The following is a 144,179-nucleotide window of genomic DNA, read 5'->3' as shown; positions in this document are numbered from 1 at the left end:
TGAGGCAAAATACTTGGGCTTGCCAACGCCTGAGGGTAGAATGAAGAGGGGGAAATTCCAAAGCTTACAAGCTCAGCTTAGTAAAAGGATTTTGCAATGGGATGCCAATTGTTTATCTAGTGGTGGGAAGGAAATTATGATCAAATCGGTAGCCCAGGCAATCCCGGTTTATGTTATGGGGGTGTTCAAGCTTCCGGAATTGGTGCTTGAAGATCTCACAAAATTGTCCTGGAATTTTTGGTGGGGAGTGGAAGCTGGCAAAAGGAGGACTCACTGGAGTTCTTGGGAGACATTATCCAAGCCGAAGTATTGTGGAGGTATGGGCTTTCGGGACATGAAATTATTCAACCAAGCGTTATTAGCGAGATAAGCTTGGCGGCTCATTGTCAGACCGGATAGCCTTTGTGCAAGGGTGTTGAAGGCGAGGTATTTTCCGAATGGTTGCTTGGGGGACACCGTGTTTGCTGCAAATGCCTCTCCGACATGGCGTGCCATCGAATATGGGCTGGAACTTCTGAAACAGGGGCTTATCTGGCGGGTGGGAAATGGCAAAAATATCAGGATCTGGAGGGATCCATGGATTCCAAGGGACAACTCCTGTCGAGTCATAAGTTTGCAAGGTAATTGTAGAGTGAAACGTGTATCAGACCTTTTGGATGACAATGGAGTGTGGGATGTGCAAAAGCTAAACCAGATTTTCATGCAACTGGATGTAGAGGACATTGTGAAGATCAAGACATCTCCACGGCAGGAAAATGATTTCCTAGCTTGGCATCTTGAGAAAAATGGCATCTTCTCTGTGAAGAGTGCATACAGGCTGGCTATGGACCTTCTGAGCCGAGAAGAAGGTGGGGTGGCATCCAGTATTCGGCCGGATGGGAGCAATCCAGTTTGGCAGCATATTTGGAAATGTCCGGTACCGCAAAAGGTTCGTATATTTGCTTGGCGAGTGGCGACAAACTGTTTAGCAACTCGTGATAATAAGTGTTGTCGTAATCTGGAGGTGGACAACATCTGTAGTGTTTGTGCCACTGAGAAGGAGGATATTTACCATGCCTTATGCCGGTGCCCAAATGCTAGGGTGTTGTGGATGGCAATGAGAGAAGTTTGGCCCCTTCCTTCAGCTGAACAAATCTAAATTGAAGGTACGAACTGGCTGCTATGTCTGTTAAATGAAATTTCGAACACTGATCATATATTTTTGCTGATGTTGCTGTGGCGTATATGGCATGTACGGAATGAGTTGGTGCACTATAAGCCGGCTCCGTCGGTGGAGGCGTCCAGGAGATTCTTGGAAAGCTATGTCCAATCTCTTTTGTTGATCAAGCAATACCCTCACCGGGACATTATGAAAGGAAAGCAGGTTATTGGGCAGTCTGTAGCTGAAATTCAGAGGCTACGCCGTAGTACTGAGACTCAACCTCAGATGCTGAAACACTGGACCAAGCCACCTGCTGGTTGGCACACGCTGAGTGTGGATGGGTCTTTCTCTGCCCAGAATGGTGGAGCTGGAATTGGTATGATTGTGCGTGACTGTCAGGGGCGAGCTATAATCACTGCCTCTAGGCCATTGTCTCACTGCACTGAGGCGTTGGAGGCGGAACTTGTGGCCTGTTTAGAGGGGATTGTGCTGGCGCAGCAGTATGTGTCCACGCCATTAATTGTGGAGACGGATAGTGTGAATGTGTTATGCCTAGTGGAAGCGCGAGAGGAGGATAGATCAAGTCTTGCCCATATTGTGAGGGGGCTAAAGTTTTTACGTTCTAATGGTAGAGCTTTGGAGTTTAGGAAAATTACTCGTAGTCAGAATAGAGTTTGCCATGAGTTAGCAAAACACAGCCGTACTCAGGGTTTGTCCATGATTTGGGAAGGTCAGTCGGTGAATTTTGTTTCTCATCTTGTTGAAGATGATTGTATAACTTCTGGTGTGGAGTAATATATTTCGTTTCCCCGCCAAAAAAGAAAAAGAAAAAAACGTGCACCACGCAACACAAGAAAGAACTGATACTGGCAAACTAGAATAGAACGAATGCAGCAACAACAATGACGGCCTAGGGATGAAAACGGATGGAAGAAGTCCGTTCCGTTTTCTATTTTTCTCCCAATCATTTTTGTATTTTCGGGATTTAAACAATAGGACGAAAATATGAAATTTAATGTGAAAGCAGAGCCGTAAACGTTTTAGCTATTTTCCTGACTGTATTTTCGAAATCTCGTTTTTCTTCAAAGAATTCCAGCTGGATTCCCGTATTTTTATTTGAGCCCACAAGACACCAAAGGGGCAAAGCTCAGTATTCCACTGGCAGACTGGCCTGTGGCCTTCACGTCTCCATTCCCATCGGCCTCCTGCCTCCAACGGTCCAACTCTAGCCGTTTGGAGTGCCGCCCCCGCCTTCCTCGCTACCCCTGCTGATTGCCATAGAGCGCATGAGCCATCGCATTCATCTTCTCCCGCCGTCCTCGCCACCCCTACCCTATGCGCCGTCACTGTCGGCCGTCGCGCTCTGTCACTCTCATCGTCCTCGCTGCCCCTGCCCTGCGCGCCGCCCTTGCCGCCCACCGCTGAGCGCCTGAGTCCACGCTCCGCCGCTCCCGCACTCGTGACTTCACGTGCTCGGTCCTTCCAGACACCCGGTCCGTCCACTCAGCCAGATGCCCACTCATGACCCACGATATCGCCCACCGGAGATGCGCCTTCCGGATCCAAGTTCATGCATGGCTATCTCTTAGAGCCACCACTGCTACGTGCTGCTGCCAACACCAACCAACCAGGGTTAAAGTTACCGATCGGAGCTCAGTTACCGAGTTCCGTCGGTAACCGAAAATTCGCGATAACCGCGGTTACCGGTCAAAAATTCAAAAAAATTCGGAGAAAATTCATTTGGCAAAATTTGAAATTTGGAAAAAAAATTGTGATTTTAGCCATTCGGTAACTACTAAGCGGTTTTTGCGATTTATCGAGCGGTTTTCTCGAATTTTCTGCATTGTCGGTAACTGTTCGGTTTTCTCGATTTATCGAGCGGTTTTCTCGATTTTCAGTGAAGTTCAACAAAAAAATCCAAAAATTATCTCAATCTTCTAAACTCAATAACTAATTCATCTGAGCTTCAAATCAAGTGAAACAAATTTTTTGGTTTCCTTGTGACATGATCTACATGATAAAAGTATTTATACTCATAAAAAAGTTTAAAATTTTCTGTGAGAAATTGTATTTGTTAAACCAAGTTAAATGCATAGTTTACTCTTTGCTAATCCAAAAATCATGAAACTAATTTTTTTTAGTCTTCTTACATGATTCTATATCTTTTAAAAATACATGAACTCATGAATTAGTTATTGTAACATGCATGATTGTGTAAATGTGTTACGACTAGATTAATCCATAACTGACCCATCACACCTCAAAAATTAGTGAAACCACTCTCATTAGCTTATTTATACTATGATTTACGTAGGAAAAATAATAGTAGACATGAAAAAGTTAATTACAATGCTATTTCTTAACATATTTACTTTGTGCTTGTGAACTTTGTAAAAATCATAGAGAATTTATTAAAACTCTAAATAAAGTGAAATAAATTTTAAAGATTCTCTTAAAATACGTTTTACACAAGAAAAATATGTGTTTGCATGTTACACTTTTCCTTAACATGAGTTAATAACTGAGCCACACGCTTCAATTTTTTTCATTTTTTTCAAACTTCCTCCCTATAGAATATGATGCAAACGATATTATTTTTGAAATTTTTTTTCACAGAAGGCCTTAGAATTGTGTCTAGTTTTTTTAAAAGTTTTTTTGAATTTTTTTATTTTTTTGAATTTTTTGAATTCAAATTTCGGTTACCGTTTGGTTTCTGAAACCGGACCGGACCGAAAAGGTCGGTAACCGTGATTTTTGGATGGTTACCGACGCATTTGTGAACCGTGCAACCAACACAGCTGCTTGTTTTGTTTGCCTCCGATGCAACCTATTGTTGTGCGAATTAATCAATCAATAGCCTCAATGCCCATTGTCAATCAATCAATAGTCCCTTTCAGTTGTGAAAGAAAGCTAGAAGAGACTGACGTAACACACAAATGCATTGATCGTAGGTAGTGTGATACATATACACATACAGAGGCCTAGCTAACTAGCTAACAGAATTACCAAGTCAGCTAATTACATAGAGAAGTGCCAAGAGAACCGGACACAGAGCAGTTACAAGTGAACAATCGCTAACACCCTGCTGCCACTACAACAAGGATGAAGTCCCAAGCACCTATATATGCCATCGCATCTACATAACTGTCCCATAATTCTATTAGGGGCATATATTATGTGATGCAAAGCATTATATCGGAGATTCTATAGTATGGCACATAGTGAATTCTAGCACGTATATCTGTCAGTATCTCATTTGATACCCTGGCACATATAAGTGACATGGCTAGTTTGATAGACCGGCTTATAGACGTGGTGGCTGTAATAGCCTGGCACATATATATGTGTTGTTCTTGCTAAACTCTAAAACACATATAAGTGCCGCGGTAGCACTAGTAGCCTGGCACATATATCATGTATAATGCTATTATTTACTGGCAAATATGTTACGCTACTGTAAATTAGGGGCAAAAATCATGCCAAAATAGAGCTTTGGCGGCAAATCAAGGTTTAGCTTCTCATGTGTAATAAATACGTATAGGTGCCACATTTAGCATACAAGGTTTAGCTTTGTATGCATAATAAATATATGTAGGGGTCACATTTGGCATATAAACATACATATAACCATAACATGAGTTGAACAAATACACAACCAAATTCAACCATACAATGTTGTTTTTGGTCAATTCAAATAACTTCATACATGCATGTAACAGTTAGTTCATGCTTTGTACACAAAGAGGCAAGCATCTTAGTTTTAATGTTCAAAGAGACTGAACACCAAAAAGAAAAATAATGTGGATTCACTTCATGAGGTCTTTAGGACTAGTACTAGTCTTCAGCAGGGTAAAGCTAAAATACCACCACTTCTTGAACAAAATACATCTCTCTCACATCAAACCATCATATCGCTTGGTTATTTGATGAAGAAATTAACCATTAGTTGAGCTAAAGTGACTGAACAATGAACAAGACTTCCAAAAATCTAAGCTAAGTACCTTTTCTAGGCTTGGGCATGTTCAAAGCAGATTCATCTAGTTGCACAACCTACAATTAGATAGAATCATAGGGTTAGGCAACCTACTTTTACCAATAATACTTAATACCAACTAGTGTATGACATTTTGTACATTTTGGTGTGGCCATAGGATGCAATGACCAACAACAACATCTACTTTAATAGGTTCTCCTTGGACTCTAGGTAGAACAAGGTTGTTATCAAGCACAACATCGACCAACACCTTATAGAATTCCCCAAGTGATCTTTCACTATGTTTGCTTCTAACCAATAACAATTTACAAAATCATCACAAGGGCAATGGATTGTACCACCTCTTCCAGACTTGGCTAATGCAAACTTTATAAATTCCTTCAGTCCATTTGTAACAAAAGAGTTATAATTTTTAATCTTGTGATTTGAGATCCAATTACCTAGGTAAATGCATCCACCGCTCGTCCATGCTTATAATGCCAATTGCTATGTGCTAATGTACTATAGTCTGCAAGCTTCCAATAAATTATAGGGTTAGGTTAAATTTCAGAGTATATGTTAAAAGTACTTGTAGTACAAGCTGATGTTCCTCTTTCTATTATTTATTCTAGCATTATATGGGTTTTTGGAGCATTCATATACAAAACAAAATCTAAACAAGTACTCTAATGCAGCAGCAACCAAGAATGCACACATAATCACAGAGAAGAAAATTTCATCCAGATAGCTACATTTTCTAACGTTCACATAACTTATTTATATCATCCATGCATCACACAAAAATATATAGCAAGATATATATAAAGGAAAAGTAGAAGTTGCTCACCAAGATGCACTATGCTACTGTCGTGATGTGCTCTCCAAATTGCTTGTTTGCTCTCCACCAGATGCGCCACATGAGATTGCTTCATCCTTCCTACTCCCATACTAGAATGCCCTACTCGTTCCCTAGTTCGTAGATCTAGATCCCCTCTCCAAGATTGTAGCCCCAACTTGATATCAATTGTGAAAGCTTCACATAGTGGCATATTTGGAGGCTTTGGGTCAAAAAGATTAGGGAATTTCGGAGGAGAACTGAACACAGATTTAGGGAAATGGGGAGATCCAATTTGGGGAATTTGGGATGGAAATGGAGTAGAAATTTGGGTGATTTGGGAGGAGAGTGATCAGGGATTAAGAATTTGAGAGGAGAGAGGATATGTGGTATGGTGAATTTGGTTTCCAGGTAGGGGGAGAGAGTACGTGTGTGCGCTTGTTTCTAGAGGAGACCAGAGTGTGTTTGTGTGCGAGGGATTTATCAAGATATATATATATATATATATATATATATATATATATATATATATCCTAGTGTGTCCACGTGTTAAAATTTTCGTTTCCCGCTGAAATTTTTGTTATGTGCCCTACTTTCACTAGAGTGGCATCATATTTGCCCTCGATCTAATGGCGCAGGACTAGCACATTTATTTGCCTATTCTAGCCTAGATCTGGCACATGTTATGTGTTGGCTTTGACTAGAGTAATTTCGGCACTTTCAAATGCCCACTGTTAATATAAACCGGCACATACAAAATGCCATAATAGTAAGTGCCCTGGATAAAAATGAAGTGCCTTTGTATTGTTTTCATGAGACAATTAAGCCAAATGCTGTCCTAAGTTATGTGCCATGGAATCTCAATCATCTCGTAGTGTGCGGTTTTGACATCGTCGCCAGAGACAGCACAAAGACTTGATATGTGCTTGGAAAGTTGATGTAGATAATCCTTTAGTCATGATATCTGCAAATTGTTGATTAGTTGGAACATGCAGCACCTTGAACTGACCTAGAGCCACCCTTTCACGAACAAAGTGAATGTCTAATTCAATATGTTTTGTATGACAATGATGAACTAGGTTAACCGCCATGTGAACTGCCGAGATGTTGTTATATTAGACGATCATGGCTTTGTTGATGTTGTGATGAAGCTCACCAAGAAGTTGTCGTAACAAACAACACTCAACCACTGTGTTAGCCTGCACAATACTTTGACTTGGCCCTAGAGTAGGAGATTGTGGGTTGACATTTGGATGACCAAGAGACAAGGGAGTCACCAAAGTAAACACAGTACCCAGACGTTGAGCGCCTTGTGTCTGGGCAACCGACCTAGTCGGCGTCTGACTATGAACGGATGTCTGTCGATGCTGAGGCGTAGAGGTGTAGACCAATTGAAATAGTCACACACATAAAGGAGAATGCGCTTGATCATCAGCATGTGAGTTTCTTTGGGATCGTGCATATGCAAACAAGCCTGCTGGACGACATATGCAAGATTAGGTCTTGTCATCGTCAAATACTGTAATGGCGTCGGCTAAGCTTCGGTACTCAGATGAGTCAGCATTAGGAGCACCACTAAAAGATGGAAGTTTGGGATTGGTATCCACCGGGGTTGCTGTTGGTTTACAATGGCACATGCAAGCGCGGTCGAGAAGCTCTTCGGCATATTTTTTGCTGGGATAGGAAGAAGCCTATGGGGGTGCGAGTGACTTGGATCCCCAGAAAGTATTGTGTGGGTCCAAGGTCCATCATTGAAAAGGCAGAGCACATGCGACCGATGATGTCATGAAGGAGAGCATTGTTAGAGGCTGTAAACGTAAAGAAGGAACATGGCCATGGACGCACCCTGCCGGAGAACAATGAGAGATGCGTCAGAACGAGTTGCTGAGAAACCGATCTGACTGGTCATGCTGTGAACCGAGTGAACCAAGCCTGCGGCCCCTATTTAAGCCCATAAAGGGACTTGGAGAGGCGACAAACATGGTGGGGTCAAGATGCATCGACGAAGCTGGTGTGCTGAAGATAGAGGTCTCCTCGTCGAGAACGCTGTAAAGGAACATGTTCTTAACGTCGAGGTGGTAAATAGGCTAGTTGTGTGATGCCGCGATGGTGAGCACCGTTCAGATGGTAGTTGACTTGACAACGGGACTAAATGTCTCATTGTAGTCAACACCAGGTCTTTGGTTAAAGCCATGGACCACCCACCTCCCCTTGTAGCGCTCCAGAGTGCCGTCGGCATGAAGCTTATGGTGGAACACCCATTTGCCACCAAGTGAAATGGGTGAGAGCAGAGCAATTACAAGTGAACGTTCGCTAACAAGTTGTTGCAAAGAAGTAATGCTTAAGAATGAGGATATTTGTTTTTGTTACTTTGTTTCATACAATGCTGCAGCCAGAGCATTGGATTTTCTTCATTCGATTAGTTGAAGATCATCCATTGTGTAGTTCAGGAATGCATAGGCCTCTGGGTTGATGTTTCTGAATGTAGTCCTCTATAGATACATTGTGTAGTTCAGTTGATGTTTCTGAATGCATAGGAATACATTCGATTTGTTTCTGAATGTAGTTCAGGAATGCATAGTTCAGGAACTACATGACATTTTATTTTCCATTGTTCGACAAGGTAGAAACTTCCCAGCTGCACCTCATGTAATTCATTGTCTTTCGTTGCCCTCATTTTCCCCACAAAAAAGCTGGAATGGATTATGGAACAGTGGGATAAAAGTTTCTATATCAGTTTTGTTGCTAGCTGCAACAATGGAAGTTCTCTTGTAGTGATGTCCAAAGGTATTGATATCTTTCTTATGGCATATTACATCCTTTTCTGTTTTTTTTTTGCTAGCTGTCATAGATCTTGTAGTATATTTGTGATTGTTCTATTTATTTTATAGTTATAATTGATTGTTCTATTTATTTTATAGTTATTTGATTCAGCATATAGTTAATGTTCTTGGATTGAATTATCGATTCTCGATCGATACCGGCGCGTTTCTATTTGGATTAGTTCGTTTTTTATATCTCGATATTCCCGAGTTAGTACCCATTTTCAAGCTTTTCCGTTTTCGATTATGTTTTTGAGAGAAAATAGGAAAATGAAAATGGTTTGAGGGTTTTTTTCCAACTGTTCGCGTCCAGGTTCATCCCTATGACAACCGTGGTGGGGGCAGTCCGGCAGTGTAATGGCTTGCCGGTGAGCTGCTTGTGACGATCACGGTGAGGTTCGGGCTTCCCTGAGATCCTGAGCCCAGATCACCACGCCCCTGCGAAAGCGCGTCATGGTGCCCTGCAGCGCGTTGTCAGCCACGTCAAAAACGTGGAGGGATGTCAGCCGCGAGATGGACGGCGGAACCACGCTGGAGAGGTGGTTGCCGGAAAGCAGGAGAGCAACTAGCAATCTTGGAGCACCGGACGCCGGGTCGATTGTGCTGTTGAGCCCGAGGGGACACAAGGTGACGTCGGCGATCACGCCGCTTGTAGGAGACGCCGAGCCACCTGGCGCACGGGTCGTTCCCTCTCCAGCTCGCCGCGAGGCTCACCAGGAAGTGGAACCTGGCGGCGATGGACAGCAGTAGAACGACGTGTTCTTGACAGGGTCTGGGCTCTGCTCGGCAGAAGCCCCTCCTTGATGCCACGTCCGCGACATCTGTCTGCTCGGACCAAACTAGCTCCGGGAGCGTCTCATGGTAGAGGTTGTCCGCAAGTGACACCGAGAGGAGGTCTCCACTATTGACGGAAGTGAAATTTTCACATATGCATATGTACATATAATTTATTAAGATCATTCATTTATGTGAAGATCCATATGGAGAAGTGCGTGAAAAAATCATATGTTAGATAAGAAAAATTAATAGATGAATGAGTATCAGTAGGAGAGATATACGACTGAGATAGTCCATGTGTGCATAAGTGCATATGATTTTGCATCTCCCCGCTTTTGACCATTGTCACCAGCACAAATCTGGTGAGCCGGTTCTGAGCCACAGAGAGAATCTTGAGCCCCGGAGCTTCCTGAAGTCCGGCAGTGGTTCGATGAAGGCGTTGTCGTCGATGAAGCTCTTCCAGGTTTGGGAGGTTGGTGATGAATTTGATTGTGATGGTGAGCATGTTGTGGCTCAAGTCCACGTATTTGAGCGTCGTTCTGGCGAACGTGACCAGCACAGGGCCAGCGAGGCGATTGTTCGCGAGTGAGACATGGACGAGCTTGCGATAAGCGGAAGAGCAACATGAGACCACTGTCACACACTCATTCACAAACGAGACCTTCAAACACGCACCAATGGAGGCTAAGGGACTAATGTGTGCACTGGGGTAGGGCACAAGCACCCCCACCCCTGCTGTATCCGCCCTTGATTGTCTCAGTGGAACAAGCGCCGGCTGATCCGAGCGCGGTGGCCACCATGTGCATCATGAGCTCGTCGCCAAGGTCCATGGTGTCGCCTCCTTTGGACACGGCGATGGTGATGAGAACCGAAGCGGCGGCAACGATCAACTGCATGATCATCGCGCCAAGCTAGCTTCTCTCTAAAGTGCTCTGACTCTAGTCAAGTGGGTCTCAACACATTGCGCAGGAGCGTTTAACTTTCAATTCCCTTCCCATCTATTGTGTTGTGCTGAATTGTTGCTTAACACAGCATGCCCAGCAAGTAGGCCAGATATTGTGTTTTCTTGGACGCAATTAGTAAGGAGGCAAACTTGAACAAAATTTTCTGCATGAGTTTTCTGTGTTTGTAAAAGAGGTGGGGGCACGCCGAATGATCAGATGGTTCAGTGCCAAACAATACCACTCGATTCAATAAGAAGCACCAATAAAAACAGCCACCACAAACCCATCTACCTGCCACTCATGAGAGGCTAAAACCATGAGCAAACAACACTGTCTGCCCAAGCATGTCCACGTCTCTCGTTTCAGAAATATAGATACCAAGCAGTGACAATCAAAGGGGGTGTAACAAACTGAAAGCTGTCATAGCGACACGTTCATTTATGAACGAGCTGTCCATTCTCATTTGTCTCTTCTACCTCATACCACAAGACCTTCGACTATACACCAATAAAGGGCTAGAGGACTATGAGTACCTAAGGTGTGCACCGGGTGGGGGAGGGGGCAACTGCTCCCCTTGCCCTTGCTGAAAATGCCCTGAGACCAAGACATCATGGTGGCCTCCAAATAATAGTGACAATATTTGTTTAGCGAAGTACTAGTAACCCATGATGAACACTGGAAAAAAGATGGAGAAACATGAGAACGAACCTACATATGCTGTGGTGTAGAGTAACACTGAATTCCGCTGTACCATGCATGCTACTACACTCTGCTGCCTGGGATAGTTCAACTTCACGGCAGTTTCAAGAAAGTGTGGTTTGAAGCACAGAACCTTAACTAAATAACACAGATTTTTTCGTCACTCCTAATCAGGAACCCACTTCAAAATATCGCCACGTGACAGGATGGCTGGTAGGGAAAGCTAACGGTCAGTTTCCATCACAGCAACTTCACGCCGACAGCTCTAAGAGATTATATCACAGCCTTGACCTTGCCATGGTACTTTTGGTCTCTTGAAATGGAGACAGGCATTGCAGGAATGCCATTGAACAACAAGCGCGCACCTAGCAGATTCCCAATCTTTGCCGCCCCTGCGATGTCCCGCGTCGACTCCATGCTTGGCCTCAAGAATTTCTCCTGAGAGCTTAACCGAGAATGCAACTGTGTCCGATGGGGGTGTGGATGACCTGAGCACTCACAAAATTGTTTGTGAATTGCATCTTCAGAACAACATAGGGCTTTAGGAACTTGGTGATTGCAAATGCCCTGGCTAGTGGAGGGATAACCATAGAGAACCTTTACAGTACACCATGATACTAGATGGTGAAGAGTATCATTGTTGTGATCCAACCGTTCATTTTAGTAAGTATTATTGTAATTATCTTGATACCCTTAGGGATAATTACGTCATTGACTGATCGGACTTCGGACCTTCACCATCCATCATCGACCGATCGACGGAGGGTGGAAACTCTAATAAATGAAATGAACAGAATAAGTGAAAGCTTATCCGAAGAATAAACTAATATTTTGACATTTCCTAATTAAACATATAATTTACAAGTTTATCATGATTTTTTGTTTCCAATCCTACCCTTATGATACCCATGATACTCTTTAATGATACCCATGATACTGATGGGCGATAGAGTATCATTGGACCAATCTAAACCACCGGATGAGAAAAATAGACGGCATGCACTCATTTAGGTGTACTGTAAAAGTCCTCTAACCATATCGTCTGGTTAAGCTAACCTGTAAATTGGCCGATAGGGTGTAGATGACATATTTATTGCAAACACTCATAAAATTGTGTTTGTCTTTTTAATGAGCATGTCACATTTAAGTTCCATACGCTGCATGCAGGGCCAAGGGGGAGGCACCTCCCATACGAGGGAGGCATCCTATAGACAGGTCGTTCGACCTGAAACTTCACATTTGTCGGCCCATGGCCCATTCCAGCCGCACCACCTTTTGGCTCATCTTCATCTCCACCGTTGACCCCGCACTCTTTTTCATCAATTTGGGTGATTCCATCACCACATTCTAGCCCTTGCTGTGGCCTCCTCCGTTGTCTTCGGAGACAGTCACCCTCACCTTGACCCTTCCCACCGTACGTCCGTCCTCCACTGCCCGTGGGCGTTGCACCCCTACAAACTTGCCTTCCCCGTCTTCCCTCTAAACCCGTCGGGAGATAAGGCCCCTCCCAACCACGAACCCTAAAACCTAATGGATGTCGCTAGCCGTCGCCGCCGTTGTGTGCAGTAGAATTTGAGAGGCAGAGGAGAAGACATATGAGAAAGAGTTTTGTGTGTCAAGACTCCGCTCGGCCGATAGATGTATTGGAGAAATCTACGGGGCACCCGAAATTAGCTTGGGTAGAACATCCTGCCAGCCTTACTCGACCCACTAACGAAGAGTCCCAACACGCGGGATTAAGGAGGACCAAACCGGCCCACCGCATGGGAAAAGGTCAACCCGGGTTTACTTTCTCTTTCTCTTTCTTTGTTCTTCTAATTCTTGTGATTAGTTCATCCTATGTTTTATTTTGTGTATTGAACATTTTTAAAGACTAGATTCAATATTTTTTAAAATCTATTTTAAAATTTTGTAAAAAATAGCTCAACATTTTATGTGAAAATGTTGAAATAGTATATTGAAAATGTTGTTTTTAAAAAAGAATAAAAAAGTTTAGAAAAATAGTCTTACTGGATTTCTTTTTGCTTCATTAATTCCAAATAACACGATGGTTGAAATAGATTTGAAAATGGATACATAATTTAAGAGAAAAAGCCATCAGTTGGTGACATCTATCCTTCAAAGTGTGTCGCGTGCGAGCTCTACGCGCTTCTAACAGGCGATATGTTTACAAATAAAAAATACTTTGATCCATTGCTCTCAAAATTTAAAATACTATCAAAATAGTCATGAAATATTTTTTAAAAAAATGGTAATGTAGAAAATACTATGATCTAGATCTCCAAAAAAATTTAGACAAAAATATGATTTGTACAATAAGAAATAAAAAAGACAAATTTCATTATATAGAGTTCGACCTGTACAATGAAATTTGTCTTTTGTGTTTCTCATTTTAAAAGTTATTTTTTGAACTAAAAAGTTTTAGAGAGCTAGATAATATCATCCTCTAAATCATTTTTTTTTTCGAGGCTTTTTCGTCTACTTCCAGGAAATGTTGGGAGCAGAGAACCATTCACATACCTTTTGATGCTGATATAACTTCCCCATCCAGGCTCTTCTTTGCGGCTCATCTTTGAGTTGCTTTTTACTCCTCAGTAGGTAGGGACAACGTTCGAGATCTCATCCGAGCGTCTATTTATCACTGATTAGGAGATTGATTTGATATTATTTTTATAGTGTTTTGAATTTGAGAGCATTGCAATGTTGTATTATTTTCATAGTGTGTTGAATTTGAGGGCGACAATAGCTTATTTTCTGCAAATTTTCAAATAGTCATTTATTTTTGTAATTTTTTTATTTTCGAAATATAAAAAATATGAAAATAAAAAAACGGAAAAATCGGAAGGAATGTAGCGCGGCGTGGAATGAATAGGCCGATACTGGGCGCGCGCACCAGTCCATGGGCTATTTTTCACGTTGCTGGGCAGATTGCAAGCTCAGCAGGGATAATCCGGTCCCCGACAGTCAATTCTGGCCTTGTTCTGTTTCACAGCTAGCGTAAAGTCTACTGGGATCTGGCTGAGACTGAGGTGGAGAGGCCTACTAAACCAAAAGAGAAAAAAAAAACAGAAAAACGTAAAGGCGATTCGGGTTTTTTTGACTCTTCATCACTGAATACAGCTGTAGTATCTGAACATGAACGCGCGCACACTCATCCCTCACACACGCACCCACTCCACGCACACCTAACGCACGCACATGCTAACCCTACAACTACACACAGCTTGAAGAAAGCGTCCATCCAAAGATCACCAGGACCTATCAAGAATTTCGTAGACGACGAGCACGTCGTAATCCTTTCTGTAGCACCACGCCGGAGAAGCTGGAGAAATCCGAAATAAATCGGAACTCCCGTGCGACAGCCGGACTTGAAGCCCGGTTGGGTTCGGCACAACGCCGACGCCTTACCATCGTGCTGAAGGCACGTTCGCAAGCGATTCGGGTTTGGTATGAGGACTGAGGACATCCAAATTGACAAAAAAAAAAAAATTGGCAGGTGTCTTCAAACAGATATCACATTAATCAGTTGAGGGCTCATTTTTCCATTTCATAACTTATAATGCCCGCTTGAATTTCCCGTCGCGTAAGAAAGAAAAACGTCAAAATTCCACCACGAATCACCGTGTGGTACTGGTACATCGCTACCTACGTACGGCGGTACGGGTTGCTGCTCGCCTCCAGCTACCAGCTATAGAGTTACTACCATACCATCTTCAGAAACATGCAGGCTGCGTAAACTGATGACATCTACCCAGTCCTGGACACATCAAACAGAGACTATGGGCACGTTTGGGTCCCTTGCCTAGCAAGATTATGTGTTTGGTAGCAAGTTTAAAAGCTTGTTTTGCTAGGCAAGCTAGTTAGGCTGCAGGAGGCGAGCCGATTTCGCTCTCCGGCTTGAGAAGATAAAACGCGTGAAACGAGGAATAGTACGTACAGCAGGTGGACAATATATGGATAAGACAAACACAACCAAACAGCTCCACATATGGGCAAAGCAACCAAAAGCCAACCCCTTTTCTTGCCTTGCCTTACCCATCTAGGCTAGGAAATCCTTACCTAGCTAGCCTTAGCTAGCAAAAGAACCAAACATGCCCAATATGTAGGATAGAGAATGACAATTAGAGGAAAGGTAAATAGGTGTCTTGCCAATTCCTTTCAAAACGGATGTTTTCTTTTTTTTTTTTTATCACCTAACGCACCTGAAAAACCAATAGCAGAAGAAAAATCGGAGAAAATCAAGTTGCTAAGAAAATATACAGAAAAACACATACCTCTCATGGATGTATAAGAATCCTAGGTTTCATTGAAACTTATCTTATGGGTCATCACCATAAAAGATAGCAACTTGAGAAAAAAAAACCTTTGAAGCAAAGAAAAAAATCACCGATAGAAGAAATTCTCCAAGTTTATGATTTAAAGGTAAGAAAATTCAAGACCCACTTGTATACATATATATGTGAATTTTATGTCTCTAGCAATAAGAACAACAATTTTTCAAAGTAGAAATTTTTTAGCTCAACAATTGGAACGAAAACACAACAGAAAAGAAAAAACTTACACGCTTGTAAGGGAACCAATAGAGAGAAACTAGAATGAGGTGAATACAAGCACAAGAGTAAACGCAAATTTTATTGCTTGCAGAGATCAACCCTATTTAGACGTATTACAAAGATTTTTTCTCACACAGCTCTCACCTAATACATAGACTAAGTACTCTTCTTACTCTCTTATAAAATCCTAATACAAAGCTCTCATATGAATGACTCAAGTGGTTGGTTCAAAGGGCTCAACTAACCCTCCCCCTATTTATAGCCTATGTACCTTAACCCCTAAGTTTTCTAGCTTGTTCTCAAAATACCTCTCTCTTATAATACACTCCTACCTACCACCGAAGGTATTTTAGTCTATTTTCTTCTTCATCCATCAGACGACCATGGTGCCTTTATAATTTAGCTTTGCTTTGATGCAAGCTTCGTGATGATGCTATATGCACTTCCATCCTTCCTATAGTTTTGAGGTCAAAACACGAAACCCTTTGCACGCTTCTCAAAGAATGCCTCATTGCCACTTGCTTGACCTCAAGCAAGCATCCCAATGTTGATACGTGTACTTCGTTTTGTGATCTTGACCACCAGTAAGTCTCTACCGCTCCTGATCCCTCAGGTCACCTTATCACTTGCACCGGTATCCCTTTCGCTTGACTTTGTGAACACGTCGTCTCTATCCATCTTCTATACTTTGCTTGACCTCTATGTGTATAGTTAGGATCATTCATGACTCAGCCCAATCTCCTTAATCGTTCGGCATCAAGCATCCCTTTTGGTCCCGATCATACTTCCGTCTACCACCAAGTTGCATCCATTACCTACACATCATGAGATAAGCAAACACATTTCTCTAATTACACCTCCAGTTAGTCCAAATCAAAATCGATAGTTAAAAGCACATCCCCAAAAAGAATCGTGAACACGGGACAACTGAACTTTATCTAGAGTACCCGAAAGTTCCAAGTTCAGACCACAAGTTCCAGGTTCACCAGAATCAGCACATCAAGGCTCATAAAAAACCGGAGATCATCAAACCAAATTAATATCAATATCAATCACTCATCATAAATAAACCAAAGCATATTTCAATTTGTTTTCTCAATCTCCCCCTTGCATTGATAACTCTCAAAGTACAAATAAATTGGTTTGAAGAAATTCTACAAGTGAATCTCATCCAAGTGACCAAAAACTCGAGAAAGAGGAAAAGCATGTCACTTTCCATAAAGAAGATTGCAAAATCTCTAAGAGAGTATAGACAAGCCAAAGACCTCAAAATGCGCAATAAAAGCACAAATGCTCTCCCTTGATGAATGCACATTTTTCACATATTTTCCCCCTTTTCATCATGCGAGATTTTTCTTTGTGGCTTAGTGTATATTTTTCTCCCTCTTTGGCAATACAAATATCAAGGATAAAATACTATGCAAAATATGAACATGCAATCCTAATGAGCTTTCACATGTATACCACAAAACATTTGCAAATGCTAGAGACATCAAAGGACTATGGACAGTAGAATGTGAAGCTCACAAGTGCACAAAAGCTTAAAAAGATACAGTGTCACAAGAACATAAAGCTAGACAAACTAAACGGAAGAATTATTGGCGCATTTATGTTCACATAACCGAATCATGTTAAAAGTGATCACCACATAAGCATCTACTCATGCTGAGGCAATACAAGCATTAAGAACTAGCTAACTTCAATCTCAAACTAGGCAAACAAGCATTCATGGTAATAGGGTTTACAAATGGTCATATATGAAACCAAGACTTGGTTAGATCAAGGGATTAAAAGATGTAACATTGAGGTGTTTGATGATATTTTGTTCATAACCTTGGGATATATTCTATCATCAGTGTATATGTCAAAGATGATAGGCATATTCACATGTGTGCTATCCAAGAAGCAAGGAAAAAGAAAGCAAGAAAGCAAGCACCTGCATGGGCATTCACGTACATGCATGATAAAGAGTGCATGCATTCACAAACCACGTTCTTTTTTTTTCTTTCTCTCTCCAAAATACGTACAGCGCGGCCGGAGCGCGAGTTAGCCTGCGCATGATTGCACGTACGTACAATACAGGATCGACGAACCTATCAACTCGTCGATATACGAAGCGCTCGACGAAAGTATAATCATATATTTTGATATGAGCTCATACATGCTACTTTGAAGCAAGGAGAAGGGGGAAAAAAAAGAAAGCAAGTCAACTTCATGCATGGGACATGCACGTACACATGCCAAATAAATCTGGAGTGCATGCATGTATATGCCCTCACGAAAGGCTCTCCAAAATACGTACTCTTATGTGTATAGCTCGGCGAGAGATGTGGGATGGCACTTGTTCTTCACACGCGAGTTAGCCACCGCGCGGCTGCGCGTACATGCAATATGGGATTGACGGATCCGATATACGGAGCGCTCAACGGAAGTATAATCATATATTTTGATATGAGATCATATGTGCTATTCACGAGGCAGGAAAGAAAAGCAAGCATAAGCCTTCACGTACATGTATTATAAGCCAAACAAGAGCACGTGCCTGCATATGCACTCACAAGCCATTCATTTTCCTTTCTTTCTCTCTCTCAAATACGTACATGTATACATATAGTTTGATTGAGCTGCAGAATACCTTCCATGATGCTTCGGGTACGGATAAGCACAAAGCAGTTCGCAGAGCACGGCTACTTGTCACGTGCGGAACGTTCGACGGTATTTTCTCCTTCACGTGTAGAGCAAACTGATTGGTGAGCCTGCATCGGAGTAACCCCACACTTCAGTGAGCATGGGCCAGCGTAAACATGCGGCCAGAGGAGCAGCATGCATATCCATTCCGCAAGGGGTGCACTCATCCAACAGAGCCGCTGAACTGCACCCGGGGATCACGGTGAGTAAAACAGTAGCGGCGGCAGCGCTTCCCACGCGTGCTCCTTCCCATCTACTGCCCTGCCACCTGCCTATAAAAGGCCATCGACTCCACAGCGCCCAAGGAGGACATCTATTTTCTACACACCGATCCATTCACATCTAGACGCAAATACCATAGCGCCGCCGGGAGCTCGGAGACTCACATTTGCACCGAGTGACATAGCGACACCTCCCTGCTCAGCCTCCATCTACATCAGCCTTACGAGCACACAGAGGAGCCATCGACCAGAGCTTGGAGGTCGGGCCAACGAGGACCGAAAGGCGAGAAATCCATCTACAAGAATTACACGTGAAGTCAAGGAGGAAGATGATGTTCACGTCGTCTATGGGTGAGCACAACCCATGATCTGTTCTTCCTTTCTCTCTCTCTCTCTCGCATATTGCATCCATGCATGGGAGCGCATGTAGCCTGCCCGTATGGTGCCGTGGATGCTGCAGCTGAGGACGCTGAGCCTGCCGCGGAGGACGCCGCCGAGACTTCGAGCCGCAGGCCACCCTCTTAGAGAAGGACGTCATCATGCTCGCAACCTCCACGGACGCTAATGGAGTTCGCCCTCATGCCGCCCGGAGAGAAGCACTCCATCACGATGACCCGTCCACGATCCGCCGAGGCTCGCCGTCCAAGTTGTCAAGCTTGAGACGGCGCCATCTGGCGGAGCAGCTTCCGAGGTGAAGTTGAAGATCCCGCCGAGACTATACAGGTCATGGAGCCGCCGACGCTACCAAGGCTGCCAGTGAACCGTTAGGGACGATGCCGGGGCTACCAAGATGTCGCACCGTTTGGCGAGACCCCAACATCACCACGCTGGCCACCGGAAGCATCGCGCACGACCTGAAGGCCGGCCCAGTATTTAGATACACTAGTGCATGTGTATATACAAATACACATGTATTAGTGCATGCATGCATGCACGCATTTCTACTAGATCACACAGTCAAGCAGTGGAGTCCGCAGGCTTTCCCGGATGGTGTTCCCCGGATGTTCATCTTTACTAATTGCCTCTCTTATCTTCTCATCCCGTTGACACTACCAAGTCATTGAATCGGACAAGCCGAGTACCACCATGCATGTTCTCCCATCTACTACAATGACTACGTGCCGTTCACGACCAATGAGGCCGGACGACAAGGGCGGGTGCAGCTAACGTATTAGTTGCGCTACCATCGGCTCATGGACCTACAAGGCCATGGATGACGCTGACGCCCCATCTACACCAACCACATCATCACATGCATGTAGAACGCAAAGCGAAGACCGAAGAAGATGACCACGTACATAGGAGCCTTTCGGAGGTGTTCTGTGAGCTCGACTCGCGGATGTAATTAACTAGGAGCCTTTCGAGGCCCTGGGAACTAGAGGACCACGTCGCCCAAGTCAGATTGCCATCAGCAAGCTATGGAGCACGCGCACACATATGGGAACCTATATTTGTATTATCTAATATGAATAAAATGTGTTCCCTACCTTTTGTCTTTTGTCTATTTATTTTGTGTACTTAGGTACACTGGCACGCCCGCACCCTTACACCCAGGGCCGAGAAATTCTAGATGGATTTCTTGCATCCAAACATGAGGTACATTTCTTTGTTTTTCTTTTTATCCTCAAGTTGCCTCTTATCCAACCGAAGTATCGCGCGACTAGGAACGACAAATACCTCGAGGCTTCAAGATAACCGTATTGGATTATATTTTAGCACAAGAAACTTGATTTCTCAGTATTATTCAAATTTACACAAATTATCAAGTTTTCACATGATTAAGTAAAACAGTGTCTTTGTGACACAAGGAACACATGTTCCCCTAAGGTTCTATCATAAGCTACACATTTGATAAAAATAAAAAATATAGGGCAATGTTCCCAATCCACTATCTTGAACCAAGAAACCTAGAATATGATATTCATCAAACTAGTCTTAATACAAGCATTGACTAAGCCAAAGCAATTACGAACATGGTGATCAAGAATGTAGCATTTTGTAGTCTACATGATTCATAAAATTGCCAAATTTTATCTTTAGGAAAGCTAGCTTGCTTGAAAATATTTCATGTCAAAGCATTAAGATGAGCCTAAGATTAAAAGCTTGCTCCGCACAATTACTCAACTTGGTTCAAATTCAAGTCTAGCAATAGAAAATGCTAAAGACATACAAGTCAAAGCTCAACTACTATGATTATCTTACAAAATGATATGCAACGCAAATGCAACAAAAGTAAGATAGAATATGTACAACTGCAACCCCTCCTCACACAATGAATATCACACTCCAAGCTCTCCCCTGCAAATAAGCAAATCTTGTTGTATGACAGTATTTTATCGCATAGATTTGCTAACCCCGTATTCATTCACATATAAAAAAAAGAAAAAAAAAGAAAAAAGGAGAGAGAGGAGGAAAGTGGCCCGGCCAGCCTCTCTCCTTTTGGGCCGGCCGGCTCTCTTCTCTTTTTCCCGGACCGAGCCAGCCCGGCCCACCCCGAGCCACGTTATCCCGTCCGCCCCGCTACCCTAGGATGCCCGGCCGCGCGCTGTTCCTCTTCTTCGCCCGAGCCGCGCCGCCTCGCTCTCTCCACATCGCTTCTCCCCTCACGCCCTTCTCCTCCCCGCTTCTCCTCTCTCCTCTGCCCGTTTCCCTCTCTGTCTCCGGGCCCTCGTGTGCATCTCGGTCGCGCCGAGCTCGAGCCGTGCCACCCCGGTGCCCGAGCCGCGCCGCCGCTCACCCTCGTGTTCATCTCTTCCCACCCATGCTTATCCTCTCCTCAACCTTATCTCTTCCCCCAACTACTCGATCCGATTTCCCCGGCCGGATGGGAGCCCCGCCGCGGCTATAAAGTGGGAGGGGGTGCCCCGGTGCGGGAGGGGGGTCAGACCGGTGAAGAAGAGAGAGAGAGAGAGAGAGAGAGAGAGAGAAGAGAAGAGAGAAAGAGAGAGAGAGAGAAGAGAAGAGAGAAAGAGGGAGAAAGAGAGCACGAGAGCACCACCGCCGCTGTCCCATCCATCCTCTTGCCGTCGTTGTCCGATTGACTGGAGCCCCATGGCCGTCGTCTTCAGTGCCGGTGAGTCTCGACGATGATCTATCTCCCTCCTCCCTCCATCTATGCTACAGGCCAAGCCCGCCGGCCTCCGTGCCGCGCCGTGCTCGCAGGTACTTTGGAATGTGCTTTTGTCCAAGTGTTTGTAATTGAGCCCATTGTTTTGCTTTGTGGTTCGGCGATGGTGAAGTTTGTGGCCGTGTTTTGGCCGGCGATGATGATGGTGATGTGGCCGTGTTTTGGCCGGGGGTGGTGATGGCAGAGTTTGTGCCATGTGCGTGCTTGCAAGTGAAGCTAGCCGGCGCTTTGCGCCCAGGTCCGTTCTCACTGTGCTTTGATGGATTTGGCCTGCCGGCCAAGCGCCGTGCTGTGCATACAGGTGGTGGCTGGTGATGTGTTGTTATGTTCTTTGCCCGGCCGGCTGTCATCGCGTCCGTGGTCGATGTGGTGTTGAGCTGATGTCAATGAGATGCTTGTGTTATGTGGATTCCGGCCGTGGCATTCATGCCCGTGCCCGTGGTGGTGCCGGGTTGTGCTTCTTGTTCTGTGATGGCATTTTTGGCCGGTTTTTGCACCATTGCTGTGATCTCTCGTGTCAGCTGGGGGTCGGTGCCGCTGTGTTTGTTGCCGGCTGGGGACCGAGTGCCGCCGCGCGTGTGCTGTTATGCCGGTTGGATGATAATGTTAGACCTGCTGTGTTGAAAGTCTGATGTGGTTGTCTTTGGTGGTGACCCCTTTCTCTGTGATCTGATGCTGGTAGTGCTATTGTTGCCGGCCCGCTGGTGTGATCTTCTAGCACCATAGGTTCTGGACTGGGGCTAGATAGTATATACATACACGATGTTGTGGTTTTATCGTTAGTGGTGGCGGTTTGCTCACAGGCGATTTGGTTCCTGGGTGATACCGTGCTTATTCCTTATGCTCGCAGGATGAGGTGATCCTGTGGCCAGGCACTCCTTTCGCTTGTGCGGCCTGGTAGTGGCTTAATGCTGTGGTGCTGGCCCTGTGGCCCAGGTGCCCTTCTTGCCTGTGTGATCTCTTACCCCTGGTTTCGATAGCCTGTTGCCTCATTGATGCATATTAGTATTGATATCATCATGTTGTGATTGTCCAGTTGGTACTCATCAAAGATGAGGCTCTGTGTTGTCCTGAGCCCCTTTGCTGCCTCCTGTGCCCCCTTTCACCTGTGGCCGATGTGATTCTATTATAGTGACCCTATTATTACAGATTCTATGATTTGATGTTATGGCAATCTGAGGTCTGTTTGCCAATATTTATATTGATAGTATGATAAAAGACCAGTGATGATTAGTAAGTTGAGTCTGGTGTTATGGCCGATGACTTCGTGAGGCCCGACAGTGCGACTGCCTTTTGGTTGACGCTGTTACCCTTACCTGTGTGGTATTTGCCTCTGTGGCTCTGTTGCTGTGGGATAGATTGGGTTTAGAGGTTGTAGATAGGAGCCTTGAGGCATGCGTCGTTTGCCAGGCTCCCGACAGGTTGTAGCTGGTCAACGGACATGTAGCTAGACTCTCTCTCCCTCTATCTCTTTGTAGCACCTGAGGCTACGGCCGATGATGAAGGGCTGCCATGTCTGAGGCATGTGTGGCCGATGATGACCCGGGATGTATAAACAGTCCATAAAGCTCACGCTAGACTGTTTGTCCCGTCTTCTACTTTTATTGTCTAACGCTCACTTTGTTTTATCTGTGATACGTGTAACTACAGCCTTGCAGACTCAGAGATGACCTTTACGCGATGACCAGCAGTGCAGCTTAATCGAAGGTATTCTGCAGTTCGGTACTGCAGATGTAATTAACCGGAGGCTTCACGAGGCCACGGGAACCAGGACACAATCGCAGGAAGTTTAGTCAGATAGCGCGTGTGTTTGTACTAGGGAATGAAATTGTAATCATATGAAACTGTACTTTATGATTTCGGTAATGAATGAATAAAGTTATGCGTTTCAATTACAGTTGTCTCTTGTTCTTTCATATACGACGCTATACTGGCACGCCCGCGATACAGATACAATTACAATATACAGCAATTCGAGCATACGAAGCGGAGTTTGTTTCGAATCCGCGAAACACTTGTTGCATCAAGAGGCTTGGTGAAAATATCAACAAGCTGGTGTTGGGTATCAATGTATCTCAAGTCAATATCTTTCGTCTCATTATGGTCTCTCAAGAAGTTGAATCTCACATCTATGTGTTTGGTTCTGGAGTGTTAGACTAGGTTATTGGCTAAACTGATGGCACTAGTGTTGTCACACAAAAATGGTACACTCTTGAAATCTAACTCAAAATCTCTCAATGTAGCGACCATCTATAAAATCTGAGAACAACAACTAGAGGTAACAACATATTCAACTTCAGCAGTTGATTACTCAATCCTAGAATATTTGCAAGAAGACCAATACAAAATAGAGGTACATAAGAAATGACAAGTACCAGAGGTACTCTTCCTATCAATTCTACAACCAGCAAAATCCGCATCTGAAAAACCATGAAGAGAGAGAAGAAGATACAGAAAACTAAAGACCCTACTGAAAGGTGTGTTTGAGATACCTCAATATGCGCTTCATTGTTTGGTTGTGAGATGTCCTTGGTGATGCTTGGAAGCGGGCACACAAGCAGACAACGAGGATGTCGGGTCTTGTCGCCGTCAGGTACAGGAGGAAGCCAATCATTCTCCTATACTCTCGTTGGTCTACCTCCTCACCATCTTCATTCGGATCAAGCACGGTCAAGGTAGTCATCGGTGTCGCTAGGGGCTTTGCATCGCTCATGTCAAACTTCTTCAGCAAATCCTTAGTGTAATTTATTTGGTGGACGAATGTATCTTGCTTGCATTACTTGTTTTGTAGCCTAAGGAAGAAGTTGAGCTCGTCCATCATCGATATTTCAAATTTTCTGCTCATAGTATCTAAAAACTTTGTCACAAGTGCATAAGAAGAGCCACAAAAAATGGTATCATCCAGGCATATCTGAACAAGAAGGAAATCATTGCCACGCCTAAAGTAAATAAGTTTTATCCACAAATCCCATCACATACCCATGCTCTAGCAAGAAAGATTTAAGCCTATCATACCAAGTCCTAGGCGCCTGATTAAATTCATACAAAGCTTTTTGAAGCTTGTATACTCTATGTGGGTATTTGGGGTACTCGAAATCTAGAGGTTTCTTAACATAGACCTCTTCTTCTATAAAATCATTTAGGAAAGCACTTTTGACATCCTCTTGATACAACTTAAAACCTTGGGATGCCGCAAATGCAAGAAGGATCCTAATAGCTTCTAGCCTAGCTACTGATGCAAAGGTCTCTTCAAAGTATATCCCCTCTATTTGAGTGAAACAGAGGGCCACCAGTCTAGTTTTGTTTGTAACAACTGACCCATTCTCCCCTTGTTTGTTCTTGAAGACCCATTTGGTGCTTATGGTATAAATGTTAGGGGGTGACTCTTCAAGGACCTAAACTTGGCTTCTCTCAAAGTTTCTAGTTCTTCATGCATTGCATTGATCCAATTTGAATCAGAAAGAGTGTGTCCAACATCATGGGGCTCAAAAGAAGCAACAAAAGTAGAATGAGTGAAATGAGCATGATGAATAGATTTTGACCTCGTTACTCTTTCATTGAGGTCACCGATCATCATCTGTGTAGGGTGTCATCGCTGAATGAGTTGAGGGGCTTCGTGCTGCGAGATGACCTCCCCCTCAACCGTCACTGGTGTAGGCTCGAAAACATCTGAAGTGGAAGTAGAGGCTGCAGGAGCCTCTGTTGGTGTAGAAGAAGCAGGAGCCAGCTCGGGAGTAGGTGTGATGGAAGGAAGTAGTGGATAATCCTCATCATAACCGAGAGCTGGAATGCCATCATCTACGAAGATGCTTTTGCCAATCTCTTTGTCACTTTCATACTCGAAAGCAAAACCAGCACACATGATTAATTCATTAAAAGTCACATCATAAGATTCCATGATGGTGTTAGTGTCAAGATTATAAACCCTGTAAGAATGACCATGAAGGGAATACCCTAAGAAAATTCCATCGGAAGAATGCGACTCGAACTTGTCAAGATTGTCACACTTTAGGATGAAGCATCGACAGCCAAAAACTCTCAAATGTGAAACCTTCGGTTTCCTTCCAAAGCGCAACTCATAAGAAGTCAGATTCAAAATCGAGTGCAAGAAAATCCAATTAGAGATATAGCAAGCTGTGCTAATAGCCTCTGCCCAAAACTTTCTAGGAGTTTTATGCTCATCAAGCATTATAGTGACCCTATTATTACAGATTCTATGATTTGATGTTATGGCAATCTGAGGTCTGTTTGCCAATATTTATATTGATAGTATGATAAAAGACCAGTGATGATTAGTAAGTTGAGTCTGGTGTTATGGCCGATGACTTCGTGAGGCCCGACAGTGCGACTGCCTTTTGGTTGACGCTGTTACCCTTACCTGTGTGGTATTTGCCTCTGTGGCTCTGTTGCTGTGGGATAGATTGAGTTTAGAGGTTGTAGATAGGAGCCTTGAGGCATGCGTCGTTTGCCAGGCTCCCGACAGGTTGTAGCTGGTCAACGGACATGTAGCTAGACTCTCTCTCCCTCTATCTCTTTGTAGCACCTGAGGCTACGGCCGATGATGAAGGGCTGCCATGTCTGAGGCCTGTGTGGCCGATGATGACCCGGGATGTATAAACAGTCCATAAAGCTCACGCTAGACTGTTTGTCCCGTCTTCTACTTTTATTGTCTAACGCTCACTTTGTTTTATCTGTGATGCGTGTAACTACAGCCTTGCAGACTCAGAGATGACCTTTACGCGACGACCAGCAGTGCAGCTTAATCGGAGGTATTCTGCAGTTCGGCACTGCAGATGTAATTAACTGGAGGCTTCACGAGGCCACGGGAACCAGGACACAATCGCAGGAAGTTTAGTCAGATAGCGCGTGTGTTTGTACTAGGGAATGACATTGTAATCATATGAAACTGTACTTTATGATTTCGGTAATGAATGAATAAAGTTATGCGTTTCAATTACAGTTGTCTCTTGTTCTTTTGTATACGACAGTATACTGGCACGCCCGCGATACAGATACAATTACAATATACAGCAATTCGAGCATACGAAGCGGAGTTTGTTTCGACTCCGCGAAACAAAATGGCACGCCCGGTGGGACATGGTTCTCCTCCCATCTTTGCTGCGCTGCATTGGTCATCAAGATGGTCTCCTGAGTCTACAAGTGCTGCTTGCAAAGAAATCATCAGGAAAATGCTAACCAAGAGACGCTGTGGCTGCAGGTGGTTTCGTCCCTGCCCGTGACTCGATTCCAACGATCCTGCAGTTTGGGACACTCCCACCCGTGGTCATCCTACAGCATGAAGGTTCAATTTACTCCAGGATGATGAAGGAGCCAACTTCGACTCCCGCGACAAACAGGGCTCAGAAGAGAGCCTTCTCACAGATCAAGGAGGAGTGCCACGACATTATTGCCGAGGCCAAAGCCATGTTGAAGGGTTTTTCCCTCACGAGTAAAACAAAAGCTGAGTTGGTCGTAGCACTAGACGCAGTTTGTGAGAACTTGCGTCAAAGTGTGACCCTTGCTCGTTTAGAAGGAAGACTGCACGCATGCCAGAATTGCCGGCGAAAAATTGCTAAAGCTCAGAGGCTTCGACAACAGATCGCCTCCCGTTTTACTTCAAATTGCATCACAGATGAAGAAGCGACTGCGAATGTGCTCACGCCTCGCGCATGGACTCATCATGCGACACGAGCCAGACTCCCCGCTCGAGAGGCCATAGAAGAGGAGTTTTTGTCCCATCGTCTTGGGAGGAGGCGCAAGCTCTACAATCCCAGTCTTGCTGGCTGCCAGCACTGGGTGCCTTGTTTTCACGTCGGTGTGACGACTGACCCTTCTTCGTCTAAAGACACAAATTAGTTTGCCGTGCTTCCAAGTGAAGTGCCGGCACCTCGACCTGATGAGCTACAATGACAACTACAACAACTTAGAGACCAAATGAACGGTCTTGAAAGACAGCTTCGCAGTACAACTACGTTAGAAGCTCTAAGGACTGGGGGCAATCCTCGTCCTACAAATCATCATCAAGATCACCGCGCCAAGGTTTCTTGACAAAGAGGCCCTCCGCCTACAACATATCGGCCACGACAAATGCGGCCACCCACTCGTTGGGATCAAGAGTCGCATCGCCAAGACTACGCATATCCAAGAATGACCTTTAGGCATGACCGGAGGCTTCCCTACGAGGCGGCTTCCTCCAGCTACGAAGCCCCGAGGCACGAGGCTCCTATACGACCGGCACGTCATCTCGCTTCATCAGCTAGATACTCAGCCCCGTATATTCTCAACGAGAATCAACGGAGGCGCGAGCGAAGGAAGAGAAACCGGCAAGCCTGGTTCCGTGAATTACAGGACATAGTTCTACGTCATGTACAAGTCCGCGTTCGGGCGGATGGCCAAGTCCACCCAGAGGACGGAAGAGTTAGCGTTTGGGTAACGCCGAATCTCGAGCAAAATTCGAGATACAATTTCCTCTTAGAACGCCTGGCTCCAAAGCCACGTCAAACACAAGACAATGGCGCTATCCCTGTTTCAACAGGGCCTGCCAGGTAGCAGCAAAGGGTTGAGCCACCTCAACCCTCTCAAGTCATCACTACTAAAGAAAATGAAAAGCCAGTAACAGAGGACAAACCTGCAAATGTCCCTGAGGAAGTGACATCGCCATCTACTATTAAAGGGTCCCGACAGCTTATAGAACCAAACTCAGATGCTTCGACAAACTATGATACTACGTCTGAGAGCTCTAAAAAGTCCGATAATGCAGATGTCATGATGTGCGGCACAATCGGGGTATTGAGTCCCGAAGGGTCGGATTCTGACTGGGAGCCTCTGCCCGTCACACACAAGCTAGAGTACTCCTCTGATGAGGAGATTGTGCCAAATCCCAAGGCATGGTTCAACAGATCCTCACAACTTGTTGCAAAGTTACAAAAGGAGGCCATAATTGCCCCTTGCTTTCCGGTATCTGGAAAGTGTAAATCACTTGACGGGGGGTCATCTCTGTGTGATCACCACAATACTTACAGGAGTATTCCATCACACTTGCCACAAGATAAGGGGCAGTTACACACGGTGGCTACACGTCTTGGTCCCGACACACGCTTGAAGACAACTGCTCAACAAAGAATAGAGAGTAGCCCCGGTACATCCGAAGACGAGGGACAGTATAGCTCGGGGGCTCATACGGTGGACTCTCTTGAAACCCGCTCTCAGTCGCCGCATTATTCCCAGCTAGCACATTCCGCTTTGTCTGGGGACGAAGGAGAATTAGAAGGCAACAACATTGCGCCTGTAAACATGGCTAATGAAAATGATGGTACTCATCAAGAGCCATCCGCGGGGACGGGAACAAATGAACAAAATCAGCAGGTACCACCACATCCGGGTGCTCAAGAGGAGCAAAATAGCGCCCTTGGAAGACAAGTGAGTGAGCTGTCTGCAAGAGTGGACCAACTATGTGCCATGATGATGCATTTCACGTCAGGAGGCACACGGCCACCGCACCCTCATACACTACAGGTTGCTCAAGCTGACCCGCAATTTGCAGAAATGGAGGCTGCGTCTCAGCCCCGCCATCCTCCTCCAGTAGGGGCAGGGGGCGCACCTAGCTACCAGATAGGCGCCACTCCTCTGCCTATTATTGCAGCGCCAGCAAATTCAGTTACACACACTGTGCCAGCTTTAACATTAAGAGATTACCACAATATTGCAGAAGATGTGGTTAACAGGAGAATGCGTCAGCTGGCGACCGATCAGGCCCCAAGAACATTAGAAAGCGAGCTCGATAAGCCATATGAATCATGGCACGACCGAGTTGCATTTCCCGTAGGTTGGCATCCGCCGAAGTTCCGCCTGTTTGATGGAACCGGGGACGCCACTGAGCACCTTGTATATTTTGAGTCGGTATGTGGAGATACCGCCAACAACCCTTCATTATTACTACGCCAGTTCTCGGCTTCCTTAACGGGAGCCGCCTTCCACTGGTATAGTCGTTTATCGGCAGGTTCGGTACCTAGTTGGGTTGCCATGAAGGAGCTCTTTAAATCACATTTTATCACCATGAGGAAAGACATCTCGATTCTAGAGTTGTCTCAAATAAAGCAAAGGCGGGACAAGAGAATTGAAGATTACATCGTCCGCTTCAGAAACAATTATGTCCGACTTGCAAGAGAGATGCATCCAGAAGATGCTGTGCAGATGTGCATCCACGGCATGTTGCAACATTGGTTGGTCGGCGTGTCAAGACGTGACCCCAAGACGTTTAGCTCGCTTGGTGATGCTGTTGCAGCCACCAAGTTGGAGTTCGAAAAGGTACCCCATATCATGGAGATGTACAAGAACGCGGGCTCCGTTGATAACACTCGACGCTTTGGGACGTCAAGCAAGCCAACAGGGAATGGCAACAAAGGGAAGGCACCCGTTGAGTCAAATGCTACGAGTACCGTTCCAGTTTTTGGTCTAAAAAATGAGAGGCCAAGACCAGCGGTACGCCCTAATGTCCGGGAAATGTTAAATAAACAGTATGTCTTCCGACGGGACCTTATCAAGAGCCTCTTTGAACAAATGAACGAGCAAAAGCTTGTAAATTTACCTACTCCGGCAAGGCCCGAGCAGGTCGCCATGATTGAGAATCCCTTGTATTGCCCATACCATCGGTATGTAGGGCATGTCATTGAGGATTGTATTGCTTTCAAAGAATGGTTGCAAAGAGCGGTTGATGAGAAAAGATTGGCCCTCAAACCCGAAGCAATGAACCCTGATTATCGTACTGCTAACATGGTGACGGTGAAGCATGATGTGTCATCATCCGTCCATATAAACGAAGAAGAAGAGTATTGGGTGCCATTCATCCAAGTAGAAGATCAGTTTGAGAGGCTTCGGCTCACGCCCATCACTCATCGTGAGAAGGAGCAACAGTGGCAGCAGGTACCGCAAAGGCACCCTCCAAGAGCTCGGCGATCAAGCTATCAAGTTAATCCTCCTTCAGCGCTGATGCAAAGTGTACGGCGTGATCCAAGTCAACGACGTATGCCTCCCCGATTCATTCCCGAGTCGGAGGGAGACGAGTCTTTCCCACGAAGAATCACCACGTTGCCTACACTAGGTCAATTCTTCCCTGAGACCTGGGGGCAGCCAACGACGTCAAGAGATGAACACGTTATCGACACTACTCCGTCCTCCGAGGTGGCACCATGCAATGCTATCACTGCGAGTGAGGATGAGGAGGACTCAAACTCGGGAGTCGCTATTACTCCCGAAGAGCGTGAGGCTCTTGAAGCGGAAGCTGCATCTACTGAGGAGGGTGACATGGAAGAAGTACATATGAATTTGAGGAACGGGAGAGAACTTCCCGAGCCAGTAAAGCTCCAACGGCCTCGAATTGAAAAGGCCGATGGGTTGCAACGTGAAAAGCTCCCCACTAAAGAAGCCAAGCCTTCATCATCAAAAGCATTAGGTAACGGGGATGATGGCGTGGAGTACAATGTCATTGCTCACTTAAAGCGCATTCCAGCATTACTGAGCGTTTATGACGCATTGATGCTCATGCCAGATTTAAGAGAGGCCTTAATCAAGGCCCTTCAGGCTCCTCATGTATATGAAACGGCTATGGCCAAACATCGACTCCTTAGCATCCTAGCTGAAGCCAATGAAATATCATTCTCTGAGGATGATAAGATGGTTGAAACCAATAACCATAATCGACCACTCTACATTGAAGGAAACATTGGGAGCGCACATCTTCGCCGTGTACTCATAGACCCTGGATCGGCGGTCAACCTTCTGCCTATTCGCAGCTTGACCCGAGCCGGGTATACTATGGATGATCTCGAGCCCACCAGTGTGGTTATATGTGGATATGATAGCAATGGGAGCAAAGTATTGGGCTCGATCACTGTAAAGCTGCAAATGTCCACTTTCAGCTTTAAGGTGAAATTCTTCGTGATTGAGTTCGTAACATCCTATTCGGCGCTATTGGGTAGACCGTGGATTCACAAATACCAAGTCATCCCGTCTACATTGCTCCAGTGCTTCAAGTTTATGGATAACAAGGGAGAGCAACACCGGATCATCGGTAATCTCTTCCCGTATACGGTGCAAGAGGTGCACCATGCAGATGCTAAGTACTTCTTCCCGGGCACCGGAGGAGAAGAACGTTTGGGGCGCTCTAACCCAGCAGCCGATGTTGTGATTACGCCTGACCCGACGTCTCCTAGTTCTGGGATGGAGTTCCTTATCACACCATGCTCCAGGCAACAAGGCTCTCTCCCTCGCGTTCGTGGGAGTATGGACCGAGGAAGGCTTCGATCGCGTGCTCCTGTGTCTCGACGACAACAAGGATCGGGGGCAATCAAAGAAGACAGGTCAGGTGCGTTTTGGAGTTGGAACTCCGCTTCGCCTCCCTCCACGACGCCCCTAATCGCGGGGAACTTGGAGGCTTCCTCATCAACGTCATCAACAATTACCACCATGACGAGGTCAGAAGCTAAGACCTTAATAGAGGTGCCTCCTACTAAAGACGAGGGGAGCACATCTTCCCCGCTACTTTTCGAGTATAATGCTAATACCGAAAAACCTCTTGTAACAGCACATGAGGGCCCAACAGGCGCCCCTACAGGCAACATGCAAACATCACAGGTACCTAGCAAAGTGGCTGACTCTACGTCCCCTGAATATAAAGAGGGAAGAGTGAAAAAGATAGTCGCCAAAATAGAGAAGGTGGCCTCGAGCTCCCCTCTTCTTCCACTTCCATCACTTTACACTTCAGTCACTACACCATTAGAGGTCTGGGTTGTTCCCGATCCGCAGGGATACACCAGCCCGACCCTATTTTATAAGGTTCCACCTACTCAATGTTGTAACCTCGTGCTCAATTTTCTAGATCCTGAAGAGGATAAGGAGGAGATTTCGGGACTCTAAGGGTTGCACCAAGCATGGTCCCCTTGCTCGAGAAGTTCGGAATCAAGCTACGGAGGAACCAGAGATTACCATCTCCGCCCAACGTATGTGAGGAATGGTGGAGCCAGTCAGAACGACTCGTAAAGAAGGGTCGTCTCCCCCGTACTAGGTATGGATTGGGCTACTGTTCCTTCACCTCATGTGAGGGCAACGAAGAGGATGAGGATGATCTCGAACTCGTCACATGTCATGCTATTTGTGCAGGTGAAGACTGGGGGCACGAGGATGAAGAAGAAGTGCCATTCGATGAAGAGGACTTGATCGAAATATATGAAGTCCCTCATCAGCACCGATCATTCTGCGCTGCTGCAAACGCGCGACATGGCTTGAGAGATGAGCAATACCTCTTGGCCAAGATGCATGAAGCAACGCCAGTTCATCATGGAGAAATCCTCAATGCTGCCCCGGCTCCTTACCAGTTGGAAGACGGTGGGCAACAAACTGTAGATGAGCTTGTAGAGATTAATCTCGGGAGTGAGGATGATCCTCGCCCCACTTTTGTAAGCGCTACGCTCTCACTCGAAGAGCGTGAAGATTATAAACGATTTTTAATAAAATATCGAGACTGTTTCGCATGGTCGTATAAAGAAATGCCGGGTCCTGACCCAAGTATTGTTACTCATAAATTAGCGATAGACCCGCAATTTCGTCCTATTAAACAGCATCCGGGGCGTTTCCGCCCGGAATTACAAGATGACATCATTGCCGAAGTTGATAAGTTGATTAAAGCGGGATTCATCAAAGAGGTGCAATATCCTCGATGGCTCGCTAATATCGTTCCGGTAATGAAGAAGAACGGGCAAGTTCGGGTCTGTGTAGACTTCCGTGACTTAAATCGTACTTGCCCGAAAGGCGACTTTCCTATTCCGATCACCGAGTTAGTGATCGATTCTACTACAGGCTTTGGAGCCCTCTCTTTCATGGATGGGTTCTCCGGTTATAACCAGATCAAGATGGACCCACACGATGCCATCGACACAGCATTTCGTACCCCGAAGGGTAATTTTTATTATACCGTAATGCCCTTTGGTTTGAAAAATGCAGGCGCCACATACCAGCGCGCTATGACGGTCATCTTTGATGACCTTATCCACCAGTCCGTAGAATGCTACATCGACGACTTGGTGGTCAAAACTCGAGAGCGTAAGCATCATCAAGAAGATTTGCGCGTCGTATTCGAGAGACTGCGCAAGTACCAACTCAAGATGAACCCGCTCAAGTGTGCCTTCGCTGTGCAGTCCGGCGTCTTTCTAGGCTTTATTGTGCGTTACCGAGGCATTGAGATTGAGCCGAAGAAGATAAAGGCAATCCTTAAGATGCCTCCACCAGAAAATTTGAGAGAGCTTAAGTCTTTACAGGGAAAGCTAGCATATATCAGACGCTTTATTTCTAATTTGTCGGGGCGAATCCAACCCTTGTCCAAGCTCATGAAGAAAGGTGCACCGTTCATTTGGGACGAGCAATGTCAAAACGCCTTTAACAGTATCAAGCAATATCTGCTTCATCCACTTGTGCTGATAGCCCCCATCAAAGGGCGGCCCCTCATATTGTATATCGCAGCACAACAAGCTTCCGTCGGAGCCCTTCTTGGGCAGATTAACGATGAAGGAAAGGAAGTCGCATGCTATTATCTCAGCAGGACTATGGCGGGAGCTAAACGCAACTACTCCCCCATTGAAAAGCTTTGCTTAGCGTTAATCTTTGCGCTCAAGAAACTGCGACACTACTTGCTAGCACATGAGGTCCAGCTTATTGCAAGAGCGTACCCTGTGAAATACATCCTTAGTCAGCCCGCTCTCATAGGTAGGGTCGGAAAATGGGCGTTGTTAATGATGGAATACGACATCGCATACGTTCCTCAGAAATCCGTCAAAGGGCAAGCATTAGCTGACTTCCTAGCAGCGCATCCCGTTCCGGATGATTCGCCCTTAGTCACAGAATTGCCCGATGAAGAGGTGTTCACGGTTGACACGGAAACTCCGTGGGAACTTTATTTCGATGGCGCGTCACGTATGGAGTCTGACCCTGATGGGACTCCTCGTAGGAGAGCCGGTGCAGGGATAGTGTTTAAGAGCCCCAAAGGAGAAACACTATACCATTCATTTTCCTTGCTTAAGGAAGAATGCTCCAATAATGAAGCTGAGTACGAAGCCCTCATCTTCGGGCTGCTCCTTGCACTCTCTATGGATATACGCATTCTTTATGCATACGGAAACTCACAACTCATTGTGAGACAGGTTAACAGAGTCTATGAAGTGCGCAAACCTGAGTTGGTCCCATATTGGGAAGCTACTCACAAGCTTATGGAGAAATTCGAGCTCATACATATCGGACACATCCCTCGAAGCAAGAACGCTTCAGCAGATGCTCTTGCAAAGCTAGCTGCAGCCCTCGTGCTGCCTGATGGGCAGGCAGAAGTAAAAGTTGAGGAGAGATGGCTTCTACCAGTCGTACTTGAGATCGTTCCTGAAGACCGCGAAGTGAATGCCGTGGTAGATACTAAAGGTGATGAACAGGATTGGCGTAAGCCTTTCTTGGATTATTTCAAGCACGGTGGTCTGCCAAGGGACCCCGTCGCAAGACGCCAATTGCAACGACGACTCCCCTCATACATATACAAAGCGGGAGTCCTATATCGACGATCCTATGGGCATGAGATACCACTTCGATGCTTATCACGAAGTGAAGCTGATAAATCCCTAAAAGAAGTACACGCGGGAATTTGTGGTGGTCATCAAAGCGGGCCAAAGATGTACCATAGCCTGAAGCTGGCAGGAGGTTATTGGCCCGGTATGATGACCAACTGCATCCAAGTGGCACGGTCTTGTTATGACTGCCAGATACACAGGGACTTCAAACATCGTCCCCCGGTTCCATTGCACCCCACTGTACCCTCCTGGCCCTTCGACGCCTGGGGTATTGACATAATTGGCAAAATCGAGCCACCCTCTTCTAAAGGGCAACAATTCATTCTCGCCGCCACCGATTATTTCTCCAGGTGGGCGGAAGCAGTCCCTTTGAGGGAGGTGAAATCCGACAACGTCATCAACTTCCTCGAGCGTAATATCATATACCGTTTCGGAGTTCCTCATCGCATCACCTCTGATAATGGATTGTCTTTCAAGTCAAGTAAGATCTATAAGTTTGCTGAAAAATACAAGATTCAGTGGAACTACTCCACGGGGTACTACCCTCAGGCTAATGGATTGGCTGAAGCATTCAATAAGACTCTCGTGGGTATTCTAAAAAAGTCAGTCACAAAAAACAAGAGGGATTGGCATGACCGTCTCTTCGAAGCATTATGGGCATATCGGGTCACCGTCCGTACCCCCACACAATCGACGCCCTACTCACTTGTCTTCGGTACGGAGGCTGTTTTGCCACTAGAACTGGAGCTTCCTGCGCTCCGGATTGCCATACACAATGAAATCACGCAAGATGAGAGGGCTCGTTTGCAGCTCCAAGAATTGGATGCCCTTGAAGAAGAGCGTCTCAACGCTCTCCAAAATTTACAATTCTATCAACAAAACATGATCCGAGTATATGACAAGCTTGTCAAACCTCGCGTATTCAGGAAGGGTGAGCTAATACTTGTCTTGAGGCGCCCGATTATACTCACCGGCAAAAGCAAAGGCAAATTTGAGCCAAAATGGGAAGGGCCTTATGTTGTAGAACAAGTCTACGACGGAGGTGCCTACCAACTCATCAACCAGGATGGCGTTCGTCCAATGCCCCCTATTAATGGTCGCTTTCTTAAAAAGTTTTTTGCTTAAAGCCGTCCTCCGTTCCCCTTGGATCAACATTGAAGAGGGAGAACTCCGAGGCTCGGTACAAGTTTTTACAAAATAAAGGGTGTTGATTCACCCAACAATAATCATTGCCTTTCTACCTGTCGCCGAGTTGTAATCCCAGGGTATGGCTACTTGCAGGATTAATCTCTAGAGATGTATGAAGTGTCATGACAGCTTTAAGATATGATAATAAACACACACTGCACAAAAGACACATGTTCCTCTGTCTACGCTTGGGTGTCAAGGCTGACTCATTCTGCCTCTGAAGCGACCAGCTGTTGTTAACCCCGTACTCTTCCACCCCAACATAAGTGCACCCGGGGATGACTATAGGAAAAGAGCAAGAGAGGGCTACCTTCCCGACTCAAGTCGTGGGTATGTGTGCAGCTTCTTGCCACCCCGGCGTGATCAAAACAAGGGCCTTGTTACACCAAAAGTTGCCCGCGAGGTTTAGTACTACAAGACATGGATGGTGGAATCTCAAAGGCATTCACAATCCCAAGATCAAGCTCAAGTTCAAGCAAATTCAAAGATCCAATGAAGGTCAATTATATTTCAAAACACCCAACGAAGGTGTCGTCAAATTAAAGCCCTCCCAATGATAAAGGAGAAGTACCAATAAATGTGCAAGCAAAGCCACCATCAATATGTGGCATGAAGACCGCGAATGCCGGAGAGTGACCATCGTCCACCATCCTCGCAGAAAATGGAGGCAACAATGCCACAGCTTGCTTCCTACCCATTTTTGATCCATGCTACTCACAAATACAGCCCCCAGGGAGTACAGAATTGTCGGCGTGCTCTAGCCGAGGAGGTAGTTTCGGGGAACCCCCAACGTTTTCAGAAGTACTTCTAGACATGTGTTCTTCACACGTACACTGATGTGACGAACAATTAAATGCAACTGTCATGACTCTTCATCACCTCTGGAGGAAAGAGTCTCTTGTGGCTATATCTTGGGGTCACCTCATAGCTCGATGACACAAGAAAAGCTCATATTTTAAAACACCGAATGCATCAAACAGGGTTGTTAGTGTGCATTTCCTTTTTTTATCGCTTAACCGTGTTTGCACAGCTATTGTAGCTTGAGCAAACAGAGAAGTACACCATCTTTGTGTTGACGAATTTGTGAAGTATTCAACTTCACTGGCTGTCACCTACCAAGGTCGCAGTGGAATTTTTAATCATTTTATACACCTTCACTGGTTGGCACCTCCCAAGGTCGCAGTGGAATTTTCAATCATTCTATACACCTTCACTGGCTGGCACCTCCCAAGGTCGCAGTGGAATTTTCAATCATTTTATACACCTTCACTGGCTGGCACCTCCCAAGGTCGCAGTGGAGTTAGTCTTTCCTTCGGTAGCACTGGCTGACACTTCCCAAGGTCGTAGTGGAATCGGGGATCACCTCTGGAGTGGTGCTGAGTTGCATCACAACTAAGGATTATCGGGAGCAGTGAAGCGTGCCAGTGCGGTTCATGTGGAGCTGCGAAACCCTTCGACCCTGTTGGCTGGCACCGTGGTCGTTACATGGTCGCAATAGAGTTGATAAAATTTCTCTTAAGAGGTCCTCACAGGCTGGCACCTCCCAAGGTCGCAACGGGGTCGAATCCTTTTCAACGATATTGGCCGGCGCCTCCCAAGGCCGCAGTAAAGTTGAGATGTTCCCTTTCGGGAGTGGTGCGTCTGTCCGCCACAACTCAAAAAAAACTGTTCGTAGCTGGTTGGCTCCGCAAAGCAGACACGGTGAAAGCCTCCGGGGTGATACTCGGCGGCTGTTTAATCCTTCAAGTTTATGAGCACCAAGTCGATCCCTCGCTCTTTTTCCTCGCATGAGCTCAACTTGGTGGGGGGCATTTGTATGACGGTATTTTATCGCATAGATTTGCTAACCCCGTATTCATTCACATATAAAAAAAAGAAAAAAAGAAAAAAGGAGAGAGAGGAGGAAAGTGGCCCGGCCGGCCTCTCTCCTTTTGGGCCGGCCGGCTCTCTTCTCTTTTTCCCGGACCGAGCCAGCCCGGCCCACCCTGAGCCACGTTATCCCGTCCGCCCCGCTACCCTAGGATGCCCAGCCGCACGCTGTTCCTCTTCTTTGCCCGAGCTGCGCCGCCTCGCTCTCTCCACATCGCTTCTCCCCTCGCGCCCTTCTCCTCCCCGCTTCTCCTCTCTCCTCTTCCCGTTTCCCTCTCTGTCTCCGGGCCCTCGTGTGCATCTCGGCCGCGCCGAGCTCGAGCCGTGCCACCCCGGTGCCCGAGCCGCGCCGCCGCTCACCCTCGTGTTCATCTCTTCCCACCCATGCTTATCCTCTCCTCAACCTTATCTCTTCCCCCAACTACTCGATCCGATTTCCCCAGCTGGATGGGAGCCCCGCCGCGGCTATAAAGTGGGAGGGGGTGCCCCGGTGCGAGAGGGGGGTCAGACCGGTGAAGAAGAGAGAGAGAGAGAGAGAGAGAGAGAGAGAGAGAGAGAGAGAAGAGAAGAGAGAAAGAGGGAGAAAGAGAGCACGAGAGCACCACCGCCGCTGTCCCATCCATCCCCTTGCCGTCGTTGTCCGATTGACTGGAGCGCCATGGCCGTCGTCTTCAGTGCCGGTGAGTCTCGACGATGATCTATCTCCCTCCTCCCTCCATCTATGCTACAGGCCAAGCCCGCCGGCCTCCGTGCCGCGCCGTGCTCGCAGGTACTTTGGAATGTGCTTTTGTCCAAGTGTTTGTAATTGAGCCCATTGTTTTGCTTTGTGGTTCGGCGATGGTGAAGTTTGTGGCCGTGTTTTGGCCGGCGATGATGATGGTGATGTGGCCGTGTTTTGGCCGGGGGTGGTGATGGCAGAGTTTGTGCCATGTGCGTGCTTGCAAGTGAAGCTAGCCGGCGCTTTGCGCCCAGGTCCGTTCTCACTGTGCTTTGATGGATTTGGCCTGCCGGCCAAGCGCCGTGCTGTGCATACAGGTGGTGGCTGGTGATGTGTTGTTATGTTCTTTGCCCGGCCGGCTGTCATCGCGTCCGTGGTCGATGTGGTGTTGAGCTGATGTCAATGAGATGCTTGTGTTATGTGGATTCCGGCCGTGGCATTCATGCCCGTGCCCGTGGTGGTGCCGGGTTGTGCTTCTTGTTCTGTGATGGCATTTTTGGCCGGTTTTTGCACCATTGCTGTGATCTCTCGTGTCAGCTGGGGGTCGGTGCCGCTGTGTTTGTTGCCGGCTGGGGACCGAGTGCCGCCGCGCGTGTGCTGTTATGCCGGTTGGATGATAATGTTAGACCTGCTGTGTTGAAAGTCTGATGTGGTTGTCTTTGGTGGTGACCCCTTTCTCTGTGATCTGATGCTGGTAGTGCTATTGTTGCCGGCCCGCTGGTGTGATCTTCTAGCACCATAGGTTCTGGACTGGGGCTAGATAGTATATACATACACGATGTTGTGGTTTTATCGTTAGTGGTGGCGGTTTGCTCACAGGCGATTTGGTTCCTGGGTGATACCGTGCTTATTCCTTATGCTCGCAGGATGAGGTGATCCTGTGGCCAGGCACTCCTTTCGCTTGTGCGGCCTGGTAGTGGCTTAATGCTGTGGTGCTGGCCCTGTGGCCCAGGTGCCCTTCTTGCCTGTGTGATCTCTTACCCCTGGTTTCGATAGCCTGTTGCCTCATTGATGCATATTAGTATTGATATCATCATGTTGTGATTGTCCAGTTGGTACTCATCAAAGATGAGGCTCTGTGTTGTCCTGAGCCCCTTTGCTGCCTCCTGTGCCCCCTTTCACCTGTGGCCGATGTGATTCTATTATATTGACCCTATTATTACAGATTCTATGATTTGATGTTATGGCAATCTGAGGTCTGTTTGCCAATATTTATATTGATAGTATGATAAAAGACCAGTGATGATTAGTAAGTTGAGTCTGGTGTTATGGCCGATGACTTCGTGAGGCCCGACAGTGCGACTGCCTTTTGGTTGACGCTGTTACCCTTACCTGTGTGGTATTTGCCTCTGTGGCTCTGTTGCTGTGGGATAGATTGGGTTTAGAGGTTGTAGATAGGAGCCTTGAGGCATGCGTCGTTTGCCAGGCTCCCGACAGGTTGTAGCTGGTCAACGGACATGTAGCTAGACTCTCTCTCCCTCTATCTCTTTGTAGCACCTGAGGCTACGGCCGATGATGAAGGGCTGCCATGTCTGAGGCATGTGTGGCCGATGATGACCCGGGATGTATAAACAGTCCATAAAGCTCACGCTAGACTGTTTGTCCCGTCTTCTACTTTTATTGTCTAACGCTCACTTTGTTTTATCTGTGATACGTGTAACTACAGCCTTGCAGACTCAGAGATGACCTTTACGCGATGACCAGCAGTGCAGCTTAATCGAAGGTATTCTGCAGTTCGGTACTGCAGATGTAATTAACCGGAGGCTTCACGAGGCCACGGGAACCAGGACACAATCGCAGGAAGTTTAGTCAGATAGCGCGTGTGTTTGTACTAGGGAATGAAATTGTAATCATATGAAACTGTACTTTATGATTTCGGTAATGAATGAATAAAGTTATGCGTTTCAATTACAGTTGTCTCTTGTTCTTTCGTATACGACGCTATACTGGCACGCCCGCGATACAGATACAATTACAATATACAGCAATTCGAGCATACGAAGCGGAGTTTGTTTCGAATCCGCGAAACACTTGTTGCATCAAGAGGCTTGGTGAAAATATCAACAAGCTGGTGTTGGGTATCAATGTATCTCAAGTCAATATCTTTCGTCTCATTATGGTCTCTCAAGAAGTTGAATCTCACATCTATGTGTTTGGTTCTGGAGTGTTAGACTAGGTTATTGGCTAAACTGATGGCACTAGTGTTGTCACACAAAAATGGTACACTCTTGAAATCTAACTCAAAATCTCTCAATGTAGCGACCATCTATAAAATCTGAGAACAACAACTAGAGGTAACAACATATTCAACTTCAGCAGTTGATTACTCAATCCTAGAATATTTGCAAGAAGACCAATACAAAATAGAGGTACATAAGAAATGACAAGTACCAGAGGTACTCTTCCTATCAATTCTACAACCAGCAAAATCCGCATCTGAAAAACCATGAAGAGAGAGAAGAAGATACAGAAAACTAAAGACCCTACTGAAAGGTGTGTTTGAGATACCTCAATATGCGCTTCATTGTTTGGTTGTGAGATGTCCTTGGTGATGCTTGGAAGCGGGCACACAAGCAGACAACGAGGATGTCGGGTCTTGTCGCCGTCAGGTACAGGAGGAAGCCAATCATTCTCCTATACTCTCGTTGGTCTACCTCCTCACCATCTTCATTCGGATCAAGCACGGTCAAGGTAGTCATCGGTGTCGCTAGGGGCTTTGCATCGCTCATGTCAAACTTCTTCAGCAAATCCTTAGTGTAATTTATTTGGTGGACGAATGTATCTTGCTTGCATTACTTGTTTTGTAGCCTAAGGAAGAAGTTGAGCTCGTCCATCATCGATATTTCAAATTTTCTGCTCATAGTATCTAAAAACTTTGTCACAAGTGCATAAGAAGAGCCACAAAAAATGGTATCATCCAGGCATATCTGAACAAGAAGGAAATCATTGCCACGCCTAAAGTAAATAAGTTTTATCCACAAATCCCATCACATACCCATGCTCTAGCAAGAAAGATTTAAGCCTATCATACCAAGTCCTAGGCGCCTGATTAAATTCATACAAAGCTTTTTGAAGCTTGTATACTCTATGTGGGTATTTGGGGTACTCGAAATCTAGAGGTTTCTTAACATAGACCTCTTCTTCTATAAAATCATTTAGGAAAGCACTTTTGACATCCTCTTGATACAACTTAAAACCTTGGGATGCCGCAAATGCAAGAAGGATCCTAATAGCTTCTAGCCTAGCTACTGATGCAAAGGTCTCTTCAAAGTATATCCCCTCTATTTGAGTGAAACAGAGGGCCACCAGTCTAGTTTTGTTTGTAACAACTGACCCATTCTCCCCTTGTTTGTTCTTGAAGACCCATTTGGTGCTTATGGTATAAATGTTAGGGGGTGACTCTTCAAGGACCTAAACTTGGCTTCTCTCAAAGTTTCTAGTTCTTCATGCATTGCATTGATCCAATTTGAATCAGAAAGAGTGTGTCCAACATCATGGGGCTCAAAAGAAGCAACAAAAGTAGAATGAGTGAAATGAGCATGATGAATAGATTTTGACCTCGTTACTCTTTCATTGAGGTCACCGATCATCATCTGTGTAGGGTGTCATCGCTGAATGAGTTGAGGGGCTTCGTGCTGCGAGATGACCTCCCCCTCAACCGTCACTGGTGTAGGCTCGAAAACATCTGAAGTGGAAGTAGAGGCTGCAGGAGCCTCTGTTGGTGTAGAAGAAGCAGGAGCCAGCTCGGGAGTAGGTGTGATGGAAGGAAGTAGTGGATAATCCTCATCATAACCGAGAGCTGGAATGCCATCATCTACGAAGATGCTTTTGCCAATCTCTTTGTCACTTTCATACTCGAAAGCAAAACCAGCACACATGATTAATTCATTAAAAGTCACATCATAAGATTCCATGATGGTGTTAGTGTCAAGATTATAAACCCTGTAAGAATGACCATGAAGGGAATACCCTAAGAAAATTCCATCGGAAGAATGCGACTCGAACTTGTCAAGATTGTCACACTTTAGGATGAAGCATCGACAGCCAAAAACTCTCAAATGTGAAACCTTCGGTTTCCTTCCAAAGCGCAACTCATAAGAAGTCAGATTCAAAATCGAGTGCAAGAAAATCCAATTAGAGATATAGCAAGCTGTGCTAATAGCCTCTGCCCAAAACTTTCTAGGAGTTTTATGCTCATCAAGCATCATCCTACCCATCTGCACCAAAGTGCGATTCTTCCTCTCAACCACGCCATTCTGCTGAGAAATGAGTAGGGTAAAAAATTGATGCTCAATATCATGTTCAAGATAGAAAGCATCAAAGAGATAATTCTTGAACTCGGGGCCATTATCAGTGTGAATTGCCTTCAATGCATCAGGGAGTTCCTTGAACAATCTCAAAGCAAGCTCCCAAAGTGTGAGAACACTTCATCCTTGCTCACAAGAAAAATGGCCCAAGAATAGCGAGAGAAATCATCAATAATGATAAGTACATACCACTTTCCACCCGTCGAATAAACCCGGGAAGGACCAATAGTGTCCATATAGAGAAGTTCTTCCAATTGTTTAGTCATCACCAGATTAGCTGGTGGGTGAGACGCAGTAACCATCTTGCTATGCTGACAATGAGCACAAACAAGGTTCTTCTCAAACTTGAGCTTAGGTAATTCTCGGATCAAACCTAGAGCACTCAAAATAGAAAACAAATTAAAATTCATGTGCTTTAGTCTCCTATACCACATCCAAAGCTCAGAAAAGGGTTGACCAATAAAGCATCAAGAAGAACCAACAGACTCAGAAAAATCAGCTCTAAAAACTCTCATAACTCTAGAAATCCGATAAATCAAAGCACCCGAAGAATAAGAACTCGAGAAGTATCATATTTGAAATACACTTTCAAGTCCTCATCCAACAACTGAGATACAGAAAGAAAATTGTATCCCAGATGCTCCACCAAAGCCATATCTTTGAGAGTGAAACTCTCATTCAGCTTTACCATACATTTGGCTTTCACCATTCCTTTCTGATCATCCCCGAAAGTGATGTACTTATATCTCTTCATCGGGGTGAGGCTGGAGAACCATGATGAATCTCCGGTCATATAGCGCGAACAACCGAAGTCGATGAGCCACTTGTTCTCCAGGACTTTGCTTGCCACTTACATATGAAAAGAATAATAGGTGGATGGCTCAATACTAGGGTTAGACAAAGACCTTTTGGGAATCTAGTACTAGGTCATCCGTCCTGAAGCAGTAGAAGCAGGTGCATGCAAATCAATACTAGTGCGTTAAGGGTGAGTGACACGATAGGGAAAATATGGTCCTCCAAAGTGCTACAACTCAAAACCTCTTACACGTGAACCAAAATAATATGAATCATGGTAAGATCCATACCTGGCACCACCTCTAGGAGGAAGCTGAGGAGCGCTCGAGATCATGAGTAAGAACAAGGAAAAGCCTTATGTACACCAAAAGAGGGACGGTACATGTCCTGACTACTCCACTCCCACTCACGCCGCCCATCCCTCCTATGGTGAAAGCAAAACCCAACAAGGTGACCTTATCTCTAGCAGTAGGTGCAATAGTAGTGTCTCTCAGGAATTCGATTGCCTGTCATTCTAAACTCTCTCATAGGGGCTCTCATCTTGGGTTGTGGAGTTCTCTTGGGTTATGGTGTGGCTTTTTTCTTTGTGGGTTGTGGAGTGGGTTCCTTGAAGGGTTGTGGTGTGGCATTGATTTGGACTTCTCAGCTTCTAGGGTAGTAGGTGAGATAAAAACAGTCTTGCCAACCCCATTGTAAGCCACCCTATTAAAACTCAATCCCAAGGCTAAACCCGCCTGATTGGCACACATCTTGGTCTTAGCCAAGATCAAATCTATTTTGCCCTTGCCTTCTAAGCACTTCTCCATAAGAGAAAAGAGGTACTCATTCTCGGTCATAAGCTTCTCAACTTGCCCTCTAACCCAGCTGAGCTTGTCCTTTAGGACGATGCAAGTGGAATAGTTTGGCTGCATATTCTTAGAACTCTCAGCGCTCTCCAATATAGACTCTAGCTCCTTTATACACTTGTCTTTCACATGAACATTCTTTGAGAGCAAAGGACAATTCTTGCAAGCGCCTAAGAGAGTAGGTCAAGACTCCTCATCAAGAAGTTTCTTCTCGGCAGTCTCAAGCCGACTGGTGACTTGAGCATACAAAGTTTGAAGCTCGGTAAGCTCACTCATGACCACAATGAAACTATCACACTCCACATCATTGGCCCTAGACTTAAGCAACTTAAGCTCAGAAGATGAACTCTAGTCTAGATTTGAGTTCCTTAACCTCACAAACAACTTTCTTAAGCAATCTATCCTAGCTAACAAGCGCATAATTCAAGGTATGAGCCTCAATAGAAAGCTGGTCGTATGAGGGTGTTACCTCAGAAGAATCAAGCTAGGGGTTGTTGTCATTGTTGTCCACCATGAAGCAAAGGCCGGTGAATTTGGCCTTCTTCTTGGTCCCATGGGCTGCTCCTCCTCCTCCGAGCTCTCCTCCTCGCTTGAGAAAGTGTCGACATCACTAAGCGTCACCACAAACATCTTTGAAGCTGCCTTGGCTGCCTTCTTGGCCACCTTGTCGCGATTCTTGAAGAAGGGCTTCTTGGACTTCTTGTGCTTGTCGTGGTCGTGGTTGTGGTCTTCCCTCTTCTTGAGCTTGGGGCAGTCCGCCTTGAAGTGGATGGTGTCATCACACTCAAAATAGGCCTGAGAACCACCCCTTCTCTGGTCTCGGTGGTTGTTGTAGAAAAGAGTGAACTTCTTCACAATAAGTGCAAGATCCTCATCATCAAGCACATTCACCTGCTCCTCTATGATAGAGACCAAAGAAGATAAAGCAAATCCACTCAGTGAAGTCTTAGAACAAGAAAAGCTAGCTCTAGCCTGATTTCCATCACAAGGTTTGGAAATCAATGCCATGTTTTGAGACATGGGGTTTCTGAGATCTATCCGAGCCGCTTTGGCTATCTCGGTGGACTTGAGCTTGCTGAAGAGTTCATCACAAGTCAATGTTTCATAATTGGATGACTCTTCAACGCTCGAGATCTTAACTTTCCATATACTACGGTCAAGAGTATAGATAAGTTTGATCGCCCTCTCATGGTCACAATAGGGCAAAACACCAGTGGATCTAAGGTTGTCAATAATTTTATCAAATCTAGCAAATATAGCATCCAATGATTCACCGGCCCTTGCACAAACATTTGATATTCTTGGTTGTATGTGCTCTGATGTCTAGCCTTCATTTGGTTGGTACCCTCACGAAAGACACTAAGAGGACCAAATCTCACGGGCAGTACAGAGGTACTGAACCTTGTCAAACTCATTCTGACTCAGGCTTGTGAAAAAAATATTTCTGGTTTTGTTGTTGGCCTCATATTGCTCGATTTGAACCTGAGTCATGCGAGCAGCAGAGATCTCATAGTTAGAATCAACTATTTCCCATATTCAGTTCCTTTGGCTTAGAAGATAAGCCTCCATACGCACAATCCAGTATGAAAAATCATAGCCATCAAACAGCAGAATCTTTCCACTTCTCTCTATTATCATCTATGGGTCACAAAGCTGGTTATGGTCAAAGGTGATCAAATCGGCTCTAATATCAATTGTAGGACTAGGAATGACGACTAGAGGAGAGGTGAACATGCGTCTTACCAATTTCTTTCGAAACGGATAACCTTCTCCTTTTATCACCCAATGCACCTCAAAAACCAATAGCGTAAGCAAAACTGGAGAGAATCAAGTTGCTAAAGAAATATCTAAAAAAACACATGCCTCTGGTGGATGTATATAAACCCTATGTTTCATTGAAACTCATTTCACAAGTCATCACCATAAAAGATAGCAACTTGAGAAAAGAAACCTTCGAAGCAAAGAAAAGATCACCGGTAGAAAAAATTCTCCAAATTGATGATCTAAAGACAAGGAAATTTAAGACTCACTTGTATACATGTGTATGTGAATTTTATGCCTCTAGAAACAAGAAGAACAACTTCTCAATGTGAATTTTTTTTTTTAGCTCAATAACCAAAACGAAAACACAATGGAAAAGAGAAAAACTTGCAAGGGAACCAATAGAGAAAAATTAGAACAAGGTGAATAGAAGCACAAGAGTAAATATAAATTTCATTACTTGTAGAGCTCAACCCTATTTTAGACGAATTACAAAGATTTTTCCTCACACAGCTCTCACCTAATACATAGTCTAAGGACTACTCTTCCTCTCCTCTAAAACCCTTACACAAAGCTCTCATATGAATGACTCAAAGGGCTAAACTAGCCCTCCCCTTTATTTATAGCCTAGGTTTCTTGACCCCCTAAGTTTATTAGGTTGTTCTCAAAATACCACTCTTGTAGTACACTCATACCTACTATCGAGGGTATTTTGGTATATTTTTTTCTCCATCTATTGAACGATCGTAGCGCCTTCATGGCTTAGCATCGTCTCGACGCAAGCTTCGCGATGATACCACATGCACTTCCATCCTTTCCACGGTTTTGAGGTCAAACCGTGAAACCCTTGCACGCTTCTCAAAACATGCCTCACTGCCACTTGCTTGACCTCAAGAAAGCATCTTGATATTGACATGTGTACTCTGTCTTACGGTCTTGACCGCTGGCAAGTCTCTCCCACTCTCGATCCCTCGGACCGTCTTATCACTTGCACCGGCATCCCTTTCGCTTGACTTTGTCAACACGTCATCTTCATCCATCTTACATATTTTGCTTGATCTCCACGTGTACAACTAGGATCACCCTTGATTCTGTCCGGTCTTCTTGATCGTCCAGCACCAAGCACCCCGCTCGGTTCCGATCATCCCTCAACCGTCAAGTTGCATCTATTACCTACACATCATGAGATAAGCAAACATATTTCTCTAACTCTACCTCTAGTTAGTCCAAATCAAAATCAATAATTGAAAGTACATCCAAAAAGAATAGTGAACACGGGACAACCGAACTTCATCCAAGGTACCGGAAGTTCCGAGTTCAGATCGCAAGCTCCGAGTTCACTAGAATTAGCACATCAAGGCTCATAAAAAATTAGAAATCATCAAACCAAATTAATACCAATATCAATCACTCATCACAAATAAATCATATCATATTTTAATTTGATTTCTCCCTATCACAGTATCAACAAAGTGCCAGCGGCCTTGCTGTCTGCGTCAGCTTCGAACAATGGAATGTCCTATCCTATCCAGTTTGCTTCCAATCGCCTCATGGCTCGAAGTGATCGACATTCTCCGGTGAGGTCGCTGCAACTTCACAACTACCATTCCTAATAACCAACCTATACTGCTCAAGGCCTCACAGGAAAAAAAGGTAACTAATTGAAAATGACGCTGCCGCTGCATGAAATCACAAAACGCATAAGTGTTGGTCTCAGATAGCGTGTGACTGACAGAAGCTCCCAAGATAAAATAGAGGTTCAGGTGGTGAGACTGCACTCCGATCGAACTAGTTTGATCGCCAACCACATCTAACAAAAGAAAAAGAGAAAAGGAGATGATGCTTGCCAAGGCTGAACTCGCTTGCTGATCAACCTCTATTGTTTTCCTACCTAAAAGCACCCATCAGGGCGGCAACTACACAACTGATCGAGAGTCTCCAAACTGCCCCAGCCCCCCATGAAAATAAGAACATCAGCTTCCAAAAAGTTGTTACATTATGATAGATATTATACCGGTAAAAAGGTAAGAGCAATTTGATATCCGTTAAATAGCTTATTTCTAGAAAAAATATATTTTCAGCTAGCACTAAATCGTAACATCTAGAAATATTGTCAAACTGTAGATTAAGGTGCCGTTTGACTAGGCTCTAGCTCGAGCTAGAGTCAGCCAAATGTTGGAGATGAAGACCCTAGCTCGATCAAGCCAGCCTAGCAAAAACAGGAAGTGTTTTTTCTTTTTTCCCCCAAAAAAGACAACTATTTAACCCTGTACACATAGACCACTCATTGCCCGTCACTACTATAGAACACCACATATATAACGCCCTATTAGTGGCGATTCGACAGTAATCGACACTGAAGATGCATCAATGCCGGTTCTTAAACTCTCACGCGCGAAAAACAGCTGAGAAGATAAGAACTGGCACTTATAGTCACTATCAGTGTCGGTTCCAGCCACGAACCAACACTAATAGTGACTGTATCAGTGCCGATTCTAGCCACGAACCGGCACTAATAATCAGTATCAGTGCCGGTTCTAGCCACGAACCGGCACTGATAATTGTTATTATCATAGCTTATCTTAAAAAATTCATAACTTTTTCACACGAAGCCGGATGGGGAAAAACTTTATATAAAAATTATAGCTCTCGATGAGATCTACAACTTTATAGTTGAAAACGTTTTAATTTGAGGTCATTTAAATGCCCAAATAATTATAATAAAGTTGCAGCAGTTATCGATGACAGCTTATATTAAAAAATTCATAACTTTTTCACACGAAGTCGGATGTGAAAAAACTTTATATGAAAATTGTAGCTCTCGACGAGATCTACAACTTTGTAGTTGATCATTTTTTTATTTAAGATCATTTAGATATACAAATAGCTATTCAAATGTTCGGTCAGAAGATGTCAAAAGGATTTATTTTGCTACTATACTCACGAACGGACGATAGCTCAGATGATTAGAGAGGTCATGCGTACAGCACAGGCTGTGAGGTCTTGAGTTTGAGTCTTTGTTACCGTATGTGAGTGAATATCACGTGACTTTACAAATATTGGGCGTGGTCAGGTCGGCAGCATCTGGTCGGGTGCCTCTGGTCGTGAAAAAAAATTGAAACTTTTTTCGATCCAAAAAATATTGAATCGAGACCGACTATCAACCAAATTATTGGAGCAATTAACCGGCACTGATAGTGATTTTCAGTGCCGGTTCCATACCCGACACTAATAGTCAGTGACTATCAGTGCCGAGTAATCAGTGTCGGTTCAAAACCTATCGCTGATGACGATTTTGAACCGACATTGATGAGATGTTTTGATGTAGTGCGTATAACCACTTGCGTGCATCTAAGAAAAATCCAGAGGTATAGTTCCCACAAATAACTATAATTTTTTACGACCTAATACGTTGAAACCAATGGGTATCTAGTTATTGTTCAACCAGGCATATGGTTTCTGTGCAACTAAAACACAAATGGTTGCGGTTTAAAAGCGCATTAGCAGAAGGTGGCATGTCATGCAGGGGTTGAGACATGTTAGAGATTAGGGTTTGATGGTACAAATCTTGAGGAATTTAGTGACAGAACCAAGGATGCTGAAGACCTAGAGTGAACATGCACGTAGAATTTTAATGTATAGTGGATTAGTGGTAAACAACTATGTGTCACAACCCTCCCAATCACGATAGTGTTTCACTCGATTGCATCACAAATTCAGTTGCAAGAATACAGGTTTCAGGCAGAAGAAGGTTCTTGGGAAGGAAGAAAGAAGGAAGAGAACGGAAGGTAGTTCAGAGCTGTCGTGTTTCTTCGTTCAACATTGAGGTCTCACCCTCATATAACTCTTGCGCTTGATCACTTGGCCCAGGTGGCTGATGGGTATAGCATCGTGGGCTTTTGGGCCCACTTCTCTGCTCTTTGGGCCTCTGTGCCATTCCCGGCTTTTGCTTTATCTGCTCCCTTCCCGCCTGATGTGCTAACCGCCACTGTAGTAGTCGTCACATTCCCCCTTCCCTCAGATGCGGCTTGTCCGCAAGTCGAAATGTGTAGGCGATGTTGAAGCTCTGAGATACACTCCCACGTTGCCAGATCTGCCGGTTGTCCCTTCCATTGGACCAAAGCTTGTTCCGTCACCTTCGAGCCATGCCGTTGTAGTCGCCATCCGAGGATGGCTGCCAGTTCTGCTAGTGGTGTGCCGTCAGGTATTGGTTTCGATAGCTTGTCTTGGTGTGGCGTCGCTAGTGGTAGTGATTTGCACAATTGCGAAACATGCACCACCGGGTGAAGACAACTTGAATCTGTTAGCCAGTTTGTAGGCGACAACACCAATATGTTGAACCACTTGAAAGGGACCAAAGAAGTGAAATGCCAATTTGTGGTTAGCACGATATGTTATTGAAGTTAGCAAGTACAGTTGTAGCTTCAAGTACACCCAATCGCCTTTTGCGAACGAAAGTTCTGACCACTTTTGATCTTCTTGATGCTTCATGCATTGATAAGCTCTGTGCAAGTGTTGTTTTAGAACTTCAGTGCAAAGACGACGCTCGTTTACCCAATTGGCCACATCCAGGATAGCACAGACTGATGAATCCAGAATACTAAAATGGCAAGGATTGTGAAATAAAGAGCTTCAAAAGGAGAGCAACCAAGAGCAGTGTGAGAGGACATATTGTACCAGAATTCCGTTAGCGTGATCCAGGAGTGCCATTTTGTCGGACAAGCATGAACAAAGCAACAGAGGTATGCTTCTAGGCATTGATTGATCCGTTCGGTCTGCCCATCTGTTTGTGGGTGTTTGTTGGAGCTCATGTTCAATTGTGTGCCTGCCAATTTAAACATATCCTTCCACAAAGCACTAGTGAATATGCGATTGCGATCAAAAATAATGGATTGGGGCAGACCATGAAGCTTATACACATGATTGAGGTATACTTGCGCAACTTGCCAGACCATGTAAGGATGCGAAAGAGGGATGAAATGGGCATACCTCACGAGTTTATCAACAACTACCAGAATGTTGTTATAGCCAGCCGATCAAGGAAGCCCTTCAATGAAGTCAAGATAAACCACCTGCCAAGCATATTCATGTACTGGGAGCGACTGAAGAAGACTAGGGTAGCGCACGTGTTCTGGTTTGCCTTGTTGGCAGATGGCGCAAGCACTCATGAATTATTTGACTGATCTCTTCAAACTGAGCCAAGCAAATAGTTTGCGAACGCGAGCATAGGTTGCTTGAATACCTGAATGGCCCCCCAACGCACTAAATTGTAGTGCTGTCAGGATGTTTTGCTGTATTGTCAGATTTGAGCCAACCCAAATGCATCCCTGGTAGTGAAGAATTCCTTCAGTCAGTGTAAAGGAAGGCACCACTGCTAGATCAATGCTTAATTTAACAACTAGATGATGTGTATGTGTGTCGTGTTTATAGTCTTCCACAATCTTAGTATCCAATTTGGCACTGAGGACGATATCGCTGTCAGTTCAGGAACAATAATTACTGAGCAACGTGACAAAGCATTTGTTGTTGAGTTATCTGAACCCTTCTTGTAGACAATGCGATATTGTAAGCCTTGTAATTTGGTCATTGCTTTTTGCTACCATGGTGTCGTAAGTCTTTGGTCTTGCAAATGAATTATACTTTTTTGATTGGTGCATATCAGAAGCTCTGCATTTTGAAGATAAGCTTGCCAATGTTGTACTGCCATAAGGATTGTGAGGCATTCTTGTAGGTAGAGAGCTATTAATTCTTAGGTCCTAATGCTTTGCTGAGGTAAGCCACGGGGTGATCTTGTCGTGTCAGCACAACACATATACCCCTCTCTAAGGCATCGGTCTCGACAACAAACTGTTTGTCAAAATCCAGCAATGCAAGGACCGGTGCAGGTACTAAGGCTTGCTTGAGAGTGTTGAAGGCTTCATCTTCCACACGTGCCCAACAAAAGATTGCCTTCTTCTTCAATAGATCAGCCAAAGGACGTCTCAATAATCCAAAATTGCGCACGAATTTTCTATAATACCCTACCGGACCGAGGAATCCTCTAACTTCCTTAACTAAAGATGGTGTGGGCCACTTTTGCACAACTGCTATATTCTTTAAATCAGTGGCCACTCCTGATGCACTAATAATGTGACCTAAATAGCCGAGCTATCTTCTAGCAAAAGCACATTTAGATTGTTTGATTCTCAATTTGTGTGCATCCAGAATCTGAAAAACTTGGTGCATCACATGAACATGCTCTTCCAAAGTACATGTGTAGACTAAGATGTCATCAATGAACACTAAAACGCCTTTTCTGAGCAAGGGACTGAGAATAGTATTCATAACACTTTGGTAAGTTACTGGCGCACCTGTGAGGCCATAAGGCATAACTCTGAATTTGTAATGTCCAGAATGGGTCTTGAAAGCCATTTTTGGTTCATCGTCAGAGATCATGCATATCTGATGATATCCAGTGCGAATATCCAAACTGGTGAACCAACTTGCTCTGGCCAGCTCATTGAGTAGTTCATCAATGATTGACAGTGGGTAGCAATTTTTGACAATGATTGCATTAAGGTGACAATAATCCACTCAAAAATGCCATGTGCCATCTTTTTCCTGAACAAGTAACACTGGCGAAGCAAAAGGGCTTGTACTGTGTCGAATCACACCTTGCTGCAACATTTCCTCAACCTACTTCTTGATTTCATCTTTTTGTGCTAGGCTATAATGATAGGGTCTCAAATTTACTGGTTTTGCACCTAGGACCAGTGAAATAAAATGACCAAAGGGTTTGGAAGGAGGAAGACCATTTGGTTCAACAAACAAATGGGCAAAGGAGTTGATCAGTTGCTGGATTTTATCAGGTAAGTCTACACTCCAGCTAGCACAACTAGACTAGTGTCTGAACAATGCCCCGAGTAGACCAACTACGTAATTTCTTTGCTGATATCATGGCGCAATATGATAACTGTGGTGTGATACCGTGTAATGTGATCTTCTTGCCCAGGTGTTCAAAGTAAATTGTCTTGGCACCCCAATGCACACTCATTGGACTATTTTACTCGAGCCAGTCCATTCCAAGAATCACTTCATAGCAACCCAGTGGTAGCACCTTCAGAGTACAGCAAAACAAGTATCCTTGAATCCACCAGCAACACTTCTATATTTATTGGTTGCATAGCAATGTGCCCCCATATGCAATCTTCACAGAACCGACTGATGAGTAATGACCACACCCTCTAATTTATCTGCAAGGTGCTCACTAATGAAACACTACTAGAGTCTACCAACATCAACACATCTCTCCTCTTAACATGCCTTGCAATCGTATTATTTTTGGAGCTTCTTGGCCACTGACTGCTTCCTTTGATAGTGTCATCAATGTATCAGTAGCTAGGTTGTCTTCAATTACCGAAGCTGCTACTGTTGGTTCCCGCTGATTATACGGATCAAGACAGTCCAGCAATTCTTCCACCACATGTAACTGAACAGTAGCGATACATTTGTGGTCTGTAGACCACTTTTCCCAGCATCGGTAGCAAAGGCCACACACTCTATCGTATGTACGCAGTGAGGCTAATCGATCATCGGCACCTTCACGGCATTCTCCGTCCATTCCTCGTCAATCTTCTATCCTGTCTGATGGACCGATGTGTCCTCAGGTCCCCGGTGGCTATGGAAGAGGCAGCGCTAAACGAGGAGGTCCATGTGATCATGTGGAAGCTTCAGAGCGGCGATCCCTTCTTGGTGTGCCTCCAATATTTCCTCCTACAAATAGGCCAGAGATACGATAGTATCGAGTGTTTTTGGGTGATGTAAAATTACATCCGCTCTAATGTCAGTGCGGAGACCATCGAGAAATTTAGTGATAAAGAACATTGGTTCCCAAGACCCGTGATGCGCGAGCAAACTGTCAGACACAAGTAGGGAAATTGGCGCAGAGTGTTCTGAAACTTGATGCACGAATGTTGCGGTCTAAAGCCACATCGTTGCACTGCCTATGAAATGCATCGTGGTTAGATTCACCCACAAATCTAGAGAGATTCGAAAATGTGGAAATAGGATTCGCACTTGATCTTCCAGGACTTAGGCGCATCGCCATCAAAAGACAAAAAATCAAAGCGAGCCAATGCATTGTGAAAACCTCCAGACCAACGCGACGATGACTCATAAGTGGGTGAATTGAGCAAAACGATAGAGGTTTGAGGCATACCCTTGATCAAATGTAGAATTGGGGAATTTTTTTTCCCTAAATTCATTCCCCTATATGTGATTGTCCACGCCATGGCCTCTTGGCCCAGGATGTCCGCCATCTCACATCAGCTGCGGATCATCCAATCGCTCTAGATGATGCAGTACTAGAAAAAGAGGTGGACGGTGGTTGACGGTGATGCCCCCTTCATTCTGGCACCGATCTGCTGCACTTGCGCGTGCAAATCCTTAACCTTGCTCCTCAGATCATCCATGATCGCCTCCACCTCTGGTTTCCTGTCGGTGAGCGTCTTCACCGCTAGTCCCATCTCCTCCACCGTCTTGAGGATTGTCGCATTCGACACCGACAACTCCTCCACTATCTTGAAGAGCCTCCGCAACAGCGCCAATACCTTCCTTGATTTCTGCCACCTGCTACTCCATCTCTGTCGTCTTTCGCTGCTCGCGCGTCAGATATTGTGGCCGTGTCAAGTACTTTGGGTGGATCCGCCAGGGTTGAATAGGCTCTGATACCAGATGTTACAACTCTCTCGATCACGATAGTGTTTCACTCGATTGCATCAAAGATTTAGTAGCAAGAATACAGTTTTCAGGCAGAAGAAGGTTCTTGGGAAGGAAGAAAGAAGGAAGAGAACAGAAGGTAGTTCAGAGCTGTCGTGTTTCTTCGCTTCAACATTGCATCGCTCTCACCCTCATGTAGCTCTCACGCTCAATCACTTGGCTCAGGTGGTTTATGGGTATTGCATCATGGGCTTTTGGGCCCGCTTCTCTGTTCTTTGGGCCTCTCTGTCGTTCCCGGCTTTTGCTTCATCTCCTTCCTTCCCGCCTGATGTGCTAGCCGCCACTGTAGTAGTCGTGACACTATGACAATTGATCATTTATATAATTTTTCTTATTCATTAGCAGCAAGGTCGGGTGGGCCCACCTAACAGTCGCACCGTTTGGCTTGGCTACGCTGCTGATGGATCCGATGGCGCTTTACCTTTTCAATATTTTTTTGGAAAAAATAGCTGACCTTTTTTTTTTTTTGCTCAGAAAACAAAAACAGCTGACTCATCCGCAGCACTGACGATTAGGACGTGATGCAGTGAGAGTGAAACTGATGCCGCAGTGAACCTGAAACGCGCGCGCGCAGAAGCGCGAGAAGCAAGCTACATAAAGGAAGCCGCGCTTGCGTTTCTTCCAACGCTTCACTGCAAACCTCCCCTCTCCTTTCGTCTTCCTCCGGTTCCCACAGATCAAACTTAACCCAAGCTATCCTCAGAGCCCAATATTATCAATTATTGGCCGGCAGGGCGACGAGGAGCTAGCAAGCTAGGCCGGCGCCATGTCCCCCGTGAAGGCCGAGGACCTGGTGCCGTTCCCCGTCAAGGAGCAGTTCGGCGGCCTCGACTACTGCATCACCAGCCCCCCACCATGGCGTCCGTTACTGTTACCATTTGATTATCAGTTTATCACCCACCTCCGCGCACTGCTGCTGATAATAGCGCGCGTGAGCTCTGACCTTTTGCTTCTCTCTTCTTGCCCTGGTGCAGTCACGACGGTGTTCGTGGGCTTCCAGCACTACCTGGTCATGCTCGGCACCACCGTCCTCATCGCCACCATCATCGTGCCCCTCATGGGCGGCGGCCACGTGAGCTCGACTCCTCTCTATCTTTCCCTTCCGTTTGCCACGCTGCGCTGCCCTGGACGCCCACTGACGAGTCCGCGTGAGTGCAGGAGGAGAAGGCGATCGTGATCCAGACTATCCTCTTCCTTGCCGGGATCAACACGCTCCTGCAGGTCCACTTCGGCACGCGGCTCCCCGCCGTGATGGGTGGCTCCTACACCTACATCTACCCGGCCGTCGCCATCATCCTCAGCCCGCGATACGCACTCTTTATCGACCCATTGGAGGTCCGTACTGCACATCCATGCTCTTCTGTTTTCTCTGTGTGATCAGCTGATGGTGCAAGAGCAACCGACCCGGTCAATTTTCTTTAGAGATTTGTGTACACGATGAGGTCTCTTCAGGGCGCGCTCATCATCGCCGGCGTCTTCCAGGCCGTCATCGGCTTCTTCGGCATATGGAGAGTCTTCATAAGGTTCTCCGTCCTCACCCATCCCTCTTTATGCCGTCCCTGTTCTTGCTCTTGCACTGACGCTGTGCCGTCCATGTCAGGTTCCTGAGCCCCCTCGCGGCGGTGCCATTCGTGACGCTCTCGGGGCTGGGCCTCTTCTACTTCGCCTTCCCCGGGGTGAGCTCGTGGCAGCGCAGAGTAACCTCTTCTTCTTCTTATTGGCCAGTGCAGCTTGCTAATCTATCTAGTTCCTTGTACCTCCCCCTGCCTGCAGGTTGCTAAATGCATCGAAGTGGGTCTTCCCGCCCTTGTTCTTCTGGTGCTCTTCGCAGAGGTAACAGCAATCAAGAACAGCATGAGCACCGTGTGGTGCTATCACTGCCCACTGTGCAGCAGCTGACAGCCATACCCTGTTCGCTATGAAATACTGAACGTCTTCTTGCCCTGCAGTACGCCGCCCATTTCTTCGCAAAAGGGAGCTTCGTGTTCGGCCGGTGCGCCGTGCTGGTGACGGTCGTGATCGTGTGGATCTACGCTGAGATACTGACGGCGGCCGGCGCCTTCAACGAGAGGGGCCCCGTGACGCAGTTTAGCTGCCGCACCGATCGATCCGGGATCATCCAGGGCTCACCTTGGTAGGCTAATTGCTAATGCTTCATGCTCCATCAGTGCATAGATTGTTGATGCGTTCTGTTCACTTTTCAATTTTGCACCGGGTTGCTCTGATCTGATCAAGCTGATGATACATGGCATGTTCTGCACTTCTGTTTCGAGCAGGGTTAGGTTTCCCTATCCGTTTCAGTGGGGTTATCCGATTTTCTGCTTCCAAGATTGTTTCGCCATGATGGCTGCTTCTTTTGCATCAATGATTGAGGTCTGTGATTTGTGTTCTCAAGTTATTGCTTATGCAATGAAGAAGTTCGTTTTTAAGTGTAATAGGGGAAGATGAGTAAAACTCCAAAAGGACCACAACAGCATCCAAATAGTTCTACATAAGCAAATATGATCCTCAGAAAGAAATGAAACTCACACATTGTATATTCAATCAACAATGTTTTTAATTCTTCTAAGGCAGACCATTATCTTGGCATCTCAATACTGTACTCAGTACAGCACTAGGTGTATACTGAAAATGCCCCGTTTTTACTCTGATCAGCACCTTTCTCTTTCAGTCCACCGGCACCTTAATTGCGGTGTCACGATACGCGGGGGCAACATTCTGCCCTCCTTCAGTTTTCTCTCGTGGAATTGGCTGGGAGGTAATCAAATAAGAAGCAAAAAATGTTGAGTTTTTCTGACAATCCTTTACAAGAATTTCACTAACCGGAATGCAACTTCCAAAACATCAGGGCATATCCATCATACTGGATGGCTTGTGTGGTACATTGACAGGCACAGCAGCTTCAGTGTAACGCACTCTACTCTTATCTGCTCAAAACCTCTTTAGCAAGCCAGTTCAAAGTGAAATTTCTGAGGTAACCGGTCTTGTTGCTTCGAAAGTGAGAATGCAGGTCTGTTGGCGTTGACGCGAGTTGGAAGTCGACGAGTTATAAAGATCGCAGCATTGTTCATGATTTTCTTCTCATTGTTTGGTAGGCTTTCTCACTATCTGAAAATTTTAGCACTGTCAATATTCACCATTTCAATGTTAGTGATTTCACCTGACTGATATGGCTAATCAATTAACAGGGAAATTTGGGGCACTTCTTGCATCTATTCCATTGCCACTTTTTTCTGCACTGTACTGTGTTCTCTTTGCTTATTCAGGTGATCCTTACGGTCCTATCCACATTAGTTTTACCCCCATCATACTCTGGAGTTTTCATAACATATTTCTTGCCCTGAACTTGCTTTCTTCTTGAGACAGCTGGTGCAGGCCTCTGCCTCCTTCAGTACTGCAACCTCAACACCCTTAGAACAAAGTTCATACTCAGCATCTCCTTGTTCCTGGGACTGTCTATCCCACAGTACTTCCTGGTGTACGAGATGTTCTTCGGCTTTGGACCAGTTCACACCCATTCAGTCGCGGTAAGCACACAACGTGAGTGTGAGAAGCAAATTCCTTCATTCTTCACACTCTGATCACTCTCTCCCCCTTCACGTTGCAGTTCAATGTGATGGTCAATGTGATCTTCTCCTCGCCGGCGACGGTGGCTGTCATAATCGCCTACCTCCTGGACTGCACCCACCTCTACTGGGAGGCTAATGTGAGGAGGGACAGGGGCTGGCATTGGTGGGAGAAGTTCAAGTCCTACCGGTATGACGCCAGGAGCGAGGAGTTCTATGCTCTTCCTTATGGCTTGAGCAAGTACTTCCCCTCGTTTTAGGATGCCACAAGGGCGGCGATGATCTTCTATGTAACTGGTGGAAAGTAGAAACTGAACATTAATTCAGGGGGATAGAATAATATGCTATAAACTATCAAGCAATTGGAGCTTGATGTTTTGATTCTAGCTTATAAACATTTTGGGTGAGCAACATTTTGTACCTATTTGGAGCTTGCAATATTTCCGTCACCATTTTTGCTTCAAATTTATCTCCGATTCGAAACAGCAAAACACAAATGCCTTGTAACTAGTTGAATCGAGGAACGAGGCTTCGATTCTTTTTGCAGTTCAACCCCGCACTAATCAGGTTCAGGTAGCCACTAATGTTTGTCACACGTACAAGTTCACTGAAAAGTCATCATCCAAATGGAATTTGCCTCAAATTCCAAGCGATTTCAATTGCAATCCAATTATTCGTCTAATCTGGCAATTTCAAAGCCCAGCGCAGCCGGATGAACCAGCCGTCGCCGCCGTCTTTGGCACCCACACTCGCCCGTGCTGCTCCGTAGCCCCATTGCCCGGGCCGCGCCGAGGCCCAGCCGAACTCCTCACAACCCGTGGCTTCAGCTCGGCCACGGCCTGGACCTCCACCGCCTGCCGCCGGTGCTGCCATTCCACGAGGCCCTTCGGTTTTGCCTCCATGTTCTTGCGGAGCTCGCCACCGCTCGACGGGTTGCTGCTGCCTTCAGCGGACGAGATGAAAATGGTCGGGTCTGGAGCCGCCTTCTTTCCGTCCGACGAGTCGCTGCTAGCCACCACCCCGGCGTCCGCGCGCCTGGGCCCCGGGGGTCTCGGCTTCCCCGGGTTCTCCGACTTGACGCCTCGCGGTAGTGACGCGCCAGCCGTCTTCGTCGGCGCACAGATCCTGCTCGTTTCTGCGCTCCGGCCACCCGCGCCCTTCGTCCCCTTGCTCCTGAAGGGGCCTTGGGATGATGTATTGGCTGCCACGGCCGGCTCGCCTGGTCCGCCATCCTTCGAACCAGATTCTGCAGCCTGATCTCCGGAGGCCTTCTCCTTCGCCTTCCGTTTGCCCTTGTTCTCCGGCTTGCCGCCTTGCGATGATGCGCCGGTCGCCTCGGCCGGCCTGCCTGGCTCATCCACCGCACAAGTTTCTGCTCTAGTAACCGCGGAGAGCTTCTCCTTACACTTTCCTTTCTTCTTACACACGGGCTTGCCCCCGCCATCGTCCGACCCCTTCTCGCGACGGCCGCCTCCTATCACCCCTTCCCTCTTCCCGGTAGCACCTTCGACGCGCGGCGTCGGCGGCGCTGCTGCCGGCCGAGGCGGCACGGCTACCCACTGGTGCCCGTGCCCCTGCTCCTGCCCACCACGGCGCCTCCCCTTGGCCCCGCCGGAGGCATCCGAAGAGGCGGCGCGGCCCTTCGTCTCCGCCTTCAGCGCTGCCTCCCGCTTAGCCGCGGCAGCCATGGCCGCCTTCAGCGCCGCCTCCCGCTTCACCGCGGCGGCCGCGGCCTCCTCTTCCCGCTGCCGCTTCTCCTGCTCCTCCTCCTCCTTGAGGCGGAGCTCCTGGAGTTGCCGGAGGCTGACATAGTTGGAAGGGATAGGAGGCGGCTCCCGCCTGGGCTTCGCGCTCGGCGCCGCCTCCATCGCTTCTCCCCCTCCCCGGCGATCGCCGCAACGGGGCCGTCCCCTGGACCTGACCCGGAAATAGACGGAATTCTTTGTTTTTTTTTATCACAGTGGAAATTTTTGTTTGCCTTTTCTTCCGAGTGAAGGCCCCACATACGATATATATTGATCGGGATGACCTACGGATCCGAGTCCGTGTCGGTGTACCGTAGCTTTCCCGTTGTAAATAGTAACGATGAGCTAAAAAGTGTAAAAAATATGTTGATTTTTTACGTACTCTATAATTCATAAACAATTTATTTTAACTGAATTCAATAAAAATATTATGTATAATTCAAACTAAAATTCTTCAAAAGATGTTATTTTTGCAACTTCTAGCAATTTTTAATTACTCACAAAAATTTCAAAAAATCTGGTAAAAATAACTAATATTTCTCTAATGTGATGTAATAATTTATAAAATTATCTCACACACTCGGTTATAAGGTGACTTATTTTAAATAAGTATCACAAAGTAACTCACTTTTTTACCTCATAACTTAGGGTTTGAGATAATTTTATAATTTATTAAATCATATTAGAAGAATATTTTTGAATTTTCTCATATTTTTGGTAATTTTTGTGAAGACATAAAAATTGCTAGAAGTTGTAAAAATAGTATATTTTAAAGAATTTTAATTTGAATTTTACATAAGATTTTTAGTGAATTCGATTAAAATAGGTTGCTTATAAATTATAGAGTAGGTATAAAAATCGACATATGTTTTTGTCGTTTTAGCTCATGGCTACTGTTCATAGTGAAATCACTGTACACCACAGAAACCGGATTTAAACAGTGTTTGAGTGGCAAATAGACTAGAAAATTTGATACGATGGTATTTGAGCTAGTGCCATCTGGTAGGGTGGAAAAAAAATCTATTGCCCCTGTACGTTACTATAGAGGATCCGCGTTCAGATTTTTTGGGTTTGCCTTTTCTCTTCCTTTCGGTTGAATATCGTTTGGAACTTCCCCTTCCGGTGGGCGTTCAGGTTGAAAGCTTGGTGCCTGCAACAATCGTTGAAGAAAGAAATAGTAGGTCAGTATAAAATATGAGTTGATTCATATATTTTTTATCTAATAAAAATATTTAAAATTTAAATAATTTATCTACTTTTGATATCTATGTTTATTCTCTGGTCTCTCTGTCTCGTTATCGACTATAGATATAGAATCTATTTTACTAATAAAAGTAAATAAAAAATTAGGAGAAAATTAATTGATAATCTACTCTCTTTTTTCCAAATACATCTGAAATCAAACTACAGTATGCTCCCGACATATTCGTTCGGTAGCGCTCCTATGGCACATTCACATCTTCATATCTTGAATTTGTACTTGATGTTACCGTGTCGAATATTTATATTTTTGTTGTAAAGCACATGTACTTAGCTAGTTTCCATAAATCAATGGTGAAATTGTATCAGCATATTGCCTTATTGAAACAGACGGAATTCTTTGTTTTTTTTTTATAACAGAGCAAATTTTTGTTTGCCTTTTCTTCCGAGTGAAGGCCCCACATACGATATATTTTGATCGGGAGATCCTAGTCCGTGTCGGTGTACAGTAACTTTCCCGTGGTAAATAGTAACCGTGAGTTAAAAAGGTGTAAAAAATATGTTGATTTTTTACGTGCTCTAAAATTTATAAACAATCTATTTTAACGGGATTCACTAAAAATATTATGTATAATCCAAACTAAAATTCTTCAAAATGTGCTATTTTTGACTTCTAGCAATTTTTAATTACTCACAAAAATTTCAAAAAATCTGGTAAATTAACTAATATTTTTCTAATATGATGTAATAATTTATAAAATTATTTCACACCCTAGGTTATAAGTGAAAAGGTGACTTATTTTAAATAGACATTACAAAGTAACTCACTTTTTCGCCTCATAATTTAGGCTGGGAGATAATTTTATAAATTATTAAATCACATTAGAGGAATATTAGTCAATTTTCTCATATTTTTAGGAATTTTTGTGAGGACCTAAAAATTGCTAGAAGTTAAAAAAATAGCACATTTTGAAGAATTTTAGTTTGAATTTTACACAACATTTTTAGTGAATTTAGTTAAAATGGGTTGCTTATGAATTATAAAGCATGTAAAAAATCGACACATTTTTTGCCGCTTTTACTCATGATTACTGTTCACAGAGGAAAAATTATTGTGCACGCCGGAAACCGGATTTAAACAGTATTTGAGTGACAAATAGATAAAAAATTTGATATGATGGTATTTGAGCTAGTGACATCTGTAGGATGGCAAAAAATCTATTGCCCGTGTACGTTACTATAGAGGATCCGCGTTCAGATTTTTTGGATTTGCATTTTCTTTTCCTTTCGGTTGAATCGTTTGGAACTTCCCCTTCCGGTGGGCGTTCAGGTAGAAAGCTTGGTGCCTGCAACAATTGTTGAAGAAAGAAATAGTAGGTCAGTATAAAATATGAGTTGATTTCTATTTTTTTCATCTAATAAAAATGTCTGAAATTCAAATAAATTATCTACTTTTATATCTATCCTCATCTTCTAAGTCTCTCCGTCTCGTTGTCGGCTATATATATAGAATCTATTTTACTAATAAAAATAAATAAAAAATTAGGAAAAATTTAACCGATAATCTACTTATTTTTTTTCAAATCCATCTGAATTCAAACTACAGTATGCTGCCGACATTTTCGTTCGGTGACGCTCTTATGACACATTCACATCTTCATACCTTAAATCTGTACTTAATATTACTACGTCGAATATTTATATTTTTGTTACAAAGCACATGTACTTAGCTAGTTTCCCTAAATTAATGGTGAAATTGTATCAGCATATTGCCTTATTGAACCAACTACAATCTTTGGAGGTTACCTATTACGTAAAAGGGCTCGTACAGTTACATGTCAATGATGGTATATAAGACCCCGTTTTGCAGGATTCTGAATTGAGGAACGTTTCTGATTCGGTTTTACAGTTATTTTGCGCCTGTGATTGACATTTGAAGGTTTGCGCAAACTGTTATGGCACAACAATGATAACCCAGTTGGAGACTGAAAACAGCAGGTACTGAGCAGCACTGCGCGACTTCATGCAATGCATGCCTGCTGACAAATAACTGCAGCCAGTGACTAGACTCAGGTGAAGTGCTGATGTCCAGTATTACTTGCAAAAGTAAAACATAAACCTACTCCTGAGATCAGTGAAATGACATATTTCAGAGGTTAAATTGTCAGAAGTTTGTCCCTTCACCCCATTACGAACATATAGTGTATACTATAAATTGAAGTATGCCATTACTCACTACTCGCACACAAGTCGCGAACGTTAAGCAGTTCGATTCACAGATACTAAGTTGCACCATAAAAAGGATAATAGTGTATCATCAATTTGTCTTTGATGCAAGCAAGATAGCAAAAGCTTTTTTCGCTCAAGGTCGCAGTTGAGTTGTTATCAAGCTGCTCCAAACAGACCCATCATTATAGTACTACCCTCCAACATTGGGGACTGATTACATGTTCAATATGGAAATGCTACCGGTAAACTGCTGATGTGCTGCCCACCGAGATATGCTTTCAGCCTTCCACTGACCCCTGCACAGAGCAACAATTTCCCAATGAATAAAGAGACAGCAATGCGATTTATGCAAGAACAAAGGACACCTATACAACAACTGCCTGTTTCTACCTAAAAGCTTGCATGCTGCATAAATGCATATTGTTTTGCAAACCAAACTTACGATGACTACCGAATAATTATTATATCAAGACACTCTAATATTTTTAGTAATTCTTGAAGCATATCTCTATCACCAAAAAATAAATCCCTAAATGAAAAGAAACTACCTGTAGGTACTCAGGGTATTCCGTAAACAGAGAATTTATCTCCAACAACGAGAAATAAGACTCCAGAGGATGTATGATACCCCTATATATACGGAGCCTAAGGCACTTGCGAAGAACAAGTCGTAACAAGAGAGACAAGCCATTACAAATCATATAAGCTAGAAGACACAGCAAGCCGAGCAAGAAAGTCACCAACTAGGATAGATCTACTTAGACTAGCCACGCATCCCTTGTAACAGGTTCAGATCAATATAAAATAAATATGATGTAGAATTATTATCCTAAGGGAGATACGAACCTATATAAAAACTCCTATGTGTATTCCTTTGATTCTTTTGCTCAAGGCACCCCTATGTATTCTACAAATTCGTAAGATCAGTGGTTCACTGATCGTCGATAGCTAGTGTCATTCGTGGGAATCATAAAAATAGGCATTGAAGATTATACACAGAACATGCTGTCAACTTTGCCCAAACCTGCGCCGAGGACGGGTTTCTCAGATGGGGTTCTACGACAACTTCACCCCTCCCACTGACAAAATGGCGATCTATCGGATGAATTTTGACGAAGATATTTCTGGCGATGATTCTAGCGATGAGGTAAGTCGCTTTATGGATCAATGCTCTAAGGATTATGGCATCGAGTTTGAACTAATCGGCTACCAAGACAACCATGAATACCCAATTCACCACAAGTCGGGATCTTCGCTCGCAACTTTCGACGACAACAATTGTCAAAACACCTATCCAGAGCAATCTGATGAAAAATCCATGATGGATCTAGACACTTCATCTAGTGGAGGTTACCCCCCTAGAAGTCTTCACCATCGGAGATAGGGGTGACGGTCTGGACAATCGTGATGACAATCCTGCAAACATGCAGGTCCCTCTCGCTCCAAGTCCAAGTGATGGCCAGCAACAGCTAAACACGCCACTCCAAATCCTAAACCCTAATGGGGCGTATGGTTTACAATCTCCCAGTCATCAGTAGTGGGCTCAATGCTTTAGATCTACAACTGCTCAGAGACTTCTCCTTCTATAGGAGGCCCGCATACGTCCTCTAAATACAAATTGATGACCCCAGCCGGTAAAGGTTGGATAAACTCGGCGATTGACATGACAAAAGAGGTTCTCATTCAGTCGAGAATTCCCGTATAAGCTATAGTTGGAAACAACTATAATCAGGGGAGGCCGCGTAATGCCCCATCATGAGAAGTAGCAGGCTCAAAGAGGTGCAATCCCCGGAACAAGGCATCACTGGATGACAACTGGGCAGCTAATTGCCATAGGACATCGCCAGTTAAAGGTCATCCGATCAATGACTTGCGCGAAGTTATCTATCAGACCTGACCAAATTACACCTGGCTTAATCGATAATTAAGTCGATTAAAACAGAAGTAATGGTCCCAATATATGCTCAACAAAGCTTAAGATCACAACATATACTGTTTACAATATAGTTTCATCACAAGATATGAACATAGTACAAATTTTACTTTTTATTACAGACTTTGTTCTAAGTTTCAGTTTCTATTTAGATCAGAGTTTTCAAATGCATCAGAAAGATATTAATAAAATAAAACACCAGTTGCACCATTGCCCATAAGGTACCATCGGGGCTAGCTCAGACATTCGATCTTTACTCCTGGCCATCTCCAGTATCGACAGGATAACCCGTAAACCAACTTGTCATTACCTACATCAACTTAAGTGCAGTACCCTGAGTATGAAGGTACTAGCAAGACTTACACAATATGGATATATACTATCCTGACTCCAAAGATAATGCTTTGAGTTGAATAGCATGGAATAGCCATAAAGTTAAGTTGACTCAGTGAAAAGTACTTTAACCAATGTAATGACATGAACCATTGGCATAAACCGATAATAGACATAATCTTCCATACAGTAAACTTGCTCAACTTAATTTAGTACTAGAACTGATGCGCATTTGCCCGATCTTCCGAAAGGTAATATGATTAGTCGATTGGTGGAGCTTCGACGTTGATGATCCAAAGGCTCCGATCAGAACAGATCAAGAACCCTCGCAACCACTACACCACTACTACGTGGTTATCAACCTGCCAAGATGCGGTTGACCTCGCCAAGAAGGCTTTTCTTGCAAGCAAATCGAGAACACAAGTAAGAACAGGTAGATGCAATCTGAATATTTCTAATTACCAATGAAGCGCTCGAGTTTGGGGTTCAACAAACCGATAAACGGTGAAACTGTATTAAACAGAATAATCTAAGCTAAAACCCAAGCCTAAACTACGACGGCTACTATGTATATATAGGGAGGCTTAAGGAGGTCGACCAAGGGTTGTGCAACCGTGGAGAGAGGCGTGCACAACCTGGACTCTGACTCTGACAAGATTACAAAACCCTGCAGGGTTCAAAACGGTGATGCAACACTTTATTCCTTTGACTCTGACTAAACTATAAAGAATATCTGGTCGATCTCATATCTATTGGAAATGGCTCATCGTAAACTTTTCAGAATGTCTAAGATTGCCTAAAATGAACTTCGTATGAGAGAGTTATGCCTGTTTTACTGACGTGCTATCCTGGAACTCGACTTCGACCATGACCACGACTTCGACCACGACTACGACCACAACTAGAATTCAATCTTGAGTCCGAGTAGACTTGGCCTTTGAGGAGTGACGTCCGAGTAAGGTTGTGGTGCTTCTCCTACGTTCCTATGCAATAAAACATCACAAGAATTTAGTGGTAATCCATCCAAGGAAACACGAACAGCAAGGAACGAGTTCACCTGGAGGTCTAATTGTCATGCATGTGCTCTTGTTCTTGGACCTTGTATGATTTGAGGATTATTGGTGGTATTGATCATATCCGAAGGAGCCATATGCTCATCAAGAACATGCTTCTCTCGGAAGTCCACATACTTTCCATTTCTCAAACTGAATGAAAACTCTACAATATTGCCCAATGGACATAAGCATGCTCATAACCGAGAACGCAATAATTCGAATTGTTCTTACACCCTGTAGGGGGATACATCTTTACGCACACAATTCAGGTCCATCCACTTGACCCCCGAGACAACAAAGGTCACATCATAGGACTCCATGATGGTATTAGTGTCAAGATTAAAGACCCTATGAGAATGACCATGAAGAGAATACCCCAAGAAAATACCATTGAAAGAATGCGACTCGAACTTATCAAGATTGTCACGCTTTAGGATGAAGCATCGACATCCAAAAACTCTCAAATGTGAAACATTCGTCTTCCTTCCAAAATGAAAATCATAAGAAGTCAAATTCAAGATCGAGCGCAAGAAAATTTGATTGGAGATGTAGCATGCCGTACTAATAGCCTCAGCTCAAAACTTCCTAGGAGTCCTATGCTCATCGAGCATCATCCTAGCCATCTCCACCAAAGTGCGATTTTTCCTCTCAACCACGTCATTCTGCTGAAAAACGTGTGGGGTAGAAAATTGATGCCCAATGTCATGCTCAAGACAGAAAGCATCAAAGAGATAGTTCTTGAACTCGATGCCATTATCAATGCGAATTGCTTTCAATACACCAGTGAGTTCTTTGAACAATCTCAAAGCTAAGCTTCGGAAGTGTGAAAATACTTCATCCTTGCTAACAAGAAAGAAGATCGAAGGGTAGCGAGAGAAGTCATCAACAATGATAAGAACATACCACTTCCCGCCCACCGAACGAACCTAGGAAGGACCAACAGTGTCCATATGAAGTAATTCTCCCGGTCATTCAGTTATCACCAGATTGACTGGTGGATAAGGAGCAGCAACCATCTTGCCATGCCGACAAGGAGAACAAACAATGTTCTTCTCAAACTTGAGCTTGGGCAATCCTCGGATCAAACCTAGGGCACTCAAATGAGTAAGCAAATCAAAGCTCATGTGCCCTAGTCTCCTATGCTACATCCAAAGCTCAGAAGCAGGTTGTGCAATCAGACAACAAGAAGAACTAAGAGACTCAGAAAAATTAGCTCCAAAAACTCTCCCAACTCTAGAAATTCGGCAAATCAAAGTGCTAGAAGAATCAAAAACTCGAGAAGTATCACATTTGAAACGCACTTCCAAGTCCTCATCTAGCAACTGAGATACAGAGAGAAGATTGTATCTCAGATACTCCACCAAAGACACATCTTTGAGAGTGAAACTCTCATTCATCTTTACCATATCTTTGGCCTTCACTCTTCCTTTCTAATCATCCTTGAAAGTGATGTACTCGTTCCGTTTCATCGGGGTGAGGCTGGAGAACCATAATGCATCACTGGTTATATATATGGAATGAACAACCAGAGTCGATGAGCCACTTATTCTCCAGGCCTCGACCTGCCACCTACATATGAGAAAAATAGTAGGTGGATGATTCAGTACTGGGGTTAGACAGAAATCCCTTGGGAATCTAGTACTAGGTCATCCACCCTGAAGCAGTGAAAGCCGGTGAATGCAGATCAACACTAGCACACTGGGGGTGAGAACCACGATGAGAAAAACATGGTACACCAAAGCGCTAGGACTCAAAGCCTCTTACATGTGAACCAAAACCATATAAGTCATGGTAAAATCCACGCCAGGCAAAGCCTCTGGAAGAAAACTGACAAGCATCTAAGACTCATGGGCAAGAGTGAGGAAAAGGCTCATGTACACCAACAGAGGGGCGGTATATGTCCCGGATACTCCACTTTCACTCAAGCCGCTCATCTCTCCTACGAAGAAAGCAAAACCCAACAAGGTGACCCTTTCTCTGGTAGTAGGTGCAGTGGTAGCGTCTCTCGGGAACTCGATTGTTGGTCACTCTAGGCTCTCTCATTGGGGCTCTCACCTTAGGTTGTGGAGCTTTCTTGGGTTGTGGTGTTGGATTCTTCTTGGTAGGCTGTGGTGTGAGTTTCTTCTTAATGGGTTATGGTGTGATATTGATTTTTCACTTCTCAGCTTCTAGAGTAGTAGGTGTGGTAAAAACAGTCTTACTATCCCCATTGTAAGCAACCCTCTCAAATCCCAACCCAAGAGCCAAACTCGCCTTGTTAGTATACATCTTGGTCTTGGTCAAGATCAAATTCATTTTTCCCTTACCCTTTGAGTACACTTCTCCACTAGAGAAAGGAGATACCCATTCTCATCCAAGATTTTCTGAACTTGCCTTCTAACCAAGCTGAGCTTGTCTGAAAGACTATACAAGTGGAACAGTTCGGCTGCACATCCTTTGAACATCTAGTACTCACCAATCTAGATTCTAACTCTTTAAGGAGCTTGTCTTTCAGTTCAACATCCTTTGCAAACAAAGAGCAATTTTTACAAGCACCTAAGAGAGTAGACCTAGACTGCTCCTCAAGGAGCTTCTTCTCGGCATTCTCAAACTGATTGGCGACTTGAGCATGCACATTCTGAAGCAAAATAAGTTCATTCATAACCAATAAACAACTTTCACACTCCTTATCATTAGACCTAGACCTAAGCAACACAAGCTCAGAAGAAACAAACTCATACTTAGGCCTAAGCTCCTTCAATTCACGCACAACTTTCTTAAGTAACCTATCCTGGTTAATGAGAGCATCATTTAAGGTATCAACTTGAACAGAAAGTTGATTGTAGGAAGGTAATACCTCGGAGGGATCAAGTTCAAGATCGCTGTCGTTGTTGTCATCCACCATGAAGCGGAGGCCGGTGAAGTCTTTGTTCTTCTTCTTGTCGTTCACCAGCAGCTCCTCCTCCTCGCTAGAAGAGGTGTCGATGTTGCTGAGAGCAACCACGAACGCCCTAGAAGCCTTCTTGGTCACCTTCTTGGTCATCTTAACGCGGTCCTCATATTGTGCTTGTTGTGGTCGTGGTCTTTCCTCTTCTTGAGCTTGGGGCAGTCCGTCTTAAAGTCTGTGGTATCACCAGACTCAAAGAAGGCATGAGAACCACCCCTCCTTCGGTCTCAGTGATTGTTGTAGAAGTGAGTGAACTTTTTCACAATGAGAGCAAGGTCATCATCATCTAAAGTGTCTACCTGCTCCTCTATGATAGAAACCAAAGAAGGTAAAGCAAAATCACTCGATGAAGTGTTAGCACAAGAGAAGCTAGCTCCAGCTTGATTGCCACCATTCGATCTGAAAACCAACTCCATATTTTGAGATAGGGGGTTTCCAAGACCTATTCGAGTCACCTTGGCTATCTCGATGGACTTGAGCTTGCTGAAGAGTTCATCACAAATTAATATGTCATAACTCGGTGATTCTTGAATGCTCACTTCCCATATGCTACAGTCAAGAGCATAGAGAAGCTTGATCGCTCTCTTATGGTTAGAATAGGGTAGAACACCAGTGTCGAAGATTGCTAATGATCCCATCAAAGCGAGCAAACGTCGCATCCAAAGACTCTCTGGGGCCTTGCACAAATATTTGATATTCTTGGTTGTATGTGCTTTGGTGCCTAGCCTTAATCTAATTAGTACCTTTATGAAAGACACTCAGAGTATATCAGATCTTCCGGACAGTACGGAGGTGTTGAACCCTGTCAAACTCATTCTGACTCAGACTTATGAGCAAAATATTTCTGGCCTTATTGTTGGCCTCATACTATTCGATTTGAATATGAGTCGTGTGAGCAGCAGGAATCACATAGTTGAAATCAACTATTTTCCAAATTGCACTTCCTTGGTTTAAAAGATAAGCCTTCATACGCACCTTCCAGTACTAAATTTTTTGACCATCAAATAGAGGAATTTTCCTACTTCTCTCTGTCGCATATGGATCACAAAGCCGGTAAAGGTCAACAAGTGATCAAACTGGCTCTGATAACAATTTTAGGAATGAGATTGGTAACTAGAGGGAGGGTGAATAGGCACCTCAACAAATTTCTTGCAAAATCAATGGCTTTCTCCTATTTGGATCACCCAATGCACCTCAAAACTCAAGCAGAAACAAAAATAGAGAGAAATTTTAACAAGAGAAAATCGAGGCAATATGACTCCACAGATGGTAGATGAACTATAGGTTTCATTTAGGATCAATCTAGATGTCTTAGCACTCGAAAGATCACAACTTGCAAAGAAACAAGAAAAGATAAACACCGAGCAACGAAACTCTCCAAGTTGATTGTCTAGAGACTCCAAGTTGATTGTCTAGAAATAAGAGAATTCGAGACCCCATCATATAAGCGTGTGTATGCGAATTTTATGCCTGTAGCAACAAGAAGAATGACCTCACAATGTGCTAAAATTTCAGCCTAAAAATCAAAAAGAAAATCAAATCCGGAAACCGAAAAACTTGCAAACTTGCAAGAGAACCAATAGAGAGAAACTAGAAGGAGGTGAGCACAATAACATGAAGAAAAATAAACTTCATTGCAGCAGAGGTCAACCCTATTTTAGGTAGATTACAAAGATTATTCCTCACAATTCTCTCACCTAATAGATAAGCTAAGCACTCCTCTTCCTCTCCTTAAAACCCTAGCACAATGCTCTCATATGGATGACATAAGGGGCTCAAAATGGTTGATTCATCTCCTCCCATAGCTCTACCCCTCTATTTATAAGCCTAAAAAACTTGACTCTAAAGTTTTCTAGCTTTTTTCCTAAAATATCTCTCTTATAGTATATTCTTACCTACCACCGATGGTATTTTGGTCAATTTTTTTCTCAATTCATCGGATGGCCGCGACGCCTTCAAGACTTAGCTTCACCTCGATGTAAGCTTCGCGATGGTGCCACGTACTCCTCCAGTCCTCCCATGATTTTGAGGCCAAACCGTGAAACCCTAGCACGCTTCTCAAAGTGTGACTCCCCACTTACTTACACCTTAAGCAAGCGATCCGATGTCAACACGTGTACGCCGTCTTATGATCCTGACTACCGATAAGTCTCTCCAGCTCCCGATCCCTCAGGCCGTCTTGTCACTTACACCAACATCCCCTTTGCTTGACTTTGTCAACACGCTATGTCCATCCGCCTTCCATACTTTGCTTGACTTTCACGTGTTTAGCTAGAATCATCCTTGACTCCGTTCGGCCTCCTTGATCGTTGGGCACCAAGCACTCCGCTTGACCCCGATTATCCCACTGTCGACCGGCAAGTTGCATCCATCACCTGCACACCATGAGACAAGCAAACACATATCTCCTACTCCAATTCCAGTTAGTCCATAATCAATATGCTCAAATAAAATCCCAAATCAATTCAAATCACATCAAAGCTCATGTAAAACCAAAGATCATCAAACCAAATAAATATCAATATTAATCACTCATCACAAGTAAATCAAAGCACATTTCAACTTAGTTTCTCAGTTACCTTTGCTAACAAAGCTTGTTGCAGGATCCAACACACCAACCTACATACTATTAAAGTTGCTAGAGGTGGGAAACTATTGTCATGTGGATATGTGCAGCAATGTCAATATCTGGTTTTCAAGGAAAAGTTTGAGAACTCCTTCCTGCTACTAGAATCGAAGAACTATGATATAATATTTGGATGTAAATGGATTTACATGTACATTCCTATTGGCATGGACCTGAAAGAGAGAATTTTGATCATTAATAAGGATGGAGCCAAACAAGTCTCCTTTTCTAATTGCACTACTGCTAAACAATGTTTCCTTATAAGAGCTCATGAATTCAGCAAGATGATGAACAAAGGAGTGCTGGGTATGTGCTTCACCTTAGGCTGGTATCCCAAGAACACAAACAAGGCTCTCAACAAGAAGGTACTAAGTTATTGTTGTAGGAATTTGCTAAGGTATTTGTAGAACCTACTGAACTACCACCCAAGAGAGGTTGTGTACACTCAATACCACTCAAACTTGGGAGTGTGCCACCAAATATCAGGCCATATAGGATACCCTATCGTTAGAAGGATGTGGTTGAAATATTGGTCAAACAAATGTTGCAACAAGGATTGATAAGGCAAAATTTCTGTTACGTGGGTGCGAGCTACAGCGCTCCCTCGCGCACCACTTGCTGCTTGCTGACCCTGTCTCCTTTTGGTTCAAAACTTTTTGGTAAAATATTTTAGTAAATTTTCGGTCAAAAGTTTTGTTCAAAATGTTTTCTCAATATTTTTGTTCAAAACTTTTTTGTTTAAAATGTTGTGCCAAAACTTTTTTTTGGAAAAAGTTTCTCACGAAATTTTTTAAAAGAAATTGATAGAAAAGTTTTTGAAAAAAGTTATAGAAAATAGAAAGACACGAAGGGAAAAAAATTCCAAAAAAAGGAAAGGAGGGGGCGCGAGTTACCTGCTAGCACGCGCGCCTGTATTAGCAAGGTCTCTGATAAGGCCTAGTGAGAGTCCTTATTCATCACCCTCAGTTTTAACAAGAAAGAAGGATGGTTCATGGAGGTTTTGTGTAGATTATAGCCAGCTCAATGACATGGCAATTAAAAACAACTTTCCTATTCCTGTGGTGGATGACCTCTTTGATGAATTGAGTGGTGCAAAATACTTCTCCAAACTGGACCTTAGGTCAGGGTTCCATCCGATACTGATGAGTGAGCATGACATCTCTAAGACTTCTTTTAGGACACATATGGGGCCACTATGAGTTCTTAGTCATGTCATTTGGCTTTACTAATGCCTCTGCCGCATTTCAATCTATGATGAAACTGTTTCTGCTGACTATCTCAGAAAGTTTGTGCTAATATTCTTTGATGATATACTAGTGTACAACAAGTCTATAGAAGAGCACATGAAGCATATAAGGGTTGTACTACATAAACTATTGGATAACAAGCTGACAACTAAGGTGAGCATGTCCTTGTAGTATAGTAGGTAGAATACCTTGGGCATGTAATAGATGGAGGACTATCCACAAATAAATCCAAGATTGAAGCTATACAAGATTGGACAATTCCTAATGATATATTTAAGCTTATGAGTTTCTTGGGGCTGGCGGGCTATTATAGAAGGTTTGTGAAAAAAATTGGGATCATATGCATCTCTACATGATATGCTTAAAAAGAATGCCTTCTACTGGGGAGAAGAACAAACCATATCATTTGAAGAGATCAAGAGCAAGCTAATATCTTCACCTATCCTCACACTTCTAGATTTTTCACTACCATTCACAGTTGAGACAGATGCAAGTGGAGTGGGCATTGGAGCAGTGTTAATGCAAAAGGGCCAATCCATTGCTTACTTCAGCAAAGCGCTTGGCAAAAAGGCTCAAGCATTATCAACCTATGACAAGGAGTCCCTAGCTATTCTAGAGGCTGTTAAGAAGTGGAAGCACTATTTTCTAGGTTCAAAGCTGATCATAAGGACAGATTAGCAAAACCTAAAATTTATTGCTGAACAAAGACCGACAGAGGGATTCCAGTGTAGGCTAATGCTCAAACTGCTACATTTGGATTATATGATTGAATATAATAAGGGAAGGGACAATAATGTGCTAGATGCTTTGTCTAGGAGAGAACATGAATGCCAGGCCATATCAGTTGCACAACCATTATGGGTGGTAGAAGTTCTTAAGAGTTATCTAGATGATCATCATTGTCAGCAGCTGAAAGCATAATTGGCATTGACACCTGATCCAGCTTCTACATATAAACTGCACTCAGATATTCTCAGATACAAAGGTAGGATCCATGTGGGAAAGGACATCAACATTTAGAAAAATATCATTGCTGTTTTGCATACTTCTGTAGTAGGGGGCCATTAAAGAATAGCAGCCACATACCATAGAGTGAAAAGGTTGTTCCATTGGATAGGAATGAAGAAAATAGTTCAGGATTTTGTTACAGTTTGCCATGTGTGCCAGATAGCTAAGGGGGAGAATTGTCACTACACAGGGCTCCTCAAGCCTTTGCCTATCCCTGAGATGGCCCGGGCTCACATATCTATGGACTTTGTTGAGGGTTTACCTAAGTCAGAAGAAAATCATGTTCTGTGCGTGTGTGCTTCGAGTGCACGCCTGGTGCGTGGGACCCACGTTGAGCCAAACTTTTCTTGTTAATTTTTTCCTCAAAACTTTTGAACCAAACTTTTCTCGTGCAAAACTTTTTCTTGTTAATTTTGTTCTCAAAAGTTTTGACAAAAAGTTTTTTCAAGAAAAGTTTCCAAAAAGGAAAGATGGGGAGGGAAAAAACTTTCCAAAAAAGGAAAGGAGGGGACTGTCGGGTGGCGCGCACGGACGCCTCCTCGTGCATGCGCGTGGATTAGCAGTGCCCCAAGTCAAATGGCAAAGACATCATCATAGTGGTAGTAGACATGTTGACAAAGTACTCCTATTTTATACCACTGTTACATCCTATCACGGCTCCTGGTGTTGCACAAGTGTTTATGGATAACATTCTTAGACTCCATGGTCTACCTACTGCCATCGTTTAGATACGGATGGAATATTCACAAGTGAATTTTGGCAATCACTCTTCAAATCTCTCAATATTTCTCTCAAGCTCAGCTCATCCTACCATTCTCAAAGTGATGGTCAAATTGGGCGTGTTAATCAGTGTTTGGAGAACTATCTCAGGTGTATGACTTTCAGTGAGCCCAAACAGCAGTGTTACTGGTTACTCTTGGCAGAATGGTGGTATAACACCAACTATCATACCTCACTTAAGTGTACACCTTTCCGAGCATTGTATGGCTTCCCTCCACCACTTATCAGTGAGGTATCCATTCTTGGATGACCTGACTCACCCGCAAGGGATTATCTAGCTGACAAGCAGGATATGATCAACAGACTCAAGGTGAACCTTTCACAAGCTCAGGCAGGTATGAAGAAATTTGCAGATCTCAAACATTCAGAGGGAATTCCAAGTGGCTGACATGGTTTATCTGAGGATGCAGCCATACAGACAGGCTGCCTTTGGTTTGAGGAACTCTCAAGCTATCTACAAAGTATTATGGGACTTTTCTTGTGCTGCAAAGGATTGGTTCTATCACTTACAAGCTACAACTGCCTCCTCAAACTCAAATACACCCTGTTTTTCATATGAGTCAACGTATAAAGCATGTTGGTACTCATGCCGTTCCCTGTGCAGAGCTACCCATGGTGGATCCTCATGGAAGAGTCAAGGCATCACCTGCTGCTGTTCTGGAAACACGAGCATTACCAAGGGGAGACTTGGTTGTTACCCAGTGGCTGGTGCAATGGGAGAATACACCTCCGGAGGAAGCAACCCGGGAAGACAAGACGTCGTCAGGTCAGGCTTTCCAAGCTTTTACAGAAGAATGAATCATCCAAGAATGGTGGCCTCAAGACCGGATCTCTCAGTCTGAAGTTCAGAACATTCAGTACACTTGTGGGCAAGTGTTTTCTTCAGAGGGTGGCGTTGTCATGACCAGCTATTGAAGAACCGACGGACGAGATGCTTGGATACCACTTTGGCTCAGATCAACGGCTGCTGGCGCGTCTTCTCCATTTTGCAAACAGCCGGCGTTTTGTCGGATCACTACAGTTAAAGTAGTTTAGCCGTTGTTAATGTCGCTTAGCCTAGGTAATTCACCACAACCTGCCTGGGAGTGATTTAACCAGCTCGGGGCGGTGGGGAGAGGGTATCTCGTTATTGTAAAGGACATATTCTACTCTGGTTAGCTAATAGACATGGCGACGAACTCGTTTGCTCGCGATTCCTGCTGATTTTCCCCAATTTCCTTCTCTGCTTGCTCGGATTTGATTCGGGCGTGTAAGAATCCTTGTGCATATCACGCTTACATTTTGGTCAGGCAAAGGATTTGGATGATCAAACTAACGATACAGTTTTCATCCATTGAATGAATGTATAGTCCTAAAAAAAATTAGCAATCAAACTTAAAAAAATTGATTCTAGAACGCCAAAAAAGAATGGAAACCGGTGATATATACTAGTGGTAAAAATGACATCTCAGTAGCTCGGAATAACAGTCACACAATAGTGGGAGAACAAGAACAAGCACACAATGGTACCATTGTGGAGTAGTGAAATAGATCACATGCCAAGCAAATGCAAGGGTGGAACAAAGCTTCCGAACAACATGGAAAAGGATGCGGTAACATAGATAATTGTGGGTAAACCCGCAACGGAGGTCAGCCTCTGGGCACCTCCGACCACTGGCCTCCTAGCGCTGGCTGGCGCGTGCGCTCCTGCTCTAGGGCCCGGCCGGCGCACCGTCCGCGGAGCGTCCCCGGCGGCGCAGTGATTTGACTTCTCCCTTTCTGAGGTAAGGTATGCACTTTGCACTCTATTAAACGACGGGAAATGAGGATTTGAGGCTCCACCTAGTGATTTATATGAACAACGAGCGTGATAACAATTGGATGTCTCCTGGTGAAAAGGGGCATACCTGCCGATTTGAACAACAAAAATGCCGCACCTGAATTTGTGCTTCTTCCTTTCGGTTTCAGGCACCTGGATCATGGGAGCAAGTAAAGTAAGAAAAGGAACAGACAAATGAGTTGAGATTTGGCAAATACAAACATCTTGTAGCCGCTGCGAATTTACAATGCTAAGACTTAAGACGACTGGGTAAGTGTACATCTAAGTACCTAAGCACATTTTTAGACTGAACAGAACAACTGGAAGGAAAACGTGCAAGATAGAGCCAGATTAAGCCATGTTACCTGTAGATTCGCCCATGTCTGCCTCGAAGGAATATGGCTCCCTGGTGTAGAAGATGTGCCTGTCGACCTTATCTTCCTTAGATTTCCTCCCGAATGCCTTTAACTGCTGAACGTGCTGGATCTTTCCCCACTCGGAGGAGTCATCTTGGAGTGCTATCAGTTTGAGCAAGCTTAGGCTGCAATCTAGACGCAGCTTATTTAACTCTGACTCTTGTAAGTACTGTGGTACTGCTTCAGCATCCAAATCCTCCCACTCGATGTTTCGGAGTGATGGCAAATCCTGCAATACATGTATCCTTGGGCATCTGACAATATGAATCCATTGCAAGCTTGGATTGTTGCTGATCCTCTCTATTCTTGGGTTGTCATATGACCAAAGCTTAACTAGTGAAGGGAAGTTCTCTACAGAGACCAAGTGTGGTATATTTCCCAGGTTCAACTCTGTCAATCGACATGCATGGTATGCAAGTCCTGCAGGAAGATGTTGCAGTCTACAAGTGGTAATCTGAAGCGACTCTAAAGCAGGCATCGCTGGGACGTGCTTCTCCCAGTCCCACTCTGTCCATCCCAACATGCCCACAAAACCTAGCCTTGTCAGCTTGGGAAATGCGACACCAGCACCACATGAAATATGATGAGGATGCCTCCTGTCAATCCGTTTTCCTGTTGTCACTGATGCCTCGCCCTTGCCACCACCTTCACCTCCCGAAGAGGGGAGGAGGAAATCATGACCAACACACTGGACGGACGGAGCACGCATGATCCAAAGAAAATCCAGAAAGGGTAGCTGGCCCAATCCGTTAGGCAGCTGCATGCAGCATGCGTAGTCCTCTAGCTCCAGCCGCCTTAAGCTCCCAAAGGCTGACATGGATCTGGTCCACTGCGGCAACCCACTTCCAAAGTAACCATTGATACTAAGCAATTCTATGCAAGTTTGAGGACAGAGATTACCCAACACCTCGTTTATTCTCTCGTGCTCCTCCTTGCTGATGTTGTCTTCGACCTTCCAATTCCCTCCGAGCCTACTGGTAAATATCAAATCCAACTCTGTCAGGTGATGTTTACTGCTAAGCATTGCTTTAGCAGCTACAGAACCGGAAGATGCCTTCTCCAGACCTCTTATTTCAAGTCTTTTGAGGTTCGACAGAGGCCCTAGCTCTTCTAAGCTGCACCAGCCATCTGCGCTATCATCAGAATGGGTTGGAAATCCATACAAAATGATCAAATCTTCTAGCTTCCCGAAGCCACGAGGAACTGAGGTAATTGCCGTGCGTCTAATGTTGAGTGACCTCAGCTTCCGTAGCTTCAAGATGCTGTTAGGAAGTTGAGAAATATTTATACAACCAGAAAGGTCAATGGCTTGTAGAAATGTTAGATCTCCTATGCCTTGAGGGATCGTAGATATGCTTGTGCCAGAAAGAAATAAGCATCTTAAATGTTTGAGGTGGCATATGGAGTCTGGTGCCTCAACAAGATTTACATTATGTAGAAGTAGTACTCTTAGGCAAGAAAGATTGTTCAATAAATCCCTCAACTCAATCGCGGTGCTTCCAAATAACATTAATGTTCTAAGTGAGGCTTGTTTCCGCAAAGCATCCCATTCTGCTGCCTTGTTTGAGATAGACAGGTGACGAAGCTTCAAAGTACTAAGAGTGCTATCTATATTCTGCCCCTTGCTAACAAGTACTCCTTCGTCTTTTGTTATATACTGAGCGAAGGAGTGGACAACATCATGCATGGTGCATCCTGAATGATCATAGGCCTTTTTGTCTGGTTCTAAAAGGTTCCTTGAAACCAATTCTTTGTAGTACTCAAACCCCAAGTCTTCCGGTAGCATCGAGTTCATTTTGTTATGCAGGTAACCTTCTGCGATCCAAAGCTGGACTATAACTCCACTTATGATTAATTTATTTTTAGGGAAAAGTGAACAATACAAAAAACAGTGCTTTAAGTGTGAAGGTAACTCTTCATAACTCAAATAGACCGCTCTGTTAATATTGTCAGCGATTCCTGCTATCGACCAAGTGTAGTGGTTAGAGACATTCATCCAAGCATCTCTTGTTCTACTTTTCTCTAACAAGGCTCCTCCAACTACCTTAATTGCCAGTGGCAAGCCATCACATCTTTTGACAATCTTCCTCCCAATATCCTCTATAATCTGTCGATCTCAGGTTCGTCACTCTCATCGGAAACTACCTGTTGGACAAGTATGCTACATGAGAGAGAGAGAGAGAGAGAGAGAGACAGGTGCAACATGGAACACCACTACTAGAATCGGGAAGCTCCCAGGTTTGAAAGATTTTTTTTTTTTTTTTTGCGAGTAGGGTTTGAAAAAATTATGTGGTGTTCCCTCTAACACATAGGAATTTCCCGTGTGGCAAATAATGGAAGCACATGGATTATGTAAAAATGAAAGAGGGTGTAATGGAGCATGGAGGATTGAAGGTACTATGCTAGAAAAGTTCATGCATCGAGCAATTGTTAAATAAACTCAGGAGACGCATTATACTAGGTTATGTGTAAAGCTGATTTTCCGCGTCCTAGTAACTAGCCTAGGCTTCGTTGTCCGTCCCTTCCTACAATTTCTAAATAAACTAGTACCCATGTTCCTGTTGAATTGCAAAGTTACTTTAGAAATATGAGCAACTCTAATCATGTCATTTTGGAAAGTATTCACTTCACTCTATATTTCAATACTTGTCCAAATCACCCATATGTCCACATAGACCAGGAACTAGGAGTATGACTTCATCAAGTTGGAGTACTAGGAGTATGACTTCATTAAGTTGGATCCAAATCCTCATACCCACACACAAGTTCTTTTAGCATTAAAAATATAATGTGTGTCCATGGTGGCATGTGACACGTAGGTGTGTGAGTTTAGAGCGTGCACGTAGTAGTGCTTCGTATGTGTGTGTGAATCTCCCTTGAAATCGCAAAGAAATGCCCTTATAAAATGACAACCACAAGTAATCAATTTATTATGGACAGCATTATTGTAGTAGAGGGTGAAAACACTGCAAGATATATGTTATTGACTGTATTAATGGACAAACATGGTAAAGCGGCATTCCAAAGAAAGCAGGCAAATATTGTGAAACAAGGGAGTTAGAAAACTTAAGGATGGGATCTGTATTATAATTATTTTCTACATGATATGTTGAACATACAGTAAAAGTGCAACATTTTTCATGCCCAGAGTGTTTGTAACTCTTCATTGGTGCAAAAAGAGTAGGGATCACAAGATACATAGTATATCCTAGCCTCAATGTTAGTTATATAACTTGAGTCATTACATGGACCTTTCATTTAGTGTAGCTTATATTGACTGACCTAGATTCCATTTAATTCGTGGTGTGAATCATAAAATTATGCATATGTATCTGCATAGTATATAATTAGTGCAATAGGTCAAATTTACTGACCTGCTTCTTTAGCAAAATCCAAGCATCTTCTTCTTCTAGCTTTTCAACTCGATGGAGATGTTGTGCCTTCATCTTGTGAGCGACTTGATCATTTCTTGTGGTCACCAAGACTCGACTCCCGGGAGCACCATAATTAAGCGATACTCTAAGAATCTCACTCCACACATGCTCGCTCTCACTCCACACATCATCCATCACCAACAAGAACTTCTTTTGCCGCACTACCTCCTTCAAAGCATCCTCCAGCAGGGCCTTGTCTCCCACGGAACCACCATAATTGTTCCCAAGAGCAGCAATGATATTTTGTAGTACACCAATTTGGTTGACTTCCTTATTAACGCTCAACCAGATCCTTTTGTCGAAGTTTTCACCCACAATGTTGTCATTGTAAACCATCCTAGCCAGGGTGGTTTTGCCTATCCCACCGACGCCTATAATAGCAGTGGAAATAACAACATTGTTCTTGTTTAATCCTACATGAGCATCCACCTTCTTGACAAGCAAATCAACAATTTTTTTGGTATCTTGCTCAATCTTCTCGCCGACAACATCAGATCGGACGATTCCCGATCCGGTCTTTCTGTTGCTATCCGACAAAGAATCGGTAGCTTTGTTGGTGGAATAACCCGAAGAATTGATCGCTTGGGTGATGAATCCATAGCGGGAGCTCCTCTTCTCAAGGTCCACCAGTCGCTGGTTTAGCGCCAGAATCTTCCTTCCAATCTCGTGCGCAACAACGGGGTTGCGGAAGCAAGAGAACATCGCTGGGATATTGAAGCACCGTGAGCGTGAACTAGATTTTGGAGCAGTTGATGACGACGAGGGATCCACTCCGCCCTCCATGATTTGGCAGAGATCAAGGATATCATCGGCATCGTACATGACATCCTTGAGTTCCCTCACCCACCGCTCCGCAGCTGAGTCGCGGATGCGCCTCCTGTCAGCATCCGCCAGAATGCTGCTCAGGTCACCGAGCGTTGTCTCGAGCTTGGTGATCTCGCCCGGCACGCCGAGGAGCATCTCCACCTCCGCCTTCGCCATGCCCACCAGGATGTCCGCCAGCTTGGACGCGAACGCATCCAGCACTGCCGCCATGATCAGGGAAGGGGCAGGGTAGCAAGAGCAAAAGATGAGGAGGAGCAGGCTTTAGAATGTGTGCGTCTACACTCTGCTGCTCTGGGGCATCTTTTTTATAGAAGAAAGGCTTGACCTGTGGATGGAAAATTACGAACCTGGACAGATTGAGATTGTGAGAGTGAAGTGGCAGCGACAAGTTCAACGCATAGGGCCACAACCAACAGCACGTTATTACTCCATATTTTTCTGGAAGAGCACATGGAGTGCATGCAGTCCCTAGTCAAAATACATGTAGGGTTTTGTCTTGTGTAGACTCAGATGCAAAAGAAGGGCCTCACCAAACCTGGAAGAGCACATGGAGTGAGCAGGCCGGTGTTGCTTTCTCGATCACCGTCGGTGGCCCGGCTCAGAAAGGATCTGCCACTGGAACCAATCGCATCGCAAGTATGATGATTGAAGTCGTTCACTGCCGTGGCTGGAGAGCCAAAAAATGTTGCTCAAGAAGGCCGCTGTCACTGCCAGTTCTGTGTTTGTTTCGCATTTCGCAGTCAGTTTTATACGCTTTCTGTTTCCTCCACCGCATTGCTTGCAGGAATTAGTGATAGCTCTTTCTGTTTCCTCCACTGCATTGCGTGCGAAAGTCTACTCTTGTAGACAACTACTGGACGGCTCTAAATAATTGTTCGTCAATGCTCCAGTACTTGCTTAACTTGATCAAATGCCAACTCTACGCGTATGGAGATTATGCGCTATAAAGTAATATCGATAGCTTAGCTTCAACAATTGCCAGCTCCGCAGGTATGGAAGTCTAAGGTGGACGTGGTATTTAAAAGAGTATGTGTGCTCGGCGTGTTTTCGTTTTCTTTTTATTTCTTTTTGTCCATTTCGCAACCAAATAGGCCTGCTGCTTATTACGTACAGATCCGGTTCTTTTCATCAACGGATGCGCGCGCCTCTAGCAACCAAGGTTTACAAATTCATTTGGCGAACGAACCGAAACCCAGTGGTTACCAAAAAACCAAAATTATCACGATAATCATTCGAAATTCAGCAAAAATTCATACAAATTCAATTTGACGAACTTGCAAATCGGTGCCAAAACCCGACCGAATTGGACTGTCGGTTATCAAGCGGATTGGATCGGTAACCGAGTGGTTCTACGATTTATCGACCACCGAACTGGTTGAAATTCAATCGTTTTTTGACGATAACCGATTGAATTTTGGCGATTACTGAACTTATTATTTGAATTTCCATAAAGTTCAAGGAAAATTAAAAAAATCATTAAAATAACAAAAAAGTTAGGAAAAATAAAAACAAATATGACATGAGATTTGTTATATTTTGTTTAATCATACTATCTACTCCTTGCATATATCAGGGGAAAAATTATAGCAAATGAGAGAAAATTTTAGCATGACCTTTGCTATATTTTGGATATTTCTAAGGAAACAAATAGATACTAATAGCAATACGAGCATGACCATATAATTGTTTCATCGAATATATGCATACATTATGTAAGTAGCACCTCAAATTAATAAATTTGTCGAATTATCCATACAAAAGCTAGAAACACAATCACATGCCATCCATCAGTACTTACCAAAGTGATGATTGATGCTTAAAATGTAGTTTGCATAGTATTCATATCACATGCAACCTATGAGATGGAAAAATATTAGTACAATACAATGGTATATAGATAAAGTAGTTGCATAAAATAAATTACCATCACCTTCAGTACTACCAGCTTCTAACAGGAGGACGATTAAATTTAGCTGTATTGTGCTCCTCGGTGCACATAAGCATTATCCGTCGTGTAGATAGCAACTCTGCCTTAAACTCTGCCCAACTTTATCCCATTCATACAGAAGTGGTTGACCATTGTCCTTGCAATATAGCATAAAACTCAAGGTCTTGCCATTCATTGACCCACTGAATAGGAGGCTTTGACTGAGCATCGAGGATAGGATAGTCGTACGGATACGATCCAGAACTACTCTCCATGCCATAGTTGCTGGAATAGCTCACACTATCTTGTAGTCCATCATGGCCACCCTGTATGATATGCCTTTGTGAGGATGGAGCACCGTGGTCCTCATCTTGTGTGGTATGTGTAAACGAACTCTCACCAGTGAATTTCACAGGAGCAACGGCAGAGGATGGGCGTGGAGGAGCAACGCCTCCCTGACCGTCATCGTCACCGCTATCTATCTTTGAGCTGATGTCATTAGACTCTTGATAAGTTGGGCTCTTTGAGGCACTATGCGTACTCTCATCACTTTGCATTTGTCCTTTTCCCTTACCCTTAATCTTCTTGCTCTTCTTTGGATGCGCAAATTGCGTCTTCCTCTTTCCCATGTGTGTGTCACCTACCACTTTAGCAGCCTATTGTGATAGTGTACGTTGTAAATCATGTGGGTTCATTATGTCTGTCACCATGTGAGTTGGCATGAGTATGTCATTGTATGTGTCCTCCTCATCAAGCTCTGGGGCAGCATTTGATCTAATGGTCTCCATCCAGTTCTGGAGCGGATTGTTCTCCTCATTCAATGAGAGCTCCATAAGCCGCTAAAATGGGTTATCATCAACAGTTAACCTGATGCATGCATCCAAATTATTCTGTATTCTCAAGTTGTAGTTTACATACACCAACTTATGAAGCTTCTTGTACCTTAACCGGTTGCGAACTTTCGTGTGGATAAATGCAAATATACTCCAGTTCCTCTCACACCCACTAGATGAAGCGCACTGAGACACTAGGCACCTAGCAAGCATCGTTAGTGTAGGTGCAGATGAACCGAACATAGACCACCATTGCGCTGCAAGTAGGTAAAGTGATCATATCTAACGTTTAGAAAAGTAGATAAATAAATATAATGGTTAGATATGTCAACGCAATTCGTACCAGGTGGAGTCCTGTCGTTACATGCCATCCGTAAAGCGAGCGGGCTAGCGAATGACCGAGACTTTGTACGATACATTTCAACCTCATTAAGTGCTTCCACGGTAGTACTAACATCAGCCATCCTCTCGAATGCCTCCCAGAGATCTTCTAACAAGGTTGGACCCATGCCATACATGTAGTGCATCCGGGGATTCAATGCGGCCGCTGCAAGTTGATGATCAAAGCATTAGTACCATAAGCATTAATACAATAAGAATGCAATTGGTAAGAGTGTATCACTAGCATTAAAGTAGTTCCCATTCGTTAGATTATACATTCTGCGATCGATAATTGCCATGTACTTTTCAAAGTTATCCTTATCATTGTGATACAACGAATCGTACTCCTTCTTGACAATGTTGTATCTCAGGAGCACCTCACTCAATGTTGGCACCTTGTCTTGATCAGCAAATCAGAGGAAGGCATACAACAGCTGAACGGAATCAACAACCATTTTAAGGTTGTCCCACCATGTTAAACTAGATAGGCAACCATATGTGTATCTCCCAATGTTAGAACCCATGTAGCGAGACTGCTACAGGTCACTAGATGCCATCCATTGTATGAACCTATTTTTTCGACGTAGGAAGCTTTCAAGAAATAGATAGTTTTTACCACATCTTGTGGCATTCCACCTCACCAACTCTCCACCAATCGTGGTCTTCATCATTTCATGGATCTTTGAATGATTGTGCAGTCATTGCAATATGGACCTTGCACTTTGAATGACAACGGCGTGATCTCTAAATTCACCAATTGATTTCAACATTAAATTTATTGTATGCGCCACACAAGGCTGCCACGTGATAGCAGGATACTCCCTTCTGAGAACCTAACATGCCTTCTTATAGCTGAACCCATTATGAGTCACGATCTGCACAATATTTTGTGGCCCCACATCATTGACCACTGATCTTATCTCCTGCATAAATGAATCAACCAAATAAATATGCAACAATTGCAATACTAAGTTAACAATGCAGCACAACAATGTACCTTGTTCAAATACTTGGCATCTTGGTTGTAAGCAGTCGCATCTACGGACTTGTGAAAAAACATACGACCATTGCAATATAAAAGGAAATTAATAATACTCATGTGTGTTGGTCCAGTCCAAGAATCACACATGATGGTCACACCATACTCTGGCCATTCTAGCTTCTACTTGCCTAATATCTTCTTCAATACACTCTCGTTCTCGTCCAGATACTTACCATCTGTATCCCGGTCAGTTGGAGATAGGACACCCTCTCCTGTTATACAACAGATGGTCATAAGTCAATAAAAAAATATGATAACAATAAATTTCATTACAAACTTTATCACTCACCCTATTTTTATGTTTCTTTCACTGCAGCCATAAAGAATGCGTCGTCTGCCCTTCTACCAGTCTACCAGGAATATTTGAAGTGTGAAAAAAAATTGGACCATGTCAAACCAACAGTTGCCTTTGCATTCTTTCCCTTCGCACTCCATGACCCGATGTCAATCCTCTGCTGCACAGGGGCTTTTGCTACAGCAACAATTTAATCCCTAACACTTCATGGTGGCTCTCTGGTTGAAGATGCCCTCCTAATCATCCTCTTTAACACATTGCCTCCTCTGGCACTTCCACTACCACCTCCATGCTCGTAGGACTCACCTGCCTTCCTCTTGAACTCTTCCTCCTCCCTAGACTGAGCCATGGCACGCTGGCAGCGCTCGCGAGGAGCTACTGTTGGGGGTCACCATCAAGGACCCCTGACACACTTGGCTCCACTGGACTAAGTCTGAAGGTCATCAGGCTTAGAACCCCTCCGAAGGCCCCAGGCTCCACTATTTCTCTAAAACTGAGCCACTCCAGTGAGTTAAGCTCTCGCCACACCTTGTTCGTGAAAGACATTTTCTTTCACCAACAACATATACACACACACTAGAGCGCTATTGTGACGTCCTAAAATGTTGATTACGTAATTAAGCATGCATGATCATCATCGCATGTAATTATACATATTTGTTTATCAAGTTGAGTCAAAATGTGTTTCAAGTACTTTAGAAATAGTTTACAGCACTTTGGAGAAGCCCCAAATACTTAGAAAAATGTGGAGAGTGAAGATAAAAGGACACTTAGGAAAATTCAGCAAAAACCACCCCCGCGGTCTGACCAGGCTTACCCACGGTCTGACCTACAGGTGTGCAATCACGTGGACTTATCGTGGTCTGATCGGGAGCATTGGCGGTCTGACCGCTAGAGCGCAGAGGCTCAACTTAAGTGAATCAATCACTCTCTCTTTCTCTCTCACACACACACTCACTCCCTCACTCTCATCCCCACTCCACCTTAGACAGAGAAGGAGAGCTCCACCTCGATGTCCACTACGACCGGAGATTGATGGTGGGAACCTCCCCAAGATTCTGGAGGACTTACCCAAGCTCTTACCCTCTTCTCCCTCATCAGAGGCACGCTTGTCTAACCTCAAGCCCACACGCCTTCCTGGAACCCGTCCAAACCGGAGCTTCTCTAGAGTGGATTGATCCACTAGAAAATTACCATACACTAAGGTGAGGCATCCCCTACTGCCATACACTAAGGTGAGCCATACACTAGGAAACTACCACTGGGAGATTTTGAGTTGACCACCACTAGGGTCAGTCTGACCGTCATACAGTGGTCTGACCGCCAGCATGCATGCGGTCTGGCTGCTAGAGGCTGAAACTCTCTACAAGCCGGCAATCTGACCACCACCTCTACGTCGGTCTGACCGCTAGCCATGCAAGGCTATGTGCACTTAGGTTAGCTTGTCCGGGGTTTCAAACTTCAGAACCCTAATCACTTAGCGATCTTTTGCAAGTGTTTTCGAAGCACGGCACTCTAGTATTATTTAAGCATGCAACATGTGCAACTTTTCCATCGTTTATTATTTATGCAATGCATTTTTATTCCGTTTAGAGAGCGTTGTGCCAACAATCCAAGCGAGTGAAGGCGACGCCAACCTCCTAGAGTTTTGCGAGTGTTGTGTGAGAAGTATCAGGCAAACCACAGAGCAGCAAGGCAAGCATCTAAGCATATTGCACCCTTTAATTGAATTGTGGAGTCTGAATTGATAAGTTATGCTTTATATAAGTTTGCATGTACAGTGAGTCGGTGTCGGGCATCTATGGGTAGAACCTATATTGATGCATTACCTCTACCTTGAGTTGTTGATTATCCATATCCTTATAGCCTTGATAATATTGTCGATATCTAACTTAAGAGTCGTTTGAAATGCTTAGCAATACATAGGTCCTCGGTAGAAGTCGGGCAATGGTCCTCGGTAGTTGATCTAATCTTTTGCATAAATTATTGTAAATGGTTGAATGCTTAAGAACTTTTAATCTAATGTTAATTACTCGCTCTTTCTTAAGCTTTGTTGTGATGCTATATGTTGAAAAGGCATGTGTTTCGATCTTGGGCACAAAACACGTGCTGGGACTACCGAGATGGTATTCCAGTTAATCATCATGATCGTGATTAAGCAAATGATCATCCTAATGATTAATTGAAATACTGTTTAGACAGTTCCTCACAACTATTCTACACCCTATGTGTACAATATTATTCTACCTAGGTGTGGAATATCTCAAGCCCAACCGAGCACATCCGACCAAACCAACCACGTGTCCCGTGTGTCCCTCGCGTACCCCAGTCGCGCACACTTGCCCATCCAGCATGTCCACTAGGCGCACATGCCAACCAGCTGTGCGCGCTCTAGCAGCTCGTGGCTCGCGTGTGTAACACCCTGATTTTCAGATTTCTCAAATTTCTAAAAAATTTCAAGATTAGATTATAGGTTGAATAATTAGAATAGGAAAAAGCCTATTTTCTAAAATTCAAATTCAAATTTGAATTAAGGTTATTAATTGTTTGTATGTATTCATGCTGATTAATAGGCATATAGGTTTTTATTAGATTTTATTTGAGCTCATTTGGATTTATTTGAATTTGTTTGTGTTAAAATGAATTCCAAAATTATTTCCAAAATATTTTCATAAGCCCAAAATATCTTATTTTATTTTCAAAATGTTTTTTAGAGCTTGTTGAATTTTCCTAGAATTTTTTTTAGGCTTCATTTGGTATTTTATTTAGGATTTTATTTGCTCTTCTAAAATTCCCAAAGAAACCCTAAACTAAAAGACCAGCCCATCTATTTCTCTCTCTCCTTAGCCCAATCCGGTCAGCCCAGTCCAACCAGCCTGCCTCGGCCCACTTTCCCCGGCCCAACCCCCCTCTCCCTCCCCTCTCTCTCTGGCCCATTTCCACACGTCGGCCCGCTTCCCTCTTTCCCTTCCCACCTGGGCCACGCTCGAGCCGGCCCACTCGCCAGCCCGCTCAGCCGTCTGCCCGAACACGCCCCGCGCCAACCCGCCATCGCCCGAGTCGCCGCCATGAGGGCCCGAGCCCTTCGTCGTCTTCTTCCTGGACTCCTGGCCGAGTCCGAGACCGCAGCGCCGCCACCCTCTTCCTTGTCGTTCGCGCCCCGGACTCCTTGGATCTCCGCCTATAAATAGCAGCTGAGTCCCTCACCCTCTCTTGTCTCGATTCCGACGCGTCCCCGTGTCCTAAATCACCGAGTCGCGAAACCCTAGTCGCCGCCCACCCGCCATTGCCGCCTCGGACAGAGCTTTGCCAATTTGCCGTCTCCGCGCCACTTTGCTACCACCAAGCCGCCCCAAAGCTTCTGCAGCGCCTCTCGAACACGCCCCTGCCCTCTCCTTTGCCTCTAGGTCACCGGAGACCACACCCCGACGACACCCCAAGTTTCCTCGACGCCTTCGTCGACGCCGACCAGTTCCCGTGCCGTTCCAACCCCAGTAAGCCCTAAAACGAGCTCCTTGTGCCCGCCTCACCGTGTTACGCTGCTCGCTGGAGTCCCTAGCTCGCCGGAACCCGATCCCGGCAAGAGTCCAGCGAGGCCGCCGCCGAACCATGCTGCCACCACCCTCCAGTGCCGTCGGACAGCAGCCCTGAACCTGAGCCATCCGATCTAGATCGTGTGGTCCCAATTACATATTAGAATACCTCTTCAGTAGCCAGTAGCAAGTTGCCACGTGTTGCCTCTTTAAACACAGTCAGCGCCTCAGCCACGTCACCCTACCACATCAGTGCCACATGTGCGCCACGCAAGCAATTCAAGCCCAGTCAACAGCCAATCAGCCATCCGGTCAGCAGCCACGCAGTATATAGGGTTTTTCAATATAAAAATAAATATAATAATTCTTTTAATTGGTAATTTTGCATAAAGATTCTTGAACTTTTCTGTAATTACCTAAAAGCCCCTATCTTTTTACAGTTTAGTCCCTAAACTTTTTCATAATTACAAATAGGTCCTCTATTTTACAAAAAGGTCCCTATACTTTTCCATAATTACAATTAAGTCCTTTTCTTAATTAAAATAAACCTAATCTTGTTTTTAGCATATCTTTTCCGCCGTAGCTCCGTTTTAAGTGATTCTTGTACCGATAGATTCATTTCTCCGAGCTCTATCTTTCTAGATAGGTTTTGTCTTGTTGTTTCTCTTGTTTGTGCTCTGTTCTTAGTATGTCTTGTTTGTGTGCTTTGCCGGTTATTGTGCGATTAGTCGTCAACGCCCCAGATCAGTTTGAAGAATATTAAGACCAGGAGCAAGAATACACTGAGCAGCAGCAAGGAGAAGGCAAGTGTCCTTGATCATATTGAACCTATGTTTTTAAATGCTTTGTTTTACAAAATTGCATGCAATATCTGTCAACATGATGGGTAGTCACCTATGTTAGGGTTTTCCCTAGATTTTCCCTTATCATCCCTTGGAACCTAGATGGTTTATGGTTAGGTATCCTTTGTGGGTAGATTGCTTAGCCATGCTTTTGGGATGTTAAGAAGTGTCATAATCTTGACTAATGAACATACACAACCTTGATGGTTAATTTGTTAATGGTCTAGCAACATAGAATCTTAGGCCTTGAGCAAAGTGGTTATGATGTTGGTTTAGTGTTTGCTCAAGTAACCTAAGTAAGGACCGGTTCGTGGAGCGACAACCCGAGAAACTTCGTACAAACACGAGACTGATATGGGAAGGCTTAGCCAATTAATTAGGATTCTTCCAGTGTTGTGTGGGCCAGATGGGAGGCGTGGATGAGGGAAGGTAATTCTCATAAACCACATGGCACAAGAGGGGGCTTCTAGGTGGCAGCACCTAGCGGTGAAACCTGGAGTGTTGGTGACACATACTGGGGGGATTCTTTGTAAAGGCTTCGTAGTGATCTCCTGACAACACACCACTGGCGTGTGTATAGTGCTTGGCCGGCATTGCAACATAGAGACTTTAGTCATCTGCTTGCAGGTGATGAAATCACGACTCGTGGGAAAGTTGTACAACCTCTGCAGAGTGTAAAACTGTTATAACAGCCGTGCTCACGGATATGAGAGACTTGGATCCTCACATGATTAGTTGGTGGTGGAATGGTTATGAGTTTGGTTAGGGTTCTGGTACAGGGAGTACTGGATGGTTATGGTTTTGGTTATAGTACAGGGAGTACTAGACGGTTATAGTGTGCAAGGTGGGGAGCCTTGTATGCTGGATACTGAACTATATGGGTTACATTCACTTAATAACTGTTTAATACTTTTGAGTCCAAAATATGTTTTCTTTACTTGCATTTACGCAAAAATATCATGTGTTAGCCTATTCTTGTTGAAAGCCTGCATATCATTATTCTCCCACACTTGCCGAGTACTCCATGTGCTCACCCTTGCTATCTCCCACAATACATATGCTGTTCAGTGGAAGATTTTCAAGATGACGACCTGGTGTTCTAGGAGCGTGTCTTCCAGTCAATGCCTGTGGAGTGTTTGGTCGCCGATGCTTTCGTTCCGCTGCTGTCGTTTAATAGTTATAGATTGCTTAGTAGAGTTGTTTAGATGAAGACTTTGTGTAAGAGTTTAACGATTGTAAGTTAAAGTATTGCTTTTTGTTACTTCACATGTGACGTCCTTATGTGTGTTGAACATCCTAGGCACACATAAGCCACATCCGGTTTTGGCCGTTAAAACCGGGTGTGACAGCGTGCTACCCAGCCGTGCGCGCTCCAGCAACCTGCAGCTCTCCTGCCTGCCCCAGTGTGCACCACGTGCACATGTGGCTTGACCGGCCTGGTGCACCATGTCTGGAAGGAGAGAGGAGAGAATGGAGAGGGGTTAGTAGTCAAGTATTTAGGAGTTTTAGGTTAGTCAGTAGTCAGGTATTTATTAGTTCAGTAGTTTTCGGTTAGTCAGTTGTGAAAAATTGTTCAGTAGTTCTCGCATGTTCAGTAGTTTTTGGTTTAGTTAGTAGTCAGGTATTTAGTAGTTTTAGTAGTTCTAGGTTAGTCAGTAGTTAGGTATTCAGTAATTTCAGTAGTTCTAGGTTAGTCGGTAGTCTGGTATCCAGTAGTCCTAGATTTGATAGTATTTAGGTATTCAGTAGTTCAAAGTTAGTTAGTAGTCCTCAGGTGTCCAGTAGTTTTAGTAGATTTACTAGTTTTAGGTTAGTTAGTAGTCAGGTATATAATAGTTTTAGTACTTCTAGGTTAGTTAATAGTCAGATATATAGTAGTTTCAGTAGCTCTAAGTTATTCAGTAGTTTTGAGGTGTTCAATAATCTAATAATTTTAATAGTTCTAGATTAGTTAGTAATTATGATATATTCATTGGTTTCACCTACCAACCAACTACACTCATGGATTGCAGCATGTGGCCAACGCCCAACATTTAGTCTAGGCCATCATGCATGCATGCAAAAAAAAGACATGCATACGCGCGCGCATGCAACCACTGATGAAGGATCAACTCACAACCACGAATGATGGACCACGTGCAAAAGAAATCGCATGCATGCGCGCGATTGGGCGGCTGGCACGCTACCACGCGTGGACACGTTGAGTGCGTGGGCTGGGCGGCTAGCGCTGGCACGGTAGCACACGGCTGGGTGACGCGTGGGCCAGGACTAGGACGCTGGCACGAGTACAGCGCGGCTGGGTGGGCGTCGGCTCAGCGGTTGGCGCGGTTGAACGGAGCCAGGTGTAGAATAACTATTTTATACTCTGAGGCTAAAATAACGTATATTATATATATATATATATGATAAGCTTAATTTGAAAAATTACAAGCTGGATCGATCATCAGGTTGGAACTAACAAATCTGGGTAAGGATAGACTTGGTGTAGAGAAACGCACGATTCCTCTCTTCATCTCGTGTTACGCGTTTTGGTCGCCACATGACATGCTACAGCGAAACTACACCAGGTTCGTTTATTTGTTAACGTATGGTATATATGATTACCTTGTAAGCAGTTGTTATGTTCTGCTCATCGTCAGTGCACGCTGTTATATTATTATTACATATAAGTGAATCATAGCATCTAAAACATTAAATATTTACCACTCCCTTTCAATTGTTATAGAGGAAGAGAACGACAAAGATTTGACAGCTTGTAGAATCTGAAAGTCAATGATCGGTGCATTAAAAACCCAGGAACAGATCATCTGAAATCGAGTATGTATAGTATGCAATATGTCGAGGAAGCCGTTATCATTTCATCGCTCTGAAAGAAGAGCACCAGCATTTGGAATTTTGGATTTTAGTGCTGCCGTATGAAACACAGTAACAGTATTAGTACATCACATCCGTTTCTCATGTAAGATTGATTACTTAGCTAATAAGGCAATCAGACAGGGATCAATAATTACGAAAGTCATATTCAATTTTTAATAAAAAGCACTTCTCCCTAATTAAAAATCCAACTTAATCTCGTGTTCTATACTATATATAGATAACTATAAACATGTTAAAAAAACATGTAGTTCCAAATTCCTAGTTCCCATGGACCTGCAATTTTAACAGTAGATAGTAGACAAAGTTGTGTAATTAAACTAATAAGAATCACATTAATCGGATATTAGATCTAAAGTTATGAATCTTGAAAGCAAATTGTGACACATGGTGATGAAACTTAATTAAGTTCTAATTTTTTTGATTGAAAGATTGACCAGTGAAACTTTTCAAAACATTAACTCAACGCTTAAGAAGATTTTGGATGGAATAAATCAAGATAAATCATGAAGCATCCTATAAGAATTCTCCACAAATTCCTAAAATCCTGCATGAGTTCTTTATTTTTTTCTCTTTTTTTCTGTCTTTCACCGAGCCGCCGTGGCAACACAACTGCCAATTCCTTTTTTTCTCTCTGTCAGCCACATCGACCTCTCTCTTCTCTTGGGGCGATGGTTACGGCTGCAGGAAGAGTCGGGTGATGGCGGTGGCGACGCAAGGAGGAAGGAGGGGGCATCCCTCGGCGATTGCGATGCAAGGAGAACAATGCAATCACCATGCATGTTCTTTCATTATTATTATTCTTCACTCTTGCAAATAAGCTGTTTGGGGTGAGCTTTGAACCTGTAGATGCACTTAGGGATGAAAATGGACGGGAACGGTTGGAAAAAACCCCTTAACTATTTTCACTTTCACATTTTCTCAGCCGGACAGAAACGAAAATGGGATAGACAGGAACGGGAACGGTCAAGACATAATTGGAGGGTCGAAAACAAACCAATCTGATCGGGAAAATACCGGTATCGGTCGGGATTCAAAAACACAAAAAAGAAACACCGACCCACATAACCATCAAGACATGTCAACATGTATAAATTTAATATAATCTTCAGGCAACACCAAACTAATAAGTTTAATGAACTAATCCAATCAGCAAATTGCATGAAAGTAAAAAAAACGTCATAAGATTTTTCAATTCACATGACATATCATTTTTTATCAATACTTGACAAAGAAAAGTAAATAATTTCTGAGAAAAAACTTAACAAGAAGAATAGAAAAGGAAAAGAAACTATAGTGGAGTGTTTTCTCCTGCCTGCTACCCTTTTTGCCAAGAGCCCATTAGGCTATCCTCACATTGGCAACAACAGAGCAGCCCAGCCTGCTGCGAGCGATGGGCCTCTCAACCAGACTAGAAGGGATGAGGCACTAGGCTAGGATGTTGGGCTGCTCAGAAAAACAGGTTAAAAACGGGAATGAAAAAGGGATATCCCGGATTTTCTCGGGAAAAACAAACACAGACGGAAAATGTCTCAACTGTTTCTATTCTCGTTTCCGCGAAGCTTGTCTCGTTTCCATCCTGTTTCTGTTTTTGTCTATAAATACGAAAACGATCGGGGGAAAATGAGAAATGGTTCCTGGACGGGACATGATTTGTTGGTACCGTTTTCATCCCTAGATGCACTGGCTCCTGTAAGTACCTGTTTGGTTTGGAGATGCCGTAGCTGACCTCCTGGAAGTGAGAGCTGGCCTGAAGGAGGAATTGGAAGCAGTGAAGAAGGATATGCTGTGTTGTTTTGTGCTTCTGGTGGTAGTAGTTTTTTAGTAGGATGAACTTATTTTTGTTGTAAGCTGAGGGCTTTGAGCTTCTCTGCCACACTGGAATGTAATGTGCCAATTAATGGAAGCTTTTACCTCTCAAATTGCCAAGTTATGCATTGCAAACTGGAGTGTTGTATCTTTTGTTTGTTAAACCATATACTTACATATATCTGATGCTTCTTGTTTTTCATGAATTGAGAGAAAAAACTATGTGTACTCAAGTTTGCATTGCATAATGTGATGCATCACAAAAACAAAAACAAAATGTCATGATGTACTCATACATTTTAGACTGTGATCACATTGCATGAACTCAAGTTTGCATTTCCTAAAAAATTCTGTATACTCAAGTTTTCACTGCATAATGTGATCCATCACATTCCAAAGCTTTCTTCCCATGACCCAAATATCTGATCAACAGCCTTCTGTCTGCCAGCCCACACCGTTGAATATCCTAGTGTGACATTGTACTTAAAGATGGCAATGGGGCCCCGAAACCCGAAATCCGGTGGGTAATTACTCCATTAGAGGCCGGGTATGGACCACTTTTCATACCCGCGGGTCTATTAATAGGGAAAATCATCACCCATCGGGTGAAGCGGGTACGGGTCCGTTCTCCTACTACCCGTACCCGTACCCGTTCTCCTACTACCCGTACTCGTGTACCTAATCGGGCTAGTTGGGCCTAGGTGGGCTTCTGCCGCCCCTCCTAGTGGCTTCCGCCACCATTGCCTCCTCCTCCGTCACCCCTCCCTGCCGCCACCGTCGCCTCACCCTCTGTCGACCCTCCCGATCGTTGAGGGTGAGTTTCTGGGTGTGAGTAACCCGTTGGGTACCCGTTACCTGCACAGGTACGGGTACGGGTAAATATCGTACCCGTGTGCGGGTATGGGTATTGTAGCGGGCGTAATTTTTTCGCATGGGTACGGGTACGGGGTGATACAACCCAACGGGTCTAGACCCATTGCCATCCCTAATTGTACTTCTCCTCTAACTTTTCTTTGAGTTCCTTAGCTCCCATACTTGAATGTTCTTTCAATAATAGCACTTCTTTCTCTGCAATCCAGTGCTATGATATAGCCGGTTGGCTATCCTAAATAGAGCTACAAATCAGGAGCTAAACCATAGGGATTATCAAAAGAGATACTCAACTACCTAATATACAGCGTTATCGCTATCTGTTGGCATGATTGTCGGCAATAGTGCCGTGTCGGTTGAAACACAGGACACAGTAGGGAGAACATCCAGTCTAACAGGCACCAACACTCTACTAATAACCAAGCGTGCAACTAACACCAAAATGCAACACGAGCAAAAAATTAATATCCAACAGCTTGCTCTTCATGACCTCACCAAGCACCTCTCTCAGCCATGGGAAGTGTTGAAACCGCTTCATAGCCGGATCACGTGCTTCACGGCGTCCTGGACTCCTGCAACACCACCATGTATGTCCCATCCGCCCGCACCTGCCCGAATGACGACCTCGAGATGTTCTGTCTACAGATCGATGTTGTTCACCATCCTGCTTCTATTAGAGATGAGATGTCTCTTATAATCACAAAAAAGGAAATCTTTCACAATATGAGTCCCGTTCTTCTTGTTCCAAGATACCTGAAAGAAATTCAAATTATTGATAGCCTACTAAACTCACTACAAAGGAAAGCACAAGGAAAATTATATGGGATCAAGTATAACTAAGAGCATGCCGTGCCGAAGGGTTTCATAGTGTTGACTGTATCAACGCTATCGGCGAACTTGGGCACTCCACACAAGTTGTTGTCGGCGGCATCAAAGACATGCAGGTTCACAAGGTTGGTGGCGTCCGGGGATTGTCCGAGGAAAGCATTGTGGTTCAACCGGACCTCCATGAGGCTCTCCATGCTGGGGATGAACTGGTCTATGTGCCTCGTGAGGCCATGAGAGCCTGGTTGCCGACAGCCTTGTTTTTCTGGTCACTAACGTCGAGGTACTTGATCTTGCTATTTTTCGTCCCGAAGCCAGGATATATGGTCCTGTTGAAGCTGTTCCTCGCCAGCGACAAGCTCTCTGTTGGATCTAAAACCCTCGATTCCTCACAATTGCTCGTGGAAACGCTCTGCTGGGTTGCTGACAAAAATCAGCCAAGGCAGAGGCAATGAACAGAAGACTAAAGAAATGGCAAAGTCCTATATAATGTAGCATCTATAGGAGAGTTCAGGCTAACCTTACTCAATTTCAGTCTGGACTCCATTGGCACTTGCACTGAATTGCGGTTCTGCATACTAGCCTTCTCAAGCAATTTCTTGGCATAGGCTAACTGAGTGAGTGTGATCTTGCCTGATTCTTGACTGACCTCAATACCCAGATAGTACTTGAGCATCCCTAAGTCACTCATCTTGAAAGTTTCTTGCATTTGCTATTTGAATCTCCTGATCTCACTCAAATCTGCACTAGTGAGTATGAGATCATCCACATATACACCTAGCAGCAGCCTTCCTCTCCCTTCACCTCGAGTGTAGACAGCATGTTCACAAGAGTTCTTCTGGAAACCTAGCTACACCAATGTGCTATCGAGCTTGGAATTCCAGGCCCTAGGAGCTTGCCGAAGACCATATAATTCCTTGTGCAGTCGGTACACTTTGTGTTCTTCTCCTGTGTTCGCAAAACCAGGCGGTTGTGCCACACAAACCTCCTCCACAGGCAGAAGAGCCTACAGTGGAATGAAAGGACACAAAGTGAAACAACCTAATGCCACAGGTAACTCGGGTGCGGACACGACCTTAGACTTCTTCTCTTTAACTTCATCTGGGTTAAGATTGATCTCCATCTCAACAATCTAAAAGCAGCAAGACTGAGTACAGAAGATACTCAACAAGTCCTATGCTACTTCAAGGGTTGGATAGATGCATAATAGGTATACCAAGGATAAGGCTTTATAGTTTTAGTTTTAAGTGTAAAGCAGTTTATGCAGGTATCCAGTATATATTCTCTATTGATATCTTTGAAGCAGTTTAAACAAGGTAACAAGAGGAGCTATACCACACTCCGCAGTCCCTGTCATTGTGTATGGTGTACCTCTAGTATCACAAGCTCCTAACAGATTGAGCCAACAACATCATCACATGGAGATCTAGTCAACATACTCACTCATCAAAAACACACACGCCTCTGAGTCTAACCAATGACATCATAGCTTTGCATGTCCATGACTATGAACACGGCTATTCGACTAGATTTACACTCTATAGAGGTTGTACATTTGTGAGGAACCGTCCAAACAGTATTCTAATTAATCACTAAGTCGATCACTGACACGATCATGACTTCAGCAATTAAACAGAATACCGCTCTGGTAGTCCCGGCATGTGTTTTGTGCCCAAGGATCGGAACACATGCCTTCCAACATGTACATCAAAACATAGCCATCACTAAGTGTAACTGTAACTAACATTTGTATCAATAAGTAACAAGAACCAACATCACCATCTCCCACATATCGAACCACAAACCATACTCGAAACTCTACGACTGATGCAGATGGACAGAAGCATGCTCATGACCGAGAGCGCAGTAGTTCGAACTGTTTATACACCCTGCAGGGGAATACTCCTGGACCCACACGACACGAGGACCATTCGGCTTGTGTCACCGGTCAAAGTGCACACAAGGGGTACTCGTGGCAACCTTTCCCAACCAGCCCCAACCGTTTGGATCATGCATCGCTTGGCGCAGCGGTATAGAACTACTCCCGGAGCAAACTAGTACCGCTACAAGCCCACCCACTCACACCGTCGATGTCCACGCCCAAAAAGCCATAGCAGCGAAGGTATTTGGCTCGCCTTACCATTAGATCAGCATGTGATGAGTAAGGTAAGTGCTAAAGACAACAACACTGACGATTGGTGCTTAACCGACGCAAAGCGGTCTACGGTGTCTGGTTTCCTCTACCGACCTACCCAGGGGAACTCCACATCTAGGCAGAACAAAACACCATCCTAGCACCACAGCTCAGGAATCGAGAGGGGCCGCTGCCAGCATTCATGTGTAATCACCATCGGATGGCTCCTTCCAATCCATAGTTAAACTACTACTCTCATGGATAATGGTTACCACTGTTTCATTCAATATAATCTAAATTGTGTATAACTTCTTGATGAACATATCTCATGGTTTGAACCTAAGAACATTAATGTTATCGATTACCAACTTTAGACAAAATTAAAAAATTTGCTAATTTAAATGTACATTTCAAAATACCTAATTCACCCTGTAGTCTCAAAGGCCCTAGGTAGCCTTAACACTTAGCCAATAAAATCATGTGTGTGGTTCAACTAAAACATATTCTGAACTATCCATATAACAAATTTGGTAAAATTTAGACCACAAATGGTAATTCTTTTTGGCTCCTCAAGTCACCTCAGTATTACTGTTACAAAACAAATTGTAACAGATACCAACATTCGAAATTGAATAATTCAAATTCTATGATCTATTGGATGTGCATGTTTGTAAATAGGACATGTACATGCTGCATTAAGCGCTAGCAAAATTTGGAGGAAAATCGAATACAATTGCTAATGATTTAGAGAGTGTTTACAAGGCTAAATAGTATGAAATGATAAAAATGTATATAAATGTAACATTACAAAGAAACTCACTTTTTCACCAATTAACTTAGGGTTGGAAATAATTTTATAAATTATTACAACACATAAGAGGAATATTAGTGAATTTTCTCAGATTTTTGAGAATTTATTTGAGACCTTAAAAATTGATAGAAGTTCTAAAAGTAGTCCTTTTGGATTTTTTTTTTATTTTGAAACCTACACGGGTTATTGAGGTGAATCCTTATAAAATAGATTCATCATGAATTATAGGAACTACAGAAAAAGTTTCGTGAATTTTGAAGTACAGGAACCCCACTGTCCAAATAGAGAAAGAAGGAAAAAGAAAAATTAAAATCATATCGGGTATTGTTCATCCGACACTGAGTCCCGCCAGATTATTTGGCGTGACTCAGGCTTCCACATCAGCTCCACGTGTAAAGGCGCTGGGGCAAACGCTAGCGTAGCTAAATTGGTCACGCCATACAAATTGGTGTGATCAAGTTGGGAGTGACGCCAAGAAATTTGGCGTGATAAAAGAAACTACTTCCTGTAAATTTAGTTCCCCTTGTACTTATTAATAAAATATTAGTTTAAAAAGAGCTAAAATAAAAAAAATTCACGCCACTGCCGCTGGACAAGGGACGTAGGGACTAGCACAGAGCATGAGAGGGTTCTTCCTCCGCACGCCGAGCCCCATGGCCTCCTCCATGTCGACCTCGTCCACGCCAAGAGGTAGCCTCCAGTCGAAGTGGTACATGAGCTGAAGCAGCGTAAGCTCCATGCCGGCGAGCCCGTAGTTGTACCCAGGGCACATCCTCCGCCCAGCTCCGAACGGCGTGAACTCGAAGTGGAGCCCGTGGAAGTCCACGGCGCCATCCTCCTCGAACCGCTCCGGTCTGAACTCCTCGGGGTCCTTCCAGTACCGCGGGTCCCTCGAGATCGCCCACGCGTTGACCACGATCCTCGACTTGCCCGGCACCACGTACCCGCCGAGCTCGGTCGTGTCGATGCTCTCCCTCGGTACCAGGAGCGGAGCCGCCGGGTGCAGCCGGATCGCCTCCTTCATGACGAGCTTCAGGTACTTGAGATCGCTGTTGCGGAGGTCGGCCTCGGTGATGGTCTCCTTCCCGTGGAACGTCCGCCGGATCTCGTCCTGCAGCTTCTTCATCACGCGAGGGTTGCGGGCGAGCTCCGACATGGCCCAATCCGTCGACGAGCCGGACGTCCCCGTGCCGCCGGCGAACATATCCTGTAGTTATAGATACTTGGTACGTGAGGACAGTTCTTTAATTAATTAATGCGTACGGATAATGTTTCCATACAAATTATTTGTCGACGTAATCGGATGGATTCTGTCTTCTGTCAATAAAGAAAACGATGGAATCTTACCAATACGACTGCTTTGATGGTGTTGTCCGTGAGTGGAAAGCCCAAGGAATCGTCGTTCTTCTGAAGGGTGAGCATGACGTCGACGACGTTCTCGTCGACGACCTCCTTGCCGGCGGCGAGCCTATCGGCGCGCACGCTGCGCCTCTCCTCGATGATGTCCACGAGTATGCTGTCGAACGTTCTGTGGATCTCCCGGAGCTTGCGCTTCATCCCGCTGACCTCGCCGAGCACCTCCCTGAGCCGCGGGAAGAGGTCCGGCACGTTGAACCCGCTGGACAGCCCGATGACGCGCTTGATGGCGTCCTGGAACACCGCCATGTCGGGGCGCACCTCCCCGAACGACGACCTCGAGATGGTCCGGCTGCTGATGTCGTACACCATCCTGGTCACGTTCACCGGCGTGTCGGGCCCCGCCGCGCGGACGGCTTCCACCTGCCGCTGCACCTCCTCCTCGCGGATGTACTGGAAGGAGAGGATCCGCTTGGGGCTGAGCACCTCGTGGATGCAGAGCTTGCGGATCTTGCGCCAGTAGTCGCTGGTGGGCGCGAAGATGATGTCGGTCCATCCGTAGCCGCAGATGCCGCCGACAAGGAGCCTGGGGCGGTTGGCGAAGTTTGGGTCCTGCACCTTGAGCACCTCGCGCGCAAGCTCCCGCGAGGTCACCACCACGAGCGGCATCGGCCCGATCTTGAGCATCATGATGGGCCCGTGCACGGCCGCCAGCTCCCGCAGGCTTCGGTGCACGAGCGTGTTCACCACGTGGTGCACGCTCCCGATCGCCGGCAGCGTGCGCGGGCCCGGCGGGCGCCGGAGCCGCCGGGAGGCCCCTGGCCGTAGGAACTGGAGGATGGACACGGCCAGGAGCGCCAAGAGGATGGCGTTGTACATCGTGTCGTCCATGGCGTCAGATCGATCGATCACTCTGAGGACTTGGCTGGTGATCTTCTAGTGAGCTAGCTGGAGGGTGGCAGACGTACTCAGTGGTCTATGCTCCAGCCGTACTTATAGCGGCAACTCACTCACTGTACATACGTGTCCGCCCACGAAAGTGTGGCATATAATAAACAGATTCACTTTCGTGACTCTTCGGTTAGAACGATTGGACCATTGTACATTCCAGCCAATTACCTAAGTTGTCCTTAGGCACTACAAAGAGTATTCAGGAGTGGTCGAAGGCCAAATAGGGCGCCGCCGATCGAAACAAGGCGTTGCACGCTGGCAGACACATCTAATTCGCGTGCTCGCAGCTAAAGCGCGAATCATCCCGACAGCCCTCTCCCCACACCTTTTTATTTTCAAATCTTTTTCCCTTCCCGTATTTCATTTTTTGAAAAGTTTACACGTATAGGGTCCAGATTAGTGACTAGAGTAGATGAATAGTTATTTTACAAATTTTTTATTGAAATAGATGGTCTACTCCCCTCAAAACACACATGTGGAAAAGATCCATGAGTATACACTCGTATATGATTTTTATGTCTCTAACAATAAGAAAAATAACTTCCCTAGATGAAAAAATTTCAGCATTCAAACAAACAAAAAACCACAACCAAAAAGGATAAACTCGCAATAAAGCAAATAAACCAATAAAAAGAGACTAGAAGGAGATGAATTACGAGCATATGTAAGAAAATAATCTTCATTAAGCACTGAAGATTAGCCTTATTTTATGCAGATTATAAAGATTTTTATCTCACAAAAACTCTAACCTATTACAAAGACTAAGTCTATCCTCTCATCTCCTCCAAAATCTATTACTAGGCTCTCAAATGGCTGGCTCACGCTCTCTCTATAACCTTACTCCTCTATTTATAAACCTAAGGAGGTTACTTGGCCCTTAAATTTCCTTATTCTCCAAATACCTCTAGCCGGTAAGGCACTCCTACCTACCACTAGGGTATTTTGATCAAGATTTCGCTCCATCCATCGAATGGCCACGGCTTCTTCACGACTTAGCTTCGCCTTGACGCAAGCTTCGCGATGATGCTATGTGAACCTCCAGTCCTCCTACGATTTTAAGATCAAACCGTAAAACCCTAGCACAATTCTCAAAGCATAACTAGTCACCACTTGCTTCGCCTCAAACAAGGGCTCCAATGTCGACGCGTGCCCTCCGTCTTGTGATCTTGATCGCCGATAAGTCTCTCTCGCTAACGATCCATCAGGCTACCTTATCATTTGCACCGGCATCCCTTTCGCTTGACTTTATCAACACGCCGTCTTCATCAACCTTCATCTCATGCCTTGCTTAACCTCTATGTGTACCGCTAGGATCATCCTTGACTCCGTCCAGCCTCTTTGATCGTCTAGCACTAAGCTCCCTACTGGCCCTGATCATCCCACTGTCGACCGTCAAGTTGCATCCATCACCTGCACACCATGAGACAAACAAACATATTTATCCAAATACAAAGATATATCTAGATTATCATAAAATCATAAACCTTGACTCAGAGCATATTTTGCAGAACTCGTGAACACCGAATGTTCCGGTGTGTTTACGCTATGAACACCAGAGCATCCGGCGAGCATAACTCCTCCGAGAACTGGAAAAATTAGCTCTTTGCAAAAATTACTCAAATGAGATGCTCTGGTGATCTTATGTCAATCACCGGATTATCCAATCAGATCAAATGCATCACTCTCATTTGCAACCTCGTTGTAAGAATTTATTCGGTGAATAGTCTGGTATGCACAAGACACAAGCATCGGACCATCAGGTGTCTTCATCTCCACCTGACTCGCTTCTACAACTTATCTGCAAGAATTAGTTTGGTACTTTGTCAGGTGTTCACAAACTCAGTACCGGACCATCCAACGTTTGCTTCCAAATCTGCTTCAACACCAAAAAAAACTCTGGTGTGTCTTGCTTGGCAACACTAGATCATCCGTTGTAGCCAATTTTTCAAACACCAAACATTCCAGTGAGTTCAAATTTCCTGAACTCAGAAACAGACAACTCCAGCTTCAACTTTGATTAGCCACGAGCAAGATCAGGCACGTACAAGCTCAATTCAACTCAAACTTTGTCAATGACTGATCACACAAATGAACTAAGGCATTTATCCACTTGGTTTCTCAACACGAGAAAAGTTTGGCTCAAAAAGTTTTGAGAAAAAATTTGCATGAGAAACACTATATGAAAAAAGGTTATAAGTGACAGGTGATAACCATCATGGGTGACGATCCCGCACCCGTTACCCAAAACGTGTCACTGATGATTAGTCATAAGTGACGGGTAAGAACCCGTCACTAATAAGATCATTGGTGATGGGTCACAACTTGATCCGTCACTAATGAAGGTCATAAGTGACGGGTCATAACTTTGACCCACCATTTATAAAAAGTCATAAGTGACAAATCAAAGTTATGACTCGTTACTTATGCCTGATGAATGTTTTTTGTATTTTTCAGACACGAAAAAAGTCAAAAAATATTTTTTCACCCGAGCCATCCCAACGCATGATCCATCACCACTCGCCACATGGCACATGATATTTTTTACACTATTTTTATACTCTGTGTTATGTAGGAATCGAACTCACGATCTTCGCTCGCGTGTGTTTTGAAGAAAACCAAGTATTTTATCATTTTAACATTTTTTGCCGAATGTCATAAGTGACAGGTCACGGTTATGACCCGTCACTTATGATTAATTTTTTACCAAATTGTAATTTGATAGGTGATCCAGAGTAACCTTCGGTAAAATAGACATAACTTTTACATACAGAGTTCAATTTCAACAATATTTTACTCTACGAACATTTATAGAAAAAGTTACATCTGTTTCTTCCCGATTTTATCGTGTTTGGTGAATTTTTTAGGCCAAGAATGGCTTGGAAGATTGAGTTTTCGTCCTCTAAAGTTTTTGCACTATTTTTAGAACACACGTTTGTGTCCATAGCTGCCACCTCTTACGTCAAACTTGAGTAAAAATGTATAATGGTTCTTATTCTAGTGCTACTAAAGTGAGAAAAAATAAGAGAAAAATATAAAAAATTATCAGCATATACATATATTCCCAATATTGTATTCTCTCTCTATGTATGTGTGTGTATATATAATAATTAGGAAAATAACATAGAATAACTGAGTATATGAATATACTACCATACATATGTACACACGCATGGCATAAACCAGAGTACATGCACTTTTACATCATATAAAATGATAGCTCTATGTACATATCGATCATGTATATCTATAAAAATAACCATAAATGTCATTGATGATTTAGTCTTCGGTGACGAGTCACAACTTGATCTATCACTTATAACTGGCTAGGATGACATGTCGTTGATAAATTAGTTATTAGTGAAGAGCACAACTTGACATGCCACTAATAACTAGCAAGGATGATCTATCACTGATGAGTCATCATATATGACGGGTCATAACTTTGATCCATCATCTATGACTAGCTTAGGATTAGCCGTCACTGATGAGTCGTCATAATGACGGATCACAACTACGACCTATCACTAATATCATCAGTGACCAGTCACTCAGTTTATAGTTTTTTTGTCTATTTTTCACATAGTAAAAAGTTTTGAGAAAAAATACAATGAAAACAGTTTTGCTCAATAAAATTTGGAAAAAAATTAAAGAGAAAAGTTTTCTCAGAAATTTTTAAAAAAATTACTTGGACCTTACACTACAATCATCCACGACTTAAGCTGTAACGGTCACACGCGAAATAGGATTTCTACTACAGGCGCCATGCGAGAATGAGCACATATGCTTAGGGAGGGGCTTCCGAATCGTTAGTTCTGCTCGTCGGAGGTATCCAAGATCAGCCCCTGCGTGTGTTACCCTAATCCGATTATTATGCATGGGTGCATGGCCTTTGATCACAGGTGCCGGCCGGGCAGCAGGCATGCAGCCATCGGCACTTCGTTACCAACAACACAGTAGCTATTCTTGCTTTGTGATTAACCCGGCGCCGCTTCGAGATCTACAAACGAAGTACAATGCATCGAGTCTCTTGACAGTCTCGCGGAGCCTTAATTTTCTCCGCGTAATTTTCTCCGGCCAAGATAGGAGCGTGATAAACTACACAGAAAAAAAAATAACAGTGGATATGATCAAGCCCGACGGCTCGTCGGCCGTACCGCGGACAGGCAGGGGCGTCCGCCTCGCGCGGTCCCACCGAGGCGGAAGGCGGCCGGCCAGATGCCGCCGTCCGCCAACACCCTCTCGGGTCGCCGCGGTATTGGGCCTGCAAAGAGGTTGCGATTTTGCGATTTGTCTTGCCGTCCAGCCGCGTTGGCGCCTGCCTGGGCCTGGCCATTGGGGCTTGGGCTCCCGCCAGGCGGGTGGGGCCTTCGCCGCGCTTGGAGAGGATGTGGTCGCGGTTGGCTGCTTGGGCCAGCCCGGTTAGAACATGTACAGTAGGATAGTGAGAGGAGGTATTTATAAGAAAAATTGGATTTTTTTTTAACCGCATTAACGCAGGTGCTTACTGCTTAGCGGAGGTAAGGTGCTTTCTTAAGCACCGGTATGTTATATTACTGCTAATAAGAGAGTTAATTATATTTAGTTATATACAGTTTTTGTTTGCATTAGAAATTACAATTTTTAAATACCTGTAGTCTTTGTTTGTAGTAGAAATTATAATTTTTATATCCGTATTTAATATCTTTAAACACCTAGTATTGTTCATACACAGTTCCTTATACTGTGTGCATGCATAGTCACCGCCTGCTGGCAAAGATCCGCTCACTGCACACCACACGTGTCTTCAGATATGTGATCAGAGTCCATCTAGGCTGTCAGAGTTGTCGAACCATTGGGGGATTGTTGTGGAGGAAAAAGACATCAAAGAAAGTGAGCTCCTGAAATACAACTTTATATAGCCTTGTGCACGTATGAATTATCTCATTATCAATTTCACTCACATGATATGTATCCATATATTAATTCTCTCATATATTTATAATTTTTTTATTTATCACTTGATATGAATGAATCTTAATATAATAAAGGATATTGATAAACCTGAGGTGCAACACTTGCCGAAGCTCCTCTACCATCCGGCGCCGGTCGTGGTCCCCATCCGATCACGGCATCCCCAGCCCGCAGCCTCACATCCTGATCCTGCTCCCCCACACGCTGACGCTTCTAAAAAAATCCCTCCCGCTCCTACCGCCACCCCCTCCTCCGCATCGCGCGGCCCAGGCCACGCGCCGCCGCCATGGCCGCCGCCTCCCTCCTCGAGGCCACCCGCCTCCTCTCCTTCCCCCTCCCGCGCCCGCGCCCGCTCCCGCCCTGCCGCGGCCTCCATCTCCTCCTCGGGCCCCCGCGCCTCCCCGCCGCCATCCGCGCCCGCTGCCTCCCGCCTTCCGCCGCCGCGAAGGAGGGGCCGGCGAGGCTCCACCACGCGCTCAGGAGGTCCGTCATCGACTCCCTCGCCGCGCTCCACGCGCTCAGGAGGTCCGTCCTCGACTCCCTCGCCGCGCTCAAGAGGCCCGCGCTCGCGCTCCTTCTGGCCGGCGCGCTGCTCGTGGCGGCATCGGCGGGCCCCCATACGGCGTTGGCCGCCTCCGGGGGCCGCGTCGGTGGGTCCGCCTTCTCCTCTCGGTCGTCGTCCTCGTCATCGTACGGGTACACAGCGCCGGCGCCGAGGGGCGGGTACTCGGCCGCGCCCTTCTACTCGCCCTCGCCATTCGTCTCCGTAGGCCCGGCAGTCGGCATCGGATTCGGGGGCTCCGGGTTCCTCCTGACGCTCATGGGGTTCGCGGCGTTCCTTTACCTCGCCGGGTTCCTGTCGGACTCGTCCAGCGGCGGCAGTGTGCTCACCGAGACGCAGAAGACTACCGTCCTCAAGCTTCAGGTAGGTTTTTGCGGTCTCTTGTGTTCAGGGTTGTTCATTCGAGGATAAATTTACATTAGCATAGATCAAATTGCCGTAACCACATCATATGTTATATTCTTAGCTGTAAATTACACAATGAAATGTCGTTACATTGGCCACTGCTAAATGTAATCCACTTACTGATTTGGCACACCATTTCAACATGTTGGTTTAAGCCGTTGCTTAGATGCCATTGTAATTGAGCCTGCAACAGTGGCGGTACACTGGATACCTTGAGACTATTTGGTTCTAGAATTCTTTTTTTTTTCCTTGAAGCTTTACTACGAGATAATTATATGTGTCATTATGCAATGAAAGCATGTCAAATATAATGTGATCTACTTAGATCAATATGGTTTGGTTTAGTGTTCTTTAGATACAGAAGTTATATGCAAAAATAAGAGGGCCCTCAGCATGCTCCCAAACATACAAAATAGCTGCATTAGGATTAATTAGTGATGTTGCGCATATTGGCATTTCCTGAAGATTTTATTGGAAAGAGCTATGCAAAATAAAAAGGATATTGCTAGATGTATTTAGTTTGATTTGCTGCACACTTGTTGGTGGTACTCCCTCCATTTAGAAATAATTGGCCACTTTGACTTCACCATTCAAAGTTGTGAAAACATTACATATGTTAATTATTCAATGTACCTGGATGCTTAAGTAATTAGTAAGTAGTATTCCGGCATTTCTTTCCAGATCATGATATATGTTATTACACAATGTACCTAGATGTACTATAAGATCAGATCTGCTTGCTTCTATTAATTTGTTTATCAGTAGCGCATGCCATTTTGTTTTCATAATATACATGTACAACAATTACAGAAATTCACATACAACATCCAATTATTGATGTGTGGAGCAGAGGAATCCATATATAACTTCATAATACATTTGTTGCTAGGTTGGCTTGCTGGGCATGGCCCGATCATTTCAGAAGGAGCTTGATCAAATAGCTGAGAAAGCAGATACATCTACCCCAGCTGGGTTAAGCTATGTGTTGACAGGTGAAACCAAGTCATACATGCTGCTTCATTTTACTACCTTGGTGTTATGGAGTTCTATGGTTGGCAATAACATAACTGTATTATTTCTTGATTCTTATTTTTGGCATTTGAAGTCAAGAAACTGCTGATTTTCCACTGTGCTGGCATTCTGTTCTCAGATAGTTTGTTTCCTCTCTTCTTGTTTTAATAGCTGCTGATTGGGGCTTGTGCCCCCTTAGGTTGTTGGGAGGGATTACTTTCATACTCTGTTGGACACAATCTCTATCTATGATGGAAATCGGGGCGTTTGTTTTTGTCCCTCGGTCTCTAACAATACTTCTTTATTTTATAATTTCTCTATATTAGCAATGATGCATGTCTCCGGAAAAAATCAATATCTTGATGAGATATTCAAGCACAGGCTTGCAGAGAATATGCGCCACAATTCCCTCTTAAAGAAATTGTAAATATATGTTATTTTCGTAAAACTTTTGTCCATTTTCTATTGTGTTGAAATAACTATAACTGTTTGGTTGTTGGTATGCTGTTCTCCAGAGACAACATTGGCTTTACTACGGCATCCAGATTGCTGTATCTCAGCTTACTCATCAGTAAGCACACTCTGCCCTTCAATTTATATTTGTCAATTTATGAAGTAGATTGCAATTTATATCTTGCGTCCTTCTAAATTTATGATTACTGACATGATGTTATTCTGCTATTTGTCCTGTAATGTAATGTTATGCTGCTTTACCATACCTCCTAGAAAAAGGAAAGACAAGATTTTAGTGTTTGTTTTCATTTCACCAATTATGAAACAATCTTAAACTCCTTAGTTTTGGAGCATACTGGAGTATATATTTTCCTACATTTTTTTTGTATGTTGTAAGCAATATATACATTCCATACATGGGCACTATATTATGTATTTAGTAGCAAGGTTTTGTAGGTTTGGAATTGGATAAGTTTCTTGTTTGGATATTTTTTTAATCTCTCTTTGTTGTTCTAAAGGTGGATGTGAAACGAAGCATGGATGATGGGGAGAAACGTTTCAATCAACTATCAATTGAGGAGAGAGGCAAGTTTGATGAGGAGACACTTGTGAATGTGAACAGCATCAAGAGGAATAAAGCAGGCAGCCAAAGATCAAGTGATTTTAGCAACGAGTACATTGTGGTATGTAACCAAACGGTATACCAGGCTTTTCATGGAGTATATTATGTGCATGCAGTGATGTTGGGGACCTACATGATGTGTAATATCTTAATGTCGGATTATATCATTCGACGGTGTGATGATTTATCGGCCAGCATTAGTAGCATGTACATTTTAATCTGCTTTATAAACTTTGCTGATACCATTCAGGATGCCTCTTGTCATTCAAGAATTAATATTAAAAGAAACATTGCTCTGTAAGCTTTCATTCCAGTGATAGGAGATACTTACCACTCCATTATGTTGTTCTTTGGTTTCTGATTTCTAGTATTTATAGGTTTGATTAATAAAATGTTTCTGATTAGCTGTTTTGCTTGCAGTATTCACATCATGATATCTAAGCCTTTTTTATTTCATATTTGTAGATAACCATATTGGTTGCTGCTGAGGGAGTACATAAGCTACCTGTTATAAATAGCAGCAATGATTTGAAGACAGCTCTACAAAAGCTTGGTGCCATACCGTCAAGCAAAATACTGGTATCCTTTGATTGTTTCTTTTCTTTCTTATTCTATCATAAAGTTTGAATTTCAGTCCTACAATCTCTACTAATGAGTCATTACATGTCAATTGCATTGGAGTAAAATAATGTGAACTGGCATTAACTTGGTTGCAATCACCAAAATTAACAGTTCTGTAAAATAGTATTTGTTCCAAAATTTAATTCTGCTTTGTCCAAAAATAGTTCTCAGTCCATTACTCTTCTAGGAGGCTAGCATATCTCAAGTCAGGAAATCAATAACGCATTGTTGTGAGTTGTGACATTTGATAAGCAACACCTTGCAAGATTACAAAACATTTAGTCCGAAGCAAGTTGGATAGGCTAGAGATGAAACAAACAAGGGCCACACGAATTCGTTAAAAAAAAGAACAAGAACCACACGAACCAACATCTTGTTAGATTACTTCCTTAAAAATTCAGATGGTTGTCTGCCTTTTGTTGATATTCTTATGCTACAACAATTATGTCTGACACTTTGTTAACCTTCTTTACAGGCAGTCGAGGTCCTATGGACTCCACAAAATGAGAACGACACATTGTCAGAGCGAGAGCTCCTTGAAGATTACCCGCTTTTGAGGCCTCTATAAAACAACAAGTTGCAGGTTTCCCCTGTGAAGAAAGAACAGGTTGTAGATTCAGTTTTGGCGGTTATCTTATTAACTATAGCACAGGTCTTGTATTGGTAAAAATATAATTTGTAATTGACATCACTGTTAGCAGGCAACATAAAAGTTGGCCTACATGGCAGAACCTGTAGTGCAATGCAGTGCAATTGTATGCTGTAGTCTTGTTCAATGTTCCTCACACAAGTTTGTAAATAGATTGTTACAAATGTACATGCGAGTCTACATTTGTGCTTATACCCATTCTGTGTCGTGCCATGTAAGACTATAGTTCACTGCAAGAAACATGGATGAAAGGGGAAAAACAAACATAAGATTCAACGAAATCTTACAGACCAATTCCAAGGTCTACAGTTTCGATGACAACGATAGAACACTGTGTGATCATTGCCAGGCACCATCTTCTTGCCGTGTTGAAACTATGTATATCTTGCCAAATGTTGGTCTCCTGCCAGTTATCAGGTTGACACAAGCAACTTCCTAACCAAAATTTATATGTAGAGAACAGGAGCAACAAAGTCTCCTTATGATATTTTGGTGCTAATTAAATACCGTTGCTAGCCTCATCTAACACGTCAAGGATAAAGATCTGATTTCAGTCTGAACTCCAAATTCGCAGCACATTTGCTTAAACAAGTCCGTAACGACTCATGTACTAGTTGAATGGTAGTATTCATTTCCTGATAGAAGTAGGAATCGGCGGCTCAGCAACATCTACCAACTCATTCAGCTTCCATCGCAAACCACTCCTATAAAAAGCTTACACAGGGAACGAACGAGCGCTACCTGTTTGGTAGAGCAGGCCGTTGAGGCTGACGTCACTCGATAGGAACGCAAGCCGACAGTCCATTAGATCATCTCTACCTATTTTCTCTTTACTCAGTTCTTTTTATGATTGTCTCTCTGTTCTCATTTTTTTTATTTTTTCTCATTTTCAACAGCTCTCTTTCGAAGAGATTTGTAAAAAAAAAAAGATAATTCCGTCCTGTAGAGAATGATCTTGTGAATTCATTCGTGAAGGGAAACCGTTGGAACACTGAACTATAATTCACAAAGGGATTCTGGGTCGTGAAAGAAATCCGTTAGGCATGATCTTAGTCCGCATAAGAATTTATATGTTACTTTATTTTTCACCTATTAGTACATAAGTGGATAAAAAATAGAACTATAATTGTGATTAAACACGCCTCAAAGCCCGTAAGCCTGCACCGTTTGTATCCCTACACGCGGGATCGAACCCGGTGCACACCTCCTTTCTTTGAGTATGGAGTGCCCCTACGCTAACCTGAAAAAAAAAAGAGCACACAAACCCATAAGCAACACAACGGATTGACGAAGTTGCCAGCAGCACCAGTCCCAAACATCTCAGCAAGAAGCCTCGCATCAGACCGTAACAACCCGAGAAAGAAAATGGCTGCGAGTGGGATAGCAAGAGCGGCGCCCTTGTAGCTCCTGGCCGCGGCCGTGGTCTCGCTGCTGGTCGCGGCAGCGTCCGCGCAGTCCGGCGGCGGCGGCAGCGATTGCACGTCGGCGCTGGTGAGCCTGTCCCCGTGCATGGACTACATCAGCGGCAACGAGGCGTCGACGCCGAGCAGCTCCTGCTGCTCGCAGCTCAGGACCGTGGTGCAGTCCAAGCCGCAGTGCCTCTGCGCCGCGATCGGCGGCGACGCGTCGTCCTCCCTCGGCGGCGTCACCATCGACCGGACCCGCGCTCTCGGCCTCCCCGCCGCGTGCAACGTCCAGACCCCGCCTGCTCCATCGATGGAGTTTCAAGGCATCGGTGCGCGTTGATTGGTACGCTTTTTCTCACGTTGCTGAAAGGAACTTTTCGTAGATTGGATGCAGGGTCAGGCGGTGGATCGAAGGCCACGCCGATGACGCCTTACCTTGCATCGGGCGGCGCGTCGCTCCGGGGGCCGGCAGGTTTGGTGCTCGGGCTTGCGGTAGCTGCGGTTTTTGACGCCGTGCCGGCTCCGTGAGCGTTGTGATTCAGGATGTGTAGGGTCGTGTGAGCTTTCAGTTGAGCATCAGCTAGCAAGCAGAATTTTGAGCGTCGTGTGCCTCTCCGTGGCTTCTCCCATTTTGTGTTGGGGATGCTATTGCTCTCCCATTTGTACCATTGGTTGTTTCCTACAGTCGCAATAAAGATGCCAGTATCTCATGGTGGACACTCTTCACGTCTTGTTTTCAATATCGTATATAACATTATCTTATCTTAAAAGTTAGGTGCAAATGTTGCTCGACGTGTCAACCATGCGCCTGACTAGAGTCAAGTCAACCTTAGCAGCCATCAAATCTGGCCCATCCCCTTCGATCTGGCCTCCTCTCTGCACCATTCCATCGTTAAATTAACATAGGTGGTGCGTGAGGCTACGGGGTTGGCGTTTTCTCGACGGACGGCAGGTTTAGAAGGAGGTCGGTGGGCGGCAAGCCAGCCCGGCAGAGGAGGCGGGTGCAAGGGTGGAGGAATGAGGCGACGGGGACACCACCAACAGCAGGTAGCGAAGGATGGTTGGTGAGCGATACCAGGGCAAGGGGCAAGCGGAGATAACCCGACAAAACCGGGTTAGCGTGACGGTGAGAGGCGAGGGAGTGAGCACATGAGCCGTTAGAGACACGTGCAGCCAGGTGGGCTAGTGAGCTCTTCACATCACCTCGTGGGGAGAAGAAATAGACGCGAGGAAGAAGAAAAGAGGAACACATCTAGATTCAACAGCTGTCCTTCGTCAACTAAAAAGCCTTAAAATTTCAGACACATGAACAATAGCATTGCCCTTAAATTAAAGGTTTTCCACTCCTTCCTCTTCGTTCCCCATCCTCCTCCTTCCTCTCCTTGCTCTCACAAAAAAGCACCTACTGAAAACCAACACCCAATGCAAAAGGAACACGGAGGCACAGAACAGATGAACCAGATAGCCAGCACGACATCCTTCCAAGAAGTTCGTAACAAAAAGCCTCGCATCAGGCAGTAGCAAACCCAGTCAAGAAATGGCTGTGGCTGCGAGTGGGAGAGCAAGGCCGGCGCCCTTCTGCCTGCTGGCCGCGGCCACGGCTTCGCTGCTCGTCGCGGCGGCGGCGGAGGCCGGCGCGCGGTCCGGCGCCAGCGAGTGCACGTCGGCGCTGGTGAGCCTGTCCCCGTGCGTCAACGACATCAGCGGCGACGACACGATGGTGATGAGCCGGTGCTGCTCGCAGCTCATGTCCGTGGCGCGGTCAAAGCCGCAGTGCCTCTGCGCCGCGCTCGGCCTCCCCGCGGCGTGCAACGTCGAGGCCCAGCGCGCCAGCGAGTGCAACGGCTGAGCGCCCGCCCAATGGAACTTCTAAGCATCGGCGCACGTAGATTACGGCTCTTTCTGACGTGTGCTGAGTAACTCCTCGTGTTTGGGTGCAGGGTCAGGCGGTGGATCGAAGGCGTCGCCTAGTACGCCTTACCTGGCATCCTAGCCGCGTCGCTCCTGTGGCTCGCGGGTTTGGTGAACAATGTGTCAGCCGCGTGAGCTAACAATGTGGCTTAGTCCCATTTGCGTTGACCCTGTAACCCTGAATTGTCAGTAATACCCAGAACAGTTTACTCCAACTGTTAAAGTTGTGATACTTTGATAGAATAAGGGAAACACGCAGTAACAACCAACAACCATTCCATAAGGCAACAGAGAATGCAAACCGCAGGCTATCTACTATATTAGACAAGTGCGCAGCAATACAACATCATCGAGAAGGAAATAGCAACCAAAACGCACATGAAACATGCAGAAGTACACGTCTGGGCTAAAATTGCAACACAGTTCCAGGTCCCAATATCTTGTGATTACACAACAGTGATCAGAAACAATTAACATAATGGTTCAACCTGCAGCCGATGTCCACCCAAAGGGCAATAAGGCAATAACCTCAAGCAACGGTCGTAGTTGCAGCTGTCGTTGTTGCGGGATTGTCGCTGACATTTTCACGCCTCGCATACTCCCTCGCCCCATCCTTATCCACAATCTTGATCACAAAGTTCTGAGGCGCAACAACCAATCGCAACCGGATTTCCTTAATACACTTGTCAACAAGATCTACTGCTTCCTCAATAGTCATGTCCGGGTGATACAACTTGTCCATCAGCGACAAGCAGAAATAAGAGCCATACCCGAAAGCACCTTTGTCAATCTTGTGTAAGGTTGCAATGTAGTCGATGTAATACATGGAGGCGCCAACATCCTTATCATAACCGGCCAGTATAACATTGACCATATAGGGATTCTAGAGAAAAAACATGAAACATGGAGTGTCAAGGGAGAGGAACGCATAGGACCTCAAAGCGGACATAACGAATTAGCAGACAATGAAGAAAAAGGTATTAAAGTGTTCCTTAGAAAGGAAGGCAAAATAAAAGAGCATTACAGAATATTGACTGCAATTTTTTTTGAATGAAATCACAAATGGTAGGACATAGGGAGCACATTTCACGGCTGCAGCGAGCATCAAAAGTCAACATCTGTGCTACACAAGTAAAGGAGAATGAGAAAAGTTCACCAGTTTATTAGAGCCAAGATCTCTACTCTCTTGTAACCCTCACAGGAATATGGCAAACAACTAATGTGGAAAATAATATACTAGCCATGACTATTATTCCAGGTCCATCAATTTCATATTGCTATATCAAGTAACATCTTAAATTTCATCTGTATATATAGTGAAACATCATTGATCAAGTAAAAATTAAGATTAGACAATACAAACTGGTAATGTACTATTGCAATTGTACAAACAAGATCCCTCTTAATATTCACCTATAGTACGAAAAAATGGTCGACAGGGAAACAACAAAAAATCATAAAAGGTATCATCTTCCTGAATGGAAACACAAGAAATAGTGCATCTTAAATCACACTGTGAATTTACAAGCAGCACATGAATATTGTTATCGTCAGGAGCTCCAGGAACCCATCTGCTGGAAAACTGCAAACGTGCTACTATTTTTTTTTTTTTGGGGGGGGGGGGGGGGACATGAAGACACACAGCATATAGCCAGATCATTCCATCTAATCTGCAAAAATGTTTTGCTTGACTTATCTTAGACTTATTTGGGTCTGGCCACAAGCTAAAATTAAGATATGCCAAACAAATGGCACACATCACACTACATGTAAGATAGGTAATCATTTTTTACTGTGCTGGCTTAAAGAGAACAATAATAGCAAAATATTAGCAACTTCAAGGTATAGATTGCTAATGAATCAAAAATATGATTTCAATGTCACAAGAATTTCGTAACAAGTTCACATCATATGAATGTGCTACAGTTTAAATAACAGGAGTGTCCACCATACAAGTTAGTTCAAACTACAACATGTATTGAACAGCATGGTGCTAGCAGATGCTAGGAGAAAATCTCATATGCAAACATCATAGATTTCCCCTCAAAAAACTCAAAGATGGGGAAAGGCCACAAAAAATATAAAGACATTAAAAATGCAATCTTTAGCAAGCATGCATGAGTCAATTCACTAAATCTGCAAAATGGCATCAGTTCATTAGGAGCTGGCATGTGATGTTCCTTTTCAAACCAGACGGTATTAGGTTTTTCTAAACATTAGTAAATGACTAGAACTGACCCAGTTCATCCACAAATCACTACAGCAAATGAGTAAACTGCTTAAAAAACTCAACTTTACATGAGAAGACCTAAATATCTCTTACGCTTGCAACTATAAACCCATGTTTCAGTTGGCCAAAATTCCTCAATCACACCATCTATGCTGCTGCCTTAAGGAAATAAGCCCCCCTTCACCTAATAAAACTCTTAATCTGTAATCACTCTCGACTACAACCGGAACAACACGCAGTAATCTCAGTCCAATCGAACTCTAGAACGCCCAAATCGGCCTTACCCTACGCCAACCCTAATCCACCCCGAATCGAACTCTAGAACCCAAAGCGACCTTTTGCACTCTACAAAATCTACCTTTTTGCAGGCAAATCCAGGCACAAAGCCGAAAAGCGGAATAAGATTAGGTTGGATCGGTACCTTCCGGAGGGCGGTGGCGAGCTCGCCGCGGGTGAAGTTGGCGGTTGCGGCGGTGGAGAGCGGGATGGTGTTGCGGAACTGGTACAGGTGGAGGTTCTTCTGTATGTACTCCGTAAATTGAACCCTGCGCCGCCACCATCATAGCCCCCAGAAACCCAGCCAGATCGGTATCAGATGGCGCGAGCACAAAAACCCTAATAAAACGAACATGGAATCGACCGCCGAACGAACGGATCGGCGAGGGCGGAGAACCTACCGGTCCCCAGGCTCCCCTGAAGCGCCCATCAGCTTGCCCGAATCGAGGACCATGACCTTGTCCTCGTCGGTCTTGTGGACGAGGATACTCTGCACGGCGGAGGTGTCCGCCGCCACCACCGCGAAGTCGCGGCCAACCACCCCCATAACACACTCCATCGCTGGATTTTGGGACAGGTAGAATGGCTTGCTTTTCTTCGATTTCGCGGGGAGAAGAGAAGAAAGAAGAGGGAGTACAGCCAGGGAGATGAAGCCTTGAGGAGTATAGCTCGAGTTCTCTTCGAGCACAAGAACAAAGAACCGCTCGGATTTAAGTCGGAAAGGCCCAAACGGTGGATGGCGTTAGGCCGGGGGGCTTTCGTTGTCCGGCCTGTACTGCTGCGTTCGATCCACTTACGGGTTTGAAATCAAGAGCAGAAATTGGTAATATGAAAAAAAAATCTATTCTACTATCCTAAAGTATTAATTAACCCCTTAGGGCCTGTTTGGAAGTTCTGTATATTTTTTTACTCAGAAATGGTTTACGTCTGGAATTTTTAGTCCACAAGAAAATAACATTTTACTGTTTGTTTGGGTAAATATTTCCATCTTTAACCAGAAGAAAAACGAAGAACAACCACTGCTCGTTGGCACGATGCAAGCTCGCCGCCATCTGACAAGAACTCGTTGGTCCAACGTGGCCTGGCCACCATAACGAGGGCTCGTCGCCCCGCTGGCAGCTCAGGCTCGATGCCCTGACGAGGGCATGCCGCAGCGTCGGCAACTGCAAGCTCAACGCCTCAATGCGGTCTCGCCGCTGTCCCTGCCTCAACGTTTTGATTTCCGAAGCAGAAATCGCCCCCGCCAAATCCAAATCCCCTCTCATAGCCCCACCCCCCTCCCCCCGGCCAATCAAGGGCAACGCAAATCTGAGAGTGAATTGAATTGGATTCGAGGAGAGGAAGCCATAGACAGGCATGGCCACGAGCATGGCTCCGTCCACTCCCCCTCGCCTCCTCTGCTACTTCCAACAGCATTGCCAACGACAGCAAGAGCAGCAAGAAGAAGAAGGAAAACAAGGTAATCATGTGCAGGTCGCCTTCCATGTCAAGCAGTACCTCCTCAACAACGTCTTACACGCGGCCCTCACTTACTTCTGCTCACTGGATCTAGCCACCTCACAAGTGTTGCGACGTGAAGGGGAAGGAGTGAGATCCGTTTCGAGGGGGCGACAACGCTCGGGCCGGCCGCAGCGGTGGAACTTCGAGGGGAGAGAGCGGTGAGGGATGGGAGAGTAATTGACTGAGAGTCGGGGAAAAATGAGGACGACACGACCGAGCTCGAGTCAAGTCAGCAAGAGGAGGAGAAGCCCGATAGATAGTGTTTTATTTTCCAGACGTCCAAACCTATGTTTCCCAATCCGATGGAATGGGCCAAAGTAGACCATAAATTTAGTGTGCTACTGGCCATCGAAACAAAATTTCCAGTCCATCTCAAAAAAGAAATAGGATCTATGTTTTACACCTGTTTTGGATCCAAAACCGGGCTTCCAGATAGGCCCTTAGTATTGAAGCCGGGTCAATTAGCACCTTAAGTTGTTTTGGCTAAGCTGTTTTGGCACTGTAGATGCCACATCATCTTATTTATTGCATATAAATTATACTCCCTCAGGTCATAAATACTTACATTTTGGATAAGATTTGGTCAAACTTTTTAAACTTTTACTATCAATAACTATTAAAATATTTGGTTTGGAAATATGAAAATTATATGTGTAGATTTGGCTTGAAAAATACTTTCACGACTCATAAATTTATCTAATTTTATAAATATATTCTAGTAGAAAATAGTGATAAAAAATATATATTGAAGATCGTGTCATGTCCAAAACATCAAGTATATTTTATTGGAGGGAGTATTTCATAAAAATTGAGAAATACTTGCAACTCCAACATACGTTATCCTACACTGGAGGGTGGACGGTTTCTTAGGATGTGTTTGAATTCCTGAATCACCTCATACATGAATAGGATGGTTCAGGTGAATGGGATGGTTCTGGATGGGTTGGTACAATCTAGATGTTTGGTTTGTTGTATATGATGATACTTGTTTCTATTTTGTTAGTTGTATATGATGTGATGACTTTATACAAGCTCATGTTTGATTGGTTGAATCTGTGCAAATAAGATCACATGTTCTCTTCTTGTGGTGAAGTTACCTTCCTGTTTCAAGGTCTCAACAATATTCAGATCAAGTACTATGTAACCATCACAAATTTGGGTCAACCAATGGCTACGCTTTTCTGCCATTTATTTCTTTTCCCCTTTCTTTTGATCATATATACGACATATATTGAATGTTAAGTTTTCAGTGTCTGAATAGTGAAGAAATTATTGACTTAAGCTCAAAGCAAGGACAAGTTTCATAACCAGGTTCATGAATACCAAGGAAGGACACAATCCAACTACCAAAGGACACAATCTTTTGATAGTTATAGTCTTCAGAATGAAAATATATGATACCTGATCATCAATTCAATAAGTACTGAAAGTTTCAACTATAGATGATTACTAGGACATGATTACCAAAGGACACAATCTTTTGATAGTTATAGTCTTCAGAATGAAATATATATGATAACTAATCATCAATTCATTAAGTACTGAAAGTCTCAAGTATAGATGATTGCCAGGACATGATTAGATGTAAAAGGAGTCTACAATGTTAGAAAGTCTCAAGGTCACAACAATATACAGGCAGGAACTCAGCAGACTGAAAGAACAAGCATGAATCACAAGTTCCAATAAGCAAGACATCAACAATAAGCATGAATCACATGTTGAATCAGAACAAGTCAGATGACATACACCATCACAACAATTCAAAAAAATCACAAGTTCACAAGTAGCTTTAGAATTGACACCAGCCAAACTAACACCAATTTTGATCATAGATTGAAGTGCATAATGATCTGACTATGCATTGGAAGAGCATCATATCTCATCTAAAGAAGGTGAACAATGGGTGCAAGGTATGCAAGAATTTTCCCAGTTCCAGTTACTGCCTTCACTAGACTACAATTAGCAACACAAAATAAAGTGATTTAAAACATATGACAAATTCAAACATCCAAGTAGAGAGTTCCCATCTCCGGTTCTCAAATATCATAACCCATTATGTTTTCAGTAATTTAAAACAAATGTATGCATGCCAACCTCTCCAGATAAAGCATCTAACCAATCTTTGATGATCCAATAGAGACAATGCACATAATCAATCTCACATTCTTACTTTACCTCAACCTACACAAATAATCGCAACAAGCTAACACATACAAATTCCAGAATCCAGCGTCCACAATGGAATCTTAAGTACCCAATAGATGTATATTAGAAATACAAACATCAACTTTAAATGGCATGATTTAGGGCTTAGTTCATCTATTATCAATGACCAAGAAGGTAGAACAATAGTCTATTTGACGGTATACGGGGAATCAACCCACATATCCATGCGACTAGTCTATTTAATGGCATACGGGGAAGCAACTACAACAACCATTACCCCATAGTATCAGACCAACCGGAAATGAGGAGCATGATAGACTTGAGCTGCTTGAGGAACATCACTCTCTCTTCCATGAAGTGACTCGCGAGCAGGATCAGTACCGTCCTGAGGGTGATGGTCGACCTGCAGTCTGCAAAGCAGAGGGGTGGATCCAATCAAATCTCCACCCAAGTGGGAAGAACTAGAACAACACTCGAGCTGTGTCATGCAGGGAGAGGGTGTACCTGAGCTTGGTGGGCTTGGGCTTGCCAGTGTTGGGGGCACGAGGCTTGACGTCGTCGGTGACCTTTTGGCTACGGGTTTTGGCAACGTGGTTCGGCGACGACATCTCATGGGGTACCAGTGGGAACCTTCTAATGGCAGCGATGGCGGTGGACAGGCGGGAAGGTCGGAGCGAGAGGAGTGGCGGCGGTGGACTGCGAGGCGGTCGGTGACGCAATGACGAAGGCAACGAAGCGCACAAGGTGGAGAGCAGAGGTGACGTGAACGACTCGAAAGTGGAACGCTCGATCTGTACCGCTTGGTTCGACCAAATTTGCCGCACCATCTCATACAACATCTACTCAGTATATTCCTAGAATTTGGATGAACTCATCCATGCATGAGATGGCCCAATCCAGTGAACCAAATAGCGGGATAGGCTCTGATTCAGATCCAACTGGTACATGTATGCCTCCATACAAGGAACCAAATACTCTCTTATCGACGTAAAGTAAGCTCCTTATTTTCACCCATAGAACCGAAAGGTTGAAACCTAAAAAGTTTCCCACAAAACCTCATGCAATATAGCATTCCTTTAGTTTCATATAAGCATGATGAGTCAAAAAACCCAGTCCAGTAAGAGAGCACCTGAAGTTGGACAGCATCAATCAATGAAAACTGGATTGAAACGGCAACACCATTGACATACAGCACCCAAAAAAAATACACACAGAAAACTACACCAAAAAAAAAAACATTGCGAGTACAAGTTATTTTTTTAGCTAGATCTTGTGGGTTTCATCTCTAACTTACCCTAACTTGTTTGGGACAAAGGCTACTGTTGTTGTTGTTGAGAGTACAAGTCACACCCCAAAATACTGAAGTCACTTCGACGATAAATAGGCTAAGAAGCCTAGTTCATAGATTCAGTGCGTCACATATGAAGCAACATTCAACAAGCACATCATTATATTAAAGCCTAGTTTGATGTGATCTTGAATTGGGCATAGATAAGGTCCATTGAAACAACAGAACATACTCTAAGTTTGGGGTCTGTTAATTCTTGAACACTGTAGCTGCATCATGGAACAAATATGTGATCTCTAATCAAAATCAATCGGAAAATCGATACTTTCCGGATAAGAGTGCATTGTAGACATATGTAAAGTGAAAAAATATGGTAACACCAATAGAATTGTAACTGAATTATAACTTGCAATGATGTTATTTGCTGATATCGAAAGTATAGACCATGTTAGATGGTGCGCTAGACAATCAAAATCGCAGTGAAGATTTAGAGAAGGAGTGAGAATTAGGGTAATTCAAAAATGACAAAACAATGTAATTTCATGAAAATGTACCTGCGATATGCACTCCTTGGTCCAGATAAAAAACACTCATTGGATCATCCATTCCTCAAATCTAATATTTCCTTCCCACAACAACTCTTTGTTCAACCTTAGAAGAAAATGGATCTATTACAAATCAACTCAAGAAAATTAATGGTTACTTCGACAGCTTTTATATCATAACACACCTAGGCAAAAGAAGTACACCATTAAGCATCAATGTGAATATCTCAATTGATTTCATCACGCGTTTGCACTCTCCAGTCCCCACAACTGAATGATGCCGCCCTCTTTCGTTAGTCTCTTCATGGTAAGCTTGATTAGAGAATGAGATTGAATGGGTTATGGCCATTCATATTGGATCAGTATAAATAATACCAGAAGCACTCACGCTCATTTGAGAAGACAGGTGCACACACGAATTTAAGTCCGGGTAAGCATGGTGCTTGACAACACTATATAAATCGAGCCGAACCATGATAGTTTTGGCGATGGTTTGATCCGTTAATTCATGCTTGCTCATCAGGGGACAAAAAACTATCTAAACTCCACTCAACCAGTTGCAATACTTGGATCCAGATTGGAATATCCACCTTCTTTCCAACAGCGGCCTCGAGCCCTCGATGGTGACGAGTTGTATCAACAAGATCCACCTATTATTAGTGTCCTCTCTCTCTCTCTCTCCCCAAACACCACTGCCGCTCCCATCCTTTATCTCTGGCAAGCTCACTCGTTTGTGCCACTTTTCTCTCAAGAAGCAAATTTTATAAGTTCTTGTCCAGAAAGATTCTCGTGAGATTTCATCCATACTATTCATCCTGTGATTCAATGGCTGAGCTGAAGAGAAGAGAAAAAAAATAGACACATGTCATCACAGAAGAGAATATCTTTTATAGAACCGAATCCTATAAAATTTACTTTCCTCTTCTCACGTCTCTGTGGGCAATCCTTGCCACCTTTTGTACCCACGATCTTCCATCGATCTCGCGGCCAACGAGGTCATCACCACTACCACCAACTAATGCCTCTTCGCCACCTCTCTAACATCTATCCCTCCTAAACCTCACAGGAGACAAATACAGCTATGGGTGGAACGAACATAGATTGAAATCACTGACCGAAATGCCTGAACGATTCCAGTTGACAAACGACTTGTTTCTGTTAATTAATTCATCGAGACAAAAAAGGAGAAAAATTTACGAGACAGGAGGCGGGAGACGCAGCGCGTGGCTATGGGTGAAAACGAGCATCGACTGAAATCACTGAGGCGATGACTGAAATGACTAAACGAATTTGGTTGACTGACGACTTGTTTCTATTAATTAATTCATGGAGACGGTGAAGAAAACTAGATGGATTGGCGCGCCTACATCGCGTCTGTTTTTTTTTCACAGAATATGACAAAAGAAGTCTAAACAATTATGTTCACCAATTTTAGACATCTCAATATTTATTTATGAATTTATTAATATTTAAGACATTCATTTAATTATGGAGAAAATAATATTATTTTTATGCATGCACATAATTTTAATAGGTAGATGACAATAATAGGAACTAACAAAAATTGTTTCATATTTTTTTAGTTTTAGATATTTTTCTGTGCATTTTAGATTATTTCAACCGATTTATACGTATCCGTATTCGTATACATATATACATGCATATGATCACATAAACAGTACCTACAGTGCTATAAACAGTACCTACAGTACTTTAGACTAGAATCACTCTAATTCTTAGAGCTTTAATATATAAGTATTGATTATCAATCCTCATGTAGCTTTTAGGCTTTCACCGTGTCCTACACTACCGCGAAATCGTGTCCCACAACCCCGATGACACATTCCATAGCAGACCACCACATCTAGGTTTCGAGGACAGGGAGCGTGACCTTCTACTTCGATTTCGTGGCGAGAAGGGAGGGTGGCGGCTAGACGAGAGGAGGGAGACGGCTGTGTGACAAAGAGCCGGTAGGTGATTAGTTTGGCACTTACGTTGTTCGCCTCTACTACTGTGCTCGATTTAAAAAAAAACAAATTATTCTCAAGAGCTTGCTCTCACTTAAATAGGTACTATCTCTGTTCTCTTTTACTTGTCGTTTAGGATATTGACACGGTTTCTAACGAGCACGTTTGATTATTACTTTTGATAACTACCTCTTGATAAAAAATAGATGATGTTAAAATATTTTTCATGATAAATTCATTACTATCATTTTCATGTACCAAAGTCTCATAATTTTGTGTTAATGTTGTCAAAGTTTCTAAAATTTAACCATACACATTTTAAAATATTTAGAATAATATTTATTTCAAAACGAAGGTGATAACACTTGAGCTCAAGCCGGACAGACATGGTGTTCGACAGCATCATCTACCAACGCAGCCAGCGCTTGGCCCCTTACATGTTTGATCCAATAATAGTTCATCCACACAAATGGCCAAAATTTTCTTAGACCGATAGCCACGACAGTTTTAGTGACCACCCATTACGGGTTTGATCCAATAATAATTCATCGACACAAATGACCAAATTTTTCTTAGACCGGTAGCCACGACAGTTTTAGTGGCCACATAGGCACATACCACGATTCCTTGAAAGAAGATGTAAACCCTATGTAGCCGTTGTTTTTTCCAACATGTCACCCATTACAAATATGTATTTATACACGCTAACACATAGTACAGGGCAATGCAATAATAATTCTATTAAAAAAATATGTGAGCGATCTCTTGAAAAGAATTACTCGTGGGATACATGGATGATAGATATGAACATTGCTGTAATTTACAAACTTAAAATCACCTAACTTAGTCACCACGACATGGGGCAATCACCTCATTAGCCGCAGGAACTGCAAATGTGGATGGCACAACAGCGGCCCCTCTCCTGTGGCTTCACTTTGCAGAACCCAATTCATGTTGCATCCAGCATCCGGTCACTGCCGCTTGATTCATGAACATCTTGAGCGCCCCAATATGCAGTAGATGGTTAACTGCTTGCTACCAAAATTTTCTTGAGACGTATGGTGCTGCTATATATCTACTACTCAATCACAAGATTGTCAAGAAGACGACGCTCCAGATGTGCGTTCCCACCAAGCATTTTGCCATTCAGAAGCCGCCTGTGGACCAAAATAACTTGAGTCAGTCCAAAATGTTGCCAACGCAATATTCAGCAAGTTCCTGACATAGTTCACAGCCAATAGCAGCTCCATAACTTCAATTTTAAGCAAAGGCAATTATCAGACTATTAATCATTGGAACAGACAGGCTTGCTAAATATAGACAGTATTTAGGGGCAGCAGCATCAATACCTTACACTAGTTGACTGGAGCTCCGTCGTCGCAGTATTGCCATTCTCCTGAAATCAATACCGTACGACTTAAAATGCTGTCCAGCCAAATACCTGCTCTTAACTTTCAACCAAAAGTATGATTTATCACCTCAAGTAACAAATCTTTTCTTGTTATTAATCCTACAACACGAGATGGACGAGGAACAACAAACATATGTCTCAATCCAAGCTGGCGGAAGAGATTGTACACCTGAGAATCATTGATACAAAGATTATCACATACTAAACTCAGTGAAATGGGTGTACAGTCCAAAGGGAAGCATTATTTACCTTCGCCAAAGACATATCCTCTGGCACTATGTAAGGCGAAGGATTTAAAAATGGGGCAAGATCCAAATACAAGCCTAGTTCATCCTCTGTCAAATGAATATCATCAATTGACTTTCCTTTACTTGATGCTGGTTTAACAAAGTCACTAAAATTGTGCCTAAGTAACAGCAAGAACAACCCATTATTACCAGTTAAAAGTGTATTGAATATGCTGTTTCCTACTTAGAAAAACACAAACCTGTTCAGTATGCCTGGCCCACAAGGGAAAGGACTATTCTGGAAATCTACTTTAGCTTGTAGAAGTACCACTAAGTGACTGCAACAAGAGGATGGCTGGGTCAGTGGACAAGGTAAGAGAGTTCACTAGCACATGGCACAGAACCATACCTACGAAGTATGAGACCTATGACAAGTGACTCGCCATTCTGCCCACGATCAACAACCTGAACAAAAAGAAAGAAACCCAATTACTGAAAATCTCACAAAAAACAAGTTTTAAGAATTGTCAAGATAACTTACAGGAAAACCATTATGCTTGTTGGTTCGCAGAACAGAAATAATATCAACAACTCTTGAAACACGAGGTAGGCACACAACCTAACATAGGTGACAGAAGATTGATGTATTAGAACTTGAAGCAATACTGATACTGTGATACATTGTCTTTTTCTTGTCCCACTTAGATATATGAAGTACAGAGTGCTTTCACAACCTTCTGCTTGCAGGCATCCTTTGCATTAATATTTCTCATAACCTGTTTTGGCCTGGAGTCCAGCAAAGGGATTCCCCTTAACCGGGCCTGCTGTTCGTATAGCCCTTCATTAAACAAATCACCAACCGCCTACATAAACTAAAATCAGAAGGCACATTCTATTGCATTATGTCGAACAAGGAGTCAAGGGTTGCAGACTTAGTACCTTCGATACTAGGAGAACAAGCATGATTAATGGCAAGAGTTGCAAGTTATTCGTAATTTCAACCATGATAACACATAAAGATACGGTCATTCTCATTGAGCCACCAAGAAAGGATGCAGCACCAAGAAGAGCGTACCTACAACAACATTGATAATGAATAGAAATTGAGTCAAGTTTTCACCACAAACCTACCAAATGGCACCCCCGATGGCATAAAAGAACAATAAAATCAAGGGCCGTTGCAAAAACTAAAATACTAAGAAAGTGCTTAGTAAGACAATCAGGGGGTGGAATTGAGGAGATGGTGACAACTCACGTGCCCTCTTCAATATTTAGCTTCTTGTAAAACTTAACAACAAACATTCCAACAAGACGGCCATACGTAGATCCAATCATTATTCCTGGAACGAACTGACCAGCTGGAACAGCAGTTCCAAATGTCACAACAGCTAAGGAGTAAAACATGACCTGAGAACCAAAACAAAAATAATGAGAGAAAAAAGGAAAGGTGAGTATATGAAAGATGGTCCACCCATCAGAACTTATGCAAATAATCTGGGTTAGATATTGGCAAGGCCATATTGGTTGATTAAAAAAATAGATTTTACCACAGCATCAGATCTAGTATAGTTAATGATAACTAATCATGATTATTCTTTTGATATGTAGTAATGTGTTACTAAGACAAGAACAGACAACTAATCCTCTATAAGGCTATGATAATCTGATAGGTACTTTTAATATTTGTCCTAATTATACAGCATGTGCTAATTGAACAGTTTAGCATGAAATCATAATGGAATTAGGAGGTTTGTAAGTGCGTAGCAAATAATAGCAAAATTACAATCAACTAAACTAAATAATCAATATAGCGAGAAATTCAGTAAAATATAGCCTGTTCCAGCCATATGTTGCAACTATAGCTATGAAAATGTTACAAGGCGTGGTACACTGTTACATATGAACAAGGAAAGAAAAGGTACCAAGAAGGTTATCAGGCTTTGCGCACTATATTCATGGAACGTTTTTGCACTGAATAGATTGCGTATCGCATCATCCTGCAAAAAATGATGTTGAATATTGTCATACAGAATACAGAAACAGGAAAATGTGGAAGTAGATTATATTTGAACCTGAGTATTGAAGAAAATGGTTGCTAGATCATTGTATTCCTTGTCTTTTGAACAATAAAACTGCATAACACACAAAAAAAAGATCAAAAGAAGAACACAACAGTAGACAGTGGCTGAAGAAAAACATGTAGTTCACATCGAAATTCACAAAGAAAATCTCACATTAACAAAATTCCCATCTGTTCCAGGTCGATGAGGGCATTCAATACCAGAATTAGCTTCTAATTCAGGGCATGGGCTGCATTTCCTCAGTAGTGGCAACACAAAGGAAATCGTCGATGTTAACAAAGATATAAGGCATGCTTCAAAGATCTGAAATTTTTAATCTTGATGTTAGATATAGAACTACACGAGAATTCCTACCACTATTACGCATATCTTAAGCATACCTTGACTCGTTTCCCTTTCTTGTGAAGATAAGTTCGCCGCCATTTAGTTAAATACAAGGTGAGTTGATTAAATAATGCTCCTAAAGAAAAACCAAGGCATTAGATTCAGGAATATTTGACAAAAAAAATTAAAATTTCACTAGGACTGCTTATTTGGTTTGGATCTACTGTGAGCTGACTTTTTCAGGGGTGTGCATTGCTCAATAAACACTATGTTTCCCATAGAACTTGATCCGACTCTGACTACAGGAGTCTCTACAAGAAGTGGAGAGAAATTTAGCCAGATGTCACAAAATTGGGTACAGTTGCAGCCTAAGTTCAGACTCTTTTTTGTAACTGTGTAGCTATGTTATCCTATTGCTAATTTATAAGCAGCACAACCAGAACACAATGGTGTAAAGATAAGAACAACATTTAAATGACTAACATGTCCTAAGAAGAACAAAAACCATTGCTAAGGGGAAACCTGACTTGGACTTTTGTTAATATACTGGATCAACTTTGCATACAGAATCAGTTACTTACCAAGAAGCCCACCAATAACACCAATAATTGCCATAGGAAGCAGTTCCTGGTAAGAATAATCTTCTTGACCTCTTAAAAGAAAGTGAGAAATCAAGATCACAAAGATCCTTTCCCGATTTAAGCAATAACAGTAAAATGGGATGAAAAAACTTCTTACCCAGATATGTCCCAGATTATGAAACCCCCAGCTCCAAAATGACCACACTTTCCACTGTTGCACCAGTTCATTGCTGATCGCACCACAACAGCCACAACAGCAGATGTGAAGAATACTCTCCACATAAGATGACTTCTCCACCTTCAACAATACAACGATAACAAAATCAACCACATGATGTGGCATTTCGGTGCAAGAGTGCAAGACACACAGCTGAACAATGTATTTCATGTCATTTGGCTACCTCACTTGAGCATATAAATACATAGGAAGAAGTAAACTAGCATGTAATGTTCCAAATGCATAGCCCCAATATGCAGAAAAAAATACAAAGGTGAAGAGTATGATAGCATCAGCTACACTCAAAGCACCCAACAAAATCCACAAATACTATCTAAAGTTGTATCATTCTAGCATCTAAAATAAGCTTTCATGAGGCGCAAGAGATAACAATTACAAGAAAAAAAAAAGAAAAAAAGAGGGAGATGACAGTGAACTCAGAAAGCACAGAACATGAATTACATATAATATCAATGGTACTAAATCTTATAGTGGCATCATGACCATAATCTTTCATCGTCACTGACATGTGCACTACTGGAAGCACAGGACCAAAATCTCATATATTTTTTTTTTCATACAGAAACACATGTGAAAGGAAGTGAGTAAGAAATTAAAAGATGCTACAAGACAGGAACCCGAGACAACTCTCCCCCTCTGTTCAAGTTTGACACACACAATGAACACTCAGGTACATTTTTTGAGTTGCAGCATGCAAAACTTGGTGACAGCATTTATGTGACAACTCTTCAGGTAGACAGACCCCGATAAACTTATATTTCAAACAAATGTTCTGGAGTTCAATCTAGAACTAGAATGTACTCCTGCAATCATGAATTTATAATGTTGCAGGCAAAATTGCAGCCTATCAGATGCCACGGTATAATACTATAATCGGCAAAATCAGTAACAGTCCCTCCGATCACATTCTTGTCACCATGGAAGCATGCGATCAAATTTCTATCTTTGACTGACAAAAACTTTTTAAGTACTCCCTCCAGTCCGAAATAAGTGTCATTTTGGACATCGACACGGTCCTCAAAATACAACTTTGACTACTACTTTTTGTTGTAATATATTGATAAAACATAGCAAAAGTATACTATTATGAACGTCATTTTTGAGACAAATTTACATGTATCATTTTTAAGTATCCAAACTCAATACATAAAAAGTAATTTGTAACCAAAGTTTGAAACGGTTGACTGAATGCAACCCAAAATGACTATTCAGATTGGTCATGTGAAAGTAATATAAACCAGAGGGACCAAAATGAAAGAAAACTGCTGCTGAAACATTTCTAATCACTAGTCATTAGGCAACTTAACCAGTCAACCATAGGGTGAATCACATTAGAACTAAAGCTTTTGTTGCAAGCAACTAATGGAAGTGATAATTGAAGTAACAAAAGAGACATATAAGTTGGCAGCAGAAAAAGGTCTCAATTAACAAAACATGAGCTGTTAGCTCATATGAAACACAATATTTCTCTTAACAAAATAGTTCTTTTTTTTAAATTCAATGAAAACTCTAAGTGTAGCTCAAAAACTGGAATAAGTTACGTTGATCTAAACTACTAATTTTCTAACTATTTGTCGCCATCTAATGAAAGGAGATGGCAGAACATTCTTACCAGGATGTAACTTCCTCCAGGGCAAATAGTACCCCACCAACAGGAGCTCTGAACGCTGCAGCAACTCCAGCTGCACATCCACATGTCACCTTTTGAAACATTAATAGTTTTAAATCCTCAATATGACAATACACCCATTCCATCTTAAATACAGGGCTCAGAATGCATTAGACACCATACACAAGAATGCATTAAAACAGGAAAAATGGTAATTCCCTCCACAATTATTAATATACCGCATGTTCTCATTTTTTTCCTTGTTACTTTTAGTGCAAGAAATTGGGGGTGCACTAGAGCGTGCACATCAAAAGTCTTAAAATATCAAGTGAATTTTTAGTGCACGAAATGTGGGGGTGTGGTGTGCACTAGTGCATAAAAAAAACCTGGAAATAACTTCATCTATTCAGACATCTGAAGAAATCCAATGAATTCTACATGTTGACTACTTGAGAGAAGTTAAGGCACCAGCAAGCTATGAAACACCGATACATGCAAATGGTCTCGTATAAATCTCGGATACCATATTTGATACAGATACATGCTAGACATGTGGCTGATACGTATCCGCCGAGTATCCATCTAAAAATAAAGATAGAAAATATGGATACGCCTTCAATACTTGTGGGATACTTTTCGGGTACAGCCCAGTCCGACCTAGTAAGAGTGCATAACCCTCCTCTCTCTACCCTAGTCAACTCCGAGCCACAACTCCTACAAACTCGCACGCCTCCCTCTCGCTGCCACGCCCGCAGTTGCGACACCCTCCACCACCTGCTAGCGGCGAGTCGCCGGCGAGCCTCATCGATCGGTGAGTTCCTTTCCTCCCCCTTTTCCTCACAGCTCCCGCACGGCACGACCACACATGCTCTTCTTTCTTCCATCTTCCCCTTCCTGGTTCTTCTAAGCGGCAAGAAGATGGCAGCAACAACTTCAAGTAGTTGTGCTAATGCAACCTCCACCAACATCAGGGCTCCACTGTAGGATTATGTCACAATTATAGAGAGACCTAAACCAGGTGGAGGCAATACTAGATGGAAATGCAATTATTGTCCATATGTTGGATTTAGTAGCTACACTAGAGTGGAAGCTCACTTGTTGAAGAAGAAGGGACATGGAGTCAGGACATGTCTGAAGGTGACAATAAATGTCCTAAATTTGAGACTTAGTATGTTATGTAATAGAACTTAGGTAGGACATGGGAGTAACTTATTCCTTTTTTTAAAAAAAATAGTAAAACGTATCCACGTATTGGATTTTCTGAGAAAATAGCATATCCCTGTATCCGTATCGATCCGATACCGATACACGTATCCGTATCGGTGTTGCATAGCTAGGAATAGTAACAGTGATGCTTCCCTATCAAACCCCATGGTTTAACAGAGAGAAGGCAGCTGTGTGGCTTACATTTGTTTACACACACCAAAATTTTCAATTCAGTAAAATGATTTGGTTCGAAACCTAGAAACTAAAAAGAATAAACCAAGAAAATCAAGCTAATCTGATGGGTTAAATGTATAAATAACGATAAATGAAAGCCACGAGTCACTCTTTTTAACAGCTATACATTGCGGCATAGATTAATAGATTACATGGTCCAAAGTAACTTACAAGATCTCGCCGATCTCGATCACTTTCAAAAATCCGCACCCATCTAGAACTCAAGTGGTACTTTGCAGATCCACCCTATGCACATGCACGTGAGAATTAGTTGACAGAATAACATTCTGAATAGTTGTACAGTATTACAAAGTGGAAATGAAGTAGAACAAAAAAGCTTATGTACTGGGTGTTGGCCATAGGACAAACTATGTTGGACACTTGGACTAATCATTAGTCAACAGGGATTCAAACTTTCAAAGTATAGGTGGATCCTACAGTAACCAATCAGTTCATGTTGTGAACACTATTGGTGACATCTAAGATATAGCAGCTCCACTTTTCCCCAAGCACAACATATAATTACTCTAGCAAAGGCTATTAGTGGTATGCATTATGAATTTTCTGCGGTAATTAAACATTGTATCATTCTACAGAACCAGACCAAACGCTACGCTACATACATCATTTTTTCCATCAGACACTCCAAACATGTTTGTCACGTAGCAAAACTTATTGCGGGCATACAAGATTTTTGTAAACTGACGCTGGTGACAATCTGTTTTGTTGTAGATACTTAAATGAGTGATAATTTATATAATGGCCTCTGACCCCTTTCAAGAGGACAGGGTACCACTACCACGTATTCAGTATATGAATGCAGATCAAGCAAGACAATGATAAAAATACTAGGAAATAAAGCATATATCCATGTCTTTATTTTGTGTATCGGATAAATTTTTTAATGGAAATAAGTGTATATCACAAAGTGGCACACATTAACCTACTTGTCCAAGAAGAGAAGCAATGCAGGCCCCAGTATGAACAAGAGGCCCTTCTTTTCCTAAAGCCAGTCCACCACCAACTGATCCAATGCTTCCAAAGATCTATTACCCAAAGAAGCACTATATGAGTATGATACATCATATTAGCTGAAGAAGCGATGTAAACTCACCTTCCCAACTAATGTTCTGAAAAGGAGGATTCCATGTGTATCAACTCCTGCATCGATATTTCAAATTATACCATGAATTTCTCAGAATACCAATATCAGGTGTTTCAGTAATTGAACCTTACCATTTAAATAACCTTTGATCTCTGGGATACCAGATCCAGCAGCGGCTGGTGCAAAGTTTGTGACTATGTATACAGAAGAGAAGACAAGAGCTAGATTGATAAGTGTGTACACCAAGAATCCCACAAAATATGAGTGCCTTATTATAGCAAATGTCACAGTATATTTCCACCCAGAGAAGTTCTCAACAGCCAGATTTATGAATATAGCAGCCAATCCAGTACCTAAAAACAGTAAGGTAACATCAAAGACAAGAAAAATAAATTACTGCAAAGAACTGGACCATGAGAACATAGCAAGTAACAGTTTGGCGCATAAAATAGATTTCACTGACAGATATATGGTCTTGTATGCTTAGAGTTTCTATTTTTCAATTAAATAAATGTGGTATAACTTCCAATTAACTAGCTCATGAGACATATGGTGGCCACACAAAAGAGATTTCCTTTTTGGGAATGGATACACTTGTGTTGCAGAAATCATTACTGAACCCTGCAAAATCAAACTTTAAGTTTTGGTGCTATTTATTATGAGGTTTCTTTGTTCACTAAATTGTAATTTAGTGAATCCTAGATGTGGCCCACATGTCCACGAACCTTTGGCAGCCTGAATCCACCCCAATCCGGTATGTTTTCCAATCATTTTTCTAGAAACTTACATTGATAATATATTAAAATGAACTATTATTGGCACAGTTGAACAACATCAAGCATAATCCTTGTTTTTGCATCGTTATTTGTGAATCAAATAATGGAAGATGGGATAAATTGGATCAGATGCACTGAATGCAATGGTTCTCCTAATCAGATACAGTTTATGTTACAAATTGATAATCACTTAACTATATGACAAAATTGTGTTGTTAGTAAAGCACTCAAAAGGGAGTAAAGGTGAGAAGAATTTTTAATTTATGATAGATAACATATACTAAATGTGAGCAAAGTGGCAAAGAAGACCACAAAGCGAGCTGTCAGCGAAGCAAGGGGTCGGACTTATGAGGACCTTTATCAGTGGTTGGGCACAAAGGGAGGAGAAAGTGACATCTACAAGATGGCCAAGATCCGTGAAAGGAAGACGAGGGACGTAAACCAAGTCAAATGCATCAAGGATGAGACCGGTCGAGTTATGGTGAGAGATGATGAGATCAAGACTAGATGGTGAGAGTACTTCGACGAATTGTTCAACGGGGAAAGCAAAAACTCTACCATTGAACTGGACGAATCTTTTGATGATACCAACACAAGATTTGTAAAAAAGATTCATGAAGCTGGGGTTAAAGAAGCTTTAAAAAGGATAAAAAGGAGGCAAGGCGATAGGCCCTATAGTATCCTCATTGAGGTGTCTTGGAGACATAGCAATGGTATGGCTAACTAAGCTCTTCAACCTAATTTTTCAGTCAAACAAGATGCCCGAAGAATGGAGGAGAAGTATATTAGTACCAATCTTCAAGAATAAGAGAGGTATTCAAAACTATACTAATTACCGTGGAATTAAATTGACGAACCATACAATGAAGCTATAGGAGAGAGTTATTGAGCATTACCTAAGAAGAATGACGAGCACTATCAAAAACCAATTTGGTTTTATGCCTAGGAGGTCGACCATGGAAGCAATTTTCTTGATAAGGCAACTTATGGAGAGATATAGGGAACAAAAGAAGAACCTGCACATGGTATTCATTGACTTGGAGAAGGCTTATGATAAATACCGAGAAATATCATGTGGTGAGTGTTGGAGAAACACAAAGTCCTAATAGTTAAGTATAACAGAGATGTATGTTTCAATGGATCTGTGGCCATACAAGAAAAGATCGGATCCAAAATGATGATATACGTGATAGGGTAGGGGTAGCACAAATTGAAGAAAAACTTGTCCAACATCGGTTGAGATGGTTTGGACATATCCAATGGAAGCCTCCAGAGTCACCTATGCATAGCGGGATACTGAGGTGCACTGATAATGCGAAGAGAGGCAGAGATCGATCAAACCTAACATGGGAGGAGTCTGTAAAAAGAGACTTGAAGGAATGCAATATTCCCAAAGAACTATCCATAGATAGGAGTGTATGGAAGTTAGCAACCCACGTGTTAGAACCATAACTTATACTTCAGTCTCCTTGTACCGTTATTACTTTATTTTTTTACTATTATTAGTACCTTTATTATCATTATTATTTTCTGGTATGCTGCATGAAGGATAGGCCCAGGGGTGAAGTTCTTGGATTATTCTCTACAGGGCAATGACAATGCTATCTCATCATCTTTTTAGTTGGATCTTGTGGGTTTCATCTCTAACCTACCCCCAACTTGCTTGAGACAAAGACTTTATTGTTGTTGTTGTATAGATAACATATACTAGACAATACTCCCGGATTTATGATAGATAACATACACTAGACTATAATGCCGGATTTAAGTTTTATGAAAATACAGTATAACATTCGGAAGCAAGAGTGCCATATATGCATGTGACAACCCAAGAGTTTGCAAACTTCATTAAATAGAATCTGTGCAGTTAAGTAGCAAATATCTTGTTCAACCATTGATCCATATGTTGTGGTTCATGCTGGATTCAAGTGTTCTAGAAAAAATCATCGCAAAAAAAAGGTGCTCTGAAAAGGGTAATCAGTGATCAGCTAGTCACCCCACCTTCTAGCAATTATACAGCCTAAACCACGAGGTGCACCTGATCCATATGTATGGCCGATTTTACCATGGCTTATCCATATTCTGGAATTTCCAATTTCTATTCAAAAGGAGTGGTGGAAATTTTTGTTGTTGTTGCACATTCTAGTGCTTGCTATCTGACTGACATACAACATTTGTAATATAAGAGGAATCCAAAACCGAATCAACTGGACGTGACTCATCTGAACTCCATTTTGTGTAATTAAGCTCACTTATTGTTATGTCGCTGGGTAGACAGATCCCTTGTGATAAATAAGTTTAACCAGGGCAACTAGACAGCAGCCCAGGGAAAAACAAATATAATAAACTCTGCGACATTAAATAATGCACGAATGCACACCTCTGAAATCGCCATTGCTACACTAAGCTCTTAGTATCACACAAACGGCAAAATTTTCGAGAACGTACGCAAACGGCAAATTAAGCACTGCACAAAAGGATCATCGAGAGGGTGCTCACCGACTCCGATCAGCAGAGCAAACAACCACTTGAGCATGACGTAGTAGGGTACCCAGAACTTGCTCCGCTGCGCCTGCACCCAACCACCCAGCAACACGCACAACTCATCTTAACCGCACACCAAAGCCACAGGCTCGAGGAAGGTAACACAGTACAAGCAAACGGCCCCGCAGACGGGCGCGGGAGCGACGCGTACCTGCTCCTCCCGGTACGCGTAGTTCTCGATGACCTCATAGTCAAGGCTCTCGACGGCGGCGCCGGAGAAGAGCTCGTCGTCCGCAGCCGCAGCCGCGGAGGCGGAGGCCCCGGCCTCCTCAGCGTCGGTGGCGGGGAGGCGCGTCCACGGAAGCCGCGCCATCCCGATGCCGTCGGGGACTTCCCCGTCGCCGCCGGAGAGCATCGAATCGGGCTGCGGCCGCGCCGGGTCCAGCCCGAGATGCGCGATCCGAATGGCTCGACGGGGGCAGTGGAGCGAGGGCTACTCGGGGGAAGCTGATGAGCCAAGAGTTGGTCGAGCCGGTCCGGTCAATTTGTGAACGTGTGTGGTGTACGGGGCCTGGTGCCTTCGTCCGTGCGCGCGTCCCTGGCGGTCGGTGTCTCGGTGGTGTGGTGGCCACGGTGTCGCGGTCGCGGACTGGCGTGGCGCTGGGGATGTGAGCCGCAGGGTTCGTGATTGCGCTGCGGCCCTGTGGATCGACCGCGCGGCGCCCGGGGGAGATGGCACCGGCGGAGGAAGCGCCGGAGCACGTGATCGCGGTGGGACTTGACTTAGGGAGGAGTGGCTGCGATGCTTGTGTCTTGACTCTTGAGTGGTTCAGCTTCTGCTGCCATTTGTAAACTATAAAGCTATTAATGTGTTTAGTGTGGAGTACCTTATTTAATGTAACATCTTCCCACGTATTCTGTGGGATCTGTGTTTTGTCTTCATATACGAAAATAGTTAATTTTGTTTATGTATGAAAATAATTGTTTGGCAACCTCTAATTAATTTAGAAATCTACAATTAATAGACGCTATTAGTATTACAAAGTATTAATACACCATTATTTCTTTCGATCTATATCTAATGACTAGAATCAGTATATATTTTCTATAATAATTAGATATATCATGCAAGAGTTATACATGTGCTTTTGATATCTACCGTTCACGAGTCTCAATCTTGTTCACGTATAAAAATAATTGTTTGGAAACCTCCAATCAATTTAGAAATCTACAATTAATATGCACTATTATTAAAGAGTATTAATACATCATTATTTTTTCATCTATATCTAACAACTAGAATCAATATATATTTTCTATAATAATTAGATATAGAATGTAAGAGTTATATATAAGCTTTTGATATCTACCGTTCATGAGCTTTAATCACACGGCTTAAATTCGTTGATCCCCTCTCCATTCAACAATTAATTACCTCCCATACCTCATATGGTCTCATTCAACTCTGAGCCCACCTCATCATGCTGCGTATTGGAGGTTAGCTTGATCTCATGTCCTTTCATTTCTCTTCCTTTCTGTGTTATTTACTTTTCCTATATAAAGATGGGTATGTTTTTGCTATCTTAAGTTGAAAAACTTTAGTGATACATCCTCAGATTCTAGTTTTCAATTATTATTTTCCCGTGGAAATTGTTGCCCGTCACAATATTATTGATTATATATGTGTGTAACACGTGCGTGATTGCTAGTGCTATTCAGAAGCATAAAGCTGAACTAAACAATCTGTTTTTAAAAATGATTTATGAGAAGCAAAAGCTGTTATTATTATTAGAAGCCCAAAGCTGATATGAAGGAGTTTTTTAGTTTCTAAAAGATAATGTTCTGAGAAATATTAGATATATTATACATTAATTCACATAAAAACTAATTTAAAACTAGCTTTTCTATTAGCAGTTTTTTAATGGAAACTTTTGGAAAAGCCTGACCTAACCAAACATGCCCGCAGTCTCAGCTCCAGAGTCCACGCATGGCAATTTGGTTTACTTTACTGACCTGGATAGCCTCAACGGTGATATTTTTTACAAGGTATGACTGTTCAAGATTAATCGATGCAAACTTCAGCACTGAATCGAAACTAGTACAAAATTATGTAGACAGATTAAATTCAGATAGACCACATCACCTCCGGTGAGGTATTAGAGTAGTACGAATATGATGTGCTTGTGCATTCTCTTTATTATCGCCAAATGAAAAATGGAAAAAAACTATATATTTCTCTGCACAGTGACAAACACAGACCCGGTAAACATGAGGACTCTCTCTTCCTCCTCCTTCATCTTCACTTATCTTCCTCTTTTCTTTCCTTTCATCCAATACTCTATCTCTAATCTTCAATGGAGTTGTACCACACATGTAGATCCGCTCGTCTCTATCCTTACGGTGTCATTTTGGATTTTGACTAAGAGAACACAATAGAAGCTCTAAAAGGCAAAAAGAAGTAAGCTCAAATATAATTTATTTACAAACTCACTGGTAAAAAGATACTGAACCGTCCAGGCATGCTTGAATGCGTCGGGATTAGATCCAGACCCTTTTGGTTTAGAGTGAAAAGATCGTTGGCAAGAGAGGTCGAACCTCTAGCTTCCTTGTTAAGTTGTCGTACAGACCCAAGCAAGTTTTTGCAACTTGGCGGTGAACAGGAATGCAGAAGACCAGAGACCGTAATTTTTTTTGGAATTTGCGGGGATTTTCCCTTAAATTCGAGTTTGCTCCGTTCATATCTGTCTTGCGTTCATCACTAACAGGAGTATGATTTACAAATTCGTTTGAGGGTCGAAAATAAGGATCATCGTGAAAATCGCTCAAAATTTAGTGAGAATTTGGCTAAATTCACTCGGTCAAATTTATAAATTGGAGGCAAAAATCCTGTCAAATCGACATTTTGTAACCGCTCAAATTCAATCAAAAACCGACCGAATTCAACCGAAAATCGATCGCATTTCCTGCATTTCTTTTGTGGTCGAAAACCGCTCGATTTCTGACAAACCAAGTTGAAATGTGTCTTGGTTTACATGTAATAAGTGATTAATAAAGTTGTCGATTTGGTTTATTGAGTTTTGAATTGCTTAATCTTGGTTTGAGCATTTTGATTATGAACTAATTAGAGTTATAGTTGGGAAAATATGTTTGCTTGTCTCATGGTGTGCAGGTAGCAGATGCAACTTGGCGGTTGACGACGGGTGATCGAGGCTAAGCGGGTGCTTGGTGCAAGGCAATCAAAGAGGTCGGACAGAGTCAAGAGTGATCCTAACTATACACGTGAAGGTCAAGCAAAGCATGAAACAGTGGATGAAGATGGCGTGTTCACAAAGTCAAGCGAAAAAGATGTCGGTGCAAGTGACAAGACGGCCCGAGGGATTGGGAGCGAGAGAGAGTTACTGGCGGTCAAGACCGTAAGACGAAGTACACGTGTCAACATCAAAGCGCTTGCTTAAGGTGTAAGTAAGTGGCGAGTCACGCTTTGAGAAGCGTGCAGAGGGTTTCACGGTTGGGCCTCAAAATCGTGATAGGATTGGAGGAGTATGTGGTACCATCGCGAAGCTTGCATCGAGGCAAAGTTAAGTCATGAAGGCATCATGGCCGTTCGATGGACGAAGCAATAAATAGACTAAAATGCCCTTGGTGGTAGGTAGAAGTGTACTGTAAGAGAGTAATATTTTGGTAACAAGTTAGAAAACTTAAAGATCAAGTTTTTTAGGCCTATAAATAGAGAGGTAAAACTGTAAGAGAGTTTGAACCAGTCACTTGAGCCCCTTGTACTACCCATTTGAAAGTCTAGTGCTACGGTTTTAGAGGAGATGAAGATGAAGCCAATGTAATATTGAGAGTTTTTTTTAAGAAAAATCCTTATAATCTGCCTAAAATAAGGCTGACCTATTTGATTAATGAAGTTTATGTTTTTGCATGTGCTTGAATTCCTCTCCTTCTAGTCTCTCTCTATTGGTTTCCTTGCAAATTTGCAAATTTTTCTTTTTCGGTTGTGATTTTCTTGTTGTTTTTCGTTCTGGTCTTTGAGCTGTGAATTTTCAACCTTGGGAAGTTGTTGTTCTTGTTGCTAGAGGCATAAACGTTCATATACTATGTATTTAAGAGGATTTTGAATCCTCTTATCTCTAGACCATCAATTTGAAGAGTTAGTTCTTTCGGTTACTGTCTTTTTGTTTTGTTCTTCATTCAAGTTTTAAGTTTTTGTGCTCAAAGACATATGAAATGGTCTTGAATAAAGCCTATTATGAGGAACCATCCAAATAATATTCCAATTAATCATTAAGTCAATCATTTGTGTAATCATGACTATAATGATTAACCAGAATATCACACCGGTAGTCCCGGAATGTGTTTTGTGTCCAAGATTGGAACACACACCTTTATAACAAGCACATCATCACAAGATATAATAAAAAATGAGTAATTAAATTAAGTTACAAGTCTTTAAGTGGATTAACTTTACAATAAAAGCATAAACTAAATATTGTTAGAGTAACTACGCAGCGGAAAGAGTTACATAACGACAAAAGATGGGTAGCGTCATTGCCCTAAGGCGCCACCCTAAAATAACAACACTTGAGTAGAATGACACTATTCCTGCCTGTCGCCAACATCGGCCGGCGTAAAGTAGCAAAAGACTAAACCTTCATCACCTAAAAGCAAACAAGACACGTGAGTACGAAGGTACTCGCAAGACTTAATCCATAATGAACACTTATAAATAGCCTGACTCAAAGAAGAATGAAATTTGGATAATTAGTAAGGACTCGACTACAAGGTTAAGTGAATTTCATATCCAAGAGCAATTTCGACTCAAGTGTAAACATCTACATCTAACCATAAACAACCTACTATCTTGAGATCAGTACCATACCATAATTATAACTTGAACCGTATCAAAACTTCAACAACATCACCATACATTTTTCATGTCACGCCCCATACATGGGCCCACGCAACAGCCGCCACATAATTATGGATTAGAAACCCATAACCATGTTAAGGCAAAAATACTCAAATAAAATCAGTGGTTTACAGAGCAACTAGCGGAAGCTTTATTTATATGAGAATTCATAATTTACATGATTAAGTGTCTACTTATACAACTTATTTTGATATAAATAAATTATTAAACACTACACTATTGATATATCTCAAAATTTCCCACGTATAGCATCTAGTCGTTGTTGTCTTGATCATGACCTTGAGATTCTGCGTTTAACACCCAAAACAATTATGAGTATAAAATACTCAGCAAGATAAAGACATTGCATGTATAAATAAATCTGAATTATTCTAATATCAAATTTTTATTGTTTATTTAACTCTGCAGAGATTGTCTAATCACTAATATTACGTCGTGTTTTGTACTACGACGAGGCCTGAGCTTTTCCTATGGACAGTCCCAAATGATACTTTTAATACACGTGCCACACCATACAGGTGAATAATATAGTCCCGGCTACATGACTAGATCTTTCACTAGGCACTCCCGGTAACTCAAAATGTATCGACTGTCCACGTCAGTATCCACTCTACCATTAGTGATTGACAACAGTATGAATAATTGATTAAATATATGTATTTCTATTCTAGAAATACAAACATTAATTAAAATGTAACATCAAACTGTAATATTAATGGATAATAATTCATAATAACGGGAAATACAATATTAAAATATAAACAGACAATAATTCTAATATAAATATGTTACTCTAAGAGGGTATGAATGCAGCTTATAGATAAAAGCATCATAATAATAAAAGAGTAGGGCGCCAACGCAGCTTGCTAATAAAAATATAATAGTAATAGAATAGAGGTGTCGAACGCAGCTTGCAGATAAAAACATAATAATAATAAAGTAGGGTGCCAACGCAGCTTGCCTCTTACTAAGAAAACCAAGGTATAACGCCTTTGTCCTGATATGAAATTTTGGCAGAACCGACGCTTGAAAACCGATGTTTATATATCTCGACGAAAAACTCGGACTATAACTTGACAGAATACCCGAACTATAGTTTATCTATAGGCTATAGCACCCTAATGGTATACTAATAATCTTGACTAATACTAATATGGAAGTGCAAGTGTGTGTACGTGTGTAT

At 43.5% G+C, this 144,179-nt stretch overlaps 8 protein-coding genes across 9 annotated transcripts; 4 read left to right on the top strand and 4 right to left on the bottom strand.

Annotated features, from left to right (window-relative positions):
• Positions 1-56,257: 56,257 nt before the first annotated feature.
• On the top strand, positions 56,258-59,652 carry LOC133915677 (nucleobase-ascorbate transporter LPE1). Its single transcript, XM_062358926.1, has 14 exons — positions 56,258-56,481; positions 56,596-56,693; positions 56,780-56,956; positions 57,044-57,144; positions 57,222-57,297; positions 57,395-57,454; positions 57,571-57,755; positions 57,898-57,994; positions 58,293-58,379; positions 58,470-58,528; positions 58,621-58,712; positions 58,810-58,887; positions 58,988-59,148; positions 59,229-59,652. Exons 1-14 carry the CDS (start codon positions 56,388-56,390, stop codon positions 59,445-59,447), a joined length of 1,584 nt encoding a protein of 527 aa, XP_062214910.1. The 5' UTR covers positions 56,258-56,387; the 3' UTR covers positions 59,448-59,652.
• An 18,111-nt stretch (positions 59,653-77,763) lies between these two features.
• LOC133914591 (putative disease resistance RPP13-like protein 1) lies at positions 77,764-83,004 on the bottom strand. Its single transcript, XM_062357666.1, has 4 exons — positions 81,838-83,004; positions 81,034-81,041; positions 78,433-80,598; positions 77,764-78,220 (listed from the first exon to the last, which is right to left on the bottom strand). Exons 1-4 carry the CDS (start codon positions 82,950-82,952, stop codon positions 78,213-78,215), a joined length of 3,297 nt encoding a protein of 1,098 aa, XP_062213650.1. The 5' UTR covers positions 82,953-83,004; the 3' UTR covers positions 77,764-78,212.
• Positions 83,005-101,492: 18,488 nt separating this feature from the next.
• Positions 101,493-103,165, bottom strand: LOC133914182 (premnaspirodiene oxygenase-like). Its single transcript, XM_062357320.1, has 2 exons — positions 102,266-103,165; positions 101,493-102,125 (listed from the first exon to the last, which is right to left on the bottom strand). Exons 1-2 carry the CDS (start codon positions 103,163-103,165, stop codon positions 101,493-101,495), a joined length of 1,533 nt encoding a protein of 510 aa, XP_062213304.1.
• Positions 103,166-108,362: 5,197 nt separating this feature from the next.
• Positions 108,363-112,690, top strand: LOC133915676 (uncharacterized). Of its 2 annotated transcripts, XM_062358925.1 has the most exons (7): positions 108,363-108,658; positions 108,701-109,100; positions 110,032-110,134; positions 110,669-110,724; positions 111,125-111,289; positions 111,694-111,807; positions 112,325-112,690. In XM_062358925.1, the coding sequence occupies exons 1-7, from the start codon at positions 108,462-108,464 to the stop codon at positions 112,415-112,417; spliced, it is 1,128 nt and encodes a 375-aa protein (XP_062214909.1). In that variant the 5' UTR covers positions 108,363-108,461; the 3' UTR covers positions 112,418-112,690. The 2 variants fall into 2 exon arrangements, with proteins under 2 accessions (XP_062214909.1, XP_062214908.1); XM_062358924.1 differs by having other exon boundaries at positions 108,363-109,100.
• Positions 112,691-113,609: 919 nt separating this feature from the next.
• LOC133914181 (non-specific lipid transfer protein GPI-anchored 5-like) lies at positions 113,610-114,599 on the top strand. The gene has a single exon (XM_062357319.1). The coding sequence runs from the start codon at positions 114,008-114,010 to the stop codon at positions 114,242-114,244; it is 237 nt and encodes a 78-aa protein (XP_062213303.1). The 5' UTR covers positions 113,610-114,007; the 3' UTR covers positions 114,245-114,599.
• Positions 114,600-115,441: 842 nt separating this feature from the next.
• Positions 115,442-115,753, top strand: LOC133914589 (non-specific lipid transfer protein GPI-anchored 5-like). Its single transcript, XM_062357665.1, has one exon. It carries the CDS (start codon positions 115,442-115,444, stop codon positions 115,751-115,753), a length of 312 nt encoding a protein of 103 aa, XP_062213649.1.
• A 354-nt stretch (positions 115,754-116,107) lies between these two features.
• LOC133915675 (proteasome subunit beta type-2-like) lies at positions 116,108-119,011 on the bottom strand. The gene is made up of 3 exons (XM_062358922.1): positions 118,723-119,011; positions 118,467-118,590; positions 116,108-116,698 (listed from the first exon to the last, which is right to left on the bottom strand). The coding sequence occupies exons 1-3, from the start codon at positions 118,878-118,880 to the stop codon at positions 116,345-116,347; spliced, it is 636 nt and encodes a 211-aa protein (XP_062214906.1). The 5' UTR covers positions 118,881-119,011; the 3' UTR covers positions 116,108-116,344.
• Positions 119,012-126,425: 7,414 nt separating this feature from the next.
• LOC133915674 (chloride channel protein CLC-d-like) lies at positions 126,426-138,862 on the bottom strand. The gene is made up of 23 exons (XM_062358921.1): positions 138,275-138,862; positions 138,079-138,151; positions 134,935-135,156; positions 134,813-134,859; positions 134,646-134,744; positions 133,870-133,944; positions 132,262-132,350; positions 130,569-130,709; positions 130,412-130,482; positions 129,887-129,966; positions 129,660-129,809; positions 129,498-129,557; positions 129,348-129,422; positions 128,681-128,832; positions 128,365-128,500; positions 128,160-128,288; positions 127,967-128,044; positions 127,835-127,890; positions 127,686-127,763; positions 127,448-127,604; positions 127,266-127,367; positions 127,137-127,183; positions 126,426-126,944 (listed from the first exon to the last, which is right to left on the bottom strand). Exons 1-23 carry the CDS (start codon positions 138,476-138,478, stop codon positions 126,866-126,868), a joined length of 2,400 nt encoding a protein of 799 aa, XP_062214905.1. The 5' UTR covers positions 138,479-138,862; the 3' UTR covers positions 126,426-126,865.
• Between the last annotated feature and the right edge of the window lie 5,317 nt (positions 138,863-144,179).

This window comes from Phragmites australis, chromosome 4 (assembly GCF_958298935.1).
Source record: "Phragmites australis chromosome 4, lpPhrAust1.1, whole genome shotgun sequence".
In the NCBI taxonomy this organism is placed as follows: Eukaryota; Viridiplantae; Streptophyta; class Magnoliopsida; order Poales; family Poaceae; genus Phragmites; species Phragmites australis.
Note: the sequence above shows the minus strand (reverse complement) of the source record. Positions and strands in the feature narration are given on the sequence as shown.

Excerpts from the sequence above, each read along its gene's own strand:
- LOC133915677 (XM_062358926.1), top strand. The coding sequence starts at position 56,388 with ATGTCCCCCGTGAAGGCCGAGGACCTGGTGCCGTTCCCCGTCAAGGAG. Across the intron at positions 58,380-58,469 it reads CTCGTGGAATTGGCTGGGAG|GGCATATCCATCATACTGGA; the intron begins GTAATCAAATAA and ends CCAAAACATCAG. Across the intron at positions 58,529-58,620 it reads ACAGGCACAGCAGCTTCAGT|TGAGAATGCAGGTCTGTTGG; the intron begins GTAACGCACTCT and ends TTGCTTCGAAAG.
- LOC133914591 (XM_062357666.1), bottom strand. The coding sequence starts at position 82,952 with ATGGCGGCAGTGCTGGATGCGTTCGCGTCCAAGCTGGCGGACATCCTG.
- LOC133914182 (XM_062357320.1), bottom strand. The coding sequence starts at position 103,165 with ATGGACGACACGATGTACAACGCCATCCTCTTGGCGCTCCTGGCCGTG. Across the intron at positions 102,126-102,265 it reads CCATCAAAGCAGTCGTATTG|GATATGTTCGCCGGCGGCAC; the intron begins GTAAGATTCCAT and ends CTATAACTACAG.
- LOC133915676 (XM_062358924.1), top strand. The coding sequence starts at position 108,462 with ATGGCCGCCGCCTCCCTCCTCGAGGCCACCCGCCTCCTCTCCTTCCCC. Across the intron at positions 110,135-110,668 it reads GTTAAGCTATGTGTTGACAG|AGACAACATTGGCTTTACTA; the intron begins GTGAAACCAAGT and ends GCTGTTCTCCAG. Across the intron at positions 111,808-112,324 it reads TACCGTCAAGCAAAATACTG|GCAGTCGAGGTCCTATGGAC; the intron begins GTATCCTTTGAT and ends CCTTCTTTACAG.
- LOC133914181 (XM_062357319.1), top strand. The coding sequence starts at position 114,008 with ATGGACTACATCAGCGGCAACGAGGCGTCGACGCCGAGCAGCTCCTGC.
- LOC133914589 (XM_062357665.1), top strand. The coding sequence starts at position 115,442 with ATGGCTGTGGCTGCGAGTGGGAGAGCAAGGCCGGCGCCCTTCTGCCTG.
- LOC133915675 (XM_062358922.1), bottom strand. The coding sequence starts at position 118,880 with ATGGAGTGTGTTATGGGGGTGGTTGGCCGCGACTTCGCGGTGGTGGCG. Across the intron at positions 118,591-118,722 it reads TCAGGGGAGCCTGGGGACCG|GGTTCAATTTACGGAGTACA; the intron begins GTAGGTTCTCCG and ends GTGGCGGCGCAG. Across the intron at positions 116,699-118,466 it reads TCGCCACCGCCCTCCGGAAG|AATCCCTATATGGTCAATGT; the intron begins GTACCGATCCAA and ends TTTTTTCTCTAG.
- LOC133915674 (XM_062358921.1), bottom strand. The coding sequence starts at position 138,478 with ATGCTCTCCGGCGGCGACGGGGAAGTCCCCGACGGCATCGGGATGGCG. Across the intron at positions 132,351-133,869 it reads ATCGAGATCGGCGAGATCTT|GTGACATGTGGATGTGCAGC; the intron begins GTAAGTTACTTT and ends ATGTTTCAAAAG. Across the intron at positions 129,423-129,497 it reads CCATTTTCTTCAATACTCAG|GATGATGCGATACGCAATCT; the intron begins GTTCAAATATAA and ends CATTTTTTGCAG.